The sequence below is a fragment of the Zingiber officinale genome, chromosome 1A, assembly GCF_018446385.1.
Source record: "Zingiber officinale cultivar Zhangliang chromosome 1A, Zo_v1.1, whole genome shotgun sequence".
In the NCBI taxonomy this organism is placed as follows: Eukaryota; Viridiplantae; Streptophyta; class Magnoliopsida; order Zingiberales; family Zingiberaceae; genus Zingiber; species Zingiber officinale.
In genome coordinates this window covers 165193575-165298733 of record NC_055987.1, presented here as the reverse complement: position 1 = coordinate 165298733, position 105159 = coordinate 165193575, and the positions used below count along the sequence as shown (strand labels likewise).

At 37.7% G+C, this 105159-nt stretch overlaps 4 protein-coding genes, 1 non-coding gene and 1 pseudogene across 7 annotated transcripts; 4 read left to right on the top strand and 2 right to left on the bottom strand.

Annotated features, from left to right (window-relative positions):
* The first annotated feature begins 25933 nt into the window (after window positions 1-25933).
* On the top strand, window positions 25934-32974 carry LOC122038282 (coatomer subunit beta-1-like). The gene is made up of 4 exons (XM_042597938.1): window positions 25934-28170; window positions 30999-31508; window positions 32369-32454; window positions 32562-32974. The coding sequence occupies exons 1-4, from the start codon at window positions 26113-26115 to the stop codon at window positions 32764-32766; spliced, it is 2859 nt and encodes a 952-aa protein (XP_042453872.1). The 5' UTR covers window positions 25934-26112; the 3' UTR covers window positions 32767-32974.
* A 12774-nt stretch (window positions 32975-45748) lies between these two features.
* Window positions 45749-51263, top strand: LOC122006250 (annotated as a pseudogene).
* A 154-nt stretch (window positions 51264-51417) lies between these two features.
* LOC122038281 (uncharacterized protein At2g39910-like) lies at window positions 51418-57926 on the bottom strand. Its single transcript, XM_042597937.1, has 8 exons — window positions 57786-57926; window positions 57255-57708; window positions 57077-57163; window positions 56334-56524; window positions 55029-55224; window positions 54556-54620; window positions 51807-51908; window positions 51418-51727 (listed from the first exon to the last, which is right to left on the bottom strand). Exons 1-8 carry the CDS (start codon window positions 57845-57847, stop codon window positions 51607-51609), a joined length of 1278 nt encoding a protein of 425 aa, XP_042453871.1. The 5' UTR covers window positions 57848-57926; the 3' UTR covers window positions 51418-51606.
* A 944-nt stretch (window positions 57927-58870) lies between these two features.
* Window positions 58871-58943, top strand: TRNAR-UCU. Its single transcript has one exon. It is a non-coding gene; the product is annotated as a tRNA-Arg (tRNA).
* Window positions 58944-59355: 412 nt separating this feature from the next.
* On the bottom strand, window positions 59356-94588 carry LOC122038280 (diacylglycerol kinase 3-like). Of its 3 annotated transcripts, XM_042597933.1 has the most exons (10): window positions 94096-94582; window positions 92845-92955; window positions 92546-92677; window positions 92375-92460; window positions 78731-78806; window positions 77721-77803; window positions 72380-72457; window positions 61359-61446; window positions 60415-60531; window positions 59356-59705 (listed from the first exon to the last, which is right to left on the bottom strand). In XM_042597933.1, the coding sequence occupies exons 1-10, from the start codon at window positions 94405-94407 to the stop codon at window positions 59499-59501; spliced, it is 1290 nt and encodes a 429-aa protein (XP_042453867.1). In that variant the 5' UTR covers window positions 94408-94582; the 3' UTR covers window positions 59356-59498. The 3 variants fall into 3 exon arrangements, with proteins under 3 accessions (XP_042453867.1, XP_042453870.1, XP_042453868.1); XM_042597936.1 differs by lacking the exons at window positions 59356-59705; window positions 60415-60531 and adding an exon at window positions 60589-60650 and having other exon boundaries at window positions 94096-94588; XM_042597934.1 differs by lacking the exons at window positions 59356-59705; window positions 60415-60531; window positions 61359-61446; window positions 72380-72457 and adding exons at window positions 77217-77489; window positions 91818-91899 and having other exon boundaries at window positions 94096-94587.
* A 1345-nt stretch (window positions 94589-95933) lies between these two features.
* On the top strand, window positions 95934-98348 carry LOC122038279 (S-adenosylmethionine decarboxylase proenzyme-like). Its single transcript, XM_042597932.1, has 3 exons — window positions 95934-96122; window positions 96633-96793; window positions 96896-98348. The coding sequence occupies exon 3, from the start codon at window positions 97052-97054 to the stop codon at window positions 98156-98158; it is 1107 nt and encodes a 368-aa protein (XP_042453866.1). The 5' UTR covers window positions 95934-96122; window positions 96633-96793; window positions 96896-97051; the 3' UTR covers window positions 98159-98348.
* The last annotated feature ends 6811 nt before the right edge of the window (window positions 98349-105159 follow it).

Here is a 105159-nt window from a genome sequence, read left to right as displayed (position 1 = left end):
TCATTCGGAGCATTTAATGAAGGTATGATCAACCTTCCGAAGATTGGCGCGAGCGAGGAGATCCGGTGAAGGCCATCCTTGATTCATTCGAGGATATCTCGCCGTGGCCGGCGGAGAGTATTAGCATGGACGGCGGTTCGGCTAGACTCACGATCGATCGGTCGGACTATTCGCCTCCTCGACTAGACTTGAAGGGAGGCAAGTGATCCGGTAGTAGGCGGGGCCCCCCTCTTGCAAAGCCAACGCCAAGTGGAAGTCATCGGAGCAGCCGTCCATCCGGGTAGAGTGTGGTCGGCCGGACGGACGTAGGCAGCTGGTCCGGCCGGACTGCCGTGGCGATGGAATCGAATACCGGATGGGTCGGCGGCTCACACTTATGGTGGGAGGCACCTGTCAAATCGGGGTTCCGACGCTCAGTTAAAAAGGTCATGGACCGAGCTGACCTTTTGATCGACCACAGTCATAAAGCACCCCTGTTTATTAGTCTCCACAAAGCACAAGTAAACCACCGCGGATGTCCGGTCGGATGTTGAGGGATCTGTCCGCTCGGACGACAAGTTTGGAGCAAAGGAAAAGGCCAGAGGATTTCTTTCTCTGACAACCGGTAGGTTTCATGTGCGTGCCATGCTCCAAATCTTGTGACAGGGGATTCAACTGTCCCATCGAGGGCATGCTTTGACTGTAGCGATATGGGTCAGGTAAGCTTTCTGACAGCCGCATACCTAGGAAAGGACAGGTAAGCTTTCTGACAGTCGCATACCTAGGAAAGGACAGAGGACGCGTATGCACATCGGTACACGTGCCCAAACCCTTCACAGCTCTATATAAAGAACCTCAGGTTTCGCCGGAGGTAAGATTTGCTACGTATTCTGAGACTTTGGGGAGCCACCTTGTTCATCGTAATTTACCTGACTTGAGCGTCGGAGGGTCGCCGCCGGGAACCCCCTTCCCGGCTCGACTTCTGTGCAGGTTAGCCGGAGCATCGCGCCACCCGTGGGAGATCTACATCAGCGAGCCGGAGAGCGCCACGTGCCCAGCGTCTGTTGACTTCTGGTTCGGATAGGATCACTTAATCTTGGACGTCCCGTTCAAGTCAAGAAAATCTAAAAATCATCTCCACACAAATCCCTAGCAATACCTAGAAGATGGTAAAATGTAATTAACTAAGGTCATCTAAAAATCACAAACAATCATGAATACAATCTAAACAATAATCAGTAAGTATGGTAGTTTTAATCCAATTGAAAAATTAAGTAAGTTAAAATCTCACAAGGTATTTACCTATTCTAGCTCTCACACAAAAACATGTATAAGTGGAGCTCACTCAACGTCATTCACAACATTTCACTACCATAAGTGATCCTGTCCGAACGCTGAATCAGCGGACGCTGGGCACGGGGCGCTCTCCGAGTCGATGACGTGGGCCTCCGGCTAGTCGTACGAAGCTCCGGCGAACCTGCACAGAAGTCGGGCCGGGAAGGGGTTCCCGGCGGCGACCCTCCGACGCTCAAGTCAGGCAAGCAAATGGTGGAAAAAGTAGCTCCAAAGGCCTTGAACGCGTACCTCCGGCGAAGTCTGCGGCTCTTTATATAGAGCGGTGAAAGAGCTTCTACACGCCCACTGAGGCGCGTACGTGTCCGCAGCCCATACCTCGGTATGTGTTTGTCCGAAAGCTTACGGCGCCATCTTGATCCCATCGTGCCTTGATGGGACAACAGACACCGTTGTCGAGACTAGGAGTATGGCAGCCATACGACTTGTGTGTCGTGAGATGTTCTGTCCTATTTACCCACCGCGGCGGGCGTCCATCCGTGGCGGGGCCAGCCGTCCGGGCGGCCCTAATTCCCTGCGCAGGCCGGCGCGCCCATTACGTCCTGCCTTCTCTTAGGCCTTCCGCTCGGTCATTATTTACTGTTTCATTGAGCGTCGGAACCCCGATCCCTGTCAGGGCGCCTTTTACTATCAGATGTTTACTAGCAGACCGATCGGCTTGCCCTTTTCTCATGAGTCCGGTCGGCTCACCCTTCTTCGACGGACCACCTGACCTTTTGACCCCCACGTGACGTTGACCCCTCGTTAGGGGGTCCCGGGCTCTTACCACCGGATCACTTGCCTTCCCCTCGAGTCTAGGCGAAGTCCGACTGACTGGACTGCCGATCTGACTGAGCAATGATCACTGCATTAGGCCGCTCGGTCAGGCATAGGGATACTCCTCCGTTCGGCGGTATCTTGTCCGTGCCTTGTGTTCTCTTGGAATCCATGTCCGATGCTCTCCCCTACTACCCATCACGTGCGCTGCGCACGGCAAGGGGAGCTTATTAAATGCGGCCAGTATCCTGCTGACACGTGGCGATCGTGCGTTTGTCAGAGTATGGCGGTGACGTAACTTCCGATGGGACATCCGCCGTTTGAAATGAACGGCTGGATGATGACCTCATTATCGGTGACCTGGATCGGACGGTGTAAATTGATCGCGGCCGCCCTTATAAAGCTCCCGACCCCAACTCTTCGCCGCATTTCGACCTTATCGTCTCCAGCCATCCCTCTGTTCCTTTTTTCCGGCAACCTTGTGTTTCAGCTCTCCGACGACTCTACAGCCCCCTTCGATCATCTTCTTTGCCCGTAAGGATTCCTTTTCCTTGTCGCCTCTCCTTTTTTTCTCTCTATTAGCTATTTCTTTCATCATCCCGCATTCTTTCCCTGTTTTTATTTCTCCTTCCTTCCATCACACGTCCATCCCTGGCCTTATACCATGACCAATACCTCACAGCCGACCGGCGGTGCTCCGGGTCTTTGGTATTCGACCATGGAAAGCCGGTTCGACGAGGAGGACGCCTTGCGCCTCACTCGAACCTATGATCTGCCGACCGACCACCAAATAGTGTTAGCCACACCGGCCGATCGGCCTCATGAACCGCCGCCCGGCACCGTTCTATTCTTCCGAGACCAATTTTTGGCCGGGCTACGTTTTCCACCCCACAAGTTCTTCTTACAAATCTGCAATTATTTTCGCATTCCGCTCGGCCAAGTAGTCCCTAACTCCATTAGGCTGTTAAGCGGAGTGATAGTCCTTTTTAAACTGAACAACATCCCCCTTGACCCTAAGATTTTTCACTACTTTTTTTATCCGAAGCAAGTCGAGTGGGGTACCTTTATTTTCCAGTCTAGGATAGGTTTCGTCCTTTTTGATAGTATGCCGAGCTCCAACAAACATTGGAAGGAGCACTTTTTCTATGTGCGTTTTCCCGAGCTGCCAACTTTTTGTACCAAGTGGCAGACGGTGATGCCGACGCAACCGGAGCTCGGCAAATTTAGAGGCGATGCGGCCTACTTTCATGCGGCCGAGCGGTTGGTGGGTCAGCGCTATCACATTGACAAGCTGCTCCTCCCATGAGTAATGTATATATTCGGCCTATCTTCTACCCCGGCCGATCTGCCCTGCAGCATGAGTAAGCGATTCTCATCCCTCCTTTTTCTTTTGTTCTAATTGATTTAATCTTTGTTTCTGCAGCTGAAGTTATGTGGCGCGCTAAGGCGACCGAGAAGCTCAAATTGAAAGCCGCTCAGATTGAGGCGGTGAAGAACAAGGAGGTCGCCGAGCGGGGCCTTGGTCCAGCCGATCCGACCGGCGAATTAGGCGAGGGGACTCAGGATGCCCCTGAAGCCTTAGCAGCTGCTACCTCCCACGACGAGGCAGTGGGCGGCACAAAACCTTCTACCCAAGCCGAGGTGGAAGGCCGTTCGGCCGATGATGTTCCCCTGCTCACTCGGAAGCGCAGACGACCAGAGCCGGCATCTGCATCAACTGCCTTGGATGAGCCACAACCCGAGCGGAGCGCGGATGCTCCGATGATATCGGGGACCATTTCTCTAGAGAGTACCCCGACCCCACATGACTCTCCGAGGGCAAGCTATGAGGTGCCGTCGTCCATCCCTTCAAGAACTTTGCGCCGTATCAGGCGTTTGGGCGAGCTTCCCTTCTCGTCCACCGGTGGGCCATCCGGTAAGGCCGATGCTTCTCAGAGCGAGCTGAGCGGCCAGAATTTAATTAAAACCGTCCTGCGCCTCCCCTCAGAGGAATACATGGCTGCTGCTGATCGGCCAGTGGTCCCCGAGCAGCAGATCACCTTGACGGGCCCTCTTGCAAAAGCTTGGGAGGACGCTCGGCGCCGAATAAAAGCGATGACTCCCGGGCAGCTCGGTGACAACAACCTTCAACAGGCCACCGGGGTATGCTCTTTTTCTTTGTTCGTGTATTTGAATTAAGTTTTTTACTCGTAGAACTGGGTGGAGCAGATTGCTGTTAGCAATCGGTTGGCCGAGCTGGAGGATGAATTGAAAAAACTTAAAGCCGCAGGGGACAACCGACAGTCGACGACCGCTCTGGAGAAGGCCAAAAAATTACTGGAAGCCGAACGGAAACGAGCTTCCGATCTAGCGAGCAAGGTCGTTCGGCTCGAAGCGATGGTCAAACAACGAGATAAGGAGATCAAGACGGCGACCACCCGGAAGCGCCAGGCCATCGATGACATGGACCGAATGAAGGTGGATATCAGAAGGCTGGAGCAACGCATCAAGGATCTGGATGGTCTTCTGGCCACCGAGAAGGAGAGCCGCTCGGCTGATTTGCTCAAATTCGAAGGGGATTTAAAGGATCTCCAGGCTGCTAATGATGCTTCCCAGGCCACGCTTAAAGAGTATCAGGACGGGGAGTCGGCTCGTTCTGACGAAGTGAGGAAGGCGTTTATCCGCTCGGACGAATTCGGGGAGAAGTTCACCGACAAGATTTCCCTCACCTTCGAAGAAGCGATTAAGGCGGCGGTAGATTATTTGAAGACTAAAGGCCACCTTCCACCGAGCTGACCATCCCCCCAGAGGATCTGGCTAATGTGATGGGCGTCATTCCTGATGCCCTTTTTGATTTTGACGCATGAGGAGTGTATTTTATCCACTTTTTTGTATCTTCGCCGTTCGGCAAGACTGATTTTCGCTGTAACTTCTTTTGTTTGCCTAGTATTTGGCGTAAATAGACCATCTTTCTGTTCTTGTCACCTTTGTTTTGGGAAGAAAATTTTCTTTCGTCATGCGATTGCGCAGCCGCTCGGCGCGCGAATGTCACTCGTTCACGTGCTCACGTCTTTAATTCTAATTAACCATCTTTTGCTTTGCGCCTTACCTCAAAGGGGTTTTCCATAGATTTGCTATGCGAGCCGCTCGGCTACTCAGGGGTCTTAAAGAACGAGCTTTGTCGTCGATCGACTTCTTACCGCCGGAATATATTACATGGATGGCTCTTCCGCTCGGACGTTTACAGACGCCGGCTCGTCTCTCGATATTTAACGTCGGAGCTCGACGGTCTCCCGCTCGGACGTTTATAGACGCCGGCTCGTCTCTCGATATTTACGTCAGAGCTCGACGGTCTTCCGCTCGGACGTTTATAGACGCCGGCTCGTCTCTCGATATTTAACGTCGGAGCTCGACGGTCTTCCGCTCGGACGTTTATAGACGCTGGCTCGTCTCTCGATATTTAACGTCGGAGCTCGACGGTCTTTCGCTCGGACGTTTATAGACGCCGGCTCGTCTCTCGATATTTAACGTCGGAGCTCGACGGTCTTCCGCTCGGACGTTTATAGACGCCGGCTCGTCTCTCGATATTTAACGTCGGAGCTCGACGACCTTTTTAAGGCTAACTTCAATACAGCCGCTCGGCAACGATATCTTTCTCCCAACTTGGATAACGTACTCCCGGCCGAACGACTCAGGGTCTTCTTCGTCGAGCGCTTGGCTCGAATATTATACCTTTGGTCGAACGGCTTGGGGCCTTCGTCCTCGAGCGCTTGGCTCGGATACTATACCTCCGGCCGAACGGCTCGGGGCCTTCGTTCTCGAGCGCTTGGCTCGGATACTATACCTCCGGCCGAACGGCTCGGGGCCTTCGTCCTCGAGCGCTTGGCTCGGATACTATACCTCTGGCCGAACGGCTCGGGGCCTTCGTTCTCGAGCGCTTGGCTCGGATACTATACCTCCGGCCAAACGGCTCGGGGCCTTCGTTCTCGAGCGCTTGGCTCCGATGATATACACCCGGCCGAATGACACGGGCCTTCTTTCAGAAAATTACGATGAATTCTATGCCGAAAGAAACTATCTGAAAAACTAACCTGCTGATCAGCATAAGATCTAACGTAATTTCTCAACTCCCGAATACCCGTGGAGTGAGGTGGATACAATGTACTCGTCGAAATTTATCAAGGCCAGGAGGATGGCAAAACTTCCCGGTCGGTCCTCCATGGCCGCTCGGCCTACCAGAGGTGGAGGCGGCCTGCTGCTTTATCCTTTTACTTGAGCCTTCTGCTCCCATTGCTCCACGAGCCTTCATCATCGAGCGCCTGGCTCGGATACTATACCTCCAGCCGAACGGCTCGAGGCCTTCTTCATCGAGCGCTTGGCTCAGATATTATACCTCCGGCCGAATGGCTTAGGGCCTTCGGCCTCGAGCGCTTGGCTCGGATCTTATACACCATGAAGATAGGCCGCTCGGCCGATAATGCCAATTGCGCACATTGTAACATTTTGCCTTCTGCATTTCAAATATACAACCAAACGGAAAATATACAGCACATATTCTATTGGTGCACCTCTCACCCTGCCCCAGACAGGCTGGAGATAATTTGCGCTTCATGGTGGATCCAAGTGCCAATCCATCTTCATCCGCTCGGCGGCTCGTCCACCCAACTTCCTCGTATGCGGTTAATTCATCGCCTGACATCAAACTCCCGCTCTTGAGGTTCCAGAAGGAGGGGCTTGCTATAAGTTGAATTCGGGAGATGAAGTATCTGCTTTTGAGGGAAATGGGACTGTGGCAGTCGGTGCTTCCGCTCGGGAGAAGCGTCCGCTCGGAGGGCCTTGCCTTTTCTGTTGTCCCGTATTGGTATTTCATCTGACGAAGATCCCTGATTGCGATTCACTGCTACAGCATCAGGAGGCGTCCGGAATAGGGCCCGACGGAATAGAACGGTAGCCGGTGGTGTTTCCGCTCGACCACCAGACGCTGACGTTGCTTGCTTCTCCGGCCGCTCGGCTGTTGCTTTCTGTTTTTGCTCCACAAGCTTGGCGGTCCTTATCTCGATCAGAGCGTCGAGTTCCTCCGTCGAAAGCGTCACCGTGTGTTGTCGTCCAGCCTCGTCCATTGTTTCTGTTCGGATGCAGGAGCGTTCCCACAGACGGCGCCAATTTGATCCTGTCCGAACGCTGAATCAGCGGACGCTGGGCACGGGGCGCTCTCCGAGTCGATGACGTGGGCCTCCGGCTAGTCGTACGAAGCTCCGGCGAACCTGCATAGAAGTCGGGCCGGGAAGGGGTTCTCGGCGGCGACCCTCCGACGCTCAAGTCAGGCAAGCAGATGGTGGAAAAAGTAGCTCCAAAGGCCTTGAACGCGTACCTCCGGCGAAGTCTGCGGCTCTTTATATAGAGCGGTGAAAGAGCTTCTACACGCCCACTGAGGCGCATACGTGTCCGCAGCCCATACCTCGGTATGTGTTTGTCAGAAAGCTTACCTGACGCCATACTGCAACAGTGACTAGGAGTATGGCTTAGCCATACGACTTGACGGCTATCAGCAGATGTTCTTGTCCCTATTTACCCACCACCGGCCAGGACGTCCATCCGGCCGGCGAGACGAAGAGCGCCGTCCGGAAGGCCCTAATTCCCTGCGCCGGCCGGGCGGCGCGCCCATTACGTCCTGCCTTCTCTTAGGCCTTCCGCTCGGTCATTATTTACTGTTTCATTGAGCGTCGGAACCCCGATCCCTGTCAGGGCGCCTTTTACTATCAGATGTTTACTGGCAGACCGATCGGCTTGCCCTTTTCTCATGAGTCCGGTCGGCTCACCCTTCTTCGACGGACCACCTGGCCTTTTGACCTCCACGTGGCGTTGACCCCTCGTTAGGGGGTCCCGAGCTCTTACCACCGGATCAATAAGCTTGCTTATTTTCTAATTCTCCACCACCATAAAACATAGCATACATGAATCAAAGGATTTTATCATCAAAAATTGAGATGAAATCAAGAAGAACAATTAAAGTGGATGAAATAGGTAAAAGAAAAGAATTCAATGAAGAAAATGAGAAGATGAGAGTATTGGAGGAATATACTTGATGAGTTGACCAATTTGATGTGAAAAGAGATGAATACCATTTGTCGTTATCAATTCAAAATATCAAGCTAACTTTTCCTTCAATTTGATAGCAATACAAAATTCTTGATACTCTATCTCCACATTTGATACTCTTTTCTTGCCATTGTTTTTTTTCTTACTGTTTTTCCACTTAAATTCCATCATTTGGAAACTAAAACAATCTCAAGTCACCTAATGGAGAAGAGTTCCCTAACACTTAGTCTTGGACGCCCCGTTCAAGTCAAGAAAATCTAAAAATCATCTCCACACAAATCCCCTAGCAATACCTAGAAGATGGTAAAATATAATTAACTAAGGTCATCTAAAAATCACAAACAATCATGAATACAATCCAAACAATAATCAGTAAGTATGGTAGTTTTAATCCAATTGAAAAATTAAGTAAGTTACAATCTCACAAGGTATTTACCTATTCTAGCTCTCACACAAAAACATGTATAAGTGGAGCTCACTCAACGTCACTCACAACATTTCACTACCATAAGCTTGCTTATTTTCTAATTCTCCACCACCATAAAACATAGCATACATGAATCAAAAGGATTTTATCATCAAAAATTGAGATGAAATCAAGAAGAACAATTAAAGTGGATGAAATAGGTAAAAGAAAAGAATTCAATGAAGAAAATGAGAAGATGAGAGTATTGGAGGAATATACTTGATGAGTTGACCAATTTGATGTGAAAAGAGATGAATACCATTTGTCGTTATCAATTCAAAATATCAAGCTAACTTCTCCTTCAATTTGATAGCAATACAAAATTCTTGATACTCTATCTCCACATTTAATACTCTTTTCTTGCAACTGTTTTTTTTTCTTACTGTTTTTCCACTTAAATTCCATCATTTGGAAACTAAAACAATCTCAAGTCACCTAATGGAGAAGAGTTCCCTAACACTTAGTCTTGGACGCCCCGTTCAAGTCAAGAAAATCTAAAAATCATCTCCACACAAATCCCCTAGCAATACCTAGAAGATGGTAAAATATAATTAACTAAGGTCATCTAAAAATCACAAACAGTCATGAATACAATCCAAACAATAATCAGTAAGTATGGTAGTTTTAATCCAATTGAAAAATTAAGTAAGTTACAATCTCACAAGGTATTTACCTATTCTAGCTCTCACACAAAAACATGTATAAGTGGAGCTCACTCAACGTCACTCACAACATTTCACTACCATAAGCTTGCTTATTTTCTAATTCTCCACCACCATAAAACATAGCATACATGAATCAAAAGGATTTTATCATCAAAAATTGAGATGAAATCAAGAAGAACAATTAAAGTGGATGAAATAGGTAAAAGAAAAGAATTCAATGAAGAAAATGAGAAGATGAGAGTATTGGAGGAATATACTTGATGAGTTGACCAATTTGATGTGAAAAGAGATGAATACCATTTGTCGTTATCAATTCAAAATATCAAGCTAACTTCTCCTTCAATTTGATAGCAATACAAAATTCTTGATACTCTATCTCCACATTTGATACTCTTTTCTTGCAACTGTTTTTTTTTCTTACTGTTTTTCCACTTAAATTCCATCATTTGGAAACTAAAACAATCTCAAGTCACCTAATGGAGAAGAGTTCCCTAACACTTAGTCTTGGACGCCCCGTTCAAGTCAAGAAAATCTAAAAATCATCTCCACACAAATCCCCTAGCAATACCTAGAAGATGGTAAAATATAATTAACTAAGGTCATCTAAAAATCACAAACAATCATGAATACAATCCAAACAATAATCAGTAAGTATGGTAGTTTCAATCTAATTGAAAAATTAAGCAAGTTACAATCTCACAAGGTATTTACCTATTCTAGCTCTCACACAAAAACATGTATAAGTGGAGCTCACTCAACGTCACTCATAACATTTCACTACCATAAGCTTGCTTATTTTCTAATTCTCCACCACCATAAAACATAGCATACATGAATCAAAAGGATTTTATCATCAAAAATTGAGATGAAATCAAGAAGAACAATTAAAGTGGATGAAATAGGTAAAAGAAAAGAATTCAATTAAGAAAATGAGAAGATGAGAGTATTGGAGGAATATACTTGATGAGTTGACCAATTTGATGTGAAAAGAGATGAATACCATTTGTCGTTATCAATTCAAAATATCAAGCTAACTTCTCCTTCAATTTGATAGCAATACAAAATTCTTGATACTCTATCTCCACATTTGATACTCTTTTCTTGCAACTGTTTTTTTTTCTTACTGTTTTTCCACTTAAATTCCATCATTTGGAAACTAAAACAATCTCAAGTCACCTTATGGAGAAGAGTTCCCTCCCCCACACTTAAAATATTGACCGTCTCGGACAATGAAACTCAGTCATAATTTTCAATTAATTAATATTCTTCTAGCCACTTCATCATGCAGATTTTTTTTCTCTCTGTTCTAGCCTTTTTTTTCTGGTAAAGAGCAGCACTAAGACTTGGCACAAGATTACTTTCTTTGTCTTTCTTCATCCTTGCCACTAAAATAATGTATAAGAATTTTAGTTTCAATCCCTTCTGAACTAGCTTACAAGTTGGATCCTTGTTGTAGAGTTTCAACAGAGAACATGGACCTCTTGGAATTCCACATTTTCACATTAATACCTCTAATGCTAATCAGAAGCATTACTAGCAATTGATACACTAATAAATTCTGTTCTTTTTTGTTAATGCAGTCTTCCATTTCCATAATTCAGTTTTTCCAACTTTTCCAGAAATAAAAATATCACCATCATTCAGATTAAAGAAGCAAACAATACTTGATGTCATAGCACAACACAATTCTGAATTCTGCATTTCAAGTTTTCAAATTCATCTTTTACCATTTGTTTCAAATCCCCAACTTAACTCTTTAACTTGATATATATTCTTTGTATCACTATTCTTCTTCATGAATTTAAACAAACCAAACTTCCTTCAGAATTCCAGCACTCTCTAAACTTCCCTGTTCCTTTGAAACCTTCTCCAGCAGCAACATCTGAAACCGACATGACATCTACACCTTTCCCTTTTCTTTCCTCTAGCATAAATACGATATCTACAACTCCTGAATTCATAGACCAAATTCAGAAATCAAGCCAAAGTGTTAGAGTGTATACTAAAAGCCTAGCTTTTGGTATAAACATTTATCTAGAAATAAGAATCACATTGGTCAAATGTCTACATTTATGATAAATGTAGTTGCTCAATTAATTTATATTGTAGATAACATGGTGTGTGGTGTCACATACAGAAGATCATGTTATCGGTTCCTTATAAATTATAAACAGTAGCTCACGACCAAGATGGAAAGGAACAAACCATTGGAAGGTCGTAGTGTAATTAGGTATTAGTTTATCTTAACTATATAATTACACTAGTACACTTAGAGTGTATTGAGTAGGACCATTTGAGGTCGTTCTTTTTATACTGACTTTATAAAGGAACAAAGACCTCAGTTATTATGGAAGTGTGTGCTCTTAATCCTAATATAATAGCAATCACATATATTTGATATTTATTTCTTTAATTTATCAATGAGTGAGATTTAGTTCGATGAATCAATAAGCCCGATAAGTTGGGAAATGATATCACTTATAGTGTGTGTTGTTGATTATAGAAGGAAACTGTGTCCTAGTAATCTAGGTTGAGAATGTCCCCAAGAGGAGCTCATAAGGATTGTCATGTCAAACCCTGCAGGTGGACTTAGTCCGACATGACGATGAAGTTGAGTGGTACTACTCTTGGAGCTAGATATTAATTAAGTGAGTTGTCAGTAACTTACTTAATTAGTGGACATTTGTTATCTTAAACACAGGGAGACTAACACACTCATGATAAGAAGGAGCCCAAAATATAATTTGGGATTGGTGCGGTAGTTCAATAATAGTTCTCTAGTGGAATGAATTATTATTGATAAAATTAAGTTGTGTGTTCGGGGCGAGCACGGGATGCTTAATTTTATCGGGAGACCAAAACCAATTCCTCCTCTCGGTCCCTATCGTAGCCTCTTAATTATAGAGTACTATACCCATCTATACCCACCTTCTTACCCATCCTATAAGGGCCGGCCAAGCTAACTTGGAGACCAAGCTAGGGCCGGCCATGGGTATGTTCATGGGTGAATTCATGTGGCCGACCCTATTAAAATAAAAAGAAATTTTAATTTTAAAAATTTTCTTATGTGGATAATATAATTTAAAAGAGAGTTTAAAAATTTAAATCCTTTCTTTTATAAGATTCTACAAAAGATTAAGAGAAGAGTTAAAATCTCTTTCCTTATTTGTAGATTAAAAGGTTGATTTTAATTTTGGTACAAACTTTCCTTTTAATTATATTCATGATTTAAAAGAAAGTTTAAAAATTAAAAATTCTCTTTTATTAGTTTCTACAAAAGATTAAGAAAAGATTTAATATCTTTCCTTATTTGTAGATTGAAAGGAGATTTTAATTTTTAGAGATAACTTTCCTTTTTGGAAATTATCCACATGTTTAAAAGAAAGATTTTAATTTATAAAATTTCTTTTTATTAACCAATCATGAAGGGATTAAAATTATTGGAGAAATTTTTATAAATTTCTAGAAACAAATTAGGAAGTTTTAATTTTTGTTTTAATTAAAACTCTCCTTGTTTTGGGGAGAAGAGTGGCCGCGCATTATAATTCGAAAAGAGAAAATTATTTTAATTAAATAAATTTTCCTTTTCAATGGCAAAAGAATTAAGGAAGTTTTTATTAAATTTTCCTTATTTGCCAAGACCAAGGATTATAAAAGAGGGGGTAGAGGAGGCTTCAAGGCTAACAACTCTATTCTATTTTTCCTCTCTTTTCTCCTTGGGTGTGGCCGACCCTTTCTTTCCTCTCCTCTCCTTTGTGTGGCCGAAACCTTCTCATGGTGGAGATAGCTTTGGTGGCCGGATCTAAGAAGGAGAAGAAGGAGAGAAAAGAAGCCTCTTTTCTAGCATCCCTTGGAGCATGGTGGTGGTGGCCGAACCTCTTCATCCTAGGAGAAGTTTTGATGGTCGAAACTTGTAAGGAAGAAGAAGGTGCTAGGTGGTTCTCATCTCGGAAGATCGTTGCCCACACAACGTCCGAGGTTAGAAGAGGAATAGGGTAGAAGATCAAGAGGTTTTTCTACAAGGTATAACTAGTAATTTTTCTTTCCGCATCATACTAGTTATTTATGGAAATAATACCAAATACAAGAGACTTACGATTCTAGAATTTCGAATATGTTTTTCGATGTTGTGTTCTTTTGTTTTTTCTTTTCTTTGTGATTTGATTGTTCTTTTCGGTTAACCTAAAGTTATTTTAGGAAATTAAATATTAGCTTTCTATAAAAGGTTTTGTCTAGTCGGTGGTGGTTGCTCCCATATCCAAGAAGGTCGTGTGCCTCGCCACGTCAGTACTGGGAACCAATTATGGAAATTAATATTTAATGGAATTAATAACTTAAGGTGATTTGGGTCGAACGTGTTAAGTTCCGCAGGAGATCCAAGTCAAAACCTAAAAGAACAAATAGATTAAGTTTTGGATTAAACGTGTTAAGTTCCGCAGGTGATCCAAAATTTAATTTAAAAGAACACATGGTAGCTAGGAAAAGGTTCAGACCTTTGTACAAAAATAACCTCTAGGTTTTCCGAGTAGCAACCAACACAAAGAACTTAGAATTAAATCTATTTTTTTTTCTCTCTGGTTTTCTGAACCTTAGTTCCAGAATCTAGAATTCAAGGTGATCTTGGTTGGATTCCAAAATTCAGCTTGCTGATTTCTGCACTGCAATTCCCAGTATATTCTTCCTTCAATTCCAAGTTACTTGCATATTCTTGCTTGATTCATTTAAAAATAAATCTTCATTCTAATCAAAAGGATGTCAAAGTATTATATACTTTTGTTCCATTCCCATCTACATCTGCACTTCAACTCTTCAATGACTAGAGAATTGCAATGAAATCTTAGCACGCAACATGTTGATACATCAGTTTCAGTCTTATTGGCTGATTCTAACCTTGTATAATTGGTAAAGACCCAAAATTCACCATTTGTTTAGCTAATGAAGATGTCATCTTGTTGCATCATATGTAGGAGTTGTTAAATGTACCAACTGCTATAATATAATTTCATAATTCAGATTCTAGAATGCCATTGATTAGAAAATCTAGAAACTGGACAGTATTAGAAATCAAGTCCACTGAAATTATATGTTTTGAGCCATGTAAATCTTAAAAAGAAAAGGACAACACAAAACTGAATATTTCTGCATTTTTAGTACTGAAATTCTGAACAAGTGTCCAAACATCAGAAATAATTTCTTGCATTTCCAATTCTAACAATAGCAAAAACAACAACTTGATTCATCTGTTCATACATCTCTTGGAATCAACATCTTTAGCTCCAAATAATTTTGAAGTCAAGCTTCATTGAATACATACAGCAGTAAGAACAGATATAACTTCCTGGATTCAATTTCAGGAATTCAGATTCTATGAAATTGTAGAGCCATATCATGAGAAATATTTTCCAAAGGTAAGAATGCCAATTAGCAATGAAATGGCAGGTGCTTCATTTCTAGAACTTACGTTTAGTCCTTGAAAATATCAGATTCCAAAACTTGAAGAAGCTGACAGATCACATATGTGCAGTAACAACCATAAATCCAGCATCAAAAATTCTGCACTTATTTCATTATCTTGAATAGTTTGCTCTTTTGATCTCTTTTAATTTAAGCAACTAGCACTCCTTTCCACTTCGCTTGAGATTTGCAATAGGAATTAAGGTTTAGTTTATGAAAATTTCAGAAACTGTACACTCAGTTTTCAACTTCAGAAGTATATTTTCAGCAGGATGTTATTCAGGTTAAGTATTAACACTTTGATTTCATGTACCTCAAAGTTTTGCACACAAGAAACTTGAAAAAGGTAGAGCATCAAATGACAATCAAAATCCGACACTTCACAGATCAATTTCAGAATGCATTGCTGAATTCTGAAATTGTAGCTCAGTTTCAGAATCAGGAATTCAAAGAGATCCTAGCTTGCTCCTGATCAGCAAATAGGCTGAAAGGTTAGCACAATTGCATTACTGCACTTCAACAAATCCAGAAATGCCAAATGATTCTAAACTTTGTGTACTTAAATAATTGATCCTTGATACTAGCCCAGAGTACCAAGAGTCTAGGACTATATAAAACTCCTCACTGCCAGTTTCATTATGAATTCTGTGCATCAAAAATTTAGTTTTCAGCAGCAGCAAATTTCATAATGGTCTTCCGTACATTTTTTTTCTCTCTTAATTACAGCAGAGTCAACCAAAACGTGAACTTCATGGAAAAGATAAATCATCAACTGCTATGACTAAATAGGAATCCTAATTTTGCATCAATCTCTGCCTGAAAATTTTAGAAATCTTCTTTCAATCATCCTGATTTGTTGATGACAGAAATAGCTCTTGAATTAACTACCAATAGAAACAATTGATATATCATTCAAGCAAACCAACCAAATTGTGCTCTCAACCTAACTGTACTTGGCTCATTCAAACCAAACTCACCATTCTCAAAATTCCTAATCTCCATGAAATTCGAGCATATGAAATTCCCCCACACTTAAAATCTTGGACATCCTTACTCATCAAGCAATTCAACCAAACTCTCACAAAGGATGAAAACAAAGCAAATATGATCAAGCTAAAGGTTAAAATGCTAGATGAACATGTTTCAAGAAAATTGTGGAGAAAGAAATGGAAATTAATGAGGGAACAAAAAATGAAAAATATCCTTCATCTTCATGCATACATATGCTATTGTGACTTTGAAAAGAAGCTAAGTAATTTCTAGAGTTCAATTGTTATGAGTGCATTTCACACAAGAACATAATAGAGATTAGGCTTAAAGTGGTCCTCTCTAGGTAATTTTTATGCAATCAAACTCAATTAATCAAAATAGAATTCACCACCAAACTAACAAATATCATGTAAGTAAAGCATCCAATCATGTCAAATGACCTAAAGTTGATGATCAAATTTAAGAAACTTTTACCATCTTAAAAATATTAGTAGAACAATTTCATGAAGAATTTTATTCAAAATGACATGCTATATACTAAACAAAATGTAAAATGTAGAAGTAAAATTCAAATGTAAGAAAATGAAACTAAAGAAAGTCACACACAAAGAATTTATTAACAAAACACAAATTAAAATGCAAAAGAAAATGAAATTGGAACCAACTCCCCTTTAATTCCCGGTAGTTGAAGAAGATTTAAAAGAAGTATCCACGCCGGTAGTGGAGTAATTGTGGTTCCAATCAAATCCTTTTTATCCATCATTTTTCCTTTCAAAATTCTTTCCGAAGGTCGAAGACGGTTCAGTTCAAGCATCCACTCCGGAAGCTTATATTCTCCTACAACATCAATAAAAGACAATCTCTCCCACTCACATATGGGATGAGAAAAGAATAGGAGAATATTAGTCTTAATAGAAAATGTATCAAACAATGAATCACATCTAATAAAATCGATGAATGGTACCTTTATAAAATTTTCTAATGTATCACAAGAAATACTCACCTTGTCATGTTGAAAGGTACCTAGAGTAGTGATTGTTACCTACTTTTCATCAAATAATGGCACAAGCTCTGGTTCAGGTGAAAGTATAACTTCATGTTGTGATTTTTGGGTCCTTGCCTCCATAGCACAAGTTTTTACACTTACATCTTCTATTCTTGGTGATTCTAATGCTTCCAGTAAGTAATCCCCTACACTTAAATCATCTTCTGCATTTGTATCTGCATCATTCATAATATCTAAAGCAATAATATTAGTAGAATCATAAATATGAATAACTATATCATCATCACAAATAATACTAGAAAAATCTTGTGGAGTAATGGAAGTAGGGTCAGGTCTGACAGAATCTCTACTTTCCATCTCCCCACTGGAGTTTTGTACTTGTAACCGATTGATGCATGATGCAATTTGATCTAACTGATTCTGTATATTCTATATCATTGAGAATTGTTGCTCTTAATGTTTTCTCATTTGTTACATAATGATTTTTCATGTTGACTCTTCAATTTGAGGATCGTTCTGTTGAAAAGGATATAGCATAAAAGATGTTGAAACTTCTTGAAACTCATATGAATTCTGGTAGGTTGGATATGGCTCAATAAATTACTCTTGTGCATTTTCATACCTAAAACATGAATGATCCACCCAATTAGCATTATAAGCATTAGAAAATGACTTATACCTATTTTGTTGATCCATGTTTGGGTAAAATTTATACTCAGGCTGAAAATACTGATTCTCCATTCCTCCTCCAAAATTCTGAAAATATGGATCCATGCTAAAGAAATCTCCTGTTCTTACACTACAACACTAAACTCAAAATTAGAAGACTCAAGAGCATAAAGTTTCAAACACAATGAATATATGAACATTAAAGAACTTAACAATTCAGAAATAAGCCAACATGAAAACACAAAAGATAAGCAATCAAATCTATAGAGATGCTAACAAAATAAACTAATCAATGCATAATCCAAAATAAACACACACTACTAGTTATGATGTTCCCTGGCAGCGGCGCCAAAATTTGAGTCGTCGTTTTCGCATGTCACAAGGCGCTCCAACTTAATTAAAATTGAAACTCATTAAAACTAAGACAAGTGTTGTAGTAAGGAGTCCCAAGTCATATTTTTTCCAAGGGTAACTAATAAATGTGTGAGTACTCTAGATTCAATTCAAATTACATTCCTGCATCAATAAGGTAAACTTAACACTTCAATTGATTCATATTACAAATGGAATTTATTTAACTCTAAAAAGTGCACTAAAACAATTTAAAATGGAATCAAAGAAGTGTTGCTCTCATCTAATATCAATTAAGTTTGGTTTCTACTTTATCATTACATCAAATCAATCAATTACCACATCTTCAATTAATAATAACAATTAAAACTAAACTCTTGAGCCCGAAACATCATCCTATTATTAACCACAAGCAACTTCAAAAATCAAACTCAATCTCCAAGTCTTCAATGCTCAATCACATTCAACAATGTCTAATAGAGGTAAACAATGAAAATCTCAAATGATTCATCCAACATTTAAACATGAACACTATCACACAAATTTAATGAATTAAACAAGGGGGGTTTCTCAATCTATAAATTGAAACTAATCAACAATTTGTAGAGAAAGAAATAGGAAATTCAAACTAAGAATTAAACATGCAATCTAACTATCAGATCATCAGATCTGAGCAAATATATAAGAAATGAAAAGAAAACACCTACAATTAACATTCCACAACCCAAATCTGTAACAAAACTTCTCCACTCTGCTGTGAAACAGAGTTACCTCTGGAAAACGCCCTTCGGGCAATCACAGGCGAAGAACCAAGCATCCAGATAGCGCAAGCTCACAGTCACAGCTTCTGGGAACGCCCTTCGAGCTCCCAATCAGCTGGCACTCTTATAGCACGAAGATCAGATGCTGAATTCTGGAATTTGTTTCATATGATCAATTGATCAGATTGGTTCGAATGCAACAGATGAAATGGAAGATGGAATGAAATCTAAAGCTTTTGGGAACGCCCTTCGAGCTCCGTCGGCTGATGGAAATCGCAAATCTGGGGAACACCCTCTAATTTGGATTTACGGAAAGGAAATCAGAAACTCGAGCTCACAGACTAGGGAACGTCCTCTGTCGCTTTCTAACCTCGGACGACGAACGACGGCAGCTCGGTGATCGCCGACAATAAAGAAGTTTGCTCACAGATTTGGGTTGCAGACGGGAGCGTCGGAGAAGAAGATGAACAGTGGCGCAAAATCGCGAGGAATGACGAGCTCTCAGGGCACTGTAGCTTCTCGTGGCTTTTAAACCCTTCTCAAATCTGATCGGACGGTCCAGATTAATTCATGTCTTGATCAATGGCTAGATCATCTTGGATCTGGATCAAAATCTCTGGATCTTCATCAACGGATGAGATTTGCTCCTCATTAGGTTGGATGGACTTGATCCTTGACGGATGGCTCAGATCTCTCTGATCTTCCATGGATGGTCCAAATCGTTCCAAGGCTTGATCGACTCGATTAGCCCTAGATTTGAGCCCAAATGTGGTCTGATCTGATAGAGTCCATGACCCTTTAATGCCTACAAAATAATAATCAAATATTAGCATCAAATACCATGATAATAAACTAATTTACAATTAAGTCCAAGATCAAATGCAAATTATGAAATGTAAAGTAAATATGAGTTTACGCTATGAAAATATCATTAAAAACATGCATTATAAATCAAGATAATGTAGCAAAATCATGGCTATCCGCGATCATGCTCCTTCAGCCCTCGACCCCTTGGGCGACAGATGACTACTAGCTGATCGACGCCAAATGCTCGGTCGACGCTTCCTTTCTTTTGGCCGCCTGAGCTTCTTCCACATTGATGTATTCGTTGACTTTCTTGAGCATGTGGTCAAAGTCTCTGGGTGGCTTCCGGATGAGTGATCGGAAGAAATCTCCCTCAGCGAGCCCCTGGGTGAAGGCATTCATCATGGTCTTGGACGAGACCGAGGAGATGCCCATGGCCACTTGGTTGAAGCGATGAATGTACGCTCGAAGCACTTTCTTGGGCCCTTGTTTTAAGGCGAAGAGGTTGACGCTAGTCTTCTGGTAGCGTCGGCTGCTGGTGAAGTGGTGCTGGAACGCGGCTCGGAAGTCTTTGAAGCTTTGTATCGTGCCGTCCGACAGTCTTCTGAACTAGTGTTGTGCTGATCCGGAGAGAGTCGTGAGAAAGACTCTGCAATTCACTCCGTTCGTGTACTGGTACAGCGTAGCCTCATTGTCGAACCGATCCAGATGATCATTTGGGTCGGTCGATCCGTTGTACGTCCTGATCGTCAACAAGGTATAGTGTCGAGGCAGAAAGTCTTGTAAGATCTCCTTTGAAAAACTGCCTGTTGATCCATTGGGGAGGCGCGGCGCCTCAGGGCGCTTTACCCTTCCACACATCCCGAGCGAGCGCATCGTCTGAGGATGATCCCCACTCCTGATGCGCTTGGGCTATCTTCGAGGGGGTTTGGAACAGAGCCCGATGGAAGGGGATTGGCGCGGGCAACGCTTCCCCTTGCGTGATGGTCGACCTTCGATTCTGCCCCCATACGGAGAGTTGTTTCGCTCGATCTTCTTGCCCTGCTCGTTTGTCAGCCGCCGAGGTTGCATGTTGTGGTGCTAGCCGATCGGTCAGAGCCTGTTATTATTATTGTTCGATCATTTTCGTTGCTCGTGCTTGTACGAGCATCTCCAGCTCCTCTTGAGTGAGCATCACGGTGGTTAGTCGTCCAACGTCTTCCATCTTCTCGGCTCGGATTCAAGTAACGTTCCCACAGACGGCGCCAAATATGATCCTGTCCGGAAGTCGAAGAGATGAATGATGGGGGCATGGCGCTCCTGCTGACCTCCAGTGGACTTCGCTCCCGCCTGCAACACAAGTAGTGTCAGTGCCGAGCTAGGGAAGGGGTCCTCGGCGATAGCTCTCAGACGCTTAAGTCAGTATCCGATGAAGCAAGAAGAAGTGAGAACTGTAACGCAACAGTAGAAATTGCAAGAAAAGCATACCTTCGCCGATGCTTGAACCCCCTTTATATAAAGCCCCGGAAGCTCGCGTGCACGCTTCCTAAGGCGAGCATGCATTTCAAAGTTTTCCTTGAAAAGACATGTCAGTAAAGTGTCCCCGACATAGTACCTTAACGGGTCGAGCATATCTCTGAAGTGACAATGAAAACTTCCGTCGTACGATCTTCTGTCGGACTATGCCGCTTGTCAACGACAATGGCTCCCAAAAGGATGTCGAAAGATATCCTGCTGTGTCTGTTGCTTGGCCGAGCGGAATGGCCGCTCGACCGGAATTCCGCTATCCCTACGTCGTCTGCTGTCAGGTCGAGCGGGATAGCCACTCAGCTGAAAGTCCGCTGTCGCGCCGAGCGGGATAGCCGCTCGATTGAGAGTCCATTGTCCAAGTGTCGTCCGTTGCCGGGCCGGCGGGATAGCTGATCGGTGGGTAGTTTATTGTCTACGTGCTCAGCTAATGTCGAGTCTGCTGCTAGACCGAGCGGAGGAGCCGCTTGACTCGACTTTTGTGCGTCCTTTGAATGTCTATTTGATTACTCCCTATGCCGAAGACGGTGGGTCGATGCTTAATCCTCGATCGGCATATGACTCACCCGATCGGCCAACACTGCTCACCCGTTGACTTTGACCTCCACCATGGCAGTAGGGTGGGACCCCCTCCTAATCACCGCATTAGTTACCATGAATACAAGATGGACATTCAAAGATTTAGATGACGTTTGGTTTAGTGATTTAGTAATAAGAGAATGAATTTATTATTAAATTTTGTGTTTGGTTGATGAAAATAAAATTAAAATTTTAGAATAAAACCTAAAAACTTGGGTTTTGATGAAACTCACCTCCTCCCTTGGGTTTTAATGGGAATGAGAATGAAAATTAAGTTTTGGAAGAAGATATCTTTAATATATTTGATCATTTTTTCTTTCACATCACTTTTTCTTTTCTTGTTCTCTCTCATCATTACTTTCTTTTTCATCATTCTATCATCGCACATTATCAGTCATCATACTTTCTCTATATCAATCTCTCCCCTTCATACACTCTTTTTTTTTTTCATTTTTTCTCATCACACTTTCTTACTTTTCATTCTCACCCATCATATTTTTTCTCTCATCATACTTTCTCCTCATCGTCTCTCGTCATGCTCTTTTTTTTTTCATCACATTGTCTTGTTAGAGTGTATACTAAAAGCCTAGCTTTTGGTATAAACATTTATCTAGAAATAAGAATCACATTGGTCAAATGTCTACATTTATGATAAATGTAGTTGCTCAATTAATTTATATTGTAGATAACATGGTGTGTGGTGTCACACACAGAAGATCATGTTATCGGTTCCTTATAAATTATAAACAGTAGCTCACGACTAAGATGGAAAGGAACAAACCATTGGAAGGTCGTAGTGTAATTAGGTGTTAGTTTATCTTAACTATATAATTACACTAGTACACTTAGAGTGTATTGAGTAGGACCATTTGAGGTCGTTCTTTTTATACTGACTTTATAAAGGAACAAAGACCTCAGTTATTATGGAAGTGTGTGCTCTTAATCCTAATATAATAACAAGCACATATATTTGATATTTATTTCTTTAATTTATCAATGGGTGAGATTTAGTTCGATGAATCAATAAGCCCGATAAGTTGGGAAATGATATCACTTATAGTGTGTGTTGTTGATTATAGAAGGAAGCGTGTCATAGTGATACTAGGTTGATAATGTCCTCAAGAGGAGCTCATAAGGATTGTCATGTTAAACCCTGCAGGTGGACATAGTCCGACATGATAATAAGGTTGAGTGGTACTACTCTTGGACTAAGAAATTAATTAAATGAGTTGTCAGTAACTCACTTAATTAGTGGACATTCGATATCTTAAACACGGAGACTAACACACTCATAATAAGAAGGAGCCCAAAATGTAATTTGGGATTGGTGCGGTAGTTCAATGATAGTTCTCTAGTGGAATGAATTATCATTGATAAAATTAAGTTGTGTGTTCGAAGCGAACATGGGATGCTTAATTTTATCGGGAGACCAAAACAAATTCCTCCTCTCGGTCCCGTAGCCTCTTATTTATAGAGTACTATACTCACATATACCCACCTTCTATACCCACCTAAAGGGGGCCGGCCAAGCTAGCTTGGGAACCAAGCTAGGGCCGGCCTAAGCTTGGGTTTAAGGTGGCCGGCCCTAGCTTGAACCCAAGCTAGTAGGGCCGGCCATAATAAATTAAAAAAGAAAATTTAATTTTAATGTTTATTATTATGTGGAAGATTTAATTTAAAGAGTATTAAAATTAAAATATCTCTCTTGTAAAAGATTTACAAAAGATTAAAGAAAGAGATTAGATCTCTTTCCTTATTTATAGATTGGAGAGATGTTTTATTTTCTCTTTAAAATTATTCACATGTTAATAAAATTAAAATTATAGATATTCCTTTTATTAACCATGAAGAGATTTTAAAGAGAAATTTTATTTTTAAAATTTCCGAAACAAATAAGGAAAGTTTTAATTGTTGATTGAAACTTGTCCAATTTGCTTCCTATTGATTTGGCCGGCCATCATTGTTTAATTGGGGAAATATTATTTTATTTTCTCAATTAAATCATGTCAAGAAATTAAGGAAAATTTATTGTAATTAAATTTCCTAATTTACCTAGGCCAGGAATATAAAAGAAGGGTGAGGGTGCCTTCACAAGATACAACATCTATTATTCCTCTCCTCTTTTGTTCCTTGGTGTGGCCACCATCTCCTTCTCTTCCTCTTGTGGTGGCGAACCTCTCCCTCTCCCTTGGAGTTCTTGTGGTGGCGGATACTACTCGGAGAAGAAGAAGAAGAAGGAGAAAGCTAGCATCTCTTGGAGCTTGGTTAGTATTTTGGTTTTCTCCTTGGTAAAGCTTTTCTTTTGTGGCGAACCTTGCTTGGAGGAGAAGAAGGTGGTTGGTGGTTTCTCATCTTGGAAGATCGTTGCCAACACAACGTCCGAGGTTAGAAGAAATACGGTAGAAGATCAAGAGGTTTTTCTACAAGGTATAACTAGTAATTTCTATTTCGCATCATGCTAGTTATTTATGGAAATAATACCAAATATAAGAGGCTTACGTTCTAGTATTTCGAATATGTTTTTTCGAAGTTGTGTTCTTTGTTTCTTTCTTTTCCTTGTGATTTGATTGTTCTCTTTGGTTAACCTAAAGTTATTTTAGGAAATTAAATATTAGCTTTCTATTAAAGGTTTTGTCTAGTCGGTGGTGGTTGCTCCCATATCCAAGAAGGCCATGTGCCTCGCCACGTCAGTACTGGGAACCTTTTATGGAAATTAATATTTAATGGAATTAATAACTTAAGGAGACTTGGGTCGAACGTGTTAAGTTCCGCAGGAGATCCAAGTCAAAATCTAAAAGAACAAATAGATTAAGTTTTGGATCAAACGTGTTAAGTTCCGCAGGCGATCCAAAATTTAATTTAAAAGAACACATGGTAGCTAGGAAAAGGTTCAGACCTTTGTACAAAATTTTTGTACAGTGGAACCTATAGGTTTTCCGAGTAGCAACCAACATGTCTTTCATTATTTTTTCTTATTACACTTTCTCTCTTATCATACCTTTTATATTCTTAATCTCTCTCATCACACACTCTCTCTTTATTTTCTCTCTTTCCATTCTCTCGCATTATATTTTCTCTCTCCTCTTCCTCTTTTATTATAATGTCTGTCACATCATATTTTTTTTCATTTTTTTCTTATCAAACGTTTTCTCTCATCATACTCTCTCTCCTTAATTTCTTACAACATATATTATCTCTCATCATACTTTATATCTCTTTATTTTCTCTCTCCTCATCCTCTTTCATCATGTTTCACAATCTTTTCGACCCCGTGGGTCATCCGAGCCGGTATGGGACGGGAGTTGCTGCAATGAGGCCGCCGGGTCGAAACTCAGTGGCAGCGGGGGAATAAATCCCCTATCCCTGTATCCCACCCGGTCCGTCCCATACTAGCTCGGGTGCTGCGATTTACCTCCCTCACGATGGCCGTGGGTCCGGTCGGTGGGGGCCCTGGGGGCGAGGGCTTCGCCTTTTGCTGCAATGTTTCACAATCTTTTCGACCCCGTGGGTCATCCGAGACGGTATGGGACGGGAGTTGCTGCAATGAGGTCGTCGGGTCGAAACTCAGTGGCAGCGGGGGAATAAATCCCCTATCCCTGTATCCCACCCGGTCCGTCCCACACTAGCTCGGGTGCTGCGATTTACCTCCCTCACGATGACCGTGGGTCCGGTCGGTGGGGGCCCTGGGGGCGAGGGCTTCGCCTTTTGCTGCAATGTTTCACAATCTTTTCTCATTTTATCTTATCACATTTTTTCTCTTTTTATTATTTTCCATCACATTTTCTCTTTCATTAGACTTTCTCTTTCATCATTCTTTCTTATCGTATTTTTCTCTCATATTCAACTTTCTTTCACATTTATTTTCTTCTCTTATTTTTCTCTAAGGATAAAAAAAATTAGTTTCATTCCGATAAAAAATATTCAACTAATTAAATATTATGTGTAAGACCACGAAATGAATCTGAATCTGACTGACAAATACCAAATTAGTAATATAATATATGTATGATTATTACTTGTATTATAAAGGATTTTTATTCTTACTATATTAGTATAAGTAAGATGAGTTATTATAAGAGTGATTTCAAACGTCCAACCAATAACCAACAGAATAGTATGATGAATACATCAAATAGTTGAGTTGGGAAAAGAGATGAAACGAATTAAGAAAAAAAGAAGTAGTACTGAGATTATTTGTCCTATATGTGCAAATAAAATTCGAACAGATCTTTTTCCGGAGTAGAACATGAACCTAAAATAATTAGAAGGGCCCATTCAGGAACAAAAACTAATACCCATTTCTATTTTACAATATTATAATTTTCATTGATTCCGATTCCAAATGTCACCTTATTTGTCACAATATTAAAAAAAGCCAGTAAATAATAAATTGAGCCGGCTTGGGTCTAACTCGAATTAGTTCCTAAAAAATTGAACCTTTTTCAGTAAACCAGTTTTGACGCGGGCCGAATCGAACCAAGTCCAGATGTCTCTCCGTCTTGTCCAAATAAACGTAGGCCGGAGTGTGGTTCCTCATTCTGCTTCCCCGTCCTCATTCCTCGCGATCCAGATCTTGCCCTCCTCCATTCTTCCGACTCGTCCGCCTTCCCAGTTTCCGGCCTTCTTCTTCAGATCTGTTCCAGATCTAGATTTCTCGCATCTCCCCTTTGGTCGAGGAGGAATCGAACGCGTGACATGGAGAAGTCTTCCACCCTCCTGATCCACTTCGACAAGGGGTCCGCCGCCATGGCCAACGAGATCAAGGAAGCTCTCGAGGGAAACGGCGCGGAGGCCAAGATCGACGCCATGAAGAAGGCCGTCATGCTTCTTCTCAATGGCGAGACCCTTCCCCAGCTCTTCATCACCATCGTCCGCTACGTCCTACCCTCCGAGGACCACACCGTCCAGAAGCTGCTCCTCCTCTACCTGGAGATCATCGACAAGACCGACGCTCGCGGTCGCGTCCTTCCGGAGATGATCCTCATCTGCCAGAACCTCCGCAACAATCTGCAACACCCCAATGAGTACATCCGTGGCGTCACGCTCCGCTTTCTCTGCCGCCTCTCTGAGCCCGAGATTCTGGAACCACTTGTTCCTTCTGTCCTCGCTAACCTCGACCATCGACACCCCTTTGTCCGACGTCACGCTCTTCTCGCCATTTCCGCCATCTATCGCCTCCCTGGCCAGGCCGGTGAGCAGCTTATCCCTGACGCCCCAGAGCTTGTCGAGAAGGCGCTCGCCTCGGAGCAGGACCCTTCTGCCCGCCGCAACGCTTTCCTCATGCTCGCTTCGTGTGCACAGGCCCGTGCCGTCGCCTACCTCCTCTCCCAAACGCACCATGTCCCTGACTGGGGTGAACTCCACCAGATGACTGCCCTCGACCTCATCCGCAAGGTCTGCCGCTCCAATCCCGCGGAAAAGGGCAAATACATCAAGATCATCATTTCTCTCCTGAATTCTTCCTCAGCTGCAGTTGTCTATGAAAGCGCTGGTACGCTTGTTTCCCTCTCCTCAGCCCCTACTGCTATCCGGGCTGCAGCAAACACCTATTGCCAACTCCTCGTTTCGCAGAGCGACAACAACGTGAAGCTCATTGTGCTTGATCGGCTCAATGAGCTCAAGTCATCGCACAGGGAGATCATGGTGGATTTAATCATGGATGTGCTTCGTGCACTCTCAAGTCCAAATCTTGATATCACTCGCAAGACGCTCGACATTGCTCTCGAGCTTATCACATCTAGGAACGTTGATGAGGTGGTGCTTTTGCTCAAGAAGGAGGTAGTCAAGACTCAGAGCACCGAGCTCGAGAAGAATGGGGAGTACCGACAGATGCTAGTTCAGGCAATCCATTCGTGTGCTATCAAGTTCCCGGTGGTTGCAAGCACTGTTGTCCATCTGCTGATGGATTTCCTTGGAGATACAAACGTTGCTTCTGCTACTGATGTGGTTCTGTTTGTGAGAGAAATAATTGAGGGTAACCCGAAACTCCGGGTTTCTATTATCACGAGGCTGCTCGACACGTTCTATCAGATCCGGGCTGCTAGGGTCATCTCGTGTGCTCTTTGGATTATTGGTGAGTACTGCCTTTCAGTTCCAGAAGTTGAGAGTGGCTTTGAGGTAATCAAGCAGAGCCTTGGAGATCTTCCCTTTTACAGTGCCGCTGAAGAGGGGGCAACAGCTGATGCATCTAAGAAACCTCTGCAGATCAACTCGTCTGTCACTGTTTCTTCGAAGCGCCCTATGGTTCTGGCAGATGGGACCTATGCGACACAAAGTGCTGCTTCAGAAATTGCTTTGTCTGCTCCACCAGTGCTTCCTGGGTCTTCAGGATCACCTGGAAATTTGAGATCATTGATCCTATCTGGTGACTTCTTTGTTGGAGCTGTTGTTTCTTGCACTCTGACTAAGCTGGTTTTGAGATTGAAGGAGGTCCATATCTCCAAGTCTGAAGCAAACAAAGCGTGCACTGGGGCCTTGTTGATCATGACTTCATTGTTACAATTGGGACTGTCTTCATTTCTTCCACACCCTATTGATAATGACTCATATGACAGGATATTGCTATGCATAAGATTGCTCTGCAACAAAGATGACAAGGTTCAGAAAATATGGCTGCAGTCATGCCACCAGAGTTTTACAGAAATGCTAGCAGAGAAACAGTTCCGAGAGGCTGAGGATATTAAAGATAAAGCACAAGTTTCCTATGCACAGCCTGATGATCTTATTGACTTCTATCATCTGAAGAGCAGGAAGGTAAGGACTGCCGATAAATATTAATTCAAAATTGACTTATTTGACTGAATTTATGAGCACTTACATTTTTTTATTCTCTTACTTTTCCATATTCTACTGATACTCTATATGTAACTGCTGTTGGTCCTTTTTGAGTTTAGCATCTAAGAAGAATTTAATGTGATATTAGCCATAGAAACAATGACCTTTAGAAATCCAATTTGAGTTCAAGACATTGCATACTTGATTGCTCTTGTGTTTTCTTTGCAAGGAATTTTTCTTCTAGACCCAATAATGCTAAACTATAAGATTTTCTAAGTGGATTTGACATGAAAAGCTTGCATGGGTATGATTAAATCAAGGACATTGGCTAGGTTCTAATGTTGTATTTATGTCATGTTATACTTTAAAAATTGAAACAGAAAATCAAACCAAGTTGATTAATTCTGTTTATATGGTTTCAATGTGTTCCTGTTTTTCAATTTGATTACTCTAGTACATCCAATTCAAAGTTATTTAAATGTCTTGGACAATTGATAGATCCTTAAAACACACGTGGGATAGCATCCATTTAGCATGTCCTAAATAGGTGGGACATCATGGTTGTCATTGTTGTTATACTTGTACAAATTAATGAACCAACCTATGTACATTTTTTCATGATAGGACTCTTGTTTGGATGTTATATGTTGGGAATTCTATTCTAATATTTTGTAGTACTGATAGTCAGGTGAAGAAGATGGAAAGAAACCTCTAACTATGGTCCAAATTGTGTTTATTGAGAGGTAGTTTGTTTCTTGAGCCAATTTTTATTAGCAAACTGATCGATCACTAGTTACACAGTATTCCTGGAAGTTGACTTTGGAAATTCCAAGCCAAAGTCACACATGGGTGTCAAAGAGACATGTTACCTCCAGTGGACCACCCAATAGAAGGCCCCATCAATTATTATTGTTGATGTTGTTGTTGTTATTATTATTACTTCAGGTGTCTACTTAAGAAATATAATATCAAGTTCAGTTACCTAGGAATGTGTAACATGCTGCTGTTGCTCCCTAAATATCTGAATCTTGGTGAAGCTAATTAAGAGGGTTTAGGGCAGCACACCTAGATGTACCTTAGCCTATAACTTATTACTGTATTAATTTGACTTAATTTAATGTGGACTTTTGGTTTACTCTATAAGCCCCAACAAGCCCAGTGAATATTCTACCTTCTTGTTGTTGACATCAGTTGCTTTTACCAGCTGCAAAATTGAACTATTGGAACCTCTTTTTGCTAGCTGTATCAAACTCAGTATGAGTATAATTCATGATCTTTAACTGTGTTCCATGTGGGGTCCTGGAGACCAGTATTGCTATTGTGTTGAGTAGGAATATAGTTTCTTTTTTATGAGATACTAACAATTTGCAAGTCAATTTTTGAAACTTTTTTGCACAAGCATTATCAAATTTTATATTCATTTGACAAGTGATCACTTAAGCTTAGATTAGACTATTATAATTGAGTCAAATAGCCTTTTTAGTAATATTGCTAAAAGGACAAGGGATACGATGCAAATAACTGATCCATGGACAAATCTGTTTACAGTTTTATATTACTGGAATCAGGACAAATACTACTAATCATAGTGTTGCAAAGATAGAATGTTTATATGGATGCATGGACATGATAAAAAATGTTAATATTCAAGAGCAGCTTGGTGTAGCTCTTGTAGATGACAAAATAAGAGAAAATGGATTGAGATGATGTGTGTATACTCAGAGGCAATTAGTAGATTGCCTAACCCATCAATTTTAGATCCAAAATTTTGGTATTTTCCTTGGGTGGTATCATGAAGGAATTAGAATGCAATAAAAATAATACTGATTGTTATAGGAGAAGATTATTGATTCAAATGTTGTACCTATGCTATGAGGTTGGGACAAAAGGAGACGAAAAAATAAAAAATTCAACTGATTGGAAGGGTGTAAAGGACAAAGAAAGACTGAATAAAACATAATTAATGTAAAAATAATTTAATTGTTTTATATGTTATTAATGATATAATTTTATATCGAACTGATGGAAGGATAAAATTCATGTAGTTGATCTTGAAAAGTTTGGGACAAACATGACTTGTTGATAATTGTAGTGTTCAAATTCTTAAACCTACTACAACTATATTTGGTTTTGGCTACAACATAATGCACATTCACTTTTTGAATAACAGTTGGGCTCCCTTGTTTTGAGTCATGTCAAGATAATGCCCTTTTTGGTTTATGCTTACATATCATCATTGGATATGTTTTTTTTTTCAAAAAAACATCTAGTTTCAAAAAGGACAAAATTGTATATAATACACTTGGTACTCCAACATCTCAATAATGAAATATAGTTTTATTTTGCAACAAAACAAAAAAATTTAGATTATTTTTTAAAAATCTATTTTTTTCAGTGTCTGCATATTTATTATTTAGAATCAAATACTTATACAACATCATACTATTTCAACCTCCTATTTGAAATGAAATAGTTGTTGAAAATCAGCTAATAGAGACAGCAAACGCAGCCACTTGCGCAGTCAGATACTGAACATTTCATCAGCTGACTATTGAATTTATTTCAGGTTTAATGTGTTTTTTAAAATGTATGAAGTTCACCTCTTTGCTCATTTACTGTAATCAGAGGCTCTTTCTAGTCAATCTGATCCCACTTCATGTAATGCTAGGATTTTAAAAACTGTTTGGATTAGGTCATGCTTTGAAAAGAAGCTACTATTACAACTTTAATTTAATTGTCCGTCGAATATCTTTTCATAACCAATACAATCATGAAGGTTTTCAATTTGCATGTGTTAATTGTTGCAGGGTATGAGCCAGCTTGAGTTGGAGGATGAGGTTCAAGATGATTTAAAACGTGCAACTGGAGAATTTATGAAGGACGGGGATGATGCTAATAAATTGAACAGAATTCTTCAATTAACTGGATTCAGTGATCCTGTATATGCTGAGGCATATGTCACAGTTCATCATTATGACATTGTACTCGATGTCACAGTCATTAATCGAACAAAAGACACACTTCAGAATCTATGTTTGGAGTTGGCGACCATGGGAGATCTGAAGCTTGTTGACCGACCTCAAAACTATACTCTAGCATCACAGTCAAGCAAACAAATACGTGCCAATATAAAAGTCTCTTCGACAGAAACTGGAGTCATTTTTGGTAATATTGTGTATGAAACTTCAAATGTGCTCGAGAGGATTGTTGTTGTCCTCAACGACATCCACATTGACATCATGGATTACATATCTCCTGCCACTTGTGCTGATACACAATTTAGGAACATGTGGGCAGAATTTGAGTGGGAAAATAAGGTATTTCTCTGCCTTTACAAATTCAGGTCTCTATCAATGATTGCCCAAGTATGTCTACTTAGTTCAACTTATCAGTATTAAATTGTGAAGTTTTATTTTGAAATATACACGCATCAAGTTGTTTAACAAATCATCATTAAAACTTATGTGATATCTGAGGATGCTTCACCTTGGGTACTTTCAAATTGACACTACAAAAATTTAAAATTTTGAGCCTTCTGCTGTCACAGGTTATGTTGTGAAATAACATGTTCATTTTTTTTCCTAACATCACTTGAACATTAGATTTTCTTTTCTTTTTTTTTTTTCAGTAGTTTCATCCTTATGCAAACTTTGGCAACCTTTTTTTTTTGTTGATTCGTATGTTTATTAATGTTGATATTGTAGAATTTGAGGAAAGTACGAAAATTGAGCTGCAACTCATGTAGTTATAGATCTTAAAAATTATTAGCTCTATCTAAAACTTATGTTTGTACTGTAGACTAGGTATGCCTTAGACAACTATTTAATATGTTCTATAGCAGATGGATTTTAGAGACAACTAATGTTTTGAAGATCATCTGGGATAATAGAACTAATTCTATTTATTACACTTTTTTTGCATGTTGAGTTTTGAGATTCTATTTCATGATTATTTTTTTTTCTAGCTTGTTAAGGTTTTTAAATCTCCTGCCTCATGGTCCAGCGGTAATTACATTAAGTGCATAAGGAGGAAAATTTTATTTTGCCTTTAATAATTTGTTGTTCAATCTCACCTCTTCTGTAAATCCTGCTGTCCCTAAACATCACGAGATTTATGAATTAGCATAATGTTTGTTTCTCAAATGAAAATTTTACATTACCTTTTTCATTCATTTCAGGTTGCGGTTAACACAATAATACAGCATGAGAAGGAATTTTTAGATCATATTATCAAGTCAACAAACATGAAGTGCCTCACCCCGCTGTAAACTTCCCTTGCCACCGTTAACTTCCCCTCAATGAGTTCATGCTTCTCATACTCTTCATACACTTATCATCATTTTTCTTTTATTCTTCACTTGTCTTTTCCAGCTCCGCACTGGATGGGAACTGTGGATTTCTCGCTGCTAACCTGTATGCAAAGAGTGTCTTTGGAGAGGATGCCTTGGTCAACATAAGCATCGAGAAGCAGGCCGATGGCAAATTGAGTGGCTACATCAGGATACGGAGCAAGACACAAGGAATTGCTCTCAGTTTAGGCGACAAGATAACCCTCAAACAGAAGAGTGCCAGTTAGTATTCTGCCCCCATCTGATATTTTCTTGTTCTCTGCAATCTTTGGTACTACAATTTTTTCAAACAGGTCTTGCCGGTTGATTCACTTCCATTGTTTCTTTTCAAACATTTAGTGCTATATTCCATTGGTACGAGAATTTGATTCTATGTTTTATGTAAGAGTTCATAATTTTTGTCAAAGAAAGACCCAAAAAGTTAGCCTTGGTTAAGGTGATGGTTTTCCTAATTTTCTGTTTGCATTTTCATATTTTGATGCCCGAATTAGTCTTTGAAGACGAGAAAACTAGAATGATAAGAAAGACGAGTCTTAGTGCTTTAGGTTTGCCCTAAATTGTTGAGGAGACTCGATGCTTCAATCTTTTTGATTTTTAGGCATGGTCGTAGTAGAGTAGTGTTAGTAGACTGGACTCATTGATTGGGTAATCGATCTTGTCAATAATGACTGAATATCTATCCTAGGTAGGATAAGTAAAAGATTGGTTAAACTGAATATATGGATCGACTGAATTTAAAATTTAATTCAATTTATTTAGATAATTTAAAATTTTAATTCAGTTTATTTAAATTTTTATTTTGTTTTGAAATTTTTTATTCAGTTAAATTGAATATATCGAATTTTTAAATTGAATTAAATTTTTAGATCTTAAATTTTTAGATTTAACTTAATTTTTATTAAAATAAATCAAATTTTTTTAAAAAAATTAATTTATTCGATTCAATTTGATTGATTTTATTAAAAATTTGATTTGATTTATTTAGTTTTTATTGAAGATCGGTTTAATAATTGTAGATCAAAATAATTTCGATCGATGTCTAAATGATTTGAATAATTGCGATGAGCACCGAATACTTGGAAAATTTTCTCTTTTTTATCTAATATTTGTCATTTGAAATTTTTTTTATCAAACATCTTTTGATTTTGTTTTTTTGTCATTTCACATTCTGACAATAACTACTAAGAAAATTTAATTTCAAAAACCTCCAACACATTTTCCCTTTAAAATTAGGCTCATATTGAAACTTGTGGTTCGATTTTGTCTGTCGAGCAAGCAATAATTCCTTTTCAATTGATTTTAATTATAATTTCCAACTCGGTTTAATTGTAGACGAGTAATAGCAGGTAAAATTAGTCAAAATCGTCATAATTTCCTGTAATTATTTGAAAATTAAAAATTTATCTAATGGAGAAATATTGTTATATTATCAAAAAAAAAAACGTAGAATGTTCATTTTGAATATCATATCTTATTTGAATTATTTTATAAATATCTTCTATATTGATCCTCTTCTTTTATTAGTTATGGTAAATCATACGTGTTATCGATAGGTATCTTATCTTTGTCAAAATTCCAATGCCTCGGTATTATTGCTAAAAACTCTGAGCATTCGCTACTCTAAATAATCATCTCCTATTACATCTGAAGTTAACTTCTGACTTTTTTTCTAACAAGCTTGTGATGAGACACTCGAAGAATAAATGATCTGTATCTCTTCTGTACTGACACAAAAGGATAATTCTTATCCTCTACGAATGACAAAGTGTCATTGGTTGCAAGCAGCCCATAAGTCAATAGTCAAACTGGGAAGGCATGACTAAGTTGGATATACAACTTCTGATCAATTGTTGTCTGCTCTGTTCTCTTGAAATATCATAAGCTTTATCAATCCTTGGGTGAATCAGGTTGCAAGTCTGCTGGATAATATTGTTGTTGATCTCTCTTTGCTCAGTATTTCATTTTTATGTGCAAAAACTTCTTAATTAACGGTGAGAATCAGTACACTTCACAAGCCAAGTCCATAGGCATCGATTTAGACTAACCATACACGTGACATTAGACTAATCAATGGAAGTCAAATAAATTTATCTACCGGTGTCATGACTTCGATTTAGACTAAATATACATAAATTAAAACATAAACTACCGATTTAGACTAAATATACATAAATTAAAACATAAGCTACCCATGCGGCAATATTCACAAATTATAAGTTCTTGGATGGGATTATTGCACCATTAGGGTATAGTTGAGTTGGTTAATATGAGATAGATATTATTATAATGGATAAAAAGTTAATCTCGGTAAATTGAGAAAAATATCTTTCTCGTAATGACCAATTGTAATTTTCTTATTTAACTCACATATGATCATGTGGGAAGTCGATTCCACCTTTTTGCTACAATTGGATCGTGTTATTGTATTTTTTTTTGTAATCCATGTGGAGGTAACCGGTCTAACCTTACGAAAGTTTTTCATTGACTATCATTAGTTTTTCAAACCGGTTAATCTTGAAGATGATCATTCTAATCCTATAAAAATTTTCTATTAATGGTATGTTTGGGAGGAGGTGAGGGAAGGGGGAGGAAGGGGAAATAAAGGGAAGGAAAACTTTGAACCTCGTTTGGGAAGGAGTGAGGAAAGGGAAGCAAAGGTAAGGAAGGGTACGTTTTAACTTTCGTTACCCTTGGAAAGAGAAATTTTCTTATACCCTGAATTGGAGTGTAAGGAAGGGGAAGGGAAATAAAAAAAAAAAAAATTATTCTAATTTTATCCCTATTCTTAATAATTTAAGAAATGTTCCAATTTCTAATTTTGCTATGTCTCCGGAGTTCAATTTCCTCGTCTTCTTCACAGCTCGCTTGCTGCCAAATTATTAGAGGAGGAGATCCGATATATCTTCTAACTGAATTGAAGGGAGAAACTATTTTTGTCATCAAAAGTTAAGAGCTACTATTTTTTAATTTTTCCATCAAAATTTAATAAGTTTTTAAAGAATAGAAATTCTCGTTATCAGTGTTATCTTTCAAAATTTTTAATTTAAGGTTTCTAAAATCATTATTTTCATTATTTCTCATTTAATTATTTGATTATCGGTAATTCATTATTTTGTTATGAATAGTATAAAAAAATAATTTTTATTAAAAAAATAACTAATTTAAATGATAATATAAAAAATTAATTTTATTATTAAAAATATCTAATTTATATTTATAAAATAAATATTAATATTATGAAAATTTTTTAATTTAAAAAATAAGGATATTTTTATAATTTTATCTATTTAACATTCATTCTCCTTCCTTAAACCTTTCCTTACTCCATCCAAACAGTGGATAACTGTCAGGATAAATTAAAAAATGTTAATAAACAATTATTCAAATAGCCAATATTTCTGAGCTGACTACTTCTAATTCTAACTCGTAGTAAAAATCCCTGTTATTGCATCTCTTACTTTTACTTTACAATATTATCTCATTAAATTGCAGATATATAGTCATAAAATATTTTAATTTTAATAATAGATGCATATATATTGGACTTTTATATATAATTGAAATACTAATAAATGATTAAAATCGATAGTTAAGCGTTATGAAAATATTAAATATACTTAACAAGTTAACAGTAAAATTTGATAAGAAATTTAGAAAACGAAGGTTTGCACTGGGATCTACCTAGCACTTATCTCCTCCTTAATAAATCGGGCTCCAAGCCTCCACCGGTCACACCAATCATAGACCGAGTATCTCCTTTCCAAGTCCAACCACAATATTGTTCCCCTAACTGCTCGCCACGGAAGAGTTTCCCGGAGCCCATCAAATTACCCAGAAGAAACTTCTCATAAAACATAAGATCATAGTCTACCCTCTGCTACCTTTCGACCTTCATGTAGATCCCAATTGATATAGAGTTTTCTACTAAACGGGTACACTTACGAGGTGATTGGATATAATGATTTACATCCTCGCAAGTCTTTCGTCTTCCTCACAACTGAACATTGAAGAAATCAAACCACCGTCGCCGCCTCCCCCTCCTCCTCCAAGTTCTCTAAGGTTCGTCCTTCACTTTTCCTCTTCATCATCTGTTTTTGTTTGTGGACGCCTCTGATGGTTGCTGCAAGCAAGCTTTAGAATGGTAGTAAGGAAATCGAGTCTCCCGTTGTAGGTGGCGATCAGCGTTGGGTCCTTGCTACAAATCGTAGTCTGCATGATTGTCGAGATTTCTTTTTTTTTCAGCGACTTTAACCCCTTTATAGCATTGTCAGGGTTGAGTAAAAGTTTGATTAAACCAAATAACTTTATCAAACTAACCGAATTTAAAAATTTAATTCAATTTATTTAGATTATTTTCTTGAAAAATTAGTTAATTTAATTCAGGTTTGATTTTAAAATTTTTTATTCAGTTCAACTGAATGGATCAAATATATTGAATCGGATCAAATTTTTAGACCTTAAATTTTAGACCGAACTGATTTTTTATTAAACTAAATTAAATTTTTAGAAAAAATTAGTTTGTTTAGTTCAGTTTGTTTAATTTTATTGGAAATTTGGTTTGGCTTATTCAATTTTTATTGAAAATCGATTCAATTCGATTTGTTAAAAAAAATTGATTCAGTTAATTCAGTTCAATTCAGTTTTAACCGAAGACCCCTAATCTATCTAATGCCACTTCGATCCAAATAATTTTGATGTCTAAATGATTTGAATAATTACGATAAGTACCGAATAACTGGAAAGTTTTCTTTTTTTCCTAATATTTGCCCTTTTGAGAGTTTTTATCCAAATATCACTATGTGAAAATGTGTAATAGACATCGGATATTATCAGAAGTAATAAATTTATAATTACCGAAATAAATGCACGTGAAGTAAAAAACTTAATTTATTATTTCGTCACAAAAGTACCAAAATCTTTCATTGGTTCAAAACTGGTTCGAAATTGAACCGATGTCGAAATAAAAAGGTCTTATTACTTCATCGCTTTTGTAATAGTACCAAAGTAGTTGATCATATATGATTTTATAAGTTACATTAATTAACAAAGTAAAATATCTATATGACTTCACAATTTTTATATTCTGGTGCAGTAAATATTTAATTTTACTTATGCATAATTTGAGTTGGTCAAAGTATTTTTTAATTTAACATGGTTCGAAATTGAAGTTTGCATACTTTTTTTTTTGTCAACAGATATGAAACCTTCGGGCTTTATCATATACACGTCCTCGAACAGATTTCCATTACGGAAAGTTGCTTTCACATCCATTTGTCATATCTCATAATCATGATGAGCTGATATAGCAAGGAGTATCCGAATGGATTAAGCATGACTGCAGGTGAGAAAGTTTCGTTATAGTCAATATCTTGCCTTTGACGATAGTCTTTCGCTACCAACCTTGCCTTGTAGGTAATTACATTACCATTCATGTCAGTTTTTTTTTGAAAATCCACTTGTATCCTATAGGCGTAATGCCCTCAGGTGGATCTACCAAATTCTAAACTTGGTGTTCGTACATGGAATCTATTTCCAACTTCATGGCTGTAAGCCACTTGTCCTTTTCTGAACTATTCAGAGCTTATTTCTAATCAACAAGTTCCTCATCCTCAATGAATAACTAGTCATTCGATTCTCTTACAAGAAATCCATATCTCTCAGGAATATTGTTTGTATTACCTAATCTATGAGGAGGTTATGTCATAATTGGTTGTGGTTTTTGACTTGGCATCTCGTTAGTGTTTATTAGAATCTCTTGAACTTTATCAAGTTCAACTATACTCTCACTTGTTTCCTGTAAGAGAAATTCTTTCTCTAGGAAGGTAGCGTGCCTTGAAATAAATACCTTTTATTCCAAGGGATGATAGAATTGGTAACCCTTATTTTCCTTAGGGTATCCAATAAATAAACACTTATCAGACTTAGCGTCTAACTTATCTAATATAGTTCTCTTCACATAAGCAGGACATCCCCACATCTTCAAATAAGATATGAGGGGTTTCTTACTAGTTCATGTCTCATATGGAGTAGTTAAGATTACCTTCGTTGGGAATCTGTTTAGCAAGTAAATAGTTGTCATGAGTGCATAACTCCAAAAGATTTTGGAAAGATTTGCATGATCCATCATTGACCTAACCATGTCCAACAACATTCGGTTACGCCTTTCCGATACACCATTATGTTGTGGCATATATGACGGAGTCTATTGAGACAATATACCATTGTCCCTTAGATAATCTTGAAACTCTTGGCTTAAATACTCACCACCTCAATCGGATTGAAGTATCTTAATATTTTTATCAAGTTATTTCTCTACTTTATTTCTAAATTCTCTAAATTTTTCAAAGGCTTCAGACTTGTGTTTCATTAGATACACATACTCATAACGAGAGTGATCATCAATGAAAGTAATGAAGTAGCTATAACCTCCCAGTGCATGAGTTGGCATTGGTCCACATATATCGGTATATAAGAGCCCAAGTAACTCATCAACTCGTTCACCCTTTCCAGAAAAAGGTAACTTTGTCATCTTGCCTTTTAAACATGAATCACATGTATCAAATATACCTAATTCAAATGATTCGAGAACTACAATCTTTTGCAATTCAGACATGTGTTTCTTGCTTATATGGCCAAGGCGACAATGTCACAAGTAAGAGGTTAATTGATTATCCAATTAGACATGTTTATTGCTAGTATCGATATTGAATGCGTCACTAGATGTATCTAACGCGTAGATACCATTGCATAATTTCTAGTGACATAAAGAACATCATTCAATGTTATATAACAACAATTGTTACTAAAAGTCAAATGGAAACCTTTTCTATTTAAGCAAGAAATAGAAACAATGTTCTTAATGTGGGAACAAAATAACAATTATCTAGTTCTAAGACAAGTCCACTAGGAAGTTGTAACAAGTATGTTCCGATAGCAATTGTAGCAACCTTTGCTCTATTCCCAACTCACAGACTTGTTTCTCCCTTGATGATTTTTCTGCTATTACTTAACCCCTGTATGTCATTACATATATGTGAGCCACACTAGTATCCAATATCCAAGTATCTGAGAAAATAGTATTACAATTAATAACGAAAATACCTGAAGAGGATAGGGCAATGGATGTCTTATTCTTCTTCACGGACTCAACATAGATCTTGCAGTTTCTTTGTCAGTGTCCTATCTTGCCACAATCATGACATGAGCCGTTTGTGTTGATTCTACTGTCTTGGCTTTTTTGCTCTTCTGCTTAGCCTGATGTTTTAGTTCCTCTTAGAGCATTCCTTGGAGAAGTCTACTGACATCATAATTTTCTGTTCACCTTTAACAGAAGGTCCTATAGTCTTGAGCATATTAATCATCTCAGAAATAGTCAATTCCAAATTATTTATCCAATAGTTCATCACAAACTATGTAGAATTAAGTCAAAACTTAACTCATGATCCATTGTAAACCGAGTGATGCTAAACACTCTATGTAGTCATTCATCTTTAGTACATATAGTACTGCGGATGAACCCTCCTGCATCTTTGAGAAAAAGAGAATCTTAGAGACCTCGAACCTTTCAAATCTAGCTTACTTATCAAATAACTCACAAAGATGATAGACAATATCATAAGCATCCAAATGCTTACGTTGTTTCTGTAGTTCAGGAGTCATACCAACTAGCATGATACAACTTGCAAGTACATAATTATCCTTATATTTCTAAAGGGCCAACAATTGGTCCACAGTTACATCACCATCAAGACTTGTGAGAAGAGGCTGATCAAGGACATAAGCTAATTTCTGACCTTTGAGAATAATTCTCAAATTTTGAAATCAGTCTAAGAAGTTCAGCCCAGTCAGTTTGTTCAAGTCTAAAATCGAACGCGGATTAACATAAATTATAATTAAATGATTAAACTAGAAATATAAAAATGAGAATGTATGAAAACATGATATTATTTATGTAAACAATTTACATAAAAGCTCGCTTATTTATCAAATTCAAATACCCTTATTTTTAAATTCGGGAGATGGTAGGTTTTCTCCAAGTGAATTGATATCCACTACAGATAAGAATAACCTTGACTTTGGCCAACAAATCATTCATAGTTATAGCGGTAGGTAACAAGTTTACCAATTACATATCACTTATATATAACTATCACATTTTGCTAGCAATTGATTGATTTTCGCATAAACATCGGGTTGTTAACACATTAATAGAAGATGTAGGTTTTAATATTATGTAAGGGATTTTATCTCATCTACATCATGCAAATATTGTATCTACATGACATTACACGCATGACATAAATGATGACATGACACATCGCATGCATGACATAAATGATGACATGACACATCACACGCATGACATAGCATGACACATTACATATGGTAAGATCTAATCACATCGCACGCATGACAAAATCTAATCATGTCATAATTAATGCATCTACATGGTATACAATATGATATGAACATGACATAAATTTATATATATTATAATTCTATTTTGGAAATACAAATATGTTATAAATCTGATTTTAATAAATCAAGTCTAATCAAATTAGGAAATCAATTTCCAAATTTAATTAACTATCTCATTTAGAATATTTATAAAGAATCTTTAATTATTTTAGAAATAAAATTTTAAATTAATTTTCTAACAATTTAAGAAATAAATAATTAATATTATTTAATTTATTATAGAATAATTTAAATCTGGATTTTTTTTATGATTTTTCAAATCTTTCCAAATTTGATATTTTCTAATAATTTATGAAACTTTCTAAAAATAGAATATTTTCATAAATCTAAAAATTTTCAGAAAAGATTAATTTTATAATTTAATTTAGAATATCTCAAATCTGAATTTTTAATTATTTTTAAAAACTTTCCAAATTTAGTATTTCTTAACAATTTAGGAAACTTTTTAAAAAAAATTATTTTAATAAATCTAAAAATTCTAGAAAAATTAATTCTATAATTTAATTTAGAATATTTCAGATCTAGATTTTTTAAAATTTCAGAATATTTCCATATTTGGTATCACTTAACAAATTAGGAAATTTTATAAAAATAGAATATTTTTTAAAATTTTAGAAAATTTCAGAAATGATAATTTATAAATTAACAGAATATTTCTAAATTTATTTTTCCAGAATTATATTAGAAACTTTCTAAAAATGGAATTTCCTAATAATTTAAGAAACTTCCAAAAATAGAAAAATCTTAATAATTCTAGAAAAATTTTAAAATTAGTTACAACATTAATTACGAATGGTAAAATAAATTTACGATCATATCGAAGCATGATCAGACTTTGATACCAGTGTTGGGATATGCCCGATGCGGGTGCATGTTAAAACACATTTCATAAACATGCGTAGTGGAAAATAAAATAATAATAATTCTTAATTATTACATCACATACACCACACGCATACAAGGATACAACATGTCAAATATGATCATATAATTAAATTTTTTACGAAAAAAAAATTTACGCTAGATGTACCTCACGGATGGACCTGTAACAAGAAGAGCATCAATCGTAGCAATGTTATCGAACCTCACCTCTATTTGTATCCACGCCGAGCTCCTCAAGACAACTCCATGTACAAGCCTCTTTTTTGGAAGTTACTAGTCACGAGCGAAGAAGAGGGATCAAGAGGAAGAAGAAGCAAACAAGGAAGATGTCTCTTCCTTGCTTGGTGGTCACAACAACAAGGAGAAGGATTTCTCCTTGTTGTGGGTGGCGACAATGAGAGGTGAGAGGGAGAGGAGGATTGGGTTTCCAAAAATTCAATCAACCAAATAATGAAACTTGTTATTAATTCTCTTCCAATTACATCTATATATAATCCTCTTAAATGAGTTGGATTAGAAAGTCCAAATCCAACCCATTATCCCTTAACCAAAAATTAGCCTATTAACCCCTTGGTTTGGTTCACAACTAAACCAAGTTGGTTGATGACTAATTCATGATTAAACCAAATATGGTTCAACTCTACCATAAGTGATATAGCCCATTCGCGCTTTCATCATGACAAATATTTCCATATTTATCTTATATATGGTCCAACCAAACATTTATCTCTTGATCTAAGAATCATATTCTTTAACTTATTTTACATCTTTTAGAGACTCATTAGTGGATGCGACCCAATATGTTCTCGATTTATTTTGATCGTTCATAATTAATTACTTAATTATAGAACGATTATGAGTGACATTTAGTAGTACATCATGATCCCCAATTAGTAGAAAAATTATAGTTGATCTTAGAACTAATTATAAACCCTTCAACAGGTACAGTGAGTCGTGCCTTATTTCTTTCACTCATTTTATACCCACTTGGTTCAGGATATGGTCTATGTGTCTATCCCCACTAGACTAAGTAATACTTCCTCGTTCTACGGATTCAAATTACTCGTATATGTGTACAAGAGTCTTGTATTCTTAACATGTGATGCTTTGGCTAAAAAACTTTGAGTAATAATCCTAATGAGTGACCATAGGGTATACGTCTCCTCACAATGAGCGGTGAATCTTCTGTGGGCTATCCAAACATCTTTGGGTATTTCGACATATACCCAATCATTCCGGGTCCACACCTCAATGAAATGTTTGCTTAAGATGTCAAAGTATAAGTCTCTATGACCAAAATGACTTATATACCTCAAGTCAAATGAAACTTGCACTCGAGCTGCAATAAGAGCTTCACAAACATATCCATATATATAGATAACTATATGAAGTCTTAAAGCGAGTCACTCCAATGAACTAGTTACCATAACTAGCAATCTAGCATCCATGTTTAACTTTCGACATTCCAATATCTCCAGTTAGTGAGAAAATAGCTGCTTGGCGAACCAACGAGTTTAACCCGTGCTAGTCTTACAGAATTAATGATGTCTGAATGTATCAATTCGACGACTAAAAAAATTCCAATACGTTCATAATTACACATGTAAAGATAATCACTAGTTGTAATCCAATCATAATTTCTCTCATACTATGAATTGTATTGCGAGCAATCAATAAATGAGTTTAAGACAATTAAACATATAATATGCACTCAAATAGAAAATCTATATTTAGTAAAAATCTTAAGACGATTACCTTAGGACATCTCTCAAAATCTAACATGGGCCATATAAAGTAATCCAAAAGCTCAGCTTGAGATTTTATTATTGACAAGATGAAAATAGGAGAAATCTGGAGCGGCCCTGGAGCGTGAACCATCTACAGTCCTATTGGGTTGGGTAGTAAGTTCGTGACTAAATTTATATAAGCTGTAAAAATATTCGTTCTATGAGTGAATGATGTTTTGAATGAAAAATTATTAAGTGCTAGAGAGTCACGTGTCGATCGATCGTGTTATAAGCGAGCAAAACCCTCGCGCTAAGTGTCAAATACTCACGTGTCGTTCGGCCGTGTTATAAGTGAGCGAAGCTCTCACACTAAGTGTCAAAGACTCACTTGCCAGTCGGTCGTGTTATAAGCGAGCGAAGCCCTCGCGCCAAGTGTCAAAGACTTACATACCAAATGACCGTGTTATAAGCGAGCGAAGCTTTCGCACCTATGTGTTAAAGACTCGCGCGTCGTTCAGTCATGTTAGGAGCAAGTTCAACCTTTGTTCCATGTATCGGCCAATATAAAAAACCTAGTCTCCTACGCTAAGGATAAGTTAAAAGATCACAAGACTCTTAAACAGAGAACTCTAAAGCACCAAAAGGGAGCGCGTGGATTCATACTTAGAAAATTTTTTACAAAGTGATTGGGATGGGTACAAGGAGCTGCTAACAAACTTATAGAAAAGACTATGCAAGGTAGTTGAGCACGTCGTCCAGAATTGAGTCGGAGATCTTCTCCCTTTTTCTAATTTTGCTTGACAGTTCGGGGGAGAGTTAGCTGCCATCCTTCAGTTGTTGGAGGGCCCCATCGATACCGTAGTCAAAGAGGCAGAGAGTCTGGTTGGTGAACATTTTGTTGAATTCCCAAGAGCGAAGGTACTTCACCCTAAAAGATTCCAGTCGATTTGGCTCCTCCTCTTTGAACTTGTTGAGTGCAACCTTGCACTCCTCCAGCTCAGCCTTCAGCGTGGTCAGCTCAGTATCTTGTCATCAATCACTCGTTTGTGCTCCCCAAGCTGGAGCTCACTCACAGCCTACTCAACAGTTCAGTTGACCTGCTTGTCTTCTTTAAGCTTCTTTGCCAGAACTCGAGCCTCCTTATTTTTGATATCTAGATCTTCAATGGCTCGAAGTTTCCTGGCATTGGCAGAATTAATCTTAGACTCAAAGTGATGAGCCTACTTGGTTAGCCGATCAAGCTAGAGAGCCTAATCGTGATTCCTATTCTTCTCCACTGTGAGGGCCCGCTTGGACCCCAGCAACTGCTCAGAGCTCGTGTCTAAGTCTTTCTTCAATTGGGTCACCTTCGCAGTCAATTGCTCAACCCGAGCCCGTGAGGTGTTTGCTTTCACAACCGAGGTTCGTAACTGTTGTATCTCGTGCTCCAAAAATGTCAGCCTCTGCACATTGCCAGACTCTCCATCCAGAATTGCAATAGAAAGAAGTTGGTTACTGTCAATCAGGAGAAATAAAGAAAAGATTCTGCTAAACTTACCCCAATTGATTTCTAAGTGAAACCATCAGCAAGCGCTCCAAACGAGATGGAAGCCGCTCGGGCCCTATAGTCTTCCCAGGTCTACACTAGGGGGCCTTGAATTTTGATGTGGTGCTCTAGGGAGCACGACTCAGTGTTGTCCGAGTGGTGCCACTCATCGATGGACAAGCGAATAATGACCTTGATACTTATGCGGCTGCTCAGATCTGAGAGCTCTGAAGCGGTCGAGCCCTTGAATTTAGACATGGGGGAGGAACGGATGATGAAAGTAGTGGCTTCCGCGCTGATCGGAGAGGGCAGCGAATAGGAGATCAGTGAAGCAAAAATCACCTCGACCAGCAGCGCAGATAGAGATGGAGTTCGATTAGAAGAAGGAGGGGGGGGTCAGTAAGATAGCCTCCCCCTCGAGAAGCTCGGAGGAAGAAGTCTCACCGAGCTCGAATGGGGGTCGAAGAGTCGATGCAAGAGTGGAGGCCTGCAAAGCCGAAGTTTCCAAGCGAGAGGACGACTCCATTCGGTGTCGCTTAGCGCTGGATCAACGGCTCGCCAGAGGTATCCGACTCGGATGGGACCGCAATCGACACCATGGATGGGTGCTACGGCGGCAACTCGCCAGTGTGAGCATTTGTCTCACTAGCTATCGCCCGACTTCCCCCTACTTTGTTGGTTGGCTCTTCAGAGTGCTCGACAGGCAACAGGCTGTGACTCTCCAACTCGGCCACCCCCTTGGTATTGATGTCCGTATCGGAGAGATTTCACTTGCCGCTCAGCAACGCTTGGTTCATGATTTGATCTGCAAGAAAGAGAGAGAAACAATTAGATTCAAAGATGATAAGAATAAAAATCGCGTACCTAGAGGGATGGGCTACCGTGTGTGGATCGGGCTTAGCCCGAACACATACAAAACTCCTTCTAGAAGCAGCTTGTCTATATGATACTTCTAATCGGCTAGACTTGTGGCTGCATGGAGGTAAGCTAATTGACCTCGATACCTCCTGAGCGGAGGAGGTTTGGACAACTCTATCTACCAGCCGGTCGGAAAGGCAGACCGGCCGGGAAAACGAACGAAGAAGTAATGACCTTCCAGTGCTTATTCGAGAAGGGCATTTTGTCAAAATATACAGCGTCCACTCGGACTTGGAAAAGGAAGGTGTCCGGCTCAGAAAGCTTTAGGTAATAGAAATAGTAGAAAACGGTAGGCATAAGGAGAATCACGTACAAACGGAATAAAATAATCATCCCGCACAACAGTCTAAAGGAATTGGGTACTAACTAATGCAAGGGAATGTGGAAATATCGACAAATTTCATAGAAGAAGGGGTGAATGGGAAAGCACATACTGATGTAAAATTAATCCGTGAAGAAAGAGAGAAAGTCGTCTGGAGGCGTATGAGGATGGACATAAACAGAAGGAAAGGCGATGGGGGTAATCGTCGAGAAAATGGTAAGTTAGTTTCATTTGGTTGATCTCATCACCGTTAAAATTGAACTCAGTGGTGGTGTACCATAGCCCAGAGACAGCCTAAGTAGGTCGTGCCATAAGATAAAAGAGGGAAATCAAGAAATCAAAAGGGGAGAGAGAGAGAGAGAGAGCTTACTGCTGAAAGATTGTCGGCGATGAAGTAGGTGCAAAGAACAGAGGAAGAAGATGAAGCGTGAAGATGATAGGCGATGGAGAGAGGAAGTTACGATCTTAAAACCCTATCTGCAGCAGTCCTAGGTCGTCCGATTCAGGGTTTTGGAAAATGAGATTTTATCTGCGCCGTTGAACTCAAAGAGGCGTTGTCGTATCAAAGCCAAATAGTCGCCTATCACATTATACATGTGGCAGTGAGGAGAAAGTGACACGTGGCATTCAGTTACAAGTTGCATTAATGAGGAAGGAGAAGGCATGACTAAAGGTCATGGTCAAGCGTGCTTTGTATTAATGGTTAAGGATTTGAACAGTTTTCAAGAAATTATGGTGACATCAGCGGCAATTAAAAGGCACACTACGTGGAGTCAGTGATCGGAGCAGAGATCAAAAGGAAGTTAAAAAATGACTAAGTGTTGGTCATGATAGAGCCGAGCGACGGCTATAAACTCTTGTGCCAATGAACATTATAGTCAATGGCAGGTTAACTTCTCGACAAAATAGCTTAGTGACATAACCGAGCGACGACTTTAAACTCAGGGACGCTAAAGCAAGTAGAAAGAACAACAATGACAATAGTCGAGCGGTGGCTCTAAACCGCAGGGCGCCTAGTTGGGAAGAAAGAGTTCCAGAACACACTAACCGTCCAGTCAGTCGGACTTGCAGTCTCCTTCAACTAGATTTGAAGGGAAGACTTGTGATATAGTGATGAAGAGGGGCCCCACCAAAGATAGGTCAAAACAAGGAAAATCAGCTGACGTGGAGGTCAAAGCAAGGAAGACTGGCTGACTCGAAGGTTAAAATCAAGGAAGGCATCAAAGTTTGCCGAACGGGCAGGTTATGGCCGGACGGACAACATGTTCGAACAGACGAGCAAGACCAAGCGAATAGCATAAGACTAAGAGTCGAGCGGGCGACATGTCCGTTCGGGTAAAAAGCAGCCCTCCGATAGAGAAGCCGAGTGAAGGGAGATTGTTCTGTCCAACATGACCGAGCGGGAGCGTCCCGCGCTGAGCTGACATCAATTGACCTACAGCGTGATCCGCACCCGTATCTCCTCGTACCCTTTTGGAAGTTTGTGTTACTGACAACAGAGCATGTTCCTTAGACAAATCATACTTTAGAAGTTTTCAATCTGTCACATCAAGGATTTGCATGCGCATTTAAGGAAAGGTGTCTAAGACACTTTTTGACTTATCTTTTCCTAGGATGTTTTGGAAAATATGCACACACTTGGAGATGCGTGTATAGACACTATAGTGGCACTATAAAAGGGGCTTCCCATCTATAGGCGGAGGTATGCGCAACTTTGTTATTCTACACGCTCTTGGTTATAGCATTTTTACTATTCTCCACATCACCGGAAACTGACTTGAGCGTTGGAGGGTCAACGCCGGAAACCCCTTTCCGGCCCGACATTAATGCTTCTGTATTGCAGGACCCCATCGAGTCTTCACCTCGTCAACTTCCAAGCCTTGTCTCAGCTTATCATCTTGGATAGGATAAGATGCCTTTGTGCTTCTGTTCACCTTTGATCTCTGGTTAAGTTTCTGAGTTGTATCTTCATGAAAAATTTAGTATTAGTTGAGGTATTCATTCATATGCCTTGGTTACTAAATCTATCATCAACTATTTGAGATATTAACAAATCTATCACCAAATTTGCATTTTTTTATAACAATAAATAGTTTTAGCTTTATACAAATTAGAACATTCTGTAGGAAGACATTGAATGATACTTTATTTATGTGAATTACATCAAGTCATATATTGACTCAACAAATTAAACACATTGAATGATACTTGCCAAGTCATGGTGGTGCTCGAGCAAAAGAGTATGTAAAACAAAATCTTTTCAGCAATTTGATTCAACACCCGAAGTTTTTCTATAGGTTTTGTCATTTTTTTTCAACAATGTTAAAATCACAATCATTTTATATACTATATTATCTGCTATTGGGATTGACTTTGTTATTTTGTAGCCGATACATACACATACAGACTCAGAATTTCTCAAATTATCCGAGAATAATCAGAATCATGATGCTTTGCTCAACTGCCTCAACAGCTATCCTTGTTGGTGACCGCTTGGTGGTTGCTAATGTTGGGGACTCTATGGCTGTTATATGTAGGGGAAAGAAAGGTTAAAGTCCATATTTTTAAGATCGTTCTGACTTCTTTTGAGATTATAAATTGAATTTCTCAATCGGAGACTTCAAACTATTATCTAATAAGGAACACGAACTGGAAATGCTCTGCAATATTGTGTTATTGCATGTTGGATTAATTGAAATTTGTTCATGAGAAGCTCTATTTATCTAGAGAAGCTCTATTTGATAAAGAAATTCTTCCTTCAAACGGTGGTTTTAGGTAAGCAGTAATGAGTCAATATGAAGAAGTGACAGAATTTGTTATTGCTTGAAAGCATCAAATAGGTAAAATGATATTACCAAAGATTACAAAGCCAGCTTCTTTGTTCCTAGCTTTTTTCAGATATTGATATTGTACTTTATGGCAGCTATCGCCATCTCAGGAGACCACAAGCCTGGCCAAACAGATGAGAGACGACGAATTGAAGAAGCTGGTGGCTTCGTGATGTGGGTGGGTACCAAGAATGTAATTATTGTTGGATTGAGAAGTGATAGAGGAAGGGGGATGAATAGCACTCGTTATTTTCACTTGTTTTATATTTGAAAATCGTTTGAGAGTTTAAGCAGCGGAAATAATAAAAAGGAAAATAATCACAAACACACGACCCAAGAATTTACTTGGTTCGGAGCCTAGGACGACTCTTACTCCAAGGTCCACGCTTGTTGAGCGTTTCCTTTAGGCAACAACTATAATCGTGAAAAGTTTTACAGAAATGCAATACAAGTAAAACAATAACAATCTTATACCGACAACAAAAGAATAGTAGAATCACAGCTTCTGATTGTCGGGGCGTAGCTACAGCACTTCAGGGTCGTCTTTTGAGCAGCCAACCGTCGAAAGAAAGTTTTTGGATTAATTCCCTACACTGCTACTCAAACACCCCTTTTATGCACTGCTGGAGGCGCCTACAACACCATCCAAGGCGCCTCCAACAAGCCGAGTCAGCCGCGTGGATCAGATCTGGTCACAACTCATCCACTTGAAGGCGCCTTCAAGCCAATTCAAGGCGCCTCCAATCTCTGGTCCAAGACGCCTCCAGCTCCATCCGAGGCGCCTTCAGCACTGCTTCGCGGCCAACTCACATTCTGTACTCGAGGCGCCTCCAAGCTCCATGGAGGCGCCTCGGACACTGTTCATCTGAGGCTTAACTTGTTCCTTTTGTACCTGCAAGATATGTTAGTCCCAAAACAATAACGTATCCTGCAAGACAAAGTTAGAACAAATAGAACCATGATAAATCAAGTGACAGTCATCGGACTGTCCGGGTTTGACTTCGAATTTCCGACCGGAAATCCTAGGTCGACCCGACGCCTACTGTTCCCTCTGCAGGAAACGCATCCTCATCTACTACTCTCAGAAGAAATTACCTGATGTCAGTCCAGTCCTCCAGACCGACTGGACTTTCTGCCTAGGGTTATCACCCCCTAGGACCTAGGGTTATCGCCCCATAGGGTTTTTTTCCACCTAGGATTATCACCTCATAGGACCTAAGGTTATCCCCCCGTAGGATTTTCCTCCACATAGGGTTACTACCCCTAGGACCTAAGGTTGCCGCCCCTTAGGATTTTCCTCCACCTAGGATTACCACCCCTTAGGACCTAAGGTTACCACCCCTTAGGGTTTTCATCTTATTTAACCGCAGCTAGGACTTTTGCCTAAAAACATTTATAATTTTCCTGCAATCTCCATCAAACATGTTAGATCACATATCAGTTTAACTTTGATTCTTTTGCCATTATCAAAATTTGAATTTGGATACTCCCTATATAAGTTTAACTTTGATTCCTTTGCCATTATCAAAATTTGAATTTGGATACTCCCTGCACCAATAATTATATCTACATCACGATCATTTGGGGACAGACTCTTGAAGCAGGTTGTTGTTGCCGATCCAGAAATACAGGTTTGGTATTCAAATATCATATTCTGATCACCAGATTTCTACTCTTAAACCTGTTCAACCATCTAGGTGGAGGCAGTCGATGGCTCTCTCGAACTCCTTATACTTGCAAGTGATGGACTTTGGGATGTCGTCACAAATGAGGTACTCTCCAAGGTCATATCGTTCTTTCAGCCAAAGCAAAAGCCTATCGTCTTCTGTAACACAACTCTTCTTTGGAAATAACTCAGGATGCTGTTGCCATGGTCCAATCCATAGAGGAGCCAGAAAAAGCAGCAAAGAAACGGATGCGGGAGGCTTATCAAAGGGGTTACGGGCAGACGTTGGTAACTCTGCAAGAGAGTTACTGGCAGATGTCGTTAACTCCGCAGCTACTAACCGTCACTGAGAAACTCTTTTGCTGCTGCTATGGATAGCTGCGAGGGTTTGATGTCCCCAAACTTGAGTATTTTTTTTTATATAATTGAATAATAAATTTACTTATTATATATTATTTAAACTTCAGTATAAATCAATTTTGTATATATATTAAATTTATTTATTATATATTAAACTTGTAATGTATCGCTATTAATCCTAATCGAAACTATATTCATAGTCAATCAGAGGAAATAGCATTCAAAAGCTTCAATAGTGCCCTTGTGAGAACTCTTTAGGGTTTTAAGTTCTATCAACTTTGAAAGCTCTCATTTTTCTCTTTTTGGGCAGCTTTTGGAACATAACTTTTCGTGTATAGTAGTATACTGCGAGGCATCACGGCTAGCTTGTACTTGTCGTTTGAGTCTCGTTTAGGAGATTGTTAAAGGAGGATACCATCATGGTTAAGTCTGGATCATTCTTGTGCTTGTCCCAGGCTTTTTCAAACTGCAATCCTTTGCACCTAACAAGGAACACAGAAATCAGATGGCCAATAATAAATAGAATGTAACACAAGACGGCTAAACAAATCAATTTCTTACTGTTGTAGCAACACCAACAGTCGAAGAATTTGGTGACGAATAACTTCTCGGTTCTTTCTTACAGCCGTCTCCTTGTATAAAAGAGTCAATTCATCCACCAACCTGAGGAGACAAACAGCTGCAAGTGTCATAAGTTCACTAGGAAGGAATAGGGAACTGATTTGGAAGAAGAGGAAAGAACAACTCGCAGTTAAATAGCAAAGTCCGTGTTAAAAACAAATACATCAAGCAAAGTCGGCGGGTATTTCAGGTAAACATGAAGGCAACTTATAAAAATAAACGGGCAAAAATTAAAAGAGGGTCTTTTTTTTTTTTCTTCAAATCATCAAAAAGGCATTTTAATTTTTTATCAAAAGTATGTCCACATGACCGTTCTCCGTTCTCATTATTATCCTACTTATATCTCCCGCCTAAATCCTGAACTCATTGGCCCCTTGTAGCAATTCAGAAATCGTAGTTACTATAAAGTTATAACAATTGTGAAATCGTAACTGTTACAACATTTTAAAAAAAATTAAAACTAAAATTGTTCGAAACCTTCTAAAAGGATTCAAACGACATTTTTTTGAGTTTAAAATAAATTATTATGGTTTCATCCCATAATCAGTTGTAAATGTTTGAATAAACTTCAATTTGATATATTATACGTCCTGTGATTAAATTCAAGTCAAAAGTTATAATATCTCAAAATTTAGGATGACATCCACGTTATAGTAGCTACGAATCGTAGCTGCTACAATTGCCTAGCAACTCAGTTGTACCAGCTATGAAATTATAACTGCTACATAGTTGTAACAGCTATGTTTTCGTAACTGCAACAATGAATATATTAAACCATTGAAAGGTCATAACTTTTAATTCGGATTGAAACATGCAACACACAATACATCAAATCAAAACTCATTTAGAGATCTACAACTAAACCACTATATAGTTTCATAGCTAGTACAACGAGCCCAACCAATTCACGATTTAAGCGGAAGATGAACAGTACTGAAAGACAATTGTGTTAGGGAGTGAGACGCTTTTCTGATAAAAAATCAACATAGGACGCCCATTTGACGATATGGTAAAATGGGGCGCTCTTTTATTTTTGCACAAAATAAGTTAAAGTTTGAATAAAGCAAGGATAAAGACTAAAAGGACGACAATTTGATCTGGGACCGACATTGCTGCTCTGACCAGCTCCATAACAAAGACGAGCTAAGGCAGAGATGCGTAAGTTGGATCGGGCGGATAGGCAAAAAGGATATTATGCACTGCACGGATAGGCAAAAAGGATATTATGCAGTGCAGTGCTGGTGATAAAACTAAAAACATATTATTGATGTTTAGCAACAATCCGAAGGTCAGAAGAATATATATATATAGGAAGCTGAGTATGGGAGACTGGTGACAATGGCAGGAATGTTGACGAAGAGAGGACAGAGAGGCTAGAACCCGAAGATATGCCGCAAGCTTTTGCCCCTTGAACAGAGCAAGGGAAGCCGGTGGAAAATGATGTCCATGAACCTACGCACACCACAGACAGCTTGCGCGGCGGCGGTTAGAGCGAGAACCAGGGAAGAGGTTCCTGACGTAGGCACTCCGATGAGAGACCGAACGAAAAGCGTACGAAAATGTAGAACTACATGAGCTGCGTGTGTGCGCGTGAACTGGCCAACGAAGAGAACTTTTTTTATACCACCCCTTATAACCTTCGTAATAATGAAGCGGTCAGACAATGTCTGGTATCAGAGCATGTCGAGTAATGGAGGATGTACGATCGACTTCTATTCGGTAAGAAAAGGTTTTGCAGTACGCATATAGCAAAGTATTGAAATATTTCTTGACACATAACCATTATTTTCTAACAAGTATTTATGATTTCTTGAAAATGTTGTCTCCTGACGAGAGTCCAGCCGGTGCTGGGCCCAACCGAGAGTAGGTTGGGAGCCATGCCCATGAGATATGAGAACTGGGGAGCTGAACCCTAGTGTTCGACCGGCGCCAGGACCGACCAGAAATAGACTGGGAGTCATGCCAATGAGAAGTGAGAACTGGGGAGCTACACTCTAAGTGTCCGACTGACGCTAGGACGAACTAAGAGTAGACTGGGAGTCATACCCATGAGAAGTGAACTAAGGATCTGATCGATGTTCGAGCTAAGAGTAGACTAGGGGGTGCCCCTAAGAATTAAGCAACCGTGTTCTGTGATTTCGACCGTCATTGTGATTCCGATCGTCATTGAAACCAACCAGGAATAAACTGAGGGGTTGTGCCCATGAGATGCGAAATTGAGTCCTAGGAGTCCGGTCGGTATTGTAGCCGACCGAGAATAGACTAAGGGTCCGACCGACTATTGGGCCGACCAAAAGTATACTAGGATACTTGCCTAGGAGAAGTGAAAGGCGGCTATTGGGTCGACTGGGAATGCTCTATTGGGACACGTACTTCTCGAGTTTGACTGTCATCTAATATTGACTTTTGACTATCACATCACCTTGACCATTGACCTCATGTCCTTGAGGCCACCCACTATGCACCGAGTGTGTGTGTCTATATATATATATAAATGGGCAGCCCGGGGAAGGATTGTACGCAACCTTACCCTACTTTTTGCAAGAGGTTGTTTCCAGGATTCGAACCCGTGACCTTTTGGTCACATGACAACAACTTTACCGTTGCCAACAACCCATGACCTGTGTCTATATATATATATATATATATATATATATATATATATAAATGCATGATTTCTTTCTCTAACCTTTCAAAGTGTGGTGATTTCCGTATCCACGTTAACTTAATAATAGTATGGAGCCGTCCCAGAACCTGCAAAGGCATAAAAATGGATAAAATTAAAATAGCTAGTTGCCCTTAGTAAAAGATAACATGCTGCGTAATCAATATTTCATTTCCTAACACAAGCATTATATTGAAACAAATATCATGACAGATTAAAAAAAACAATCCTATCCCAATTCCCAAGATGAATTTATATTTAGTTTCACAAGCATTTATGATGATCTAAGTAGTGTTTTTACAAATATTCATTGATGAAAAGAGCATATAATCATCGGCCAGATTCTAGCGTAGCTGATATGTATCAGATAAATATAATTTATATGTAAAATGTTGAATAAAGCAAAACCTATCATTAAATTACCGAAAACTAAGTACAAGCAATATCCACTAAACTAGTATTGCAGTAAATTGAATAGATGCAGTTAAAAATCATACCAGGAGAATGGTGTCCTCATCATCAGCATGCATCCACTGGAAGAAGAGAGGAAAAATCCTGCGGAAGTGTGCTAGTATGAAAAGACCCATTACACTAAAAACTGGCTCAATTTGAGAAAGCCATGAAACACGGCGTTCCTTATTAAAAGGTTGGCGCTCCAAATGGCTTAGCATTTCATTCAGCATCCTCTCAAACCTGACAATAAAATAGAAGGGAAATTTGCAATTTTATAGCATAGATTATGAAGTTCAACAGATGCTGCATCACAAGACGCCAAGATTTTTCAAAGCTTATATATAAATGACATAGATACATGATAAATGAATAAATGTGCTGAAAATATTCTACTACAAGATAGTGTCCAGTTTTGCTGTTTTTGATACATGATTCAATGATCCTTTTTTCCTCGCTCCTGAAGTAAACAACTTATATTCAACTTACAGTTTATTATTAGTATAATTATGTAAACTCTCAAACTTCAGTTAAGAGCAGCATCATTCTTAGATTGCATTTTCCAACTCAATGGACCAAAATATAGCATATACAAGACCTGATTAACTTGAAGCATCATGCTGTGCTGTTAGTAAATTTTTATAGGGCGGCTAAAGGATTTTTTTATTTATTTACTATTTCATTGTCAGTGACAGGTTCCTAGACGTGCTAACGAAGAGAATCCTATCTGTTTATTAAGCACATAATTAAGCCAATCCAATATGTAATTATGCAAGATGATTTTGTAGACTTGGATGAGACTAGATACCACCATTCATAAGTAGTGGAAAGAAGACTGTAAGAATGCAACATTACAAATCAGACAATCCTTCTTATCCAAGTAAAAGAATTTAAATTTTATTCTTTTATTTGAGACTTTTATAAGGATCCATTATACATATGTCAAGCTTCAAGAAAATCATAAGCAACTCAGAGAAACATTCGGAGACAAACTTATGGTCATGGAACTCTTAATACCATGCTAATGTTCACAATATTAAAGATTGAAAGAAACTCTTTTTCTTTTTGCTATAATTTAAGAGGAAACATGGACAAAAGAATTTCTTACTTTAGTAAATACAATATTTTCTAGTATCACACAGGGGTCGGATGTATGGAGACTAAATTCTTCTTGAGTCCACAATGACTAGCTATACAGACACATAATGTTGAATTTTGCTCATGTTTGGCACCTTAATCTTTCAAGTAATAAAATGCAATTTACACATAATGAATGTTGAAGCACTAAGATAATATCACAAAAACTGTAGGTGTGGAATAGATGTAAGAACTAGCACAACTATACAACATACCAAGGGCTGCGAGGATTTGCTTTCTGTGTAGATGTCAACAAAAGCACAGATATTTCAATAACACGATGCCATAGTTCATCAGCTGCAGGAATGTTGCTGCAGCATACGTCGAGTATTGCTTCCTCATACCAACTTAATTCAGCTGCATTGACATTCTTCACTATGTGTATAAAGCTGGAAATACCTTGTTCCTGTGTTTTTATTTAAGAAAATTGTTGTTTTTATACTTCATTGTAAATCGGATATTATGCTCTGAATGAGACTACCACAAGAATTCTTATCAATATCAAGTTTGCCATATGGAAACATAAATAAGCATATAAACACTAGGTGAATACTTGTGATGGATATGAGATTCCCAAGTTAACAGCAATCAATGAATTCAAGTGAGTGCATTAAGCTATCAGTAATAATGTAAGTTGCAATAAGAAAAAACAAAAGACCTACAAAACATGCTAGCCAACAAAAATGTTAAACCCTAAAAAGTTAGCCCTTTTTTTTTAAAAAAAAAATCTGTTCAACTATCAAAAGTCTAACACTCCTCTTGAGTACACTAGGTGTCCCATTTTATATTACCAGAAAAACATGAAAAATATGCTACTCCAACATCAGAAAGCACCTTCCTACGAATTGTAGCTAAAGATTCAATAACAGACACTGGAAAGGAGGATATACTATTATATACTTATGCAAATTAATTCTTGAAAATTCAAACAATCAAGAAAAATAAGCAATTGTTTAACCTTCACTGCCGCTGACCAGTGATCCAAAGATGTCAGAGCACACGGAGTGACCAACCACAACAACTTGCCCAAATCAGGGTAGGCAACCTGAAACAATCATCAAGATACTAGTAAAGAGGAGTCTGCATTCCCGCAATACAAGATGAAGGTAGACAAAACGTAATATAAGGAAAGAAACCTGCGAAACAAGCCATCTGAACTGGTGGGCCGCGACAATAGCATAATCCACCGGTGTCTTGGCGGAGCTAGCGAAGATATCCTCCGACTTCGTATCCACACTGCTCTCTTTTATCACCCCCTTCACCACTGACAACACGTCTGGCATGAGCTCGACAAGCATCTCCCTCTCCGACCCAAATGAAGCAGCTCTCGATAACTCCCGCAAAGACAATTTCGCCGCTAATATGAGATCTTTGGTAACCCAGAAAAGTGTCGGGGAGTCATCGCCCTCCGCCGCAGCTAGGGCTGCACAGCAGAGAACGAAATCCATTACCTCCTTCGGGAATCCCTCCGCCGGAGGCCCGCCCTCGCAAGGGAGGAGGGACTCGAGGATCAATTTTATGGAGACGTTGGATCCTACCGGAGGGGCGTATAGGGTTCGCGATAGGGTTTCTCGAATCAGCTTGGATAACCTGCACGAGATTGCGAATGAGGGGATGGAGTGAGGAGGCTTGGCAAAGCGAGGATCGGGGAGGTAGAAGGAGCATACCGGAGAAGAAGGGAGCGGGAGATAAAGTAGCATTTGGGCTCTCCGGCAGCGGGCGGCGCCATGAACGCCGGGGCTGTTCGCCGCCTTTCTTAGGACACTAGCAGCGGCGCATTGACATTAGTGTCCATGGACAAGGATTAGACATAAGACAATAGAAGAGGAACTTTTTATTCACCCCCTAATTGTTTCTTTCCTTTCCAACATGCCCCGTTGAAAATTATCATATTTTCCTTTATTAACTAACTGTGAAAAATATACCTCCGTTACATTAACGATCTCTAATACCGGCTCCAATTAATTCACTGTCAATCTTTCAAAGGGCATGGACGTTAATATATAAGACGCGGGATTATGGTGTAGCAATAAGATGTTCAGTTATTTTTTAGATATTTATGATTTGATTTTTAACTATGACATTTATATGGAACCAGACCAGTCACCTAGACTCAACAGTACGTAATTAGTTTATATAAATATATTCTTTTCAATAGATCAGAGCTAATTATCAGTGATATGAAATATCCTATCAATTATCTTAATCTCTCCTCACATACATTATTATTATCGGACAAAACCCTTGATAATTTATCTCTCTTTTAAAATGGAGACTATCAAGATGGGATAAATATAACCTCTGGAAAAAAAAACATTAAAAAATTATAGAATGAGCATATCCCATGCTCAATTATCTTTATTCTAATTGACACTAATTGTAATATTATTTATGTGTTTTAATACTCACACATTAATACTAATACTAATGTGGGTGCTCTAAGTTATTTTACCATTTATAACCTTGATTTTCATTCTATAAAAATACAAATCCTTTGACAAGTTGTAGAATTATTTCATTAATGCAATATAAAACTTTTACATGCCCTGATTATTTCTCAATTTTTTGTATCTTCCAGTTACTAAGTTTTTCATTATTATCATTATACATTTTGCATTGAAACTTTCAGTATTTATAAATTATTGGACAATAATTTTAAATAAAGATATCATTAATTTAGTTTTAAGAGAGGGACAGACAGGTTAAAATAAAAAGTAATTTGTATTATATCTTTTAGCACATCAATAATTAAGCGCCTGTGGCCTAATGGATAAGGCGTTTGACTTCTAATCAAACGATTGTGGGTTCGAATCCCACCAGGCGTGCAACTTTTTTTTGCGTACGATTTTATCATTTGGATCAGTATGTTTGTAGTAATTGTATCAGGTAATACATAAATCCTCGAATTGAATAACTAAGCTATATGTTAATCTCATAATTTCATCCAGTGCTATTTTAAGATATCCATTAGTTAGTGAATTAAATTGTTAAGTATCATCAAACCTCTCTTATCTTAGTCAAACCACAATTAAGAAACTTATTTGTGTAAATGGCCAAACATATTGATTTCATAATATACAAATTGATCTCAAATCCATTCTTATCATTTTGTCAAGGTAGCATGGGACTTGATGCACCAATTACAAGAATTTAAAATTTTGAAAAATAGTTTGACATGTTTAAAATTTCAAAGAGTTTCTGTTGTTATGTAAACATGTCAAGCTGATAATATGCATATGATGACAAACCAACCAATGCCCTCTTTTATTAAGCTCATTGCGAGAATGAAGATTCTCAATTAAATACATAAACGGTCACCAGCATACAAGCAATATCATCCGTCACACAGACCATTCTTTATTTTTCATATATACATATATTTATTTTTTCTTTTTCTTCGAAGTGGCATCGCCCCTTGCTTCATCTCCGATTATGAAGCTTGGTCGAAATGGAAGCTTCTCTATCGTCATCTCAGTTATTCTTTCTTCCGTAAGTTTCACTTTACCTGATTCTCCATCGACTTGGATAAAAGTTTCATTCCCCATGAAACAAGCATTGCTTCGGAATTCCACTTTAATTGCAGCAGCCTGCGAGTAGAAGTTGTTTTGGATTTAGATGATCAAAGAAAATTGAAGCAACTCAATGGCTACAGTATGTAGATTTTAACGAAAAAGGACTCATCGTTATCTAGCCAAATAAGCAGCGGTTGACACTGACGGAAACTAAAGGAGTTAATCAACAACTAAGCACAAGCTCCCTTGCACGGGATTCTCTAATTCGTGAAGGGGTGACAGTGATATTGAAAAGCAGGGGCATCTGGTATTTATTTAGGAGCTCGCTTAACTTGCATACTGAGCACTATAAATCCTACTTCGACTCATATTTATGTTTTTCCTGTAGACAACCTTTTCACATTAATTTTATGAATCTCAAGCTTGTATATAGAAGTCAATACAAATAAAATTTTAATAGAAGTGATTCTAGGTTTGGCGTATAAGTATGGAAAAGGTCAGTTCTCTCTCATTGTGGTTGTGGGTAGCTCTTAAGAAAAAGGATGCACTTGATAATAAAGAATGAGTACAGATGGAATAGAAGACCGAATGCACAATTTGGCTTTACAGATCTCCATGCTGAGGTAGTGTTAAATGGCCTACCGAACTAGAAGATAAAGACTAACGACAAACAGATCAAAATTCAAACATGAATGTTTTAAGCCCAAAACACGCATAAACAATAGACCTGCTTAAACAATTACCAGATAGTTTAAACTTTAAAGATCTAGGATAACTTTATTACCTGAGCAATGTGCTTGGCATATGTAAGTTGTTTCATGACACAGTAAGCATGCCATCCTTGCTTCAAGCCAAATATTTCCAGCAGCCCATCATCAGCATGTGCTTCATAATATTTTTTCTGCTAAAGGAGAAGTATGTTATTCCATTGAAATTGGAACTTAAATGTCTTTCGTACAGTTATTTTATGCATCTCTAATAGCAAGTTTTACTGGAGTTGGAATGAAACAGTTGATCCACCTGCATCCATTGGAAAATGCATATATCAACTCAACTATATAATGGATAAGATATGCTTACACTACATGATTGATTATTTGAATAATGAACGATAGAGATGTATGCACCATTAACAAGTATTTAACTAATGAAATCATAATATAGTTCAACATTGGTGAATCATATTAGAATATGGAAGCAAGTAATCTGATAACTATGTGTGTCTGTCGTGTGTGGAGCCTTTCACTATTGTAACTAGCACAGTTTGAATAACATATTGTCTCGCTTGTATCAGTTAAGGCATTGCATTCCATTCCTGCATTGAGCAAGGGCACGTGCCTAGGAACATCCAATAGAGTTTTTTCAACAATGATTTCAATGTGATTCGACAGCAACAGATCTGGTGAACTTCCAATTAGATTTCTCTTCCTCTCTTGTCCCCCTCACGAGCCACCATGATCAATACAACTCCATCTCCAACTTCTGCAAGCTAAGAGTAGTTTCTTCTTCCTCCCCTGTTTCTTCATCCTTCGATTTTTCCTACTATTAAACCAAAATCCCAGTTGGCTGTCAGCACTAGTGGCACATCTTATTCCAATCTGAGGATCAAAACTCTAGCTTCGAATGAACCTTGGGACCTTGATAACCAGTTCTCCTCCATAACTTCACCCTCTTTCACTAATGTTATCTTTCAGATTATAACACATAATACTTGAATTAATAACAAACCTCTTCCAGATATTCAGGCTTAAGGTGGCCCCATGGATATGCCCCGCCTCCGTAATTGTGAATATTTAGAAAAGTAATGGCCCTAATGCTGCATCGGAAAAAGTAGGAAATCATCACAAATTATTCGCTATTCCCAGAAAGGCAAACAGTTTGGCAATAAACTATACAAAAAAATTAGAAATTATATACATAGAGAGAGAGAGAGAGAGAGAGTGGGGCCATTCTATATACCCCTGATGGTAAAATTGCCACTGCAGTTGTCAATTTAAAAAAGAGGACAGAATAATTAAATTAGTAAATACAGAAAAATAATGCAAACATGAATTTTTGGAACATCTTTCATTTCTTTCAAATGTGTTCAAAATAGAAATTGATGTGGATGTTGTATATCCATTTGGTGTTATTTGGATTTAGAAGAATTTAGTTTGGACTGAAATTTTTCATATTATCTTATTAATCCTTGTAGAGATTATTTTTATTATAAACATTTTATTTCTGAAAATCCGTAGGGACAAAGTTTCTGACTCTATCTTGTAGTATAAGTAATATTTTAATTTATTAATTACTAGTCACAGGGTAAATTGCATTGCCCCATTTCTGAGCAACTAATTTGTAATAAGGTATATAAGGTTAAATCTTCTCAGAAAGTTCTAAAATTTTCATATCAGTATCACTTTTGATATCAATCAAAAATAATATGGTGTCGGTGTTGATCCATGCAAACTCATTATGAGATGTATATAGATAAGGGTGGTGAAAAGCCTTCTCAAAAAGGGCCTCAAATTTCAATTTCGGAATTGGTGTTGGTATTAACACGAAATGTGTGGTTTTGGTCAAGCCGTGCTCGTACTTGACAGTGATGAACCTGTTTCAGCCATTCCAAACTTATTCTGGGTACTAATTAAGTGATTAACAGTTCAATTTTTGACCTAATTGACTTTACCTAAGGTCTATTTAGAAGGTGCAGTTAGGATTATGAGGTGGGTAAGCTCAATCTTGGTTCAGTTTGTGTCAAACTAGAGCCAACAACAAGTTGAACCAGATTATTATAAGTATACACAAGCTGAATGAATAATATAGGTATGCAATATACCTATTAGTTAAATAATTGTTGTATGGTTTTGATAAATGTGATTTCATTATCACTCTAAAGAAGGGACGTGGCAAGTAGTTGTTGTAATCTGTGCATTGTATGGAAATCAACAATTGCAGCTCTCTTGGAATGGATCACAACTATTGAAGCTCAAAAATTGAGCTGGCGTTGTATTCTTTTTCCTCTTTTCTTTTGTTGCGTGTTATCCCATTTTCAAGTTAACTGTCATATCTTAGATTATTTCACTTGAGGAATACAGTAACAATTTTGGAATTGACAGGGTACTCAGAAAACCTAAAAAAAGTCCCGTGCTCTAGTCATGATAAGTTATCCTTCCATCATAGATCTGTTATTTTATCAAAAAGTTGAACCGGAATAATAGTCATTATTGCTAGTGTGTGCACTTATGTGCTCGGGCACTCTTATGAATTTGTAGATAATTATTTCATAAAGGCAAGTATTTATCATAAATCATTTACTTATACATACGTATATGATTAATGATAAAATTTCACGAATTAATGGGTATATTTATCTGAAAACAGTCATTGATCAGATAGATATCTAGAGGGGACATGGATGAGTATGACTAGGTCGAGATAGACAGAGGGATAATATCCAAGTTATACTTAGGGGTGGCTTGCGTTTAGAGGTACACTAGACACAATCCGTTTGAGAGGAGACCACATATTAATCATCATTGGTCATTCCTCTTATGAACGAGTATAACTGATCTTTTAACGAGACCTTTATTTATTCTATGCGTGGAGTTATATACTTTGACGTCATTAAAAGCAGCCTTTAAATAAATTGTGATTAATACGATAGTTGGGTGTATGGCAAAGTGTAGAGAGAATAGTATTAAGTCATAAGAGGATTCATCGCTCTCTTGGATTAAGAGTTAACATCCTAACCGCTTGATAAAGATATTAGTGACTCAAAATCCATGATCATAGGAGAAATGTTTTATCATTAAAGAGGAGTCTATTATATCTTAGAAATCAAGTAAAATAATTAATTTAGTCATGATATATAGTGCACCGAATTAATTGAGATGTAGGCTAGATGAAGAGATTGAATTATACAGTAATCGATTCATCGTGGTTTATAGTTTATGACTAATATTTTATCATGATAGATGACTAAAAACTATTGCTAGACGGTTACCTCAGTCTATGTATAGATTTACACTACCTTCGTGTATAAAACCTAGAGGGTCATGCGCATAGCACGTAAAAGAACAATATCTATAATTAATTATATTAATGGATACTAAAATTAATCAATTTATTATTTCTGAATTAGAATTAATTAGATTATTAATTAATTCTGAAATATCGAAAGCTAGAACAGATCAAGATCAAATATGGATTTATTTGATTTAAAGAAGAGAAAGTGAGTTAGTGGTAGCCACAATCATAATGACTAATGGAGAATTTGAATAGTCAAAATCATGATGATTAATGAAGAATTTGAATATTCACAATTATGGTGATTAATGGAGAATTTGAAAAGTCATACAAATTCCTTGGAGGATATAAGTAGGCATCCTTGGAAAATTCTTTAGGAACTCTCTCTCCACTTCTCCTTCGAAGCTTTTGGCAACCTACTCCTCAGAGACACATCTTCAGATTCATAGTGCTTCTAAAGGTTTTGTCGATCCAAGAGGTTAGCACTTAACGGATCGTGCCAAGTTCGTGATCTAGTGTGCGAAAATACCGCTAAAGGAGTCACACGTGGACTCTCATTTATATGTGATATCGTTCACATCTATCGAGAACTACGAGGTATGTTTCATTTCATGTTATTTTGTCTAAAACTATATATACCATAAAGAGATCTATTATTTAAGGGAAAAATTGATTTTAATATATGTATTTTGCTGCGCTTCGATTCCAACAGTGGTATCAAAGCAAATTTGTGATTGGATCATATAATACAAAATCTCTTCTTCAAAATTTTTTAGAATCAGTGTTTCGAGAGATTTCAAAGAAACTTTTGATTTCTTTATTTCAAGTCATATGCCTTAACATTAAGATAAAAATGAATTTTGTCTATCAACCCTATAGAGAAATACATGTTGTAATTTAGATATAAATTTCTTATGGCATAATTATATTAACATGTTAAAATATCTAAGGCCTATTTGTCTTAAAATGCAATCGAGGATTATTTTGAATAATAAACCAAGAATCAAGACACGATGGAAAGTGATGGCTGAAAAACATGATTACTTCAGGATTAATGGAGATAAATCTCCTAATAAGATTGTGCGAATGCATAAGAAGTTAATCAATGGTGAGATATTTTTTAATAATTATAAAATCCCTTAAATATATTAAAGTCAAGATTTGTTAAAAGTCCTCCATTAATAACTATGATAATAGTTAGAATTTTACATAAGTCGATACAGCTTAGCAGTAGGCTTTTGTTAAAATATCTATAATTTATCATAATTATTAGTGTGTCAACTTAACTCGAATTCGTTGACTTGTTTAGCTCAGCTAAGGTCAATTGATTTAATGGGCAAGTGTTGAGAATATAAGACTCAACAAGAATACACCGAAATTCACATAGATTTGTGATTGGCAAGTTAAGGTCTAATTGATGAATATAACATGTAGGTACAACTCAATTATGTGCATATTATATGATTCATGGTTTCAGTTCTATTAAGAATTGTTACCAACCAATTCCCGATTCTAACAGTAGGGGATGTTGGATTTGAATAAAATAATAAGAGTTATAAAAATTCTTTATTAAATATATTCCACAAATACTAAAACTATGCTTTAAATTATTATATTTTAGATGGCAAATACAAGTACCTTTTCACTGCAAAGCATTCTTGAGAAAGAGAATACCCTCCTTTGTTCTAACTACCTAGATTGGTATAGGAAATTGAAAATCATCCTGAGACACGAGAGAAAATTTATGTACTCGAAAAGGAACAACTGAAGGAGCTTGTGCCCGACACTTCGAAGGAAGATCAGTCATATTATTCTCAGTATATGGAAGATGCACTGCAATGCATCATGCTATCTTCTATGTCTCTCGAGTTGCAGAGGCAGCATGAGAACATAAGTGCTAGGGAGATTAATCAGCACTTACGTGAGCTCTTCCAAGAGCGTGTGAAAGTAGAGAGGTATGAAACCTCTCGAGCACTATTCCGTACCATGCTGGTGGAAGTAAACCAAGTTGGTTCTCATGTACTCAAGATGATCAGGTACATAAAGAGGCTCGAGAGCTTGGGTTCCAAATTAAACCAGGACTTGGCTATTAACCTGGTCTTGTCGTCACTACCCTCCATCATTTTCCCAATTCGTGTCGAACTTCAACATAAATAGCATGTAAAAAAAGTTTGGCTCATCTGATGGCAATGATGAAAACTGCTGAGAAGGATATGAAGGTAAATCCTTCACTGCATACAATGATGGTTAGAAAGACCAACAAACGCCCTAGCACCGGGAAATTTAATCGCAAGGCTAATGCAATGAAGAATCCTAGATATCAAGCTCAGAAAAAGCTTAAGAAAGGGATGCAGGTGCTCCAATCTAATGAGGAGGTCATGTACTTCTATTGTAGCAAGAAAGGTCACTGGAAAAAAAACGGCTACAGTTTCATAAAGAAGAATGCCAGTGGAGTGGATGGTTCAGGTATCTTTATAACAGAACGCAATCTTTCTATTTCTTCATCAAAAGTCATAAATTCTGAAAGTAATTCTCACATTTGTGTGAACATGTAGGGTCTAAGTGCCTGCAGACGGTTGCCCAAAGGCGATATGGACCTACGAATAGCTCATGGAGCGAGAGTTGCTGCATTAGCTATACAAACTTATTCAATAAATTTGCTGACTTATTTCAAATTTAGAAACCTGTTATTTTGTTCCTAATTTCTCAAAGAATATAATTTCGGTGTCGAGTTTGGACGCAAGGGATTTGTATTTCAATTTAAGGACAAGTTATATTCCTTTTATTTGAACAATGTGTTATATGGGAATAGTTCATTGAATAATAGTCTTTATGTTCTTAACTTATGTTCTTAACTTAGATGAACAGATTTATTGTATTGAAAGCAAGAAACAGAAAATGCATGACTTAATCTTAATATATCTCTAGCACGGTAGACTTGGTCATGTAACCGAAAAACACATCACTAGATTACTCAATAATGGATATTTGGACTCTTTTGAATTAGAGCCCATAGATATATGCGAAACATGTTTATAAGGCAAAACGACCAAGAAGTCTTTCACCAAGATAGGTGAACAGGCAAAGGAACTACTAGAACTCATACATAGTAATGTATGTGGGACATTGCAAGTTCAAACTAGAGGAGTATATACCTACTTTGTAACTTTTACCGACAATTTAAGTAGATATGGTGTTGATAGGCGGCTCATATTTGGATGAAGGTCAATAAAATGGATGCTATGGAAGAAAAATCTGTTAAGATTTTTCGTAATAAAATTCTGTTACGATTTTATATAACAGAATTCTGTTACGATTTTTCATAACAGAATTCTGTTGCGATTTTTCATAACAAAATTCTGTTATGATTTTACCAAGTAGGGTTTATGCATTATTTATAGAGATCATTGTAAACCTATTGTACAATAACAATCATAAAAATCATGTAATGTGATTATCATATGTAGAGAGAATTCTAATAAAGCTTCGGCCATTTTTGTGGCGTAGGCACGCCACCGAACCACGGTAACTTTTCTTCTTTCTCTTCTTCTCCTTCCTCGTGTTTGCTCTACTTTTGTGTGTCTTTGTCTTGTTGCTCCGCGCGATCTCTTTTCTTTCTTCCTCTTTTTCTGCACGTTAGAGGTTGAGAGGTGTTGCCCCTTCTTTGCACAACAATATGAATATATCTACTTAATGAGGCATAAATCTGAAACTCTAGACAAGTTTAAGGAGTTCAAGAACGAGGTATAAAATCATCGTGGCAAGAAGATTAAGGCCCTTCGGAGTGATCGAGGTGGCAAGTATTTAAGCCAAAAGTTCATTAATTACCAAAAAAGAGTGTGGGATAGTTTCCCAACTTACACCTCCTAGAACGCCAGAGTGGAACGGCGTTTCGGAAAGGAGAAATCACACACTCATGGATATGGCTAGATCAATGATGAGTCATACAAGTCTTCCAATGCCATTTTGGGGCTATGTCTTAGAAACAACAACATACACACTTAATCGAGTTCCAACCAAGATAGTAGATAAAACTTCTTATAAATTATGGTTTGGAAAGAAACTAAATTTGTCTTACCTTAAGATATAGGATTGTGATGCTTATGTAAAGAATGAAAATTATGATAAGCTTGCAGCAAGATCCATAAAATATACGTTTGTAAATTATCCTAAAGCTACAATAAGATACTATTTTTTTTCTCCCAAGTGAGTACAAAATTATTGTTGCTCAATATGCTACTTTCTTGGAAAGAGTTTATTTCTAAATAAAGTAGTGGAAGTAAAGTCTTGAAGAAATTCCAAACTCTATAAATAGGTTAGAAGATGAACAGTTGGACAATGAGACGGTGCCACAAGTACAAGTGTCTCCTTCATCCAAGACTCTCATGAAATGTGAGATCAACGTAAGTCATAAGAATACACTAAGAGTCAAACAGATATGGTTGGTGGATAACCCAAGATGAGGAAGCACTACTCATCGAGGATGATGAATCGTCGACTTACAAGAAAGCAATTACTTCAAATGATTTCGAGAAATGGCTAGAAGTCATGAAATCTGAAATGAAATCCATGTATACCAACCAAGTATGAGAGTTGGTTGATGTGCCAGTTGGAGTAAAATCCATAGGGTGCAAGAGGATTTTTCAAAAAAAAAGATTAACATAGATGGGAACATAAGTACCTATAAAGGAAGACTTGTGGCAAAGGGTTTCGATCAACGTCAAGAAATTGACTATGATGAAACATTTTCGCCCGTTGCAATGCTCAAGTCCATTAGGATTTTGTTAGCTATAGCAGCTTACAAGGATTACGAGATTTGGCAAATGAATGTTAAAAGTTTTTCCTAAATGGAAGGTTAAAGGAGGAAGTATATATGGTACAACCTCCCGATTTTGTAACATCCAAGAATGCCAATAAATTATGTAAGCTCAAGAGGTCATTTATGGACTAAAGCAAGTATCTCAGAGTTAGAATCTGCAATTTGACGAAGCCATTAAAGATTTTTCCTTTGTCAAGAATCCAGAAGAACCTTGCGTTTACAAGAAGGTTAGTGGGAGCAATATTACGTTCCTAGTGTTGTATGTTGATGATATACTTCTTATAGACAATGACATCCCTAGCCTAGAATCTACCAAGACTTGGCTAGGAGGTGTTTCTCAATGAAAGATCTTGATAATGCAACCTATGTCTTAGGTATTAGAATATACCGAGATAGACAAAGAAGGTTACTAGGGTTCAGTCAAGGTACATACATTAACAAAATGTTGAATAGATTCAATATGCAGGACTCCAATAGAGGATATTTACCAGTGTCACATGGTGTATATCTCTCCAAGGCTGTGTCCAAAGACACAATAGGAGAGAAATAGAATGTGCAAGATACCTTATACTTTGGCTATAAGGTCCATAATATATGTTATGATATACACTTGACCAAATATCTCATATGCTTTAAGTATGACGAGGTCATTGGACCGCGGTAAAGACTATCCTTAAGTATCTTAGAAGAACAAAGAATATGTTCTTAGTTTTCGAAAAAGACGAGGCATTGGTCGTTAGAGGATATAGTGACGCCGATTTTCAAACAAATCGAGATAATCTGAAATCGTAGCAATGTTATATGTTTTGTTTGAATAGTGCAGTTGTTTGTTGAAAAGTTTCGAGCAAGACACAGTTACAGATTCAACGGCTGAGTCCGAGTACATAGCAGCTTCAAAGGCAGCAAAGGAAGCGGTATGGATCAAGAACTTCATAGTAGAGCTTGAAGTGGTTCCTAGCATTGTTGATCCAATTGTGCTATACTGTGATAATAATGCGACCATAGCACAAGCAAAGGAACCAAGGTCTTATCAATGACCAAGCATGTACTGAGAAAGTATCGCCTCCTCAGAGAGATTGTTCAGAGGGGTGATGTGCTGGTTAGCAGAGGAGATACTAACGAGAACATTGCAGACCCACTCATAAAGACTTTACCTTTAGAAAAATATGAGACCCATGTGAGGAGCCTAGGACTGAGAGTCTATAGTGTTTGACAATAGTGTAAATGGGAGATTGTTAGTGTGTGCACTTATGTGCCAAGACACTCTTATGAATTTATGGATAATTATTTCATAAAGATAAGTATTTATCGTTAATCATTTACTTTTATATACGTATATGATTAATGATAAAATTTTATGGATTAATGGATATATTAATTTGAAAACAGTCCCTGATCAGATAGATATCTAGAGGGGGCATAGATATCTAGATTAACGCTGAGTATGACTAGGTTGAGATAGACCGAGGGATGAATATCTAAGTTATAGTTGAGGGTACCTTGAATTTATAGGTAGGTACGCTGGACACGATCCGCTTGAGAGAAGACCACATATTAAGCATTATTGGTCATTCCTCTTATGAACAAGTGTAACTGATTTTTTGACTTGAGACCTTCATTTATTCTATGCGTGGAGTTATATACCTTAACGCCATTAAAAGCGGTCTTTAATCATATTGTAATTAATACTGTAGTTGGGTGTATGGCAAAGTGTAGAGAGAATAGTGTTGAGTCAATAGACGATTCATCGCTCTCTTGGATTAGGAGTTAACATCTTGGTCACTTGATAGAGATATTATTAAGTCGAAATTCATGGTCATTAGGAGGAATGTTTTATCATTCAAGAGGAGTCTATTATATCAAGGAAATTAAGTAAAACAAATAAACAATTAATTTGGTGATCATGCATAGTGCACCAAATTAATTGGCATATAGGCTAGATGAAGAGATTGAATTACATAGTAATCAGTTCATAGTGATTTATAATTTGACTAATATTTTATTACATTGGGTGGCTAAAAACTGTTGTTAGACGGTTACCTTAGTCTGTGTATGGATTTACAAGGCCTTTGCATACAAAACCTAGAGGGTCGCACGCATAGCATGTAGGCATGAACATTATTTATAATTAATTATTTTAGTGGATATTAAAATTAATCAAATTATTATTTCTAAATTAGAATTAATTGGTTTATTAATTAATTCTGAAATATCGAAAACTAAAACATATCAAGATTAAATATAAATTTATTTGATTTGAAGAAGAGAGAGTAGAGTTATTGGTAGCCACAATCATGATGATTAATAGAGAATTCGAACCACAACAATCATAATGATTAATGGAGAATTTCGAACAACCACAATCATGCTAATTAATGAAGAATTTGAAGAGTCATACCTCTTTAAATTTCTTGGAGGCTATAAGTAGGCATCCTTGGAAAATTCTTTAGGAAACCACTTCTCCTTTGAAGCTTTTAGCAACCTAGTCCTTCTCGGAGACACATCTTCAGATCCATAGTGCTTCCAAAGGTTTTATCGATCCAAGAGGCTAGTATCTAACGGATCGTGTCAAGTTTGTGATCTAGTGTGCGTGGATACCGCTAGAGAAGTTACACGTGGGACTCTTATTTGTTTGTGATATTGTTCACATCTATCAAAGACTACAAGGTATGTTTCATTTCATATTATTTTGTTTAAAACTATATGTACTACAAAGAGATCCATAATTTAAGGGAAAAAACTGATTTTAATATATGTATTCCATTGCGCTCCGATTCCAACAATTATGACCAAGGGCACTAGCATCGGAGTCAAACGGATCAAGCTGACACGACATGAGAGGCTCCAATACAACCCATTCATGAACAGAGTGATGGTTTTGGAATTGAAAGGGCATGTGTCATATGATAATCTGCCCTTTTATCATAAATTACCATTTTATCAAAATAGTGAATTGGACATAATGGTAATTGTGTCCATGGATACTATTAGATGTGATAAATTCGTTAGGTAACCCGTAGATCAACTTAGCACTACAAGAGATAGGCATCCACCAAAGTTCGAATGACCCATCCGCAAATGAATTGTGTCATGTCCTGCCCGATAAGGCAATAAGGCGATAAGGCATGTGGATCATGCTCGGCATAACTTTCTTGTCCCTACTAGAAATTAAGTTAGATCAAGTATGTTATGGGGTTAGACCGAGCCAAGCAAAGTCAACAAACCTAACAAAAACCAAGAATTATAAATTTTAAATATTAGCCTTTTATCCTAAATTAATCTTTATAAAAAAGATTAAAACCTTATTAAATTAATTTTATTTTTAAAGCATTTAATAATTAATAATTTTAATATTTTATTACTTTTTATTTTTAAATATTTTTAACCTATAATATTTTTATTAAGATCACGATCCAACAAGTTGACCAAGGCTCGATATGGGTCGATCATGCCCAAGCATGGCATGGACCTAGGAAAGTTTTGTCATGAGTCATGCTTAGTATGGCAACGTTAGACCTCATCAAGTCCTGCATGTTGCATTTTCAATCAGACTGGCCTGGACTTGAGGCTCGGCAAGTGCCCAGCCTACGTGCAGTGCAGCCAATTGATGATTGTAATAGCGGGTCGGCTCAAGTCATGACAATTTACTAAGCAAATGTAAGTCTGCCTTCTCTCCTACTGAGTTGACGAGCATGCATCATCAAGAATATTATATTTGAGTTGATTGTCACTGAAATAGAAAAAGGAAAGTAGGAAAAACCAACACTATAAACATGAAGAAAATGTGAGGACATAAAGGATGTGAATCTAATAAAGCATCTAGCTACATATAAGGATGGTAAAGTAAGCATGCACAGGAAGAACAGTAATTTCATCTTCTAAAATGTCTAGCAACTATTGTTAGGTAAAGTATACTTGCCTTGAAGGAATGATAACTTCCTCCCAATTATCTCGGTGCACTTTTTTAACATGAAGAGTCAAAATGTTTTCAAGTTCCCTGCATTTGAATTCAAGGTTTAGTATAGATTCATTTTCCTCTACAAGTCATGAATCCCAACTATTTGCAACTGATTGCATGGATTCATTTGCCTCTGCATACAATAATTATTAATACATAAAAGGGCAACTTGGAAAAGTATTTGCAAGTGAGAATGTAAGATATTAGTGTATATAATCAAATGCCAGTCTTCCAAAAGAAATGATCAAGAAGGTAAAAAGAATCATCCAAACAGTCAGAAAAGCATTCTCTTCCTTGGCAACAAAAAGAGCGAGAGAGATAAAAAGGCTATTCAAATCTGTTAAATTGACAAACCTCAAGAAGCATTACAGGCAGGCTTCATATGTCAAATTAACACACATGGCAACCAATCCTCCATAGGGGATCAATAGGCTAAAGAATTGGCAAAACAGGCTAGGCCACCCAACTCCTGCAAACTAACAGATGAACAATAGTGTTGTATAGTTTCTGCATGAAGATGACAGAATGTGCACAAGGAATCATTTGGTATGCTTCTTTTGAATAAGAACTGCTATACAATAGTTTATTGGGGTCTATATAATTGCAGTTTAGAGTTAATTAGCTTTTTAGAGGGATTAATAGAGGTTCTACGGCTGAACCTGGATGTGCAGGTGATGATTTAGCTGTTGGATTCAAGTTGGGGTTAGATTCCCTGATTAAAAGTGGGCTCACATGTGCATCAAATAAATTTTTACTTTGGGATCGAATCGGTGACACAACTAGCATGTCACGAACTGCATTGCCACCCCTAGGGGAGCAGTAGCAGCCTCCAACTTTCTCTTCATCCGCTCTTCATCCAAATAAAATATCAGCCCACTCTTCCCTTTTCTTGTTGTGAGTAACCCTTGTCATAGCCATCCATTGGTGGCATGTCCTAGTCTCCCTTGATAGTTGGGGTTTTGGTGTTGTGTTGGTTGTGTAGTAATTGAGGATTGTTCAATAGGTTAGTTCTTGGAGCAACCAATCAGTGACTGCTGAGTTGATATGCATTTTTAGATGAGCTAACCAACGGAAGAGGTAAACCAATATAGGATGTAGACTCTTACCCAGTTACCCCTATTTTTGTGGTGAGGCAACCTCCACAATAGTTAGAAGTCATGGTTTGTGATGTTGATTTTGATCTCTGTATTTCAACAATTGGAGTTAAAGTGATCAAAGTATAAGGTTTGCTTCAAGCTACGGGTGAAGTTAGAAATTGACAATTGTTTATGTGTTGATTGGATTAACTTTGGTGTTTGAGTGTACAAATGAGGTTGATGATGTAGACAAGGGGCAATTTGATCATGACGACATTATGTTAGGATTTGATGATATCATTAGTTATATTAGTTACTATCCCATTATAAGAGGTGACTACGGTTGTAGAAGAAATCATAGGTAATATTGGGTTGAATTATTGGGTCGAGATACATGACTTCTTATAGAATGTTATCTAAACTTGCAGAATCATGACAGTGTACATATACTAAATTTTGAGGATAATTTCTTTAATTTTGTTAAATGATTGATTACAATGAAGTTATAATGTGCAGAGAAGGAAGAACTGCAGAGTTAACTGCGAGGTGTGACTGATTAGTCGAGGTTATGTTTGAGCATGAATGGATCCAATTAGCAATTGGAACAAGGATTGGGGTTTTCATTGTTTTAAGTAGGAAATATGTATAAAATGGTAACTTCAAGGTGACTTATGAAGGTTTGTCTTATGATATCATTGATTATCATATAACCATGGTGTCTTAGGGTTGACACAATGTGCCGAATAATACTGAGAACTCAATTCACTCTTTCACTATGTTGTTTTAGATGCTTGGGTTTTTCTATCTGCCTTTAATTCTTATATCTTCTTTGTTCATATTATTGTTGATTTTCAATGATTTGCATACATGTAAAATCTTATAGATAATGTATCTTCATGCAACTATATAATAGAAAGATGTTATATGTTCATGCAAGGTCGTTACTTGTGTAATTATTTTCACAAGTTGTTGTGCAATGTGTATATGATATTTTATATGATAGGATTTACATGATATTATTTCATATGGTTTAATTCTTATTTTTGCTACCTTAATTTTTTGTATGTGTTACTTCCTAATAGCCAACACTCTGATACATAAAATATGATGTGTCTTACGATATTCTTATAAGTTTTTTTCCTTTAAGTCTAAGAGATACATGATGATCGCATAAAACTCCATAGACTTCTTTTCATTTCATTCATTCATTCTTTATCTTATTTTCTCTTCATAAATATCTTCTACTTGTTCAAAAATAAATCTAAGATATCTTAAGCTCTTACAAGAAGTTATAATTGTTCCCATCAATCTTATTAGTGAAGCTTCATCTCACATATTAATCTATAATTTTACTTCAACCCCTTATTTTGGGAAATTCTTTCTTCAATCTTCATTATTGAATTTTATGTTTAATCCAAGATTTAAAATCTAGACTCGTGCCAAGATTTCAATCCTAAACTGGAACGATATAGTTTCGATTTCATATCGTGTCGGTATGATTTCAATATTTTTTAAATATAAAATTGATCCGGCGGTAAGAATGGGGGACCCATTTCCTGAAGGGTCTCAGCTTGAGGACCGATGAAGGGCTGACTAAGCGGTTAATGGCCACGCCGAGCAGCTGAGTAGGTCCGAGCGGAGCTATAGATAACTCATCCAGGGGCTTGGGTTTCCGACGCCAAGGCAGGAGGATCGAAGGGCCGAGCGGGAGTCCGCTCAGCTGGGACCGAAGGGCCGAGCGGGTCGTCCGTTCGGCCAAGATAAGGGCGAGGGTACAAAGGGGGCCGAGCGGCCTATGCGCTCGGCTCGGGATATGGGATATCAGCTAAAGCATGTCTGATGATTAGGCCGTACACAAGATCGCACGATGGAGAACCTTGCCGTCACATCATGGAAAGGTTGATACAGTAGCAGTATGGCCTCATGGACATCTTCCTGACAGATCCATATCTGGGCATGGCCCTTCTGACAGACCCATACCTGGGCATGGTCAAAGGCAGGTGGTTGCTTTGATTGGTGCGCCCAGGCTTCTTCGGGAGGTCTATATAAGGCCTCCATTTCTTCACCGGAGGTATGAGAAATCTTGATCTTGAGGCCACCTTCTTGTTATTCCTCGCCTGACTTGAGCGTCGGAGTGCTGTCGCCGGGACACCCCTCCCGGCTCGATTTTGTTGCAGGTTCACCGGAGCACACGAGGATCCAACAGGGAGCGTCGCATCCCCAGCGTTCGTTGACCCTTGGTTCGAACAGGATCAAAAATATATTAATTAAGAATAAAAATTAATCTACATATTTAATATATATATATATATATATAGTTAAGCATATTTAAAATATGCTAGGAATTGATTTAAATTATTAGTATCTGTTTATTTAATTTTACTGTTTGTTGAACGGTTGCGCTTGTTGTGCGACGAGTCCGCCACGCGGAGCTCGCACAACGAGTCCGCCGCAGTTGCGGGGCTCTTGCTACGAGTCTGTCGCCGCTGTCGCACGACGAGTCCGTCGCCGCCGCGCGACGAGTCCGCCATCGTCGCAGGGCTTGCGCAACGAGTCTACCACCGCCGCGGGGCTCGCATAACGAGTTCGCCGCCTCCATGGGCCTAGCACAGCGAGTCCGCCGCTGCGGGGCTTGTGCGAAGAGTTTGCCCCCGCCTCCGCCATGGGGCTTGCACGATGCCTCTGAGGCTGGTCATGGACCTCGGAACCTCTGGAGTGCCAATGCCAATTTTGGTCCACGGGTGGAACGGTAAGTTTCGCCCGTTTCGCCTGTTTCTCCCGTTTCACCTGACATGGAACGGTATTTTAAACCCTAGTTTAATCTATTTATATTCTCATCAATCAACATTGTATAATCAGTAAAAGAAAAATACAAAGAGACTTCATGAATACGATTGGTAGTTTTTCTACTACTAAAGTAAAAAATGATAGGGCCTTAGAGTTCACCCGTGTGCACACATGTAGTTAGAGAAAAATCATTTTTCACACTTCAATAGACCTAATAATAGTAATAGCATTATCATATATATATATATATATATATATATATATATATATATATATGTCACATTGATATAGTTACTAGATATCTCATTCTGTTTAAAACACCATAATAGTTGCTTAGAAACACCATTAGTCCGCAGCATAGCGTTCATGTATATATATATATTATTTTTTTTCTAAACCAACTATGATCATCTGCACATTCTTCTTCCATTCTCTATATTTTATCATTAGTTGCCTTGTTAAATAAATACATATATACTTGATCTTCCAGTTTCAAATAAGTATTTTTGGAACTGTTTGTCTCATCTCTTATTCTTCTCTTAATGACTCTTTCCTACAATTTCAAAAATATGACTTATAAACTTGATCCCTATATAATAAAATCAGAGTATTTGTATCACCTTTATTCTTGTAAAAAGTTAACTAAAAATTTTTCCTCCATTTCCTCGAGCATCTTTTTGTCTCAAAAAGTTTATTGATACAACTTTGTTAACCAAATTATATGTTGATTCTTTGATCTCTTCCAAATTTCAATAAAAAAGAGAGATGAGACAAGGTCTATCTTTTGATTGGTATCACTGTACTGATTTGTTTACTAACTTGTGTTGTCTCATAAAACCAACATGTATCACTAATACCAAACAATCCAAATTGAGATTTAAGTCATGCTTTATTTAGCTTCGTACACAAGATTTCCAAATATAGCTATAGATCAATAATTCAATTCAAGATCACATTTCGACTTTGTTCCACTAATATAAATACAAATCTAGATTCTGTTCTAGTTACTAGGAGTTATTAACTTGACAAACTGTCAATTACAATACTGAAGTCATATATATTGATTTACCCTGACACAAACACAGAAATTCAGTGAACCAGAACAATCTTAAGCAATTGTAGCAGGCTAACGTTGATCCTTTAGTTTCAATGCATGGTGTAAAGAACCATCCCTGGGTGCGGGGGCAGCTGTATCCAGCATAACTCAACTGTAATCCAACAAAGCAAAATGATACATTGCACATCTAACAAATTTTTATGAAATAAATTTGAAAATAGCTCTCGTAAGCTAGGACTGCTGGGAAACATAGCAAAAGGTAGAATTGTAGCTGCCAGCATCCAAATAATTTTAGTAGAAATATAGATTTATGAGTATACTAAAAGCACCTTCTTTTGTGCTAACTACTTCTCATGGATTTTTTCAGAAATAAGAATAATACTTTATTTGGTATTGGACCCTGTGCAAGGGATGGCTTGCTTTTTGCCCGATTGTGGAAGTCATATTCAACTTGAGCATCCATTCCTATAATCGAAGAATTAGAAAGAATAAGGTTCTCCAATAAGAAATGGTGCGAAACAAAATTGCAGGAAAATGTTAACAATGGAAGCATATGAACACATTATATTAGATTCTACAGTTGCAAGAGAGTTCTCTATTCTTGTTTCTAATATGACAGTTTCTAGCTAACTACTGCAGCTTGCAAGGACTAATGAAATGATGATGTTTCTGTTTTTGATGTTAGGGCTAAGGTGTAAAAAGACGAAGAAAGACCAAATCACAATCTAAGAATCAAGAAAATATTTGAGAAGGACCAAATCACCATTGACAGAGGAAGCTGTAAAGAGAGGAAAATCACAGGAGAAGGAGCCATTTAAACAGGTTACTTAGACATTAAAGCTCATAGGGATCAGGATATGAAGCAAGTTATTGCAACACCTCCCATTCTGTCTGACAACTCCAAAAGAAAGTCGATCATGGTAAAACAAACTATTTTTGTAACCTACTCCTCTACTGTCCTTGTTATTTATTTCCGCTTATTATGTCTGAATGTCTAGAGCCATTCTTAAGTGGGCAATTCCAACAACAAAATTTTATCCCACTAAGTGGAGTAGCTATATGGATCCTCTGGATCTATACATAATATTTGTTTATGTTTTACGTTGGCTAACAATCTAATACAACTCTTCTCCTTTGTCCGGGCTTAGGGTCGACCATGACAAAGTTTATTCTTAAATGGATATTAACATTGTTATTTTGGGACACTTGAATAACCAGAGCTTGTGGATTCATCTCTAATGAAATGATGAAGAACCATTACAAGAATGTCAAAGTTATTCAATACATAGCCTAACATGTTTCTTAAGAGGTTTAGATTGGTTTTAAGCTGTTACCAGATTACTCCACTGTTAATGAATCAATAAGATAAATATAGGAAACATCTTCATATACCAATGCTGAAGTATTTGTAGAAAACTCCTCCATCTTTAGATAAATTAGCAGGCAATTCTGTTTGCAGGTCCACACTCTGCAACAACATTGTCGTATTATTAATAGCTTAATTGAGTAAATTAAGTAAAATTTTGCAATAGTTTTTCAGCATGTAGAAATTGCATATTGAAACAAGTAGTACTCAAAGCAGTGCAGATAAGATATAAACATAAACTAGGACAAGCAAAGCAAACATCAAAGAAGAAGAGAACAGCAAGTTTCGTGTAGAATGACTCGTGTGAACATGACTTCAGACAGATACCAAAAATATCTTTAGTATATGAAATGCTTGCTAGCAATTTAATTTGGTTGAATATTTTCAAAATTATTTCTAGTCAGAGAGTGTTTATAATAAATACAATAGGATAGCCCGGTGTAGTCTCAGGGAAAAGTCAAACCACGTTGGGTCTATTATATGCAACCTTACCTTGCATTGCAAGAGGTTGTTTCCGCAACTTGAATCCATTGCAAGGCCACACTTGGGAGAAATTGCATACAAGTTGGTTTCATTGTTTGTCAAAAAAGATGATGTTTATTATGTATTAAATTATAGTGTAACATTCACTTTATGTTTATATTTGTCAATGGCTTTAAGGATGCACGAAGTTCATTTAATTAAATATTCTCATTATTTTATTTAAATTAATATCACAATCCACTTAGTTCTTACATAGTGCATATGAAGGTTTAAAATTTCAAACCAAAGTTTCAGTCTTGGGCCAAAATGATATGGTTCCAATATAGTATCATGTCATGCCAATACAATTTTGATTAAAAAATAATAACATAATTTTAATATACACTAATAATTTATTCAATTTTTGCATGTAAGAAGCTAGAACAAGTGAACCCTTCTCTAATCCTATGTAAACTTAGCATGTTTTACTTTAAATTCTGCAAAATTAAGGTATTTTCAAATTTGAAACCCCAAGCCAGAGAAGCTTTTATTGTTGATGGTGCAAATTTGTTTGAAATGAATTGGTATAATTATTAATTTATGTAATTGTGTTTAAAATTTATTTATGAGCATTTTAATAGAGCATTAAATATCACATTTTATATTTTGTTTGATAAGAACCTAAACAAAAACTTTGAATGAAATGAAATAATTTAAAATTCTATTATTTAATTTTAATTTGGTAATGTTTTTCCACATAACTGTAATTATTAGGTGGGGGAAAAATAAAAAGATACAAAATTTGTAAAATTTTAGGATGTAAAATATTACATTTAAAATTTTAAATATAAATAAATAAAACTGGAATTGAACTCGATTAAATTAAATTTGGAAATTTTAGGTTCAAGATTTTTTAATAAAATCATATTCAAATTTGAAAATAGAGTGTTTTTTTAAATATAATTTTACCTGAATTAAAAATTATGGAAAAATTAATTTTAAAATTTAATTAAATAATTTTTCATTTAATCAAAGTGAGAGAAAACATAAAGGAGGACAAAAAGACCTTGACATTTAATCGAAGTGACATATCAAATCCTATATTCACCTATGTTAGATACTAAATTTTATCCCATTTTGAATTTAAATTTTTGTATTTTAAACTATTTTTTAAAATAAAATAAATAATTAAGTTAAATGAAATTAATATTTTAAGTTTTATTGTTGAGTGGAAGTTAGTTCAAGGTTAAATAGAGCTCATCAAGTAGATATGATGATTAGGATTAAGGGATTTATTTTGATCAATTTAAATTTAGTTAAAATTTATATACAAGTCATATTTAATTAGGTTAGTTGTATTTTTATAAGGCTAGAAATGTATATAATTATTTAATTAGCTTATATTTATCTTTCCTATGACTTCTACACTAGTCGTTCGCATTCTATACTGGTCGTCCGCCTTCTATAGCAGCCTTTGCACTCACCACCAGCAACGAACATTACGCTCACCACTAGCAATGCCCCTTGGGCCCATAAATACTGTAGCTATATCTCCGTTGTGCATCTCTCTGATAAGGTATTTCCTCTCCGAGTTCTCTACTTCTCTCTAGTCTTTCTTTTATATTTCTCTCCCTTGTATTTTCAAATCTTTCAGTGTTGAAGCTTCCCGTGATGAGCATTCTGCGTGCAAGTTAGCAGGCAGAAACAAGAAATTCGCCTTTGTTGATCGGCATGACTCGATACTTGAAATCTTGGTACATATCAACAAAATCACATATCACGCGATTATGTACACTAATCTGGTTATGAACTAATTTTATCAAATCCATTAATAACTTATTTGCAACTTGCATAACTTTTTCACACCTATCTTTTTTTCACAACTTTGAAAGGTACTCTAAGGTACATCTTACTACTTGGAGAACTAGGCTAATCTTGGATTATGGATAATAGCATGGTTTCAGCTTTCAAGAGTTTACTAGTATCAATTGGCATGGTCAAAATATATCATTTCAATCATCAAACAATGCTTCTATCGTGCCATGTTACCACCTATAGTGACACTAGAGTTCGTTGGTACCATTGTACCAACCAAGACAGGTCCATCTCAACCTATCTTGGTCCATTTTGGATAAAACTAGATGTGTAGATTTTCTTCCCATAACACATATTTTATCTACACATTATGATGATGAGATGAAACACTATAGAGGAGAGGTAACACTTATTGGAGAGGAGGGGTGACCCAAAGCTGGAGAAACTGATATGCATCTATATCTTGTACTTGTATCATATTCAATTCGAGTTGTGGTAATACAAATCCAACTCCAAGCTATTAAGTTAGATATCCATATATGGACACATAAAGAAACTTATTCCAATATTGAATTCTAGGGGAGCATAATTTAAGTTGGGTCTTGGAAAATTATAGAGTTAAATTTCATATATGGACTCATGGATAAATTAATTACAATATTAAATTCCAGGGAGCATATATGCACTCTGAATGTTTGTTGCTCCAAAATTTAATTCAATTGATTTGCTAATTACTACATGCATGTTTTAGATGTAAGCGGAAGAGATTCATAAAATTAAAATACATCCAAGTTATCCTGGCAAAGCACACCAAACCATTGTTGACACAATAAAATATTAAAATCATATCATTCTGGTTGGAGACAAAAATTATAACATGGAACAATATTTAAAAAATTAAACCTTGATAGTAGAAAGAGTCTAGATGCACCCATGATTTAAAATTTCAACCTATGTCGAAGTTTTAATCTCAAACCGGAACGATACAGTTTCGATACCATATCATGTCATACTGATACAATTTCAATACTTTTAAATTTTTAAATACAAATGTATATTAATTTTATTAGTATTTGATTATTAAATATGTTTTATTAATGTTATATTTTGAGATGTTGAGTTCATATTTCAATATTTTTTTATAAAATAATATCTATTAAATTTTTATAAAATTATTTTAAAAATAAGTTATTTGAAAATTTCAAAAATAATTATAAAACTATTTGAAGGTTTAAAATTATTTTTTAAAGGTCTCCATTTCGAGTCCGGGCGATGCCACCAAACTTCGGCCATGATGAACCATTCATGTGGCCCCAAGCCCGGATAAAGGAGGAGGGTTGTGTTAGGTTGTCAGCCAGCGTTAAAAATATAACAAATGTTCAATGAATAGATCCATTAAACTATTGTGCTAATACTAGGTTGTTCCGAAGAAACGCGTTGTATGGTCCAACTGTAAAGTCTAAGCAAGAACGACTACATCTCCAAAACTCAGTGTAGTGCTAAATATGTAAGAGTTCGCATTGCAAGGTCCGACTGTAACGTATTGGCAAGGACCGCTACATCTCCATAAGAACTTTGATATAATGTTAAATGGGCAAGAGTTCTTGCACCATAGGTTAAATAAGAACAAATATGATAGGAAAACTAATAGCATAATATTTGGAATATGGAACATAGGATCCTCACGAGTAAATCAATGGAGGTAGTAGATACAATTATTAGAAGAAGAATTAGTATTTTGTGTATACAAGAAACAAAATAGGTAGGCAAGAAGGCAAAGATGATAGAGAACTCGGATTTTAAGTTATGGTATATAGGAAAGAGTAAAGAAAAAATAGAGTGGGTATTGTTGTAGATAGCAAATTAAAGGATGAAGTTGTAGGAGTAGTTAGAAAAGGGGATAGAATTATAGCTCTTAAGATAATAGTGGCGAAAGAAATTATGAACGTAATTGGCTTATATGCACCGCAAGTAGAGTTAGATAAAGCTACCAAATCAAGGTTTTGGGATGACTTAAATGAAATATTACAAAATATTCCGTCAAATGAAATGATTTTATCAAAATGGGCATGTCAAAGTAAAAAATGAGAAATATGAGAAGGTACATGGAGATATAAGTTTGAAACGAGAAATGAATAAGGGAAAATTATATTAGATTTTGCGATAGCATATGACCTTATATTAGCTAATACATTTTTTAAGAAAAGAGAAGAACACTCAGTCACATTCAAAAGTGGGAATAATAAATCACAAATTGACTTTCTTATGGTTAGGAAGAATGATAGAAAGATTTGTAAAAATGCAAGGTCAACCTTAGAGAAAGTTTAACTACCCAACATAAGTTAGTAGTGTTAGATATACGTCTCAAATATAATATCAATAGAAAGAAAATATATACGACTCCTAGAATTAAGTGGTGGAAATTAAAGGATAGAAAGCAAAATATATTTAAGGAGAAGGTAAGAATACAAGTATTAGGTAAAATATATTGTGACTCTAATACGACATGAGATAAGATTGTATCAAAGTTGAAAATAGTAGCTAAGAGTGTACTCGGTGAGTCAAATGGATATGCACCACTAAATAAGAAATCTTGGTGGTAGAATGAGGTCTCCTCAGGACGGTCTAGTGGCTAGCGCATGAGGTATTGCCACCATAAGGTCTAGGGTTCAAATCTCGACAAAACCGAGGTAAATACCTCCCTTATGTACTAGTCACTATTCCAAAGGCTAGTAGCTGCCTGTGATTTACCTCCTCTATGTTGGCCCTGGGACGGGTTGGCGGGAGCACTGGGGGCGAGCGTATTCGCCTTTTGCCACCTTGGTGGTGGAATGAGAACGTACAAGAGAAAGTGAAGGAAAAATGAACAACTTATAAGGAATTATATATTTATAAGAATGAGGAAAATTTTAAAAAAATATACAAGAAAGAGGCTAAAAAAGTAGTAAATGAAGCAAAGAATGAGAGGCTAAAAAAGTAGTGAATGAAGCAAAGAATGAAATTTTTGAACGATTATATCAAAATTGGATACAAAAGAAAGGGAAAGAGACATTCATAGAATAGCTAAAATGAGAAAAAGGAAGAAAGAGATCTTATCCAAATAAAATATAATAAATATGAATGTAATAGGGTACTAGTAAATGATGAAGAAATAAAAGAGCAGTGGAAGAGGTTTTTTCATCAACTTTTTAATGAAGGTTTAGGTGATCAACTTAATTTAGGTAATTTAAGTAGGTCAAATGAGTATAGAAATTAAAATTTTATCCTAGAATTCAAATTTTAGAAATAGAATAAGCTTTAAATGGGATGCACAATGGAAAAGTTGTTGGACGAAATGATATTCCGACAAAGACATGGAAGTGCCTAGGAAAATAAAGTATTGAATAACTTATAAAAGTATTTAACATGATATTGAAAACAAAAAAAATATTTGATGAATGGAAGGTAAGCACTCTAGTTCCCTTATATAAGAATAAGAGAGACGTATAAAATTGTGCAAACTATAAGGGTATTAAACTAATGAGTCATACCATGAAACTTTAGGAAAAAGCAATAGAAAAAAAATTAAGGAAGGAGAACACGGTGACCGAAAATCAATTCGAGTTCATATTTAACAATAGAAGCGATACATCTTCTTAGACAACTTATTGAAAAATATCAAGAGCAAAAGCAAGATCTACACATAATATTCATTGACTTAGAAAAGTTTATGATAGAGTTCCAAAAGAAATTATATTGAGAATTTATAAAAGAAATGTGTTAGCATAACATATGTTGAACTAATTAAGGATATGTACAAGGATGTAACGACCAGAGTAAAAACTTCAGGCAGAGTAACTGAAGTATTTCCAATAAAAATAGGGTTACATCAAGGATTAACTCTAAGTCCCTATCTTTTACACTAATTATGGACAAACTCACAGCATCATGGTGTATGTTGTTTGCAGATAATATTATTTTGGTAGATGAAACACGTGAAGGAATAAATGCTAAACTAGAATCTTAGCAGGAAATACTAGAAGGGAAAGGTTTTAGTCTTAGTAGAATAAAAACACAATATATGGAATTTAAGTTTAGCAATATTAGACGTAATGAGACAATTGTTAAGATAGAAGATGACGAGTTGCTCAGAACCGAGGGCTTTAAATATTTAGGATCATTTTTACAAAATTATCGAGGGATTGAGAGAGATGTCTTACATAAAATACAAGTAAGATGGTTAAAATGGAGGAGAGCGTCAAATATTTTATATGACCATAAAGTACCTCAAAAACTTAAAGGAAAGTTCATTAAAATCACGGTTAAACTTGCTATGTTATATGAACCTGAATGTTGATGGGTTATGGCTCGAGCATATGAGCAGAAATGAGGATGTTAAGGTGGATGTGTTGATATACGAGGATGGACAGAATAAGAAATAAGAGCATTAGAGAAAAAATCAGAGTTACATCTATTGAGGGAAAACTCTGAGAGACACGTTTAAGATGGTACAGACATGTACTTAAATGACCAATAAATGATCTAGTTAGGCAATGTGAAACAAACACACATATCAAACGAGGAAAAGGAAGACAAAAAAAAGACTTGGTTAGTAACAATAAAACAAGATAAAATTTATTTAAGTATAGAAGATGATATCAGTGTTTTAAATGGTGGTCGAGGCGGCCGCCTAGGCGGGAGGCAGGTATCAACCGCAATGCCTTATGCTGAGGCAGTGCTTTAGGTGGTAACTCACCTTCTTCTGTCACCGCCGTGCCTGGAGTCGCCGCTACTGCCATTTTGCCACGGTGACACGCCCGGATACATAGCTTGGGTCAGATGACGAATTCAGATGCATCGCGCGAGCTTGATCACAGCGTCCGGGCCCTGCGACTCGTTCGGACGCATCGCGCAAGCCTAGACACGTCGCCCGAGCTCGACGACCCACCCGGAGGCGTCGCTCGAACTCGACGATAGGCCTCGACACGTTGCTCAGACCCAATGACGTGTCTGAACTCGTCACGTGGTCCCAGGAATGTGTCAAACTTGTCACTCAACTGAAATAGAGTACACAGATAAGTTGTAAGTTAGGGTTTATTAAATTACTTTATGTTAATAATTTTAATCAGCTCCTAACTATGATTGGGATAATTTAAATAAACTTAATTAAAACCTAATAAAATTATCCTATTAATTATATATATATATATAATTTTATTTTTATTCTTTATTTTTAAATATTTAGATTAAATATTTAAATTTTAATTAATATATTTGATTAAAAGTAAATATTATAAAGAATAATGATTATTTATAATATTATGTATGAAAAAAGTAAAAAATATTCAACCGCCTAGGCACTACTCAGGCACCACTTAGGCGGCCGAGGCGGTAGACGGTCACTAACCGCCCCGCCACCGCCTACCACAATTTACAACACGGGATGATATAGTAGAAGATAGATATCAATGGCATAAAAGGTTTCATATAGCTAACCTAGACTAATGGGATAAGGCTTGGTTGTGTTCGAACCCTAAAGTTGTTTTGATGTGATCAATAAGTTAGGTCCTGCCGTATTTTTAACCTTGTGTCTAAGTGTGCAGGAGCTTAGGAGCACAGGGAGTCGAGCAAAAGACGCAACTAGCGAGAAGGACGGCATGGGAGGGAGTCGACGGGCTCGGTGCGTCTGAGGTACGAGGCGCTGCGGAAGAGTACGTGGGCGGACGAGAAGGAGGCGCACGGCGTTTCCGAGGGATGAGAAGCCGGAGCGAAAGGTTGCTCGAGAAGGCCGAAATTGGGTTCGGACGAGCCTTATTTCGGTTAGCTGAAATCACCCAAGCGAGTGGAGCCGGAGCAGAAGACCCGGACCGAGGCGAGCTGCACCGGAGCAAAGGACCCGGACCAAAAGTCAACCTTGTTGACTTTACTAGTCCGGGCGCCCGGAGCCGTTCCGGGCGCCCGGAGTTAGATTTTGACCAGGATCGCGTCAAACGCGATCTGTTGCGAAGGGGATAAAAGTTTATCCCCTCCCAGGTGCCTAGACCCCTTCCAAGCACCCCGACCAAGGCTATAAATACAGCCTTGATCCAGAAGCTTCAAATCAACTAAAAAATTCTGTATTCCAACACTTGTGCGCTTCCTTGTTAGTTTAGTTTTTATTTTTTGCGCTTTCACTACTGTAAGAGGCTTCTCCGCCTGAAAAAGATACTAGTACGGCACTTTCCTTGGATTAACAACCTCCCCGGTTGTAACCAAGTAAAAACCCTTTGCCTCTTCTTTTACTTTCTGTTTAGTTAATTTATTTATGCAAGTGTTCTGTTGAAAGTTCGAGAAGGGTTGTTTTTATTTTCGCAGGGCTCTTCAACCCCCTTTTTAGTCGGCCAACGCGATCCAACAAGTGGTATCAGAGCCAAGACGCTTCAGGAGGACTAACCGCCAATCGAAGCAAAGACGATGGTCGGACCGAGTATATACCCGCCAAAGTTCGAAGGGAAATTCGCTACCTGGAAAAAACGAATGCAGGCATTTTTTAAAACGGATTTTGAGTTATTGTTAATTATGGAATTCGGTTTTACAGCAACAGAAGGTAAAGAGAAATATCAGTGGACAAAAAAGGAGCAGGCCGACTACGTGACAAACGGTAAAGCGGAGTACCATCTGCTGAGCGTTCTTCCGCCACAAGAAGCCAACCAATCGGCAACTACGACTCCGCGAAAGAACTTGGGGAGAAGTTCCTTGAGCTACATGAAGGGACGTCCGAAGCCAAACTCGTAAGACGGGATCTACTTTGCAACCAACTCACCAACCTGCGACTTGGAGAAGACGAAACAACTGCGCATCTGCACTAGAGAGTTAAAGAATTCATCACCGAACTTTCGAATCTCGGAGAAAAGGTAAGTAACCGAGATTCGCTAATGTACGCACTAAATTCTTTTCCTAGAAATATGAAATAGGCATCACTAGTAGATGTCTTTTATATTTCTAAAGACTTAGAAAAAATTACTTTGGAAGAATTATTCTCGACATTTGAAGTGCATGAATCAAGATGTGCAGGTACGAAGGAGTCCAAGCACAACGTCGCCCTCAAAGCATCGAGAGACGAACCAGAGTCAGAGTCTTCTCTCGACGACGAGGAAATGGTTATAATGGTAAGACGTTTTAAGAAACTATGTAAGTCTAGAAATACTAACCATTCGCAGGGTAGAAAGAAAAGGATGATCCGCTGCTACCACTGCAACGAAGAAGGGCACGTCAAGGACAACTGCCCCAAGCTAAGGAACAAGGACAAAGACAAAGGTAAGAAGCCTGTCCAAAAGCGCAAGATCTTAAAGGCGACATGGAACGATACGTCGTCCGAATCGAAAGTCAAGGCCTTCTTCAGACTTACATTAATGGCAAGTCATCAAGACGACGACTGCGATTCAAGCTCTTCCGAAATGAGCATCGAGAGCATCGATGAAAGGGGAGCTACGTCGGAAGAAAGCAGCAGTTCAAGGGAGACTCGAATAACGAGATCGACAAGGTAAGTCAGGTACGATCTCTTCCTTCCAACAAATTATTTAAGTTCGTTAAATTGTTAACAAAAGATTGTTGTAAATTAGAAAAAGAAAATAAAAACTTAAAAGTAATTTTAGCTAAATCTTGCCCATTAGAAGAATTAGATAAAGCAAAATTAGAAAATGAAAACTTGAAAATACAAGTAAATAACCTAAAAAATCATACTTGTTTATCGAATACAAATCTTAGAAAATACAATAATTTAAATTGGTATTTTAGATATCACCAGGGGAAAATCAAAAAAATTTCAAAAAGGTATGTCCCTAAGAAATTTTTAGTTAATTCAGTAGGCTGAAACCTATATTGGGTTCCAAAGTCTTGCTTAACTTGAACTATTAATTAGATTTAGCGCTTTCAGCGAGAAAATTAAACAGTTAATTTCTTTATGAGACTTTGTCTAAGAAAGTGATTGTTGCTCCAATAACCAAGAAGGCCAAGTGCCTCGCCACTACCTGGAAGCCAAAATATTGAAATGAAATATTCAATTAACTTTCTGATAATGCATTAAAATTAAAATTAAAATTAAATAATGCTCTAGAAAGTCTTTCAAATATTTTTTTTGGAAATAAAAAAAAAATTATTTTGCTTATAAAAATTTTCTGGCTTAAGTTTTCTGCTTAGAAAATTCTCAAAAATAATTTTGATTGCAAAAACTTAGAAATTTTTCAAAATATTTTTTCATGCAAAATTGTCTAACTTAGATTTTGTTTTCAACTTAGAAATTTTCTTTGAGATCTTCATTCACTTAGAAATATTTTATGAATATCTTTGAAATATTTTTCAAAACTTTCTAAGTTTTAACCCTTAGATTTTTCTTGAACCTTCATTTTTTATGTGATCAAAGGGGGAGAAGGAAAAGTATAAGTCTAGGGGGAGGTAGATCACAATTTTTAGACCATATTTTTTCTATCTTTTTGCACTTTATTGCAATTTTAGTTATTTCATTTTTATGTCTATTTACCATAACTTAACTTGGGTTGCCCACATCAAAAAGGGGGAGATTGTTGAAACCCCAAGGTTGTTTTAATGTGATCAACAAGTTAAGTTAGGTCCTGTCGTATTTTTAACCTTGCGTCTAAGTGTGCAGGAGCTTAGGAGCACAGGGAGTCGAGCAAAAGACACAGTTAGCGAGAAGGACGGCACGGGAGGGAGCCGACAAGCTCGGTGCGTCTGAGGTACGAGGCGCTGCGGAAGAGTACACGGGCAGACGAGAAGGAGGCGCGCGGCGTTTCTGAGGGACGAGAAGCCGGAGCGGAATGTTGCTTGAGAAGGCCGAAATTAGGTTCGGGCGAGCCTTATTTCGGTTGGCTGAATTCACCCTAGCGAGTGGAGCCGGAGCGGAAGACCCGAACCGAGGCGAGCAGCACCGGAGAAGAGGACCCGGACCAAAAGTCAACAAGGTTGACTTTACTAGTCCGGGCGCCCGGAGTTGGATTTTGACCAGGATCGCGTCAAACGCGATCTGTTGCGAAGGGGATAAAAGTTTATCCCCTCCCAGGTGCCTAGACCCCTTCCAAGCGCCCCGACCAAGGCTATAAATACAGCCTTGGTCCAGAAGCTTCAAATAAACTAAAGAATTCTGTATTCCAACACTTATGCGCTTCCTTGTTAGTTTAGCTTCTGTTTTTTGCGCTTTCACTGCTGTAAGAGGCTTCTCCGCCTGAAAGAGATACTAGTGCGACACTTTCCTTGGATTAACAACCTCCCCGGTTGTAACCAAGTAAAAACCCTTTGCCTCTTCTTTTACTTTCTATTTAGTTAATTTATTTATGCAAGTGTTCTGTTGAAAGCTCGAGAAGGGTTGTTTTATTTTCGCAAGGCTATTCAACCCCCTTCTATTTTCGCAATCCAACAGGTTGTTGTATTGGAAAATTTTTATTTTTTTAAAATTTATTTAAAATGTTTAGGAATTATATTTTGAAAAAATATATATATTATTTTTAAATTTACATTAAATTTTCAATATATATTAAAAAAATAATTATTTTATTAATTTTAAAAATTATTTAAAATAAATAAAAAATCTTAATATTTTATAACTATTATTAATAAATAATTATAACTATTATATATGATTAACAATTATATAATAATTAATAGTTTATTTATAATAAAAAATGCCTATTTAAAACATAAAAAATTTAACCTTAAAAAAAATTGCGGTAGCAACTGCGAGTGTTGCACCTCACGGAGATTGCCTCGGGATCGCGATCACGGTACCCTCTGCACCCCCCGTAGAGAGCTGTCGCAAGGTCACGACACCTCCATGACCTCACGAGGCAGCCTCAACCCGCAAGGTCGCGATGGTCTCGCGGTCGCAGTGCTAGACTGCTAGTAGAATAGTATCTATTCCATGCCGGAACAAAATAATGTATGTTTCGAATGACACGAGTCGACATTTCAAACCATGGATGCACCAAAACCATTGAATTTGATTCCACCAGACTAAGGTTATTTTTAGGCTTCTAGCAAAAATTTTCGAGATGTCACAAGGCTCTATTTATTGATAGTTATAACTGAGGCACAATGTGGCCGGATAAAAGTACCACCAATCAGGGTGGAGAGTAAGGTCATTATTGTTCTACTGCTATGACTTGGAATTAATCAGAGAAAATTTCACCTTGCTGAAATAGAATTTTTATTCTCAACTTTTGTTAATGTAAAAAAAAATAACTGATTAGAAAATTACTTGTTAAAGAGGCTTACATAGCACTCAGAGGAGGAATAAAGTTCATCTAACACAGTAGATGATGATAATAAGAGAAAATTAAAGAAGATACCATCTCTCATTCTATTTCCTCCTTAAATTGGAGATTTTATTCTGGAAATATCCTACATAATATATTTTTCACCAGTAACATGTTCAACAATAATAATAATAAACAAGCACAGTGTAACAAGCCTAAACAAAATAAAAGTCAGCTCCTGCAGAGGTTATCTTCAACACTAAATAAAAGCCACCATATCAAACTATTGGAACATTAATCTATTGTGCTAAAGTCTCAAAATATAACAGGACATTATGGTCAATTAAACTTCAAATTAGTGATAATTTGTGACAAATAATGATATCCAAGGATTACCTCATATACATATATGTAAATATATAGAAAAAGACTCGTATATTTAGTGAGAATGTAAAATAGCATGTAACATCATGAAATCCTTGACAACATCACACACACAATGATTTCATCTTGTTTCATTAATCTCATGCGAGCTAGTGAAATAAATGTTCAATTATCAAGTAAAAAACATAAAAGGAGATTATAAATTCCAAGAAGTCAAATTTGACCTCACCTGAGTAATGCCTTTTGGAAGAGAATATGGTACTTGTTTTTCCTTTTTTTTCCATTTTTTCATTACAATCTTAATGCCCCAACTGCAAAAGACAATTGCTAACTTGCCTAAGCTTCTAAGTTAGAAAGCAAAATCTAGATGGAAGTTTGGCTGGAACTTCTGTATTTAGAATAATGCCGTAAAGTTGCTAAGACTATCAACTCAAATAGCACAGCACATCTTGCAGAAAACAAAGTAGAAATAGAAAGAGCAAAATTATCCAAAGGATTTTAAAAAGAGTTAAAGAACTTTAGTAGTAACAAACAGTAAAAAATGGTCTATAATGTAATCTCCATATTTTGTGATAGAATTTTTTATTATGATACTAAAGCAAGCAATCCATGCCTATGAATCTATGATGACATAGACAAACATTTTGCATGAGAATGTACAGTTTACCCACAACATGCTAAGTGTTTATATATTGTTCCTGTTTGTGGATAGTAAGATTATCAATGGACATAAGTAAGCAAAATTGGCAACGTGAAGGTTATTACACTTGTATAGGTCATGCTTACCTATCAAGTTGTTCAACACGGTTGAAAGCTGCCTGAGGAAGAGATCTTTCTACTGCCAAAAGCCATGCAGAAGGCAATGAACCACCCTGGGAAATGAATTTCTCACGCATATTTTACTTCAGTTAAAATGCAAACCAAAACTAAGTAGGAAGATAGAGTTGCTTTTTTTACCCAACCAAAGCTCTTTGAAAGATCATTCCCTGTTCCAAGTGGAATAATGCCAATAGGTGGCACCTTTTGGGTACTAAATTTTTTTCCAAGGGTTCTTAATATCTTTCCTACTTCACCATCACCTCCTGCAATCTATAAATGATAGATATGAGAGACGTTGTCTTCTACAAAAGTCTGAAATTTCAGCGGCAATGAGCATCTTTCACCGGTATCTTTGAAACAACTTCAAGCAATGATAAATTAAATGACTTAGCAGGCGATTAATAAATATTGTGAAGTTCTTTGTCCAGAAACCATACCATAATTCTTAACTTTTCACTGATTGGTGGTTTTTTATTTGGATCATCCATATGCCTTAAGCAAGTCAAACCATACTGAAGGAAAGGCTCCATAACTGAGATATCAAATACCTGAAAGAGGTATCCAGTTCTTTAAGCAAGGCAAACCATACTGAATGAAATCAGAAGGTTCTATAGCTGGGACATCAAAAACTGGAGTTAATATGGTGAGAAGCAATAAGTGACCTGTTAACATTTTGATCTTAGGTTTATTTCTGCAAAGAATCTCTCTTATAGTATCTAATTTAAGGCAAAAACACTAATTATCAAAGAAATCTCATTATATTCCACCTGCATAATAATGCACTGGCTTGAACATTTCTTAAATCCATTTGTTTAGCATAAATCAACTTGTGGTGGGGTGGGCACAATAAGAATAGCTAAAGAAATTAATTCCAACTTCCACAAAAAATAGATGACAATCAGATCAAAACATGTGCATTTACATCAACTATGGAATCACTACAAGTTACTAGAAATTGGAAGTAATCCAGTTCCAGCATAGCACATTATTACGCATCTAAAATGTATCTTAATAGCAACAGTTGGAAGACTCACTTTATTTGACTTAGATTATTCATCTTTTATTATATTACAGTTAAAATAAATAATTATAAGTCAAGAGCAACCAATCTGATAGCTAGTCATTTTATTTATCTCATGTCAATGTCACATGCTCCTTGTATCAAAAGAGAACTTTTGGCATTAGGATTGATTCCAATTCCTATGCCAATGAAATTGAAAGGAGTTCAGAACATCACACTTTCTATCAATGGTTAATGGGGATATAGGACTTCGTGGGATTTGTAAGGTATATTATTAGAATATCTGCGACTTGCAAGTATTTGGTAGGTGTAACTTGGATGATAGAATGTGAGAACATAAATTACAATTTATTACGTCAATTGATGATGATAACCAGATTTGGTAGGTTTTCATCATAAGTAGAATGACTTTTCGACTTAACTCAGTCTGGATTGGTCATTCACTTCTGATTGAATTTGTTGACTCAAGCAATGTTTCAAATTAGCAACTGGACTCACTGAAAACAATTACTGGTGGAATTGGCATGCTTGACTCACTCCACAAACTCAACGACTTTAGTGTACAAAAACATAAGCACATTCTCGGCTAGCCGAGACCTGCGGCTTGAAGAACCTCCAAAATCTAATCTCTAGAGAATGCAGTAAAAAAAGTATTTTGTCTCTTTACCTGGTCCTCGCTGATGAGCTTTTGGAGATTGAACTTAATCTCGTGGCCGAGGTCCCCACCTCCTTTGCAATCTACGAACACCACAAGCGGCGCCTTCGGCTCCCCTGAAACCTCCTCCCGGTGATTCTCTTGAAACGTTTCCGCCAGCTTGACCCCGATATCGGCATCGAGCACCTTCGTGGCGACCACCATCCCAAAACGTAGGTGCGCAGGAATCAAAAACTTGCTCCTCAACTCCTCATCGTAGATTCTCTTACCGGCGACCCGGGGGTCCGACGATTTCATCGCCGTCTTGGACTTGGAGCTCGACATCTCGGACACCACTGCCCGGCCGGTTGGTCCTCATCACGCCCTCGCTTGCCTTAATCCCCGAACAAAGCGATGCGAGGAAGCTGAAACGAAGAGGAAGGAATGGATTCGATTCTTCGTACCCTCGCCATCCCATAACACGGTGGCAAAATACGCTCGCATTCATAACACTGGTAGAAAAGGCGAGGGCTCACGGGCGGCTGAGTACTAATTTTTTGAATAGTAATTAACATGTAAGGAAAAAGATATTTATTTTAATTTTATCAAAATTCAAATAATCTTATGGGTGACAACACCTCATAAACTCTAAATACATTACTATACCTCGCAAACATCTATTTTTTAAAAAAAAAAAATCTTTTAACTTGAATATTATAACTCAATTAAGAAACCTAAACTCCAAAAGTAAAATCTTAAAAAAAAATTAGCTTGAATATTATAACTCAATTGGGGAACTTGAATCCTAGGGATAAAAATTTTTTAAAAAAATTATATCAACCCAAGTACCTGGATTCGATCCAAGTGCCCCAAGCGTGCATCAAACAAGCATGCAAGATATCAATTTTATATATTTAGTCGTGCACCAAACAGGCACACAAAAGATCAAATAGATGTAATATTAATTTTTTAATCTCTCTCATCTATATGCATAACAACTTTCTTCTCTCTCCTACATATAAAATGTTGCTAATTTCTATAAATAAATACTATCTTGGTGCGGGTTATAAAAATTAGTATCACTTGGTGTGATTTGTAAAAAATCAATACTAAATGGTACACCAAGACTATAAACTAGCATCAATAGTGCTGCTTTATAAAAAAACTGACATCAAGTGATGCATCAAAACTACAAAGCGGTACTACAATGATGTTGAAAGATTTATATTTTAAATGCGTCATTGTCTATATTGAATGTTATCCATCTTTACTCATGTGAAAGTGTGTTGGACATTATTCTTTTATATATATATATAATTTTGCTATGATAAAAAAACAAAACAATGTAAACATGACCGGATATATAAAATTTTAAAAAATATTTTAAACAATTAATAACATCTTAATATGTATTTATCATCTTAATTTAGGAGTTTAAATTAGTCGAGTCAGGCCTATTATTTTTAAATTTATTTATTTCTTTTCAAGCTTATTTATTAAATATTCTTATGGATCAAACTTGAGTTTTTTTTTATCAAGCTCAACGTTATTATTTTTATAAATTAAGTTAAATGTTTATCTAATACATAATATTTATATTATTTTTATTTTAAATAATTTAATATTATAAAATTATAAATTATTATATTTTTATGTATTTAACTAAAAAATAAATTTATAATTAAATGTTATGTATATTACTAAATAAATTTTGATAGAAAATTAAAAGAATGTTTTTGTTTTTATTTTTTTTAAAATGAAGCGGTTTATTTATTTATGGTCCAGAGGATGCTCCAGTGAAAAAGAAAAAAGAGAATAATTTTTGAAAAAAGAAATTGTAATAAGAATCGTAGACTTTGAAAATTAAACATTTTAGGGCTTTTGCGAAAGATTAACTCTCGACAACGGGAAGCCATCGAGACTGCCTATTGCTTCTCTTGATCCCTCCTCCCTCCTCCAATCCAATTCATCGGTTGCTTAGGGTTTCCCGGTTCTCCTTTTCCGATCTTGGAGCTTGCTGCTTGAAAGGTTGTTCCTTGGCGTTGAAAACGAGCGAGTAGGTAAGATATCGTCGCCGCCGCAAGAAAAAAGAGTTCTTTGGTTAATTTGTATGGCTAGTTTGTTTTTCTTTTGTTGAAATCGACAACTCTAGATTTCCGCGTCGTCTGACGAGATCGAACTATTGTTTTTTGTTTCGAATGTTTTGTTCTTTTTTGTTTGATGCGTTACTTTTTTTTCTCTGGATTTGCAGTGTTTTTTTGGTAGGATTTATGTTCTGTTGTTTCTCCATACTCCATTGCTGTTTTTCTTTGACCTGTTCGTTAAGCTATTCATCTGATTAGTATTTATGGCTATTTTCTGCTTTATCTTTGATCCTCAATCCCTTATGCTTTTTATTCTTGTATCAGAGATTTGGCTAATTGGTTCCCATGTTTGTTTTTCTCTTTTGTGATTGAAAAGTGTTTGCTTAAAGAAACTGAAATAATTGTTTACGCCGGATCTTTTTTGTTTTCTCTGTCAATAATCTCTCCTTTTGATTTATTCTGTGTGTGATTCTTCTGATCTTGCAGAAATATCGGATGAATTAATGGAGTCAAAAGGTGGAAAGAAGAAGAAGTCTAGTAATAATAGTTGTAGTTCATTACAGTACGAAGCTCCCCTGGGTTACAGTATTGAAGATGTTCGACCGCATGGAGGAATCAAGAAATTCCAATCTGCTGCATACTCCAACGTAAGAACAATCACAAAACAAAATCACGAGGAAGGAGGAACACATTTTTCCTGCTGATCCAATCAATTGCTAACCCTTTTATCTCATTTTGATACTTTGCAGTGTTACAGAAGGCCATCCTGATATTCCCTGAGATGCTCTCTTTAGTATACTAGGATTCTTCTATCATTTGATCTTTATTTTTCCTTGTTTCATTCTAGTAACGAAACCTCTCTCAATTTCCCTTCTTGTTTCCCTCTTTCTTCTCCATTGGCTTCAATGTCATTCTCCACAGTTGGATTTGAGGGGTACGAGAAGCGCTTAGAGATTACCTTCTCTGAAGCATCTGACACTTGTGGTCAGGGACTGCGTGCCCTTTCTCGTGCACAGATTGATTCATTTTTAGATTTGGCATGCTGCACCATTGTGTCCCAGTTGTCGAACAAGAACTTTGATTCCTATGTTCTCTCTGAGTCGAGCCTCTTCATGTACCCTCACAAGATCATTCTGAAGACTTGTGGGACTACAAAGCTCCTCCTTTCTGTTCCTAGAGTCCTTGAGCTTGCTGCTATGCTTTCACTATCCGTTCAATCCGTAAAATACTCAAGGGGCACGTTCATTTTCCCGAACGCGCAGCCATCACCGTATTACAGCTTCTCCGAGGAAGTTGCCGTCCTCAATGGCTTCTTTGGCTTCCTCAAGTCAGGTGGCAATGCTCACGTGATCAGTGATCCATCAATGTCGAACCGCAAATGGCACATCTACTATGCGACCGAGTATCCTGAGCTGCCTATGGTTACTCTAGAGATGTGTATGACTGGATTGGATAGGAAACGAGCATCAATTTTCTTCAAGAATTCAGTGGTTACTTCTGCCAACCAGATGACGAAGCTCTCTGGGATCTCCAAAATTATACCTGAGATGGAGATCTGCAACGTGGATTTTGAGCCATGTGGTTACTCTATGAACGGTGTAAATGGTTCAGCTCTATCTACGATTCATGTAACACCAGAAGAGGGTTTCAGCTATGCAAGCTATGAGACCATGGGGTTCAACCCTCGGTTGCTAACTTACCGTGACTTGGTCGAAAGAGTCCTTGCCTGTTTTGCACCTTCGGAGTTCTCGGTTGCTGTCACCACACTTGGGGGAGGCAGGCAAGTCTCCCCATGGAGGAAGAAAATCGATATACCCGGATACACTTGCGGCAAAATGATAGAACAGGAGCTTCCATATGGGGGATTACTGGTTTACCAGGCATTTTCTGCTGCTTCACCAAGGCCCATCTTGCATCACTGGGAAAGAAATGATTTGGAGAATGCTGGAAGAGATGATGGATGCAACAAGAATGGAAAGCATAATAATTTGAGATTACGAGGAAGGCTTTAAGCATCACATTTGCTCAGTTGGTAATGGTTTTCTTTCTCCTTGTTCCTCTTGATTATCTTCTTTTCTTCTGTTATTTTTGTTTTTAGCTCACAATAACATGCTCTGTGTGGCTGCTGTGTCTTCCACAATGAGTAGGTTAAAGACCTTTACATTTTGATATTGTTTATAATCTATGCTTCAGATTGTGATATATCTGTTAGCCTCTACGCTAAAATCTATCAGTTAGATTGTTCATTTATTCAAGTTTAGGATCTGTTTTTAGAGAAGATAGAAAATTAAGAAGTTTGTTAGATGAGGAATCCATAATTGGGAAGATAATTTAGCCTCTTGTTTGTTTACTATGTTGCAAAAGATGAAATCCAGTAATTGAGATGGAGTAAATCAGGTCCCCATGTGGGAGGATATTTTTCATCAGGATTCAATCTGTCACCTAGTGGGAAAAAGTTTGATTGTTGTCATTGTATTCAATCTGTCACATGATTATCAGCTCGATTATGCCCCAAGGGCCTCTAGGTTATTTACCAGAGAAAAAAAGTTGGAAAAATCCTCCTTAACAATTTACTCGTATCTCTATCTCTAGTAGACGGGAAATCAATGGTCAAACATATATCGTGTTATTATCATTTTTTAATTGGCACCATATATAGCAAGTGATTCATAGGCTCCGAGTTTTTGGGTTAATCGTCTATTAAGAAAATTCATCTATTAATTTATTAAAATTAAGATTTAATCCTTAAATCTTTTAACAAGTAAAAAGATGTCCTATCGCTTCATCATTATTCCAGACTATTCTGTCACAATTTTTGTTTGAAGGCTATTAAATATACGAAGCTTCTGTGTTTGATCGAGAATTGATTAAAAATTAGATTCCTTTGTCTGCAAATTGTTGTTCCACTATCAAGCGCTGTGTCATGGAGATAACTATGATCTCACTTTAATTATTTTCTTAAAATAATCAATTATTCGTTTAGTGGCGAAAATCTAATAGAGAATGCACAATGCCATCACGTCATGCTTTTGCAAAATGACCCTCAAAACTTAACAACGTCAACGAGATTGCCATCGACAATGGCTCTCTCGTTTACGATGGCCATGACCCGACAATCTGCGATGCATGATTCATTAGACGTGACGGGTCTCTTCTTACATCCATTTTATGCCTTGAATTGGAGAGGTAAAGTCGTCACTCGTCTGTTAGAAGACGTCGGTTAGAAGAGACGTGACGGATTTCTTCACGATCGATCGACCGTTGTATCCTTTATCCTAACATAACAGTGAGATATTTTATATCCCTTGAAAATTGACATCTATTAAAACAATCACTTATGCAATTGAGGAACCATTTTATGCCTGGGATGAACTAAGACAAAGAGGTGCCCTTTGCTTATATGCAATATGAGGCCAATGAACCTCATCATATTGTTAAAACTAGTTAACAATTAGTTAAATTGTTGATCTTGGAGAATCTGAGAACTCTGTACTCGTGTCCAAGCTTGCTTAGCTCCCTATTCAGGCTCAGGTGTTAATTCGTGCATGAGAGTGCCCACTTCTGTTCTTCTAGCATCGATGTATATGTGGGAAATGGCATTCTTTTGAATATTCCACCTGTCTCTGTTTTTTCCTTTTTAATTAGCACCCGCTATTCAATTTATACCGATTGACCTTAAATGACTCAGGAAAAATTCAGAAACATTCATAATGGGTAGTCCATCTACCTAGTATTTTTAAGTAAAATATCCATTAAGAAAATATTTCACCTCATCTTATAGTAAAAGATGATTATGCACATCCTAAATGTTCCTCATAGTCCATCTCTAAATCATGTGAAGGGAGATAAATTATATGATCAACTTATAATCGATTATCAAATTGACTAAGTGGTAAGAGAGATTTTTTCCTAAAAACATGAACTCGTTAAAAATTAATCTCTTAGTCCTATTATAACAAGTATGATACCCTTTAATTGAGCATCTTTACTCTCTTAAATTGCTTTTTGATAGTCACTAAGTTTAATATAATTGAACCAAATCATCATTTAAATTAAATCATCTTAAAATGTAAACATTATCTAGAGAAGAAAGAGGAAGGAAAAGTAATGTTCAATTTATATTTGGAAGGATGAATATTTTCCCTTTCTCTCCCTTTGTTTCCTATTTTGCTTCTCCTCTCCTAGTGCCTTGGCTCAACGATGAATCTTGCTTCTCCTTCTACTGAGTATATTTGAAGCCACTTCTTTCTTGCACCCTTTTCTTTCTCACACCTATGATCCACTTGCTTCTCCTTCTACTGAGTATATTTGAAGTCACTTCTTGTTGAATAAGTGAATAGAGAATAAATGAAATAAGAAAGAGACTCCATTGTGAATGAGACTTTAGTCCTACGTTGGAAGTTTCAAGACACTTTTGTTGGTTTAAATTGATTCACATGCATTGAGGATGTGAACAAATGCATGGGGAGATGCTCTCTCTCACGCGTGGGTGAGCAGGGGGTGCAAATCCAGGGCTTGGATTGCACTAAACCATGTTGAATCATGTGTGAGCGCAACCTGCGCACATGAATGTCGGACCGATCGGGGCAAAATTCGCTCAAGTGGGGAGGTTGTGAGGCTGTGACTACAAGCAACAGGGTTACACACATTGCATAGCAAAGGCTCCCCATTTTCTTCCTCCTTGGCGGAGTGCCCGTGGTAGCATTCGGGTGTCACCCAGTTCGTCGTGACCGCTGGTGCTTGGTTGGATTCACGGTCGACCGTTGTATCCTTGGAAACAGACAACCTTTGTAAGCCTCAAAACACAGTCGGAGGTGGGTGAATCTGTTTCAAGGAAACTACGACTCTCGCAGGCCTCTGTCAATTTTCCCGGTCGGCCAATCTCCTCGCCCGATTTGTCTTTTGCCAGATCAAGTGTCGCTCTGGTCTGCTACTCTTGTCTGCCGCTCTGCAGACCTGCCCTGCTGCTCTGGTTTTCCGCTTTGCAGATCAGAACCTGTAGAGCAGCACTGTCGTTCCGTTCTGCGGACCTGGTCTTCTACTCTGCCTGCAGACCTTGTCTTCCGCTCTGTAGACCAATCCTGTCGCTCCGCTCTGCAGACCTAGTTTTTCGCTCTGCAGACCTGGTCTTCTACTCTGCCTACAGACTTGGTCTTCCGCTCTGCAAACTAGCACTGTCGTTCCGTTCTGCAGACCCAGTCTTCCGCCCTGCAGACCTTGTCTTCCGCTCTGCAGACCAACCCTATCACTCCGCTCTGCAGACCTAGTCTTCCGCTCTGCAGACCAATCCTGTTGCTTCCGCTCTGCAGATCTGGTCAGTCGCTCTCCAGATCTGCTCTGACGCTCTGGTCTGCCGCTCTGCAGACCTGCCCAGCCGCCCTTTGACACGTAGCAGAAACCAACCCCTGCTGGCAGCCTAAGATTATCTGCTCACGTCATTTCGACTGTAAGTTGAATTTAATTCGGTGTAGCTTAAATTCAACTAATACTCGTAAATCTCCGGCATTAGATTGTTTGTGTCCAACAATCTTGAAACAGAGTCACTTCTGTTGAGATGGTCACGGAACGAAATGTTGAGGTGCAACAGACTCAACACGTGCAGACCCCCTCCGCCTCGATTGGAACTATGCCAATCGGGAAAAAGCCAAAGAAGTTCAGTGGACTGAACTTCAAGAGGTGGCAGCAGAAGATGCTCTTCTACTTGACCACGCTCAATCTGGCTCGGTTCTTGACCAAGGACCCTCCCAAGCGTGCTGAGGATGCTGATGCGCAAACCATCAATACAGTGGAGGCATGAACTCATTCTGAGTTTCTTTGCCGAAACTATATCCTCAATTGCCTTGCCAACTCGTTGTACGCCGTGTATAACATGAAGAGAATGGCTAAGGAGCTGTGGGAGTCCCTGGACAAGAAATACAAGACGGAGGATGCAGGGGCAAAGAAGTTCATTGTGGGTCGATTCCTAGACTACAAGATGGTTGACTCCAAGACGGTGATCAGTCAAGTCCAAGAGCTTCAGGTGATCTTGCACGAGATCCACTCAGAAGGGATGGTTCTGAATGAAACTTTCCAGGTGGCTGCTATCATTAAAAAGCTACCTCCCAGTTAGAAGGACTTCAAGAACTACCTGAAGCACAAGCAGAAGGAGATGAATGTGGAGGAACTCATTGTTCGATTTCGCATCGAAGAAGACAACAAGAGTTCAGAGAGGAAACTATTCTCTCAGGCTACTGTGAAAGCCAACGTGGTCGAGCACGGTCAATGCTCAAAACGGAAGAACCCTAAGTTTTCCAAGATGGGACCCAGAGGAGGCATCAACAAGAAGAAGTTCTCTGGGAAGTGCTTCAACTGTGACAAAATGGGTCACAAATCTTCGGAGTGCAGAAAGCCGAAGAAGAAGCAAGAGGTCAACCTGAACGAGGGACCATAAATGGGCGACCTCTTTGCTGTGGTCTCTGAGTTGAACCTGATCGGTTCAAACCCGCGACAATGGTGGATCGATACTGGAGCCACCAGACATGTGTGCTGCAACAAGGAGCTTCTCCACAACTTTAAGGAAGTCACTGGAGACAAACTGTATATAGGGAACTCAGCAACCTCGGACATCATAGGCCAAGGAAAGGTGGTGCTGAAGATGACCTCGGCAAGGATCTCACTCTGAACAATGTACTGTATGTTCCAGAGATTAGAAAGAATCTAGTATCCGGATCACTGTTAAGCAAGCATGGCTTTCGCACTGTCTTTGAGTCGGACAGAGTTGTATTGTCCAAGAATGGAGTGTTTGTAGGAAGGGGATATGTATCTGATGGGTTGTTTAAGCTCAATGTAATGGTGATTAGGCCTAAGATAAATAAAACTGAAAGCTCTTCCACTTATATGCTTGAGTCTTCGTGTTTGTGGCATGGTAAACTAGAACATGTTAACTACGATGTATTGCATAGATTAATTAATATGCAAAGTATACCTACATTCCGCCTTGACCCAAAACACAAGTGTGAGATTTGTGTTGAAGCGAAAATGACAAGGTCATCCTTTCAACATATTGAAAGAAGTAATGAACCACTTGACCTAATCCACACTGATGTGTGCGACCTAAAAGGTACACCAACACGTGGTGGGAATAAATACTTCATCACTTTTGTAGATGATAACACAAAATGTTGTTATGTGTATCTTCTCAAAAGTAAGGATGAAGCTATAGAGAAATTTGCTCTCTATAAAATGAGGTTGAAAATCAACTTAATAGGAAAATTAAAGTGGTTCGAAGTGACCGAGACGGTGAATATGTGTCACCGTTCGCTAAGTTGTGTGTTGAACATGGGATCAGACACGAAACAACTGCTCCTTATACTCCTCGGCAAAATGGTGTTGCTGAGCGAAAGAATCGAACTCTAAAGGAGATGATGAATGCTCTTCTATTGAGTTCTGGATTACCAGAGTCCATGTGGGGGGAAGTGTGTTAATAGCTAATTACCTTTTAAATAAGGTGTCCCAGAAGAAAATAAATAAGAGCCCTTATGAGTTGTGGAATGGAAGACAACCGTCCTACAAATATTTACCAATGTGGGGGTGTCTTGCTAAAGTGTTGATGTCTGATCCAAAAAGGATTAAGATAGGACCCAAGACTGTTGATTGCATATTTATTGGATATGCACAAAACAGTACTGCGTATAGATTTTGTGTATATGAGTCACACATACTGGAGATACACAAGAACTCGATAATTGAATCTAGAAATACCTCGTTCTTCGAGCATGTGTTTCCGTATAAGACCCGAGAGGATGATAGCTCCTCAAAATGGGCAAACGAAATACAAGGCGAAGAAGAAGAAGATGATGATGACGAGGAACCCGTGGAGGTTGAGTCTAGATGGAGCAAAAGAGCTCGGGTAGAAAAATCCTATGGATCGGATTTTATTACTTTCATGTTGGAGAGTGAGCCCCGAAATTACTCAGAAGCTGTAGGCTCTTCTGATGGACCTCACTGGAAAGAGGCGATTGCATCTGAGATAGAATCTATCTTGCAAAATCATACTTGAGAACTTGTGGATCTTCCTCCGGGAAATAAACCACTAGGTTACAAGTGGATCTTCAAGAAGAAAATGAAATCAGATGGCACAATCGATAAATACAAGGCCAGATTGGTAATCAAAGGATATCGACAACGAGAAGACCTCGATTACTTCGATACATACTCTCCAGTGTCGAGAATAACTTCCATTAGAGTATTGTTGGCTATTGTCGCTCTATGGAATCTCGAAATACATCAAATGTATGTAAAAACAACCTTTCTAAACGGGGATTTAGAAGAGGAAATCTACATGGACCAACCTGAGGGGTTTTCTGTGCCAGGATAGAAAAATAAGGTATGTAGATTGGTGAAGTCATATATGACTTGAAACAAGCACCAAAGCAATAGCATGAGAAATTCGATAATGCCATGAAGGAATGTGGATTCAAGATCAATGAATGTGATAAATGTGTCTACATGAAAATCACAGAGAGTGACTATGTCATCTTGTGCCTCTATGTTGACGACATACTTATCATTGGAAGTAATGATAAGATAATAAGATCCATAAAAGGTATGCTGAGCTCAAGATTTGATATAAAAGACATGTGCCTAGCTGATGTGATTCTAGGAATCAAAATTCTTAGAACAACAGAAGGACTTGTTCTTAGTCAGTTCCATTATGTGGACAAAATTCTTGAGAAATTCACCAAGGGTGATATTGCGTTGGCACGAACGTCGATAGATATGAGTCAACATCTATCGAAAAATCGAGGTGAAAGTATCTCTCAGATAGAGTACTCTCGAGTAATTGGAAGTCTGATGTACTTGATGAGTTGTACACGACCAGACTTGGATTACGCAGTAAGCAAACTGAGTAGATACACGAGTAATCTCGGTGTTGAGCACTGGAAAGGGATAACAAGAGTACTGAGGCACTTGAGGTATACTCGTGAATATGGACTGCACTATACAAGATATCCTGCTGTGATCGAAGGATACA

Excerpts from the sequence above, each read along its gene's own strand:
- LOC122038282 (XM_042597938.1), top strand. The coding sequence starts at position 26,113 with ATGGAGAAGTCTTCCACCCTCCTGATCCACTTCGACAAGGGGTCCGCC. Across the intron at positions 28,171-30,998 it reads ATCATCTGAAGAGCAGGAAG|GGTATGAGCCAGCTTGAGTT; the intron begins GTAAGGACTGCC and ends TAATTGTTGCAG. Across the intron at positions 31,509-32,368 it reads AATTTGAGTGGGAAAATAAG|GTTGCGGTTAACACAATAAT; the intron begins GTATTTCTCTGC and ends CATTCATTTCAG.
- LOC122038281 (XM_042597937.1), bottom strand. The coding sequence starts at position 57,847 with ATGGCGCCGCCCGCTGCCGGAGAGCCCAAATGCTACTTTATCTCCCGC. Across the intron at positions 56,525-57,076 it reads ACTGGTCAGCGGCAGTGAAG|GAACAAGGTATTTCCAGCTT; the intron begins GTTAAACAATTG and ends ATAAAAACACAG. Across the intron at positions 55,225-56,333 it reads GCAAATCCTCGCAGCCCTTG|GTTTGAGAGGATGCTGAATG; the intron begins GTATGTTGTATA and ends TTTTATTGTCAG.
- LOC122038280 (XM_042597933.1), bottom strand. The coding sequence starts at position 94,407 with ATGTCGAGCTCCAAGTCCAAGACGGCGATGAAATCGTCGGACCCCCGG. Across the intron at positions 92,956-94,095 it reads AGCTCATCAGCGAGGACCAG|GTATTTGATATCTCAGTTAT; the intron begins GTAAAGAGACAA and ends TACCTCTTTCAG. Across the intron at positions 78,807-92,374 it reads CGTGTTGAACAACTTGATAG|AGTGTGGACCTGCAAACAGA; the intron begins GTAAGCATGACC and ends ATGTTGTTGCAG.
- LOC122038279 (XM_042597932.1), top strand. The coding sequence starts at position 97,052 with ATGTCATTCTCCACAGTTGGATTTGAGGGGTACGAGAAGCGCTTAGAG.